The sequence below is a fragment of the Maniola hyperantus genome, chromosome 20 (assembly GCF_902806685.2).
Source record: "Maniola hyperantus chromosome 20, iAphHyp1.2, whole genome shotgun sequence".
Lineage (NCBI taxonomy): Eukaryota > Metazoa > Arthropoda > Insecta > Lepidoptera > Nymphalidae > Maniola > Maniola hyperantus.
In genome coordinates, this window is record NC_048555.1 from 12654218 (window position 1) to 12769800 (window position 115583).

At 39.7% G+C, this 115583-nt stretch overlaps 6 protein-coding genes and 1 pseudogene across 9 annotated transcripts; 6 read left to right on the forward strand and 1 right to left on the reverse strand.

Moving 5' to 3' along the window:
- The first annotated feature begins 2513 nt into the window (after positions 1–2513).
- Positions 2514–13362, forward strand: LOC117992034 (nose resistant to fluoxetine protein 6-like). Of its 2 annotated transcripts, XM_034979685.2 has the most exons (11): positions 2514–2636; positions 4213–4366; positions 5009–5126; positions 5370–5457; positions 6013–6179; positions 6890–7072; positions 7672–7851; positions 8346–8496; positions 8782–8965; positions 10596–10738; positions 12311–13362. In XM_034979685.2, exons 2-11 carry the CDS (start codon positions 4291–4293, stop codon positions 12521–12523), a joined length of 1503 nt encoding a protein of 500 aa, XP_034835576.2. In that variant the 5' UTR covers positions 2514–2636; positions 4213–4290; the 3' UTR covers positions 12524–13362. The 2 variants fall into 2 exon arrangements, with proteins under 2 accessions (XP_034835576.2, XP_069361548.1); XM_069505447.1 differs by lacking the exons at positions 2514–2636; positions 4213–4366 and having other exon boundaries at positions 5045–5126; positions 5378–5457.
- Positions 13363–32556: 19194 nt separating this feature from the next.
- Positions 32557–47166, reverse strand: LOC117992038 (nose resistant to fluoxetine protein 6-like). The gene is made up of 12 exons (XM_034979688.2): positions 47030–47166; positions 46270–46409; positions 42226–42577; positions 41374–41491; positions 40190–40277; positions 39189–39355; positions 38148–38336; positions 37314–37493; positions 35265–35409; positions 34165–34351; positions 33154–33296; positions 32557–32688 (listed from the first exon to the last, which is right to left on the reverse strand). The coding sequence occupies exons 1-12, from the start codon at positions 47100–47102 to the stop codon at positions 32557–32559; spliced, it is 1914 nt and encodes a 637-aa protein (XP_034835579.2). The 5' UTR covers positions 47103–47166.
- A 10854-nt stretch (positions 47167–58020) lies between these two features.
- LOC117991701 (uncharacterized) lies at positions 58021–76872 on the forward strand. Of its 3 annotated transcripts, XM_034979303.2 has the most exons (4): positions 58021–58656; positions 60418–60560; positions 74085–74312; positions 75284–76812. In XM_034979303.2, exons 1-4 carry the CDS (start codon positions 58038–58040, stop codon positions 75464–75466), a joined length of 1173 nt encoding a protein of 390 aa, XP_034835194.1. In that variant the 5' UTR covers positions 58021–58037; the 3' UTR covers positions 75467–76812. The 3 variants fall into 3 exon arrangements, with proteins under 3 accessions (XP_034835194.1, XP_069361559.1, XP_069361558.1); XM_069505458.1 differs by lacking the exons at positions 58021–58656; positions 60418–60560 and adding an exon at positions 69349–70253 and having other exon boundaries at positions 75284–76871; XM_069505457.1 differs by lacking the exons at positions 58021–58656; positions 60418–60560 and adding an exon at positions 70282–72070 and having other exon boundaries at positions 75284–76872.
- LOC138403740 (uncharacterized) lies at positions 65904–67104 on the forward strand (annotated as a pseudogene).
- LOC138403737 (uncharacterized) lies at positions 67460–69203 on the forward strand. The gene has a single exon (XM_069505474.1). It carries the CDS (start codon positions 67784–67786, stop codon positions 68561–68563), a length of 780 nt encoding a protein of 259 aa, XP_069361575.1. The 5' UTR covers positions 67460–67783; the 3' UTR covers positions 68564–69203.
- Positions 76873–79460: 2588 nt separating the features above from the next.
- Positions 79461–94115, forward strand: LOC117992039 (nose resistant to fluoxetine protein 6-like). Its single transcript, XM_034979689.2, has 12 exons — positions 79461–79660; positions 83168–83307; positions 83859–84189; positions 84686–84800; positions 85775–85862; positions 86340–86506; positions 86775–86960; positions 90286–90459; positions 91343–91493; positions 92596–92782; positions 93192–93334; positions 93602–94115. Exons 1-12 carry the CDS (start codon positions 79591–79593, stop codon positions 93728–93730), a joined length of 1881 nt encoding a protein of 626 aa, XP_034835580.1. The 5' UTR covers positions 79461–79590; the 3' UTR covers positions 93731–94115.
- Positions 94116–99001: 4886 nt separating this feature from the next.
- LOC117992040 (regulator of hypoxia-inducible factor 1-like) lies at positions 99002–113379 on the forward strand. Its single transcript, XM_069505559.1, has 13 exons — positions 99002–99077; positions 99784–99923; positions 102535–102853; positions 103199–103310; positions 104734–104818; positions 105400–105566; positions 106375–106453; positions 106843–106946; positions 108839–109012; positions 109975–110125; positions 111148–111334; positions 112496–112638; positions 113191–113379. The coding sequence occupies exons 1-13, from the start codon at positions 99005–99007 to the stop codon at positions 113377–113379; spliced, it is 1923 nt and encodes a 640-aa protein (XP_069361660.1). The 5' UTR covers positions 99002–99004.
- Positions 113380–115583: the final 2204 nt, after the last annotated feature.

Sequence of the window (115583 nt, forward strand, 5' to 3'; positions counted from 1 at the left end):
TAAATCGATCAAATAACAAAAAAGTTATAGGCATTGAAATATTTCTGATTAGACAGAGATAGCGATATAGCATTTTGACGTCACACCTTACTAATGCCATAGTAGCTTCGTGCGGTTTCATACAAATTTTCGTTTTGCGAGAAAGGGATAGAAGACCCTCCCACTCCAAAATTAAAATGCCTGCAACTTTGTAAATCTTTGTTGGATTTTAATATTTTTTTCAGCGTAGGTCATTATTTTTATCCTAGTCCAAATATATAAAAGGAAAAGGTGACTGACTGACTGACTGATCTATCAACGCACAGCTCAAACTACTGGACGGATCGGGTTGAAATTTGGCATACAGGTATACTCGTAGCTATTATGATGTAGGCGTCCGCTAAAAAAGGATTTTTGAAAATTCAACTCCTAAGGCAGTGACATAGGGGTTTAAAATTTGTGTAGTCCACGCGGACTAAGTCACGAGCATAAGCTAGTTTATAATAAAACAATAATATTTATGAAATTCCAAAGTAGGAAAATACCCAATTAAACAAAATGTTCCAGCTTCAGCGTTCGCCGAGGCGCCTCCGCTGTTCGCCCTGGACGAGTGGGCGCAGTGCCAACGCCCGGCCGACGTCTACTGCATCGTGCACGCAGCTCTGACGTCGGCCACTCCTAACCGCTTCTTAGATTTACTGCGGGTAAGCTTATTAAGCATAATAAATACTTATATTATACTTAAGCAGGAGAACTCAGGAGCCTCAATAGCTCAATCAGTAAAGGAGTGGACTGAAAACCGAAAGGTCGACGGTTCAAACCCCGCCCGTTGCACTATTGTCGTACCTACTCCTAGCACAAGCTTGACGCTTAGTTGGAGAGGAAAGGGAAATATTAGTCATTTAACATGGGTAGGGTAATATTCTTTTATAAAAAAAAACTAGAGTAAGTACGTATAAGTAACCGACATAGCCATCAAACTACTTTTTATCCCGAAAAATCAAGAGTTCCCATGGTATTTTTAAAAACCTAAATCCACGCGGACGAACTCGCGGGCATCATCTAGTCTAAATATCTAAATATATAAAAGGAAAAGGTGACTGACTGACTGACTGATCTATCAACGCACAGCTCAAACTACTGGACGGATCGGGCTGAAATTTGGCATGCAGATAGCTATTATGACGTAGGCATCCGCTAAGAAAGGATTTTTGAAAATTCAACCCCTAAGGGGGTGAAATAGGGGTTTGAAATTTGTGTAGTCCACGCGGACGAACTCGCGGGCATCATCTAGTTATATATAATTTTGGATGAAATAGTTCAATGTTAATACGTAAGTGAGCAACGAAACCCTTTCTATTTACGTGCGGAACCCGTTCGCACTTGGCGCGAGTGGGTGACCCTGACCTGGTGACTGGTGGACGGTTCATGCACCTCGCCGCGTCACTGGCCATCAGCATCGAGCTATAGGCCGGATCTAATGACATTCTTTGTTGATTGCACAAACGGTGTAAGATCAAAAAAAAAAAACCAGCCAAGTGCGAGTCAGGATCGCGCAACGAGGGTTCCGTACTAGAGTCGTATTTTTTCGACATTTTACACGATACAAAATAAATAAAAATCTGTTTTAGAATGTACAGGTGAAGACCTTTCATATGATACCCCACTCGATATAGTTATCTTACTTTAAAAATTGAAAATCCTAATTATTCGTCCATGACCACAATTTAATTTTTTTTGTGTGATGTAACCACAAATTCGCGGTTTTCAGATTTTTTCCCGAATGTCAGCTATAAGACGTACCTACCTGCCAAATTTCATGATTCTAGGTCAACGGGAAGTAGGTACCCTGTAGGTTTCTTGACAGACCGACAGACAGACAACAGAGTGATCCTATAGGGGTTCCGTTTTTCCTTTTGAGGTACGGGACCCTCGTCACGCTTTGATTTCTAGTTTCTTTTATTATGCTCACCGGACTTCATACATAGGTACATAGGAACACGTGTAGAAACAGACTTTTTTATGGGACCATCACGGAAACTGCTACTGTTGATTTAAACAAAAAATGCAAATCGGTGCAGAAAGTTGACTGTATCGACTAGTGGAGTAAAATAACGAGTGTTAATCTTTTGAATTCTATCACGGCTTACGCAATAAACTGATATTGTATATTAATATCTGTCAACGGCTGTACTCACGTATTTAGTCGACGTTAGCCCGACTAGTTTCGAACCCATCCGGGGACCTTTTTCAAGGGAGTCAGTTCGCGGACGCGTCGCGGTTGAGACTGTCCCAGTCCAGTCTCAAGTCCAGTCAATGTCCAGTCTCAACCGCGACGCGTGCGCGAACTGACTCCCTTGAAAAAGGACCCCGGATGGGTTCGAAACTAGTCGGGCTAACGTCGACTAAATACGTGAGTACAGCCGTTGACAGATATCATTATAATGAAAATCACTCACGATAGTTTAAACGCAAAAAAAACTAATATTGCATGCAATTTTTTCCAGGAATACTCAGCAGATACGCAGAAGCACTTCAATAGAACTCTAGTGCATCGCGGGGTTTGTGTCTCGCGCTGCGGTGGAGAGGCTCCGGAGACCTGGCGTGATGCTGCGCAGATCTGCGTCAACCAGAGCCTCGCCAGATACGACCTGGAGGTACATCACATAGCATTCTCTTCATTGTCGTCATCAACCATAGATGTCAAGTGCTGGACATAATATTATCTAGGTTTCTTGTTAGGACTTTCACACGACGCAGTCCTATGCTTTTTGTATCCAACAGCTATCTATGGCTGAGATTTATAGATCCTTCTTTGACTTTGCTCAGACTTAAGTTTCAGTTAAAACGAGACAGATTTATGTCAGTGATATAACGCTGTCTTGTTTTAACAGTGTCTTAAGTCTAAGCAAAGTCAAAGTGCGCTCTATACTTAGATTTCAGTAATTTCAGCCCACGACTCGTCTGGTGCCGTCCACGGAGGAGAGAGTGGTGTCCTCTTAGTAGGTACTAGGTAGAGGTCTGCCAACATTGCATAGCGAAGCTGGTTGAAAATTTTTAGAAATCTTCGACTCTGGAAAATGTCGCTTGATGTTTTTATTACCTCAGCGGGATGATTCGTTAACTCAGTGATCAACACTGATTGATAGCCACCAGAGTTCATTTGACATTTGTTTTAAATCCATTGAAGCTTTTCAACGAAATATTATTTTGTTATCACTCAGTGAAGCAGCAATGTAGAACCAAGCAATGTCAAATGAGCTTGGTGGATCATTCAGCAGAAGCTTCGTTGACTGTTGTCACTGTGGGTTTCGAAGAGCTCGGGAGGGAGTGTTGCTTGAAAGTCAAGGTGGCCTGTGTCTAGACTACCTTGGCTCCTTTTGCCGTTTACCCTCGCTCTGCTTTCGAAGCGGACATCGCAAATATCATTTCAGTGAGATAATAATATTATGTTTATGTTAATTGCGTATTTTAGCATATCTTTCACGGTAAAATACCACAATAAATCTTAGACTCACCTTCGTAGAACACTCATTTCACACCAGTTAAAAAAAACAAGCCAAGTGCGAGTCAGGCTCGCGCACCGAGAGTTCCGTGCTACAAAAAATACGAATATTTTTTCAACATTTTACAAGGTTTTTTGATTTTCGATAAGTTAAAAACTATAATGCATAAAAATAAGTAAGTAAATAATATTGCTGCTTCACTGATGTTAAAATAACTTTTCGTAGAAAACCTTCAGTGGATTACAAATAAATGTCAAATGTGCTCGGTGGCTATCATTCAGGGTTAGACACCGGAAGTGCGCTTGAATTGAATGGTTGTCTCATGCACAACAGACGGCTAGTGTGGCAACCATTGATATAAATTTAAAGTAAAGTAAATTTCACGGTTTTGGAACCAAATAAATCAGCGCCACCTCTTAGATACTAATGAACGACCCGTTTGAAATCCAGACGTCACTGAGGTTGCTTTGGTGCTATGGCACCAATGAGTTTGTTCAATGAATATCCGTAAAACCCCTAATAGCTAAGTACATATATTATTAATTATGTACCTACCCAGTTATGTTTTTCATTACCTAGAGTTATTTATTACCTATTTTGAATAAATCATTTGACTTTGACTTTGACTTTGACTTTGACATTTATAGACAGCGCTTGGCTCGCTTGGCTGCAATCAGACCTGTTGGCAAGTGATGATGCAGTCATTTACCATTTACTTTCTTCCCAGGCTCAAGTATTGTCAGTGCAGTGGTGCAACAAACCGGTCCCTAAGTTGAGCACCTCAGCGTTTGTGTTCAACGTCGTCATGCTGATCCTATTGGCGGTGACGTCCTTGGCAACTGGACTGCATGTCTTTGGCAAATTCTGCGGGAGATTTCAAGGTGAAAAAATAATCCTTAAGGACCTTTCGTCCCGTCTCGCGGAATCCACGGGGGACCGGAGGGCTGGCAGTTACCTTGGTCAGCATATTAGTCTGGCCATTCAACGAGGTAACGCTGCCAGCGTTCTGGGCACCCTGCCTCGTTGCGGTGCAGTGGTTTAGATGATATTTTCCATCTGTAATTTTTATGTTCAATTGCTTAGATTCGTTTTAATCTTCTATATATATATATAAGGAAAAGGTGACTGACTGACTGACTGAATGACTGACTGACTGACTGACTGATCTATCAACGCACAGCTCAAACTACTGGACGGATTGGGCTGAAATTTGGCATGCAGATAGCTATTATGACGTAGGCGTCCGCTAAGAAAGGATTTTGGAATATTCAACCCCTAAGGGGGTGAAATAGGGGTTTGAAATTTGTGTAGTCCACGCGGACGAAGTCGCGAGCATAAGCTAGTTGATATATAAATATGACGATTATTTTTTATTTTAAGAAATAAGCTTGTTTTAGGTCAGTTGTTTGAACCGCCTTCGGGTTAAAACCAAAAGTAATAAACGTATTTAATGATCCTTACTAGTTACTACCATAATATTCATCATACTTGCAAACTAATTGTATTTTAACATGTATTTACAGGTAACAGATATCTTCTGGCATTTTCCGTCAAAAATAACTGGCAAATATTGACGCACATCAGGTCAACGCCGAAAGCGGAAGACCGCACGAGCGACCTGAGCGCATTAGAAGGCATAAGGTAACTTCGAAAAACTTCCTCTATTCATTTTCATATTTGATTTAAATCTATACCTATGAAGGTGTGTCTGTCTGTATGGCTTTAGATCTGTATGTCTGTCTGCTTGTCTTTTCACGGCCCATCCGTTCAGACGATTTTGACGAAATTAGGTACCTACAGAGATAGCTTATGTATCCCGAGGAAGGACATAGGCTACTTTTATTCCAGAAAATCAAAGAGTTCTTTCTTCTTTATCCGTTTCAGGTTCTTAGGAACTCTGGGCGTCATCTCGACTCACGTTACCATTGTATACCTCTACTCTTTCATCGATAATCCTGAATTCATTGAAAGTGTGAGTATTTTTGACACTAAGGGTTTGATCTATAGAGCGCACTCTGACTTACCTTAGACTTTAGACAAAGTTAAAACCAGACAGAGCTATATCTCTCACATAAATCTGTCTCGTTTTAACTCAATCTTAAGTCTGAGCAAAGTCAAAGTGCGCTCTATAGATCTCAGCCTAAGGGTTCCTGACTTCTTTGCCATACTTAGAGCGAGGACGACTTCCTTCTGGGAAAGACTAAGACATAGACATTTTTTTTTTAATTTAAAAAGAATATAAGCCAAGTTATTGCTAACTAATATTCCCTTTCCCCTCCAATTAAGCGTAAAGCTTGTGCTAGGAGTAGGTACGACAATAGTGCAACGGGTGGAATTTGAACCAGCGGCCTTTCAGTTTTCAGTCCGCTCTTTTAACCTTTGAGGCGCTAAAATAATAATATTGATGATAATATTAAAATAGATATAAATCTATAATAATAATTTTAATAATAATTTCTTAAATAATATTGGTCCAACCTGCATCGGTGCGAAAACCATATTCTCTTACTAAAATCTCAAATTGCAGATGTTCGACCACATCCCTACTCAGCTGGCCTTCAACTCGCCGCTATGGATGCAGGTGTTCTTCTCCATCTCAGGCTTCCTCACCGCATACTTCACGCTTATCTACGCGGAGAAGAAATCGCTTACTGTCGGCAAATGCGTGCTCTCTTTCATCAATCGGTTTATAAGGTAAGATTAATTTCATGAATGATTAATTTGATGATTTTGAAACCTAAAATATTGTGACGGTGTATGGAAAACAGACCAAAGCAACACAATTGACGACCTCTGGCGCAGTGGTAAGCGCTGTTGTCTTATTAGTGGGATGGGTCCCGGATTCGATTCCCGGCAGGGGTTTGAAATTTTATAATTTCTTTCTTTCTTCGGCCGTGGCTAGTTACCACCCTAACGGCAAAATCAAGCAATCGTTTGGCGGCACGGTTTTGCCGTTAGGGCGGTATCATACTGGAATACTAAATCTAGTGTTCCAGTATGATGCCGTGCAGAAACCAAAACGGTGTGGGTTTAATAAAAACTGCCATACCCCTTCCAGGTTAACCCGCTTCCATCTTAGACTGCATCATCACGTATTACCAGGTGAGATTGTAGTCAAGGGCTAATTTGTATTACCATTCCAGCACCTTGGGACCGCAACGTCTATCGGTTTTTCAAACCATGTGCCCCGCCCATTGCCACTTCAGCTGCGCAACCCGTTGAGCTATGCTGCATTTCGTAAATCTATAGACTAGCGCTTGGCTGCCTGGCAAGTGATGATGTAGCCAAAGACGGAGCGTGCTTGCCGTGAAAGTACCCATATACAAATTGGAGAGAAAAACTGACGCTGAAAGGGCGTTCCATATCCTAGCGGTTCGAATTAGATGATTATTTTTCTATTCCAGGTTAACGCCAGTAGCGATGTTGGGCATATGGTTCACTATCGCGTACCCACGGCTGGGCGTTGGGCCCCAGTGGCAGCTGCTGGTGGCGCGAGAGTCGCACGACTGCACCGAGCGCTGGTGGTACCACCTGTTGTACGTGCACAACCATCTCACGCTGGGCAAGTTCTGCATGGGCCACACGTGGTGAGTGAATGAGGTTTTATCACTGGATCGCCAAATCCAACGTGGATTTTACCATATTCAAAAACTTAACACTTTCTGTGACCCCTACTTGAAAAAGCTCATGTCTAAAAATTGTCGTGGGACTATTTCAAATGTGCACTTCAATAACATGTCGGTTTACGCCAAAAAACTACCTTAAAAACCATCAATGACGGCTCATTTATTTATTATTTCTATATCACGCGTCATGTTTTTTTGATGTTCAAGAGCTGTTCCAAATTCAAGCTATTCGAAAACAAATTACGGTATGAAGTAACAAATAAAAACACGTGAACTATCCCTTCTGATTAATAGCCGAATTTGGTTTTTTAACTGTTTTTGTACGGGAAATCTGTCAGGGTGACCTTGTTGAAAAATCTAAATATATTAAAAAAACTGACAAACTGACTGATCTATCAACGCACAGCGATTATGACGTAAACATAGGCAAGAAAGGTTTTTTGGAAATTCAACCTAGGAGCTAAAATAAGGGTTTTTTTTGCGTAGTCCACGCGGACCGTGTCTCGGGCATACCTAAACTAGTTAGAATAAATTAACATAATCAATTATTGACATTGCAGGTATCTGGCAGTAGACATGCAGCTACATATCCTGGGCTCGGTTCTGCTGCTGGTGTTCCTGCGCTGGAGGAAGAGCATAGCGCCAGTGATCTTAGCGCTGGTTTCCAGCTCCATCGTCGCCACCGGCCTGATTGCGTACTTTTACGACCTCTCGCCTATCATTACAGCACAGACTCCTGAGTAAGTACTGACTGACAGACAGATCTATCAACGCACAGCTCAAATGACTGGACGGATCGGGCTGAAATTGGGAATGCAGATAGCTATTATAACGTAGACATCCTCTAATAAAGGTTTTTTGAAAACCCCTGAGGGGGTAAAACAGGCATTTAAAATATGTGTAGTCCACGCGGACGAAGTCGCGAGCATTAGCTAGTTGAGAAATAAACCGGATTTAGGCGGTGCAAGGCAGTGAGGTGTGGAACTGTGGAAGTCCCTACAAGAGACTATTAAATGCGAAAGTGTGTCTGTCTGTCTGTATATTTGTCTGTCTGCTAGCTTTTCACGGCCCATCCATTCAACCTTTTTGATGAAATTTGGTACAGAGATAGGTTGCATCCCGGGGAAGGACATAAGCTACTTTTTATCTCGGAGAGTTCCCACGGGATTTTTGAAAACCTAAATCTACGGAAATCAGCTACTGATGTAATAAACATGTTCTTGTATGTGTGTAGAATCGTCAGCAACATGTTCCGGGGCTCGGAGCTGATGACGAAGCTTTACTTGCCGGTGTGGACCAACTTGTGTGGCTACCTGTTCGGCTTCGCTGTAGCCTTCATCTACCACAGCAACCAGGTCAAAGGCGTCAAACTCAACGAAGTCAAGGTTTGTATTGTACCTCCTGATTACTCCCTCCCTCCCTCCCTGGCGGACTCTCCCTTCCCTTCAGGACGACAGAGACGGACAGACAGACATACAGACAAAAATTGATCCTATCAGTGGTAGATGCAGTTGACGATTCTAAAATACTTGTAAAAGTTTAATTGAATAAAAATATTTTTTTTTTATTTATTTATTAATTTAAGGGTAGCTTTTTCCTTTTGAGGTACGGAACCATACAAATTAGTTCAATAGTATTTTGGTCATTTTTCGAATTTATTATTTTCCCAGTGGTTCAACCTCGTGTTCCACGCAACACTAACGCTGGCCCTCTGCGTGACTCTGGCGGGCGTGGCGTTCCTCTCAGACACCAAGCCTCCGCGCTGGGCGGCCATCCTCTACAGCTCCTTCGACCGCGTGCTCGTCGCGCTGTGCTTTAACATCTTCCTGCTGGGATGCTTCAGCAATTGCAAATGTACGTTTATCACTGGCCCTCTGTGTGACTCTCACCGGTGCATTGTAGCGTTCCTCTCAGAAATCAAAAGTTAATTGTATCTTCTATTCTCAATCGCCACGCATTGGTATAGGTCCAATATAATAATGCGTTTAGGATTTTGTTGCGGCAACCTCGGTTCTGTAGTGCATCAGCTATGTTTGCTTAGCCGCAGACAGATGGCTTCGATGCCATCTGGCGCAAGAAAACAGCATCACTATTGTCCAGAGTCCGAGGAAGCAGCAACGGGATCCTGCGCATGATAGCGGACAAAATGGATAGTCCTCTGATGGGGAAACTCGTGCAGAGGACTAAATCCCTTTTAGTTATTAAGTACTAACATAGTGATTAATTATTTTGTTACTAACTCCTTAGTGTTTAAGTAAGTATTAACATAGTTATTAAGTATTTATTGTTACTAACACATAATGGATCAATTGTTGTCCGATTTAATAAATAAATTGAAATTGAATTGGTGGCTCCTCTGGTACTGCAAATGTTCATGGGCGGCGGTAATCACTTAACATCAGGTGGCCCACCTGCTCGTTTGCTTGCCATTTTTATTAAAAAAAACCTCATGACACAGTGATTATAGCTACTAGCATGACGTTGGTACACATCACGACTCCACAGTAGTTTCAAACAAAAATTACCTCACCACAAACTACACACTTTTTACCACCACAGTATTTTCAAATTCAAATTCAAATTCTAATTTCTTTATTGCGAATATGGGTAAACAGTGCAGATATTACAAAACAAAAAGGTACAGCCAAATTCTAAAGATGGGCGTTATTGGCTATTTACGGCAATGGTTAATCAACAGTTACTTAGTTTCAATACCGATATTGTTAACCGTTGCCGAATATCGGTATCAGAGTTGTGTTTCAACTAATTTAATATGCGCAACGCGCAGCGGTTTACGTAGTAGTAACTAAGCTAGATGCCGTATCAATACCGTCTGTATAGCTAGCGCGCGCATATTCACTAAAATAAAACCAATTTTACTTTCATGAATATCGTGAAGTAATCACAACCTTAAGTTCATAGCAGTAAAGTTTAATTTGATCATTGACATAGGTCAAACTATAGTGGACGCCTGCACGAATAGTTTGCCACAGTCCAGTTAACCAAAAACATTTCATGAAGATTGATAAACCAAAGAGGACCTTATCTCTATTACTCTAAGGCTAACTGTATTTAGAATGATAGATCAAAGTGTAATGGACAAGTACTTGTACAGTTAAGCCTTAGCGTAATAGAGATAAGGTCGGCTTTGGTTTACCAAGTTCTTAGTTACTAAGCCGGTAGCCAATAACCGCTCCTTCTCAGCTTTCAGTGAAAGAAAGAAAGAGAAGGCATAATTATTGCGTTTCTAGTTACCAAAAAACCAAACAATGCATTGTCAGTTGCCAGTTGGCAGTGTTGCGTTGTCAGGTGGTTCGTCATAGATGATAACTGAAAACCGTTGCTAGCTACGACAATAACGCTACGGTACGCTATAGGCACGGCAGCGGTTTTCAGTTAAGTTAAGCTATAGCGGACACATGTCTAAATTCTGCCTATTAGCATGCAATATGTTATGACTTATTTTGTTCTGGTTCTTTTCCAGCTGTACTCCGCGACGCACTATCCTGGCGAGGCTTCCACGTGCTGGGGCGGCTCTCGTACTCCGTGTTCATCGTACACTTCATCATCATGCGCATGACTGTCGCCAGTAACACGCAGATCGGACACATCTCCTTCTATACCATGGTGAGTTATGGTGGAGAATAATGTTGACTCTACAATGTAGAATTTTGTACAATAGTCAACAGAGTCCACATAAGTTTTAAGGAAGCTCTGGTGTTGGACTGTAACACGTAGAGTGTTTGAGAATATTTATGTGTTGTTACGTGTTTGGTGGTGGTGCGTATTGCTTGCTTGGTGGCTAGCTTTTCCGTCAATTTCAGCAGTGGGAGGGCAAGCGGTGCATATGCATGCTGCACGTTCTGCTATACAGATTTCTCTGTTTTGGCGGATTATAGCAAATTAAGTTTGTGTGAAATTGGTTCAGCTGTTTAAAAGACTAGCCAGTAAGACGTATAGACAAAAAAAATCATATTGCTGCTTTCAACAGTGACCATCGTATCGGAGTCGGAATAAATTGATATAAGCATGCTCTGCTACCATGTTAAAGTAGGAGGCTGGGATAAATTGTTATATTCCACCGAAACATAATTTTGTAATATGAGGGAAATATTTTAAACTAAACAATTTTTATGAAATACAATTTTTTACTATAACGAAATAACATGGACATAACGAAGATCGACAAGCAATCATTATTTTTTTATTTTTTACATCGATACAAAACGAATCTCATTTCAACAGACACGAATACCTATTTGAAAATAATATTTTACTAACTAAAACTAGATTACTACAACTTTCATGGAGTCTTGCGGGGTGATTCATTACCCCCCGTTCCCACTTGTCGTTTGTCGTTTGCCGTTTGTCACTTGATGTTCCAGTGGCAGTACATTTTGACACAAAATCGGTTTCCGACAAGTGTGAATAGCTTCATATAAAATTTTCCGCCATTGGAATATCGGATTTAAATTCGGGCCTGACAAACGACAAGTGGGAACGGGGAGTAACTCAGTGTCTATTACTGAATAACCACCAGCTCATTTGGCATTGGTAGATTCTACATAGTTACCTGCTTCACTGCGTTTTTTTTTTTTTTTTTTTTTGTCGTAAAGCACTGACACCAGTACTTTACTACCATTACAATCTAGCCTATGTAAGAGGCTAATAAGCAATATTATATTAACCTAAACTTATAAACGTACTTATACCTAAGAATCTGTCCATTGACATAGCTTAGTTTATAGTTAAGATACCTTATTGGAAGCCACTTTGTTCTTGTGTTCTTTAAATTGCACTAGCACTACACTTTCACTATAACTACACTAGCTCAAAAGGCTTAGTCCTCTTAAGTCTACGTATTAGGTCTGTGTTGTCGAGGAGCTGGATAGCCTCGACGTTAACATGTTCAAGGAGCCTGCTTCACTGAGTGAGATTAAAATAATGTTTCGTCAAAAATCTTTAAATAAATGTCAAATGAGCTTGGTGGCATCATTCAGTGTTAGACGCTGCGTTAGCGGATCAGTAGGCTAAGTACTCCTAAACTACGAAAGTCCATTGTGATTCAGGACTTTTCTTTTCATAGGTATCGATGACAATACTTTATACAACGTTAAAATTATTAAAATTGGTTGTTCATTGTTTTTTTTTCATCAATTAAAATTAGAATTTTAATTAATAATTTGTTCATTGTTACAGATCTCTTTATTAATAGTCAGTTCAGTCCTCTCCTACGTCGTCGCCATACCAGTCTACCTCCTTGTAGAGATGCCCTTCATCCAACTCTGGAAAGCTATCGTTGGTGAAGATAAGAAGAAGGGAGATGAAGATTATAATCAGAATCAGGCAGCTCCGACCAAGTTGAATATTGTTAGAGTTAGAAGTAAAAGAACTGATACCAATGAAGTTTAATTATTAAGGTTATTAGTGTTTAAATAATTTACATCGGCATGCAGAGTAGAATTATTGCCAACTACGAGTTAACTTGTAGTCGAGACGCCAGTTAAGTGCGATTTTAGTCGTAGGTCGTAAGGTGGCCTTTCTTACGCTCTTCTCCATACAAACGTATTTTTTTTAGGGTTCCGTACCGAAAAACGGAACCCTTATAGGATCACTCGCCAACGAGTTGTCGCTTCGATGAAGCGGGCTCTTAAGTAGGTTTATTAAATAAAGCAAGGATATAATAGTAGTAGTATTATTTATTGCAATTTTTGTTACGTATTTCAGTTATTTAGGTACATTACTGATAATTTTAAAAGTCAGTGGATTAGGAATGTTCAATCTATTTCAGAGAAAATAACCTTCGACCTGTGTTGAAGGAAATAATACATAGTCGTATACGAGTTAACTCGTAGTTGGTAGGTACGGTTAATAATTAATTAATCATGGTTTAATGCCAGCGCAAGGGCGTATCGTTTAACTCAGTTTTAAGGCGTGAAGGATCTAGTTGAATAAAACTTGTTTAGATTAAGATCAATAAGACAGTACGCGGCCAAAAGTGATGAACATCGATCTTTAGAAGGAGACAGCAGATCTGTAGAGCACTGTCTCGGTCGTTAAGACCGACAAAGTGTCATTTGCGTATGAGTGACAGAGACAACGCTCTACAAAGATGAATTAATGTTATTCTAAAAGCCGATGTTCATCACTTTCGGCCGTGTACTGTACCTAATTGTTGAATGAAAATGTCTAGTGAATTTGAGTCAGGGTATATAAGATGTAGGGATTTTAAATATATTCTTTATTAAGTATGCAGTATTTCATTGAAATTTTAAATCACCCCGACATGTTGTAGGCGCCTATCTACTCAGTGGTTGAGACTTCGGTCTTTAAACTGGTGAAATCTGAGTCGATCCTGGTTCTCTAACTTTTTGATCTTTATCTGTTACAAGATGATGCCCGCGAATACTGTATATCAAATAATTGAAAAGATCAACCGCCGAGTTTCTTGCTGGTTTTTCTCGGTACGAAAGGCATTCCGAACCAATGTTTGATGCATTTGACGATTCAAAAGTAATTAATTGAATGAAAAATATTTTTATTTATTTCTTCACTAGCTGATGCTCGCGACTTCATCCGTGTGGAATTAAGTTTTGTAAAAATCCCGTGGGAACTCTTTGATTTTCCGGGATAAAAAGTAGCCTATGTCACTCTCCAGGTCCTTATCTATACCTATGCAAAAAATCACGTCAATCCTTTGCACCGTTGCGACGTGATTAAAGGACAAGCCAACAAACAAACACACTTTCACATTTATAGTAAGGGTACTGATTATAATAAGGGTACTGATTATAATAAGGGTACTGATTATAATAAGGGTACTGATAGGCCAATCTCCACAGGCTGATACTGTTGCGGCGATATGTAGTTTGTATCGAATTTTGTGCGGCGAAAAATCGCGTCGAGTGTGTCGCCGCGATTTTCTCGTCCGTGCAGATGGCGCCTTTAAGACAAGCGTAATAATCTAGTTTAATTTCTTTTCTGTGTTCTCACTGGAAGTCAGTTTGATGAGCTTCATGGTGGGCGCTTCTATGAGGAGGTGGAAGGGCACCGCTACCACGTGCGTCACCACGAACACTCCCACCGCTATGAGGAACTAGAAATTAAAAAAAAACATTACATTAAAACAAGAATAGGTACCTACCTATATAGAAAACTAACTTATGCTCGCGACTTCGTCCGCGTGGTCTACATAAATTTAAACCACCTATTTTACTCCCTTAGGGGTTGAATTTTCAAAAATCCTTTCTTAGCGGATGCCTACGTCTATCTGCATGCCAAATTTCAGCCCGATCCGTCCAGTAGTTTGAGCTGTGCGTTGATAGATCAGTCAGTCAGTCAATCAGTCAGTCAGTCATCTTTTCCTTTTATATATTTGGATACCTGCATACTTTATCTTTTTTGGACAAACCGTTAAGTGATACCTACCTGAGGTCGCCCGCTATTGTCGCTTCTGTACTTATAGGTACCAACTTCATAGCATCGAAGCGGTTTTTTTATTATTATTTAGATACAAATTAGCCCTTGACTGCAATCTCACCTGGTGGTAAGTGATAATACAATCCATGATGGAAGCGGGCTAACCTGCAAGGGGTATGGCAGTTTTTATTAAACCCATACCCCTTTGGTTTCTACACGGCATCGTACCGGAACGCTAAATCGCTTGGCGGCACGGCTTTGCCGGTAGACCAGTCCAGTCCAGAAATTTGGAAATTATTAAATTCCAAACCCCTGCCGGGAATCGAACCCGGGACCTCCCACTAATAAGACCACAGCGCTTACCACTGCGCCAAGGAGGTCGTCACAAATTACTGCCAGACTGCCGCCAGACCTGTCGTGGCCTTAGAAAGAAAACCGGCCAAGTGCATGACGGGCCACGTGCACAGCACTTTGTCGGCGTGATTAATATTTATACCCATGCCAAATTACAGATTTCTAGCACTAACAGTCTCTGAGATTACCCGAGGACGGACGAACGGACAGACGGACGGACATGGCGAAACTATAAGGGTTCCTTGTTTACTACGGAACCCTAAAAAGAATAGTGGAGTTGTGGCTGAATTCTTACCGTATTATAGAAAGACACAGGTGTCAGCTGAGTTCTGACTCCTAAGCTCAGCTCGATGAACACAGTGTGCAGCAGGTACACGCTGTACGACAGACGGCTCGGCAGCACCCAGCCCCGCCATTCCATCACTGCCTGAGACATTCCTGCAAGCAAATCCATACTAATAATACAGGGCAGTAGCGTGCAGGTCATAGAGGCATAAATGCACTGCTTACCCCAGTTGTAAGCTCAATCCATATTTCTCATTATGACCTGCCAGTAAACAGGTTCCTACCTAACTAATGCCTACCCTAGCTTCAAACCCTGTGCACGCCACTGATACAGGGTGTAACCAGAACGCTAGCAAAAACTTAACGTTATTGTTTTACTAGCTAAACACAATCCAATACCAATAACCATTTGCTTCATTTGTAGTTTTAGGGATTTAGTATTTTTCATACCCGCAATATATAGCGTGCAAAACTCGGGTCAATGCCTCCGAGTAACCTACTTACGCAACATTCGTTGACCTCTAGCGTCAGTCAGATATTTTATTTGCAATACATCGTAAACTTTTACAAAACTATAGGATTTTTAAATACTTATTCTCGTTTTTTTTTGTGGCAGGAAATATTGTACATCGACCTTTAGAAAGAGATAGCGGTTTCGTAGAGCGTTGTCTCAGTTGTTGAGACCGATAAAACGTCACATAGGTATGAGAGACAGAGACAACGCTCTACGAAGATGGGTTCCCAACGAGTCGTTAGGAATCCATCGAAAAAAAATCCCATCGAGTCACACCCAAGCTACAGTGTGACTTGTTGCTTGGGAATTACATCAATGAATAAAAAAGTTGCAACTGGTAACAGTGTGACTCGATGGGAGAAAAATTTCGATGAGATCCCAACGAGTGTGACACGATTGAGTGTGACTCGTTGGGAACCCATCTCTACGAAGCCGAAATGTCTTCCTAAAGGTCGATGTACAAATGATTTCCTGCCGGCTACTGTAAGAAGGTATAAATCGAACTCACCGTTAAATTTCAACGTAGCGCCCACTATCCAGAATATTCCAATGAATCCAACAAGGGCTCTATTGGTTCCCGCGTACAACATTCTGAGCGCGATAGACGACTGCTCACCGTCAATGTAGAACAGGCTGCCGCAGTATACCACCAGTATGTACAGTGGTATTGAACACCAGCAGATGAAGTTACCGATCTGAAAGAAGGAGGAATATTTTTTGTTTTTATTTATTTCTTATTTTATTTTATACAATAAATGTTAAAACCTGATGGATTGCTTTGGCGTCCGTACTAGCTAGGAAAACCAGTGTTACGGGCAACGAAGCCTTCCCTTGGATCCATCGATAACTTAAGGCGTACAAATATAAATTTAGGCTATTTGAATAACAATATTAAAAACGCGCGCGTGCGCGTGTGTGTGTGTGTGTGTGTGTGTGTGCGTGTGTGTGTGTGTGTGTGTTTGTGAGTGTATGAGTGTGTGTGTGTGTGGGTGTGTGTGAGTGCCCTGTAGTTTCTTGACGGACCGACAGACAGACAAACAGGTTCCGTTTTTCCTTTTGAGGTACGGAAACCTAAAGATACCTTAAAATTAGGATATTCCAGTTTCTTCTGTTGCAAGTAGTAGACTAAGTATCCCGCAGCCAAGCCAATGACGAAACCGGACAAGTTATTGTGGCCCAACACGTGCAGCTTACGGAAGTTCGCATCGGAGAGTGTTCGGTATACTCTGCAACGAAAGCAGACGAAACAGTCACTGCTTGAAACACACTGTACAGTCCGAAGAAAATGACACCTCACGCGCCATTTTAATTCTATGGGTCAACTGTCATGTCAAAAGTACACTCGATTCACAGAACACATTTTCTCCAGACTCGATTACGGTAGAAGCTACAATGTCACGATCGCAATCATCTCTGATTGGTTGTCACCCGCTCACCATTGGCTACAATCTTGCACAAATTCAGCCAATCACAACAATAATTGAGATTGTAATAATGATTGATGCAGCTTTTACGAAATCGACCTACCACCTTTCAAATGAAGACTAAAATCGTATTTTTGACATGAAATTTGACACAAAAAGTTAAAATGGTGCTTGAGTTAAATACGCGTTATACCTACCTAATATCTGCATCGATCTCTCAGATTTTTCTCTCTTTCTAACACGTAGCGATACAAGTGTTCTCGCTCGCACACTCTTTAGCGTCTTAGCTCGGATGCGTGCGTGAAAAATAGAGCAAAATTAAATGTCACAAGTTTAAAATTTTGTGAGATTTGCTTCGTGATTTTTCAGAGGCTACTCTAGCATCATCATCATCATCATCAACAACCGATAGACGTCCACTGCTGGACATAGGGGTCTCTTGTAAGGACTTCCACACGACACGGTCTTGCGTCGCTGAATCCAGCGACTCCTTGCGACTCGTCTGATGTCGTCCGTCCACCTAGTGGGGGTCTTCCAACACTGCGTCTTCCGGTGCGAGGTCGCCATTCCAGCACCTTGGGACCCCAACGTCTATCGGTTGTACAAACTATGTGCCCTGCCCATTGCCACTTCAGCTTCGCAACCCGTTGAGCTATGTCGGTTACTCTAGTCCTCCTACGGAGCTCCTCATTTCTGATTTGGTCAGCTGAGCTCTAGCATAACGAAAAAGTTTTTTACATGAATTTTCACATGGTCTGTGAAATGGTTCACTTCTAGTCGGTACATACTCAGGTTTCTGCATCATAAACGCATCGATATCCAACCACCACACGTGCAGCGCTGGACTCGCCATCGCGAGCAGCAGTAGGACGGTCAGGGTGGTTATTTTGAACCTCCTGCTCCGATTCCTCATCGCAAAGTGGAGTAACACGCCCACAATGAACAGCTGCATGTCTGCTGCTATGTACCTGAAATAAAATAAAAAAACTGATTTAGAAACAGGTCAACTGCGAGCCGAACTTGCACACCAAGGGTTCCGTATTACCGTACAAGAATAACACTTTTTAAATTTTTTGTGATGACTTTTCCCTTTACTTGTGCTATAAGACAAATTGCTACCTGCCAAATTTCATGATTCTAGTTCTAGGTCAACGGGAAGTACCTACTGTATAGGTTCTGAATTATTCCTTTCAACAAATCTTATTTGCTGTTGCAACTGTGAAGTTACCCGAATCACAGCTGAAAATCAGCGCCCTGCGTTTTATGATGCAAGGCATTAGTATATTGACTTGAGTTTTACACCCATTTGGGGTGGCGTTTCGTTCTTCGTTCTTTGCCTTTTCATGCTTCGTACGCGTTTCGCTCTCGATTGGTATTTTTCACGTCATAATAGAATCTGGTTGGTTTGCTAAATACCTTCACTGAGTTTGATACCGGGTCTGATGCAGCTTTTTAGCCAACTGCGGCGAAGCCCATAAGGAGGGTTATGTGTTTGACCTGTTGAATGTACTGTGTTCGTTCGGTGTTCCTATGTCCGCTCATAACTACTCAACGGCTCAAACGATTTTAATGAATGATACCTACTTCCTGATGGCGCAAGCGTTACTGGGTTATAAAAATCAAAATGGGGGATTTTATGCTCTTTAATGTAAAGGCTGAAATTGCTGAAAAAGATGCTATGCGAACCGCAAGTCGGGGGTTTATTTTAAAAATTAAAATAAAATTAAAAATTTAAAGAACGGCAGGTTTAAATTTTGTACTCACCATGTCTGCAAAACGCAAATCGTGTCTTCAGGGATGTAGTTGTTGACATAGAGAACGTGGGCCCAGAAGAAGCGTCGGCATTGCGCTGACGAGCCGTGGGTGACGTGGAAGTCCCACAGAGGTCCGCTGGCGAGGTGCCGCATCCAGGTCGCTGAGAACGCTACCACCATCGCTGCTGACGGTGTTAACCTAAAACAAACCCGGCCAAGTGCGGGTCAGACTCATGCACCGAGGGCTCCGTACTTCAATCGTATTTTTTCAACATTTTGCACGATACTTAAATCAAAAACTATTATGCATAAAAATAAATGAAAATCAGTTTTAGAATGCACAGGTAACGTCCTTTCAAAATATGATACCCCACTTGATATAGGTATCTTATACTGTTGTTTTTTGTTGATATTGTGCAATGGTTGTTGCATACTATATGGTTCAGTATACTAGGCTACAATAGCCGAAGCGAACGTAAAATAGAAGGAATAACATTTCCTTGTACCTCTGCTTGAGCTAGAGGGACTACTCACAGGGTCACACTAGTTGCATATCTGTGGTCTTGACAAAAGAGCGCTGTTAGGTTATTTCGGCATAGTTCTCCTAAAGGGCTCTTGCCAGTTGCCACCATAGGTATTACTGCGCTCGTTAAGCCGGCAGGAATTAGTCAGGATGATGGCAAGAGACCTGATGAATTGGCGCTGGTTCCCTGGACGGGCGCTAATGTGAGACGCAAAGTGCGTTGGCACATTGGCCCCGTGTCATATCGGGGACACAGCATCAAGACCGGGGGCTGCAGCGGAAATGGCTGAAAACGGCAAGCGGCGCAAGTATGCCTCTCTTACCGAGAGTTGCAATTTTGTTCCGTTTGCCGTGGAGACCCTGGGGCCATAAAGTGTTAGTACTAAAAAAAATTACGAGAATTTTCACCGTGATGTTACGTACCTCCACCACCTCATGAATATGATCTTCGGTATCAAGTTCCACGTTGCCTGGCGCGTCTCCGCCGAGACCTGCATAAAGTACGTGAGCAGCATGCCGGTGGAGAAGAAGAACACCTGGACTATGTTGGTGCCGCTAAAGAATATCCGATCGGGTACGTACTCGTACGCCTGTGACATTATCCTTTACTTTTATCTAGTAGTTTTTTTTGTCAATTTGTTTGTCAAATTCAACAATTGACAATCAAAAAGTGTACAGTGGTGCCCATTTTGAATAACAGATTTTGACTGACTTAACTCTGTATAAACTTGTTTCCGCGGGTAAAGTACCTAATACGGAAAACATAGGCACGATTGTGATTGGTTTGTCACTCAAAATGTTTAACACCCAATTTTTTGTCATTGTCATTTATATTGGATTATGTAACAGAGAGAGGCCTATATTAACTTCTCTCCGTGGAAAGAGTATAGTTTGATTACCTTTTCGAAGTTATGAGGATCAGCACTAAAGGAATTGCCGATTATTAACCCAGCATGACAATTCACCGTGAAGAATGTTACTATTGTCCTGCAAAATCAGTGTTCCATATTAAAAAATTGAGGTAAGTATTTTCACAATAATCATTTTGTCCTCCTTACTGAATTCATATCCCCCGGTGCCCAGCGAGTCAAACTCAATCATGTCACAGTGTCACTCGTAGGGAATTCAGCGAAAATTTTCTCCAATCGAGTCACACTGTTACTAGTTGCAACCTTTTTATCCATTAGAAATTTCCCAACGAGTCACATTTTAGTCTGGGTGTGACTCGAGGAAAAAAATGCTGAATAATTACATTGGGCGATTATGGTATAATCAATTGCTTAGCCTATCTTCCGATATAACAGAAGGCAAGGGATTGAGTGAATAAAGGATTAAAAGAAAAAACCTGTTATTTAACAAGCTGAACTAATGGACGGGGCTAGATGAAGATGTTTTGAGCTCGAGATAAGTTGGTTAGGCAGATGTAATTAAATTGTAGTTTTAAAGTTTGGCAAAAAATTTAATCATTAAGTAAGATTGTATCTAAGTTGTTATATTTACATAATATTTAATTATTGTTCATGTAATTATCTGAGTGGGATCTGTTAATTTACGTGTAGTACTGACAGGTCGAGATGGCAATCGGGGTATGAGGCGGGGGGACGAACCGCACACCCGCACTCTACCAGCGCTATCCCGTACGGGGTTAGCGCGGGTGCCGTGCGGATGTGCGGGGCGGGACCACCCCGATTGTCATCTCAACCTGTCGCGTACCATCTGGTAAAACATGTATATAACATAAATAAAAAATATTGTATTTTATCATATTTATACAATTAATTTGCATTTTTTTGTGGTTGGTTATTTAAGTAAACATTTTAATCTAATTTGTTCTGTACGAGCTAGCGCGCATCAAGGAAAATCTCTTTTCCACAATTCCACCCTCACCACCTGGGTGTCTGGAGCACTTCGACCGTCCTCTGTGCCAGATCCTTTTTTCCACGCACATGCAAACTGTGGAATCAACTCCCTTCGGCAGTGTTCCCATTGGATTACAACATGGGGTTATTCAAGGGGCGGACCAACAAATTCCTGAAAGGCCGGCAACGCATTGGTGGTTCCTCTGGTACTGCAAATGTTCATGGGCGGCGGTAATCACTTAACATCAGGTGACCCACCTATTCGTTTGCTCGCCTTTTTTTATTTAAAAAAAAACAAACAATCTTTCAATGTAAGCGTATTGTATAGTAATATGACAATAGTGCTTATCAATAACTCACCGAAAGGCATGGATACTTTTGAAAACATTCACCCTAGGATCACTTTCTTCTATTGTAGTCAATCCCTTATAGTTTCGAGGAATAGAGAAACATGATAATACATCGTTGGCTGACACACCTAAAAATAACATTAAAATAAATGAAATTATTGTAAACTATTGGGTGTAAACAAAAAAAGCAATTGAATAGAGAAGATGTTATTACAGGACGACTTTAATTTAAACTATATAAGGAAGAAAAAAGCGAAAGCATGCGAAAAAGTGGTTTATGCAATAAATAGCTAGACATGTGGGATTTAAATTTAAACTGCTTTATTTTATGCGTAAATGTTAATTAATTAATAATTTAAACTAAAACTAACTTAAAAAATATAATATTATAACTAAAATATATTATTAAAAGGAGTCCCTTTAGGCAAGGTTCCGAAAATACTGGCAGCGTTCCCCCTTTGAATAGCTAGGCTAATTCTTTGTCCGAGGTAGCTGCCAGCTCTTCGGTCTCCTGTGATGTCGACTAACCTTTTTGCTATTTACTTAAAAAGGCTTATAGCGCTAGGACCCCACGGACCAAGGGTCTCGACACCGAATGGATTTAAATTCGATGTGACTTTGAATTTCGCTCCGATCTTTTTGCCCTTGAACCATTGCGGCATTATAATTAATGATGATTGATGATGAAGTTATAAAAACTAACCTTTCTTATGTTTTAGTTCATTATTTTTATCATTTGAGTAGATCTCACAATAGCTTCCGACTAAGCTGAGCACAACTAAAATAATAAATACACCAAGAAATATATAATCAGTGTAGTCCAAATTAAGTTGATCCTTATCTTTTTGTGATACACAATTCATGTTAAGCACTCTTGCCATTAAATTGTACTTGTTGATTATAGTTTTGTTGAGGCATCCCTCAAGGATCTCCCTTAGGTCCCTGTTTATATCTAAGCCTGCATTGATGGCGTATGACTTGCATGTCTGTGTCACACATACGCCTCTGTCTATTCTTGAATAGTTGTAGTGTTTCAATGTAAACTCGGAATACTCCTGGAAATAAATCATTTTCACTTTTAAATATTTAACGATACCTTTAACTTATTAATCCTGCCATATAATAATAATGGACGAATGATGATGACGGCTAATGTGTTAAACTTTTATAAGAATAATATCATTTTTTGTAACACACATTATGCAAATAAAGAATTTCCATTTCTATTTCTATTAACGTCACACTGTATGGAAACGATAAAATAATTATAATATGTAGTCATTTTTTGTATAGCGGTAGTTTATGTGGCTATATTTTTTTTTTGAGACTCACTTTATATTCAGGGTATCATTTGGTTTCATGACATTTTTGGTTACATCACAAAAAAACATAATATATTCACGAAGTTATAAAAATAAAAGACCACAATAAAAATAATCTATATTAAATAAACTTAAATCTAAATTAAAAGTACTTTAAAATATTAAAATAAAACATACAAACTTAAAATTAAACGTCGTCAAAAAGTCCGCCCCTGGTTGCCCCTGGGCCAAAGGTGCCCATTAAGCTGGCACTATTGCCACGCTGAATGGCGATGGACAACCTTTGGAGCAGCTATATGGCTATATAGAATTCATTATGAAAGAGAATAATTTTAAAAAATCATGATTTTTGTTCAATTTTAACATGAACGTCACGCTGTACTGAAGCTGAATAATGACGTCACAATCCGTAAACGACAATTTTTTTCAATTTTTAAACATAAAAATAGAGTAATTCCTGCAGGAAAATATTTTTAGCAGCATTTTAGTTATATAAACAATAGGCTGAGATACTTCTCGTAAAACAGTCCAAGACCCTATAAAATGAAAAGAATCGAAGATGCGACTAAATAGTTACCTGAATCAGCATATACAGCTCATTTTTCGAGTCTGCATAGAGGTCTAAGTTGGCCACACAGTAGATGCCTCCAGGGTCTTCCATGCATTTCTCATAGTTCTCCAGCTCGAACAAGCGAGGCAGCCTCTCATACTCCGTTTCTGGAAGGGCAGATAACGGAAGAAGAAATGAAAAAAGAAATGGCTCCACTATAGAAAGCGTCACCATTATTTTGATAAAGGGGTGATGGAGGGAAGTGCTCCTGAAACTCTAGTTAAAATTTCAGAGCTCGGAATCCATTTTTTTTCCTAGTTCACTTCTCTTACACTCTAGTAAAAGTCGGGGTTAAAACTTAGTATCCCTTAGTATGATCGGGGAAGGAGGAGAGGGGGAAGGGGTAGAGGGGGGGGTTACTCTAACTCATACCGCTCAAGTTATTAAAACAGTACATCATCAGTCGTAACTCGTAAGTTTTTTTTATTCGATTGATTTATAATTCCCCATTATAATGGATTCTATCTTTTTACGGATTTAGGAGTTAGGACACTTGATTAAATTTTGTAAAACTGCATTAAACGTGTTCAGTATCGAATTCTGATTTCATTGTAGGGATTAAAAATTAGTACTTATTTGGTTTTATGTAAGTTGATTTGCAAATTATGTGAATTATTAGCATCTTTTTTCAATGTCACGTTTGATTTCACACTTAATTATCATTGTAGTGTCAGCAGCAGTGAGCAGACAGGATGCATTTATGTTCGACTAGCAGTTGCCCGCGACTTCGTCCGCGTAAAATTTCTGGTTTCTCATGAGATCAGAAATTTTCCCGCTGCAAAAGGCCTCACTTACCTATTTACTCAGTCTCACCTTAAGGCCAATTTTCAAATCTCTAGCTTCAAAAACATAGGATTTTCATATAATCTCACCATTTCACCCCCTCAGGAGTGAATTTTCGCAAAATCTTTTTTTAGCACATACTTACTTACCCCTTAAAAACATAGTCTAGTAAATAGAGCATTTAACCTCGCACTAAATTTCCAATCCAATTTCTTTTTTTTTAGGTTAATGATCACTTACTGACCATAAAATGACAAAATGCTGACAGATCCAGGTGGAGCTTCGGTCGCAATCTTGAAGGAAAGTTTTGGCTGATATCTCGAAAACTACCACTTTAGGGCAAAAATTATGTTGACCATTATTGTAGAGAGTAAAATTTCGCATCTTTTGTTTTCTTCAAGCTTTTTTGTAAAACTTAACGTTTACGATTTATGACCGATTTTATGAACCGGTTTTTCTATTTCGGCCGATAACTTTTGAAATAGGTATTGAAATTGAATGAATATTTGAAATATAAATATTATGTATTATTACACCTTTATTAGGTACGTCATGTTATCTCCGAAAGCCACCATGATCCAAACTTCAGAGTCGCTTATCGTTCCTCCCTGTGTTGGTGACAATACGCAGAGAAACTTTCAGCTTTTATAATATGTCTGGCACACACTGGCTCTTAGTCCATCAATAATGTAAGAAAGTGTAAGTACGCTACTTACCGTTCAAATGATATATAACTCCAGAACTCTGACCACACGAAAATACCAAGAGACAAACAAATACTTTGAGCAGCATTTTAAAAATATCTCTAAATAGTTAACACGAGCATATACGTCAGAAACGTCTCGTTACTTTATTTCATTTGAACCGCTGCATGTTTGTTTCTCTATTAATATATACCTAAAGTACGCGACAGGTTGTGATGGCTATCGGGGAGGTAACGCCCTAACCCAGTGCGGGCGAGTGCGGGTGACGTGCGGGCGAGTGCGGGTGATGTGCGGGTGTGCGGGGTGTCCCCCCTTCTCATACCCACATTGCCAGCTGAACCTGTCGCAGACTATAGATAGAATTCTTTTTAGGGTTCCGTACCCGAAGTCTGACTGAGTCACATTAATATAAACTTGTCATTTTTAGGGTTCCGTAGTAAACAAGGAACCCTTATAGTTTCGCCATGTCCGTCGTCTGTCCGTCCGTCCGTCCGTCCTCGGTTAATCTCAGAGACTATTAGTGCTAGAAATATGTAATTTGGCATGGGTATAAATATTAATCACGCCGACGAAGTGGTGAAATAAAATTGTGATAAATATATTTTTTTAGGGTAGCTCCCCTACATGTAAAGTGGGGATGATTATTTCTTTTCTCGTCTACCCCATAGTATGGGGTATTGTTCAATAGGTCTTTTAAAAATACTGTGGGTGTGGAAACGACATTTTTCGATTTCTAGATCCGTTTGTAACATATTATGATGTTTTAAAGTGCTATTTTTTTTTATTATTATTATGTTTATTGGTTTGTCCTTCAATCACGTCGCAACGGTGCAACGGATTGACGTGATTTTTTGCATGGGTACCTATAGATAAAGACCTGGAGAGTGACATAGGCTACTTTTTATCCCGGAAAATCAAAGAGTTCCCACGGGATTTTCAAAAACCTAATTCCACGCAGTCGCGGGCATCAGCTAGTAAATAAATAAATAAATTTATTTTATTCAAATAAACTTTTACAAGTACTTTCGAATAGTCGGATGCATCTACTACTGGTTCGGAATGCCTTTCCTACCGAGAAGAACCAGCAAGAAACTCAGCGGTTGCTCTTTTCAAATATTTGATATAGGTACAAGATTATGCCATGTATAAAATAGTATTTGCAGTCTTGTGCTGGAACGAGCTGCAGGTCAAATCCACGCTCTTTTATCATTTAGATAATCTTCAATTGTGTAATATGCTTTTTTCAGGAGCATATATTTTTAATAGATTTTTTAAACTTGTGCAAAGGTAAGTCCAAAATAGTTTGCGGGATTTTATTACAATAGGTTATACCCATGTCCCATACCCACATATTCAGACTTTTGGACTTTCCCGAGGCGGAAGGCAGGAGCTGCAAGCTTGTTTCTGTTTCTAGTCAGCCTATTGTGTAGATCACCAATTTTCTTGTAACTAAGAATATTGTGTCTTACAAAAATTATCTATTTATCTATACTTATAATAAAACTGTAACTAGACGATTTCTGTACATTAAAATATATTTTTTGAAAATTATAATCGGAGGAAACATTATTATCGATATAAGCCGCAAAACAATTTCTTTTTAAAGAATTTGTATGAAAATGTCAAAACAAGATTGAAACAATTATTATTAACTAGATGATGCCCGCGACTTTGTCCGCGTGGATTTAGGTTTTTAAAAATCCCGTGGGAACTCTCTGATTTTCCGGTATAAAAAGTAGCCTATCTTTCCCGAGATGCAAGCTATATCTGTACCAAATTTCGTCAAAATCGGTTGAACGGATGGGTCGTGAAAGGCTAGCAGACAGACAGACAGACACACTTTCCCATTTATAATATTAGTATGGAAGTATGGATTTAAACGGTGGTAGTACGGCCCCTGGACCATTTTTTAACAAAAGTATTAATATTCTACTCCTTCTACTAACAACCTCTCGCGCTGCCAAAGGTCACTGGTAGAGAATAGAGATCTCTCATAGAGTTAAGTGCTTCCCTGTCCACTTTTTTCTCTTTATTGTAATTTTTTTTTGGAACAAATTTAAAAAAAGTATATTTTCCTATTTATAATCAAGTTTTTCGCATTTTCAGTTCATTATTATCAAATTGCTCTAAGCAGTCTACGCGATATGTACTAATCTGCCCGTCGTCGGTCCCCCGAGAAATCCGCAAAGAAGAAGAAAGAAAGACAAATCCCGTCTTCCCCCGAGGTACATAGTTATAAGTATAACATATTGGACTAAAGCCCATGAGGGCCACACATTCGTTATGTTATTGAAAGTTTCTCTGCCAGAGTCACCATAATCCCAAGCTTCATAGTCAGTGATCGTTCCTGTCTGTGTTGGGGACTACGCAGAGAAACTTGCATCTTTTATAAAATAACGAAGGTCTGGCCCTCATAGGCTCTTAGTCCATTAAGTGCACTACTTACCGTTCAAATGGTATATACCTCCAGAACTCTGACCAAACTAAAATGATAGGTGTACTTGGAGGATTCTTGTAGCCAGTAAAACTTCAGCCTTCTATATTAAAGACACTTTAATTTCTATTTCTATTAATAATTAGGATACACGACAAAAGCATGGTTGCACTTAGTGCAGACCACAGACAACGACTGACTTAGAAATTCTGAGTTGCCATAATACAGTTCAACACTCCTCCTCAACCCTGAATTTCTTCTATCTCATACTTCTACACACTATCTTAGTTTTCTGACATTTTTTACCTAACTTTACTTTTACAACTTTCATAATCTATGACTTTTTATATCCTTCTGTTATTCTATACTTTTTAATCTTTGACAAAAATATTCTTTGACAATTAAGTTTTGACAATTTAATCTAAAAAACAACCAATAATGTAAACAAATAAAACGATATTTATTCTTTAAATTGAGTAATACTAATAACTATTAATATTTACTAACACTCTTCTATTCCCATACAGGTTCTAAAATAATTAAAAAGATTTTTGTGCAGCGGTTTAGTCAACACATCTGCAACTTGTTCTGAAGTGTTAATATACACCAATACAATAACATTCTGTTCTATTAAGTTTCTAATAAAATGATGCTTTATATCAATGTGTTTTACTCTTTTGCTATTTTCTCTATTTTTAGCTATGTGGATACAAGACTGGTTATCTTCAAAAATAATTATACTTTCACATTGAATTTCAAGATTATTCAAAAGTCCTTTAAACCACACTGATTCCCGTGCTATCATACTTAGAGCCATATATTCTGATTCGGCAGTTGAAAGAGAGACCGTTTTCTGTTTTTGAGTAGACCATTGTACAATATTTCCATATAACAGTAAACAGTAACCTGACACTGATTTTCTATCAACATCAGCTGCCCAGTCAGAATCACAATATCCCTCGGCTACATTCTTACATGGTTTATTCTTATACACTAATCCATAATTTGCCGTCTGCTTTAAGTATCTCAGAACTCTTTTCAGGTAGGTAAAATGTTTATCGGATGCATTGTTCTGATACCTACTAAAATAGCTCACCGCAAAAGACAAATCAGGCCTAGTACAAATAACTAAATATATCAAACACCCAATTAACTCACGGTAAGGCTGGGTACAAGTATAACTTTCTGGTTTTTCTAGTTTCAGTCCAACTTCACAAGGAGTAGCTACACTTTTACAGTCCTTCATGTTAAACTTTGTAAGAACTTTTTCTATATAACTTTTCTGATGAATTTTAATCATACCTTTAGAAAACTCTCTTTCTATTTCTATCCCTAAAAACTTATGAACTTGACCCAAACTAACCATTTCAAATTGTTTTTCTAGTTTAAACTTAAGGTCTTTAATTTTCTCTTCACATGCACTCATAATTAAAATGTCATCCACGTACAGAAACACATACACACTTATCTCACCATTTTCGTTTTGTAATAAGTATAAACAACTATCATAATCTGAGCACTTGAAGTTGTTTGCACACATAAACTCGTGGAATACTTTATTCCAACACCTTGGGCTTTGCTTCAAGCCATAAATTGACTTGTTAAGTTTGCACACTTTTTCACTATTATGCTGACCTGGTAGACTCATGTATATCTCCTCCTTAAGTATGCCATGGAGAAAAGCAGTTTTCACATCCAACTGTTCTATCTTTAGATTGTCATGATTTGCAATTTACAAGCAATGACCTTAACGTTGTGAGTCTTCCAACAGGAGCATATGTTTCTTCATATTGTGAAGTCTGGAAACCTTTTGCCACTAACCTGGCTTTGTAGTTATTATCTGATTTCTTTCGAAATACCCATCGACTTTCTATGACTTCCTTATCCTTTGGTCTTTCTACCATAGTCCATGTTTGATGTTTCTCATGTGACTGCAATTCGCTATCCATTGCTTCTTTCCATCTGTCACTTTCTACGCTTTCCACTGCTTCTTGTAATGTCCTTGGTTCATCATTTATAAATTCTTGAGAAATGTATGCAGCATGGAATGTCTCATAGTCTTCTAACCATACTGGTCTTTTTCTTTGTCTCTGTTCCCTTTCTGTATCATTTATTTCTTGATAAGGTTCGGTAGATGTCTTTCCTGTACTTTTTTCCTCAGTACTACTTATTGATTGATCTTTCTGGCTCTTTTCTCTACAAGGCAATGGCAAGTTTGATGGTAAGTCATCTTCTTCTATGTATGTAAAAGTTTCCATGTTACTTCTTGGTTTTTCATTAAATATTACATCTCTACTTCTAATAATTTTCTTCAGCTCGGAATCCCAGAGTCTATATCCATTATCACAGTAGCCAACCATGTAATACTTCTTTGATTTCACATCAAACTTTCCATTTCTGTGCTCCTTGCCAATATGTACATATGCCTCAGTACCAAAGGCTTTTATTTTAGAATAATCTGGACTTCTACCATACCAAATCTCAGCAGGTATGACACCTCTGCTGGTTGGAATTCTGTTAATTATGTAGGTAGCACTGTATACCGCTTCTCCCCATAATTGTTTTTCCAAACTTGTGTCGGCTAATAAAGTTCTTGCCTTTTCTACAACAGTTCTGTTGAATCTTTCTGACTTCCCGTTTTGCTGGGGTGTGTAGCTTATTGTAAATTCAATTTTTATTCCCTTTTCTTCGCAATAGCTTTTAAATTCTATGTTGTCATATTCCTTCCCATTATCGCACCGAAATCTAGATATTTTCTTATCAAATTGGGTTTCTACCAAATTTACATATTTCTTGAAACACTGTAGCACCTCCGTTTTGCTTTCTAACAAATAGACTGTTGTAAAATGGCTGTAATCATCAACAAAACTTAAAATATATTTCTTGTTACCATATGTCGCTGGATTAATTGGACCGCACAAATCCGAATGAATAACTTCTAAAATTCTCTTACTTTTGTAATTATATTCTGCAAATGGCAATCTAGTCTGTCTTCCCTTTAAACAAGGTTCACATAATATTTCTTTATTTGAGTTTTCAAAAGATATTAGTTTTCTAGACTTCAATTTTTCTAACTTTCCTTTTGAAGCATGTCCAAGTTTTCTATGCCAATCATTCTGAGTTTCTGAAATGCTATAAGCTTTCTGTGCACATAATTCTTCATCTTTCAAATTTAGGGTTAATCTGTATAACTTATTTATTTTATTACCTTTTAGTATTGTTTTGTTATTCTTGTGAATAGTCAACCTATTATTTTCAAAGGTTATCCCAAATCCGGAGTTTTCAATTTTATTTACTGACAGCAGATTACACCGCAGGTCTGGCACAAACAGCACATTTTTCAATTTAACCTCCTTTGTATAAATAACACCTGACTCATATGCATTTAACACCTCACCGTCCTTGGCAATATTAATTTTAATAGGGGTCTCTAACTTCTCGATCCTACTAAAATATTCTCTTTTGTTAACCAGATGATCCGTAGCCCCAGAATCAACTATAAACTCTATTTTTCTGGAACTTTCCTGTGTTACTAATGCTTCTGAAGATGTCATAAAGGAAACCTCATCTTCTCTTTCCTTCTGAACAATATTAGCTGAGCCTTGTGCTTTTCTAAAACGGCACTGAGCCTTCCGGTGGCCCCGCTTCCCGCAATTATAACAGTTAAATGGGAAACTGCTGGTGCTGCTGCTTGGTGAATTATTAAATTTCTTATTATTCTGTTTCTTTCTTTGATTCAATATAAATGCATCACTCTCCTCTTGAGTTCCAAAACCTATTCTTTTAATTTCTTCATCTAATAATCTTTTCTTAATAAATTCTAACGTAATATCTGAACTATTTAAGGTTTCTATCGCCGTAACTACATATTGGAATGCCGGAGGCATAGCCAATAACATGTAGCAACAGACTTCACTCTCACTAGGTTGAGCGCCCGATTCTTTTAATTCTCTTACCAGTTTTTCAAAAACAATGAAATAGTTTTCAAGACCTTCCACTCCATCATATTTCTGGGTTAACAATCTTTTTCTTGTAATTAACTGTGACGCTATACCTTTCCTTGCAAAAGTATCATCAAGTTTCTTCAATAATTCTTTTGACGTTTTACACTCCTTGATTATTTCCAAATGAGTATCACTAATGCATTGGACCAGAATGTCCATGCATTTTCCTTCCTTCGTAGAATCCGGCTTTTCTTCTGATTCTGACGAAAATACGTAACTGTATAGATTTTGCGCTTGCAATACAATCTTTATTCTAAACAACCAGTTACTATAATTTGAGCCGGCAAATGGCGTGACGCCATACTTGTTCTTTTTGTCGTGTTCCTCCATTTCGCGGCGTGGCGTTCTTTTCTTTTCTTTTTTTTTTAATTTCTTCTGGCGTGACCTGGGCCCATAACCATGATAGGTGTACTTGGAGGATTCTTGTAGCCAGTAAAACTTCAGCCTTCTATATTAAAGACACTTTAATTTCTATTTCTATTAATAATTAGGATACACGACAAAAGCATGGTTGCACTTAGTGCAGACCACAGACAACGACTGACTTAGAAATTCTGAGTTGCCATAATACAGTTCAACATAAAATACAAACACGGCCCAACATTTCAACCGATTTTAATGATATTTGGTACAGAGTTAGCTTACATCCCGGGGAAGGACATAGGCTACTTTTTATCCCGGAAAATTAAATAGTTCTCATGGGATTTTTATAAAACTTAAATCCACGCGGACATCCTCTAGATTTAAATAAATTTAAATACATATCGAAAATTGCGGACCGGCAGGAATCGAACCCGCGTCTCCTGGGATCGCGCCCGACGCTCTGACACCTAAGCTAAGCTACGGCTCGCTTGCTGCCTGTGACGCAATTAGTAGTAACGTAGCTTAGTGGTCAGAGCGTCGGGCGCGATCCCAGGAGACGCGGGTTCGATTCCTGCCGGTCCGCAATTTTTGATATGTATCTATTTAAAATTATTTCGAAATTTCCTTGAAGTGTAGGTAAAACACTAATAAAAATATTTTGTTTTATCTTATTGAATGGTTTACTGGCGAGACTATCGATTCTCTCGTCCGTGGAGATGACGCCTTAAAAAATACTGTAAGAACTAGTTTATCTTCTTTTCTGTGTTCTCGCTGGATGTCAGTTTGATGAGCTTCATGGTGGGCGCTTCTATGAGGAGGTGGAAGGGCACAGCTACTACGTAAGTCACCACGAACACTCCCACTGATATGAGGAACTAGAAATAATTGTATTAAAAAAAACATTAAATACAAAGCTACATACAAAATACCTTCTTTTTTTTTATTTTTTTTATTCAGATACAAGTTAGCCCTTGACTGCAATCTCACCTGGTGGTAAGTGATGATGCAGTCTAAGATGATAGCGGGCTAACCTGGAAGGGGTATGGCAGTTTTTATTAAACCCATACCCCTCTGGTTTCTACACGGCATCGTACCGGAACGCTAAATCGCTTGGCGGCACGGCTTTGCCGGTAGGGTGGTAACTAGCCACGGCCGAAGCCTCCCACCAGAAGAACTACCTTCTTTTTAAATCATAATATTATACTTGCGCTGCGGCGGGCGATGGAGAGAGCTATGCTTGGAGTTTCTCTACGTAATCAAATCAGGAATGAGGAGATCCGTAGGAGAACTAGAGTAACCGACATAGCTCAACGGGTTGCGAAGCTGAAGTGAGTTCTTACCGTATTATAGAAACATACAGGTGTCAGCTGAGTTCTGATCCCTAAGCTCAAATCGATAAATATATAGTGCAGCAGATACACGCTGTATGACAGACGGCTCGGCAGCACCCAGCCCCGCCATTCCATCACTGCCTGAGACATCCCTGCAAGCAAATCCATACTAATATTATAAATGCGAAAGTGTGTCTGTGTGTCTGTGTTGGAGAGTTAAATCGAAGGACCGTAAGAATTATCAAAAATTATAAAAAAGGATGTTCAGTTGCCCAGAGTTTCTCAAAATCTACAACTTACAAAACTACCACTCACCGCTTGATCTGGAACGTCCAAATATCACCAGCATACAAAGGGATGGGCACGGCACAGCACAATTGTCCACCGGTGGGGTAAAACGTGGGATTCGAATGTTTTGTAGTTGTATTTATATGTATGTATGTATGTATATACTTTATTGCACCACAGAAACACAAATGACAGGTTACAAAAAGAAATCTTAATAAGTAGGTACAAAAAGGCGGTCTTATCGCTAAATAGCGATCTCTTCCAGACAACCTTAACGCTAGGGAAAAAACGAACAAATGGACAAACTTAAAAAAAATTATAACGCACGGCACAGGAGAAGCTCTGTATGTACGTACGACCGTAACGTACGGTGATTTGCAACGGACACTTTAATGCATCACTAATGACGTGTGAGGCGAATTTTATGGGTGCTATCCGCCAATCAGAATTTTCTATGTTCGGCGCGAGAGTGGCTTGTATTGCTAGCTGAAAATCCTGAAAAACAACTGGCTTTACTGAACAGCCTGTCTGTCTATCTGTCTATCCGTCTATAAAGAACCAAAAGCTTAATTTGCTATAATCCGCTGAAACAGGTCGAATCTGTACGGTGCAACATGCAGCATGCGAAAAGCACCGCCCGCCCTCCCACTGCTAAACACTGATGATCACAAGATCAAGCGTTTGCCTATAATGGATTAAAAAAACTCATAGTATACCTATGATCAAACTCACCATTAAATTTCAAAGTAGCTCCCACTATCCAGAATATTCCAATGAGTCCAACAAGGGCTCTATTGGTTCCCGCGTACAACATTCTGAGTGCGATGGACGACTGCTCGCCGTCAATGTAGAACAGACTGCCGCAGTATACCACCAGTATATACAGTGGTATTGAACACCAGCAGATGAAGCTACCGATCTGAAAGAAGAAGGAATATAAAAGTATCACAGATAGTAAAGCGAACTGCCACTGTATACGAAGAATAAATACATTTTTGCAATTGTGGATTGTAAGGTCTACAATAATATCTCCTAAGGATGCTCCGGTATCAGGGCGGAACGAGCGTCAAGTGTGTTCTGGAATTTGTGTGGTGCTGCGTGGTGGTGGAGCGTATTGCTTGCCTGGTGGCTGCTTTTCTCTGCATGTTTAGCAGTGGGCGGGCGGTGCATGCTGCATGTTGCACCATACAGATTTGATCTGTTTCAGCTGATTATAGCAAATTAAGCTTTTGGTTCATTGTTTTTAAATACGTCAGTAGGTATATTCTACACTAGCAGATAAAGCTTAAAAGCTATCGATCTGAAAGAAGAAGGTTTAGGGGAAGGTTAGGTTTAGGTTAAACCTGAGACGTTTTGGTCCGACCAGATTCGAAAAGCGGTCGACACACCCTTCTGCAATGCCTTCCGTACGACCTTCAACAGGGAAAAACCGGCTAAGTGCGAGTCAGGCTCGCGCAACGAGCGTTCCGTACTACAGTCGTAGTTTTTCGACTTTTTGGATGATAATTCAAAAACTATGACGCATAAAAATAAATAAAAATCTGTTTTAGAATGCACATGTAAAGCCCTTTCATATGATACCCCACTTGATATAGTTATCTAACTTCGAAAATTGAAAAAACTAATTATTAGTCCATGACCACAATTTTTTTGTGTGATGTAACCCTAGAGTCACGGTTTTCAGATTTTTCACCTTATTTCTGCTATAAAACCTACCTACCTGCCAAATTCCACTATCCTAAGACAACGGGAAGTGTCCTGTAGGTTCCTTGACAGACCGACAGACAGAGAGGATCCGTTTTTCCTTTTGAGGTACGGAAGCCTAAAGCTACCTTGAAATTAGGATATTCAAGTTTCTTCTGTTGCAAGTAGTAGACCAAGTATCCCGCAGCCAGGCCGATGATGAAACCGGACAAGTTATTGTGGCCCAACACGTGCATCTTACGGAAGTTCGCATCGGAGAGTGTTCGGTGTGTTCTGCAACGAAAGCAGACGAAACAGTCACTGCTTGAAACACTGTATAGTCCATAAAAACCCGACCAAGTGCGAGTCAGTCTCGCGCAACGAGAATTCCGTACTACAGTCGTATTTTTTCGACATTTTTTGCACGATAATTCAAAAACTATGATGCATAAAAATAAATAAAAATTTGTTTTGAAATGTACAGATGAAGACCTTTCATATGATACCCCACTTGATATAATTATCTCACTTCGAAAGTTAAAAATACTAATTATTATTAGTTCGTGACCACAATTTAATTTTTTTTGTGTGATGTATCCACAAATTCACGGTTTTCAGATTTTTCCCCGAATGTCAGCTCATAGATTACGTAAGAATCGTTCCGTTACGTTGAAAGGTGAAAATACTAATTATTTGCCCATGAAGACATTTTAATTTTTTTAATGATGTAATCACAAATTCACGGTTTTCAGATTTTTTCCCCTATATGTGCTATAAGACCTGCCTACCTGCCAAATTTCATGATTCTAGGTCAACGGGAAGTACCCTGTCTGTTTCTTGACAGACCGATAGACAGGCAGACAACAAAGTGATCCTATTAGGGTTCCGTTTTTCCTTTTGAGATGCGGAACCCTAAAAATGACTCCTCACGCGCCATTTTAACTCTATGGGTCAACTGTCATGTCAAAAGTACGGTTCGCCTTTAAAATAAGGACTAAAACCTCAGAATAAATACTTTTAGAAGTAGCCCTATTGTGACACTTACTGTTAGAGCGAGATAGCCTAAACGCATTTAAGCTCTTATTAGAACGTGTGATTCTGTTTTGTCCTTGGCACCGTGGCCACGTTTTTTTGTTTGCCAAAATGTATTTTTACGTGAGATTTTGGCAAACAACGTGAAGTGAGGTTATGTTGACTCAAGTATTGTAAATAAATAATTGATTCGTTTTGCTGTTTTTTGTTTTTGAAGTAGAATAGAATAGAATAGAATGTTTTTTTATTCATGTAAACTTTTTAAAAGTGCTTATGAATAGTCAGGTAGTTTTAATTTACCACTGGTTCGGAATGCCGTTCCTACCGAGAAGAACCAGCAAGAAACTCGGCGGTTGCTCTTTTTAATTTTTCAATTTACAATGTTATTATACCGTACTATACAAGCCATTGCAGCCCCGTGCATTGCTGGAGCGAGTCAAATCCAAGCTTTTTTTCCAAGTTATTGTGCTATGGTCGGTTGCAGTATACTAGACTAAAATAGATGGAGTATAAACACTTCACAAGTACCTAAGTACCTCTGCTTGAGCGAGACGGGCTGAATGTGCCAGGCTAGTTGCATATCTGGTATAGATATATCTGTGACTAAAATCATACTTTTGACATGAAAGGCCGGCCATACACGGACTGCTCGAGCGGTTAGCCAGTGATCAACATACACGGACCGCTCTTGCAGTCAGATTCAACAGCTTGAAGCTGCCATCGAGCAACCAGCAGTTGTCCTGACTGCTTCAAGCTGTCCGTGTATGGCCGGTCTAAAACACAAAAAGGGTGCACCGATCCCTCAGATTTTTCTTTCTTTCTAACACGTAGCGATACGAGTGTTCTCGCTTGCATACTTTTTAGCGTCTTAGCTCGGGTGAATGTGTGAAATTTAAAAATAGAGCGAAATTAATGTGATAAGTTTCAAACTTTGCGAGATTTGCTTTGTAATATTTCACAGGCTACTTTAAGGATGGGTTCTCAACGAGTCACACTGAATCGTGTCACATTGCGACTCGTTAGGAATCCATTGAAAAAAATCCCATCGAGTCACACCCAAGCTACAGTGTGACTCGTTGGGAATTACAATGTAGCTCTAGCTGCCTAGCATAATGAAGAAGTTTTTACATGAATTTTCAAATGGTCCACCTCTGGTCGGTACATACTCAGGTTTTAGCATCACAAACGCATCGATATCCATCCACCACACGTGCAGCGCTGGACTCGCCATCGCGAGCAACAGCAGGACGGTCAGGGTGGTTATCCTGAACCTCGTGCTCCGATTCCTGATCGCAAAGTGTATTAACACGCCCACAATGAAGAGCTGCATGTCTGCTGCTATGTACCTGAAAGTAAAAAAATTACCTGATTTTAAAAACAAGCAACTGCGAGCCGGACTCGGGTTCCGTACCAGTTACCACCGTACAAGAAATAACACTTTTTATTTATTTGTGATGATTTTTCCCTTTACTTGTGCTATGAGACATTTCTACCTGCCAAAATTCATGATTCTAGTTTTAGTTTAGTAGTTTAAAAAAACCGGTCAAGTGCGAGTCAGGCTCGCGCAATGAGGGTTCCGTACTACAGTCGTATTTTTTCGACATTTTGCACGACAATTCAAAAACTATGATGCATAAAAATAAATAAAAATCTGTTTTAGAATGTACAGGTGAAGACCTTTCATATGATACCCCACTTGATATAGTCACTCACTTCGAAAGTTGAAAATACTAATTATTAGTTCATGACCACAATTTTTTTTGTGTGATCTAACCCTAAATTCACGGTTTTCAGATTTTTCCCCAAATGTCAGCTATAAGATCTACCTACCTGCCAAATTTCATGATTCTAGGTCAACGGGAAGTATCCTGTAGGTTTCTTGACAGACAGACGGACAGACAGACAGACAGACAGACAGACAGACAACAAAGTGATCCTATAAGGGTTCAGTTTTTCCTTTTGAGGTACGGAACCCTAAAAAGGTTAAGTTTTGTACTCACCATGTCTGCAAAACGCAAAACGTGTCTTCAGGGATGTAGTTGTTAAAATAGAGAACGTGTGCCCAGAAGAATTGTCGGCATTGTGCTGACGAGCCGTGGGTAATGTGGAAGTCCCACAGGGGGCCGCTGGCGAGGTGCCGCATCCACGTCGCTGAGAACGCTACCACCATCGCTGCGGAGGGTGTTAACCTAAAAAAACCAGCAGGCTAATTACGTAAAACGTTGCAGTAGCGACAGCAACGCGACAGCAGTAGCAATGCGACAGTTCATAGATTACGTAAGAATCGTTACGTTACGTTGAAAGGTGAAAATACTAATTATTTGCCCATGAAGACATTTTAATTTTTTTAATGATGTAATCACAAATTCACGGTTTTCAGATTTTTTCCCCTATATGTGTAAGACCTACCTACCTGCCCAATTTCATGATTCTAGGTCAACGGCAAGTACCCTATAGGTTTCTTGACAGACAGACAGACAGACAACAAAGGTTCCGTTTTTCATTTAGAGGTACGGAACCCTAAAAATAAAACTTTAGGTGAAAATAATACAATAAAACTTAAAGCTAGCGTTATTTAATTACTATACAAATCTTGCACGCGTGGAATGGTGCCAAGAGTACTGGCTGCATTGCCGTGCTGGACAGCTAGGCTGATCCGTTGCGCAAAAAATGAGCCAGCCCTTCTGTCGCCAGATGACCTACCTATTAATCGCGGTCTAATGTTTCGTAATTATTTTTAGCACTAAGATTCCATGGTCCCAGGGTCTCCACGGCAAACGGAATCAAAATGTAACTCTCGATAAGAGAGGCGTACTTGCGCTGCTTGCTGTTTTCAGCCATTTCTGCTGCGGCTCCCGATCTGGATGCTGTCTCCCTGATATGACACGGTGCCAATGTGTCAACGCACATTGCGTCCCACCATTAGCGTCTCTTGCCATCATCCCCCCTAATTCCTGCCGGCTCAATGAGTGCAGGAAGGTCTATGGTGGCAAGAGCCCTTTTGATCTTATAAAGTTTAGGTTAGTTTATTTGTTACGTACCTCCACCATCTCATGAATATGATCTTCGGTATCAAGTTCCACGTCACTTGGCGCGTCTCCGTGGAGACCTGCATGAAGTACGTGAGCAGCATGCCGGTGGAGAAGAAGAACACCTGGACTATGTTGGTGCCGCTGAACGAGATCCGACCGAGTACATATTCGTAGGCCTATGACATTATTGTTTATTAACTGACTTCAAAAAAAGGAGAAGGTTCTCAATTCGCCGGAATCTTTTTTTTTTTATTATTATTAGAGCTCAGCTAACGGAAGAGTCTAAAAAAGGGCTCAGTCGTAAAAAAGGCTCGAGCCCTTTTTTGGGCTGAGGCTTTATTTTTCTTTAGTTTTTTAGGGTTACGTACCTCAAAAGGAATAACGGAACCCTTATAGGATCACTTTGTTGTCTGTTTGTCTGTCTGTCTGTCTGTCTGTTTGTCTGTCCGTCTGTCTGTCAAGAAACCTACAGGGTACTTTCCGTTGACCTAGAATCATGAAATTTGGCAGGTAGGTAGATCTTATAGCTGACATTTGGGGAAAAATCTGAAAACCGTGAATTTAAGGTTAGATCACACAAAAAAATTAAATTGTGGTCATGAACTAATAATTAGTATTTTCAACTTTTGAAGTGAGTGACTATATCAAGTGGGGTATCATGTGAAAGGTCTTCACCTGTACATTCTAAAACAGATTTTTATTTATTTTTATGCATCATAGTTTTTGAATTATCGTGCAAAATGTCGCCAAAATGAACCCTCATTGCGCGAGCCTGACTCGCACTTGGCCGGTTTTTTTCAGAAGAGTCTGTCTGTCTTTCTGTCTGTCTGTCTGTCTGTCCGTCTGTCCGTCCGTCCGTCTGTCCATCTGTCCGTCTGTCGTGTCGTGTGGTGCCGTGTCGTGTCGTGTTATGTGGTGTCGTGTGGTATCGTGTGGTGTCGTGTCGTGTCTATGTAACAGAGATAACCCTATATTAACTTCTCTCCGTGGATAGAGTGTAGTTTAATTACCTTTTCGAAGCTGTGAGGATCAGCACTAAAGGAATTGCCGATCATAAACACAACGTGACAATTCACCGTGAAGAATGTTACTATTGTCCTGCAAAATGAGAGTTCCATAACACAAAATCAAAGTATTGTTACAATAATAATGCTCTCCTGACTGAATTCATATCAAGGGGTATGAAGTGCTTCCGCCCCATCCAAACAAGGGGTGCCCTCAATCGTATCTCAACGAGTCACACTCAATCGTGTTACAGTGTGACTCGTTGGGAATTCATCGAAATATTTCTCCCATCGAGTCACACTGTTACTATAATAATCTAGTTGCAACCTTTTTATTAGCTCGATAGCTCAACCGAAAGGTCGCCGGTTCAAACCCCACCCGTTACACTATTGTCGTACCTACTCCTAGCACAAGTTTTACGCTTAATTGAAGGGGAAAGGGGAATATTAATCAACATGATAAACTTGGCTAATATTTAAAAAAGAAGAAGACGAGTCATAAGTAAAGGAATAAATCCGAAAGTGGATTTGTGGTTACATCACACAACAATAATTAAAAAGTGTTAATGAACAAATAATAATTAGTATTTTTAATTTTGAAAGCAAGATGACTATATCAAGTGAGGTATCATATAAAAAGGCTTCACTTGTGCATTTTAAAACAGGTATTTATTTATTTTTATGCATCATAATTTTTGAATTATCGTGAAAAATGTCGAAAAACTACGATTATAGTACGGAACACTCGGTGCACGAGTCTGACTCGCACTTGGCCGGGTTTTTTAAAGAATATTAGCCAAGTTCATCATGATGAGTATTGATGACTAGTACTCCCCTTTCCCCTCCAACTAAGCGTAAAGTTTGTGCTAGGAGTGGGTACGACAATAGTGCAACGGGTGGTGTTAGCATCAGCGACCTTTCAAATTTCAGTCCGCTCATTTAATCGTTGAGTTATTGAGGCTTAAAATAAAGGACGCCGTTTGAATGGCAAAATTCTACTATTATGCATGTTCCAGTTGATACAAGAAATCTTTCAATGTAAGCATATTGTTCTGAGGACCGGGTGTGGTGGCGCTCTTTAGGGAAGGCCTATGTCCAACAGTGGGCGTCAACATGCTGATGATGATGATGGTGATGATGATGAAACGTATTGTATAGTAATGTTGCAGTAGTGCTTATCAATAACTCACCGAAAGGCATGGACACTTTTGAAAACATTCACCCTAGGCTCACTTTCAGCTATTGTAGTCAATCCCTTGTAGTTTCGAGGAATAGAGAAACATAATAATACATCGTTGGCTGAAACACCTAAAAATAATATTAAAATAAATGAACTTAATGTAAGTTATCAATTGGGTGTGAACAAAAAACGAAATAACTAAAACAATTGAACAGGGAAGATGTTATTACACGACGACTTTAATTAAAACTAGGTATAAGAACGAAAAAATAGAGGGAATTTACGAGTAATACTAGCTAAAGGACAAATTTTATTCGGGCAAAAGAAAAATGCTGAGCGAATGTTAGAGCTGACTGTAAAATAAAAGGCACAAAAATTGTAGAAAAGGCTTAGTATGGTTAGGCTAATCATAGCTTTTTTTTAAAACAAGTGGTATATATAAAATTAAATTGAAAAAATAAAAAACAAAGACTGCTATGCCATATAGAATTTTTTCAAAAAGTTATAGCCAGTGTCACTCGGGATGGTTTAAAAATTCAAAAGATTATCCATCCATCCACATCTGTCCAGGCATTTAAAAATTATGCTGGACCAAAAAATGTTATAAACAGAGAAAAAACATTGCTTCATATAAAAATACCCTGAAAACATTTCACTCCTTTTTTGTGTAGTAAGTATATCTATTAATTTTCAGTTCCTTTGTCCATCGACTCAAGCGAAAAGCGAAAGCATGCGAAAAAGTGGTTTCTGCAATAGTGAAGTGATTTAAATCTAACTTCGAATTTCGATCCGATCTTTTTGCCGCTGAGCTATTGCGGCATTAAAATTAATGATGACTGACGATGAAGTTATAAAAACTAACCTTTTTTATGTTTTAATTCATTATTTTTATCATTTGAGTAGATCTCACAATAGCTTCCGACTAAACTGAGCACAACTAAAATAATAAATACACCAAGAAATATATAATCAGTGTAGTCCAAATTAAGTTGATCCTTATTTTTTTCTGATACACAATTCATGTTAAGCACTCTTGCCATTATATCGTACTTGTTGACTAGAGTTTCGTTAAGGCATCCCTCAAGGATCTCTCTTAGGTCCCTGTTTATATCTAAGCCTGCATTGCTGGCGTATGACTTGCATGTCCGTGTTACACAGACGCCTCTGTCTATTCTTGAATAGTTGTAGTGTTTCAATGTAAACTCGGAATACTCCTGGAAATAAATCATTTTCACTTTTAAATATTTAACGATACCCATACTTAATCCTGCATTATAATAATAACGGACGATAAATATTACTTAATTTTGAAAAAGTACTTAGTAATCTAAGGAGTTTGATTTGAAAACAGAAATTATTTTAGTAATCAGCGCCCTGAAAATCTCGAAATCAGCAGTCTGCAGGTTTCCATTTCTTGATGCGTTTACACCACCATTTATGTTGGGCCGGTGGCGGTGGCGTGACGCGATTAGACAAAATTTGTAGGTAATGGGGAACTTTCCTAAGGAGAACTTTAAGGTTGCACCAATACAAAAAAAAACTTAAATAAAGTAGGCTCCGATGGGCATATCATGCGAAGAAGCGACTACCCAATAAAGAATGTACCTAGTGAATATCCCCTCAAGACTACGAGGGAGAAAGAGCCCCAGCCACATGGTCACACGAGTTATCTACTCATGTGACATGGTGGTCCAATGTCGAGAGGGACGTTAAAGCCCCTAACATTTCGTCAATGGCAACCCAGGACAGAAAATCCTGGCGCTTATGTAGGTACAAGGAGGCCCAACCCCAAATAGGGTGTTGGACTGTAGTAATAAATTGAGTTGATGATGTGTGTGTGTGTGTGTATAGCGGTAGTTGAAGAGAGAATTAGTACCCTTATTATAAATGCGAGTGTGTTTGTTTGTTAGTTTGTCCTTCTACCACGTCGCAACGGTGCAACGGATTGACGTAATTTTTTGTATGGGTATAGATAAGGACCTGGAGAGTGACATAGGCTACTTTATAACCCGCAAAATCATATAATTCCCACGGGATTTTTAAAAAACCTAATTCCACGCAGACGATGTTAGTAATGAAATAAAAATCATAATTAATAAAATTATTAACGTCACGCTGTACGGAAGGCGATCAATGATGTCACAAGGCGATAAACGATGAATATTTTTCAATTTTTTAACATAAAATAAGTATAATATATCTTGATAATCTTGTGATGTATGAATAATATAATAATATCCAAGCATGTAGGTGTAAAGTTGTTCATATTTCGAGTTTTAAGAGTAAAGAAGAAGCCTAGAGTAATCACGCACTTATCTGATCCGAATCCGTGAAAATACAATTAATATAAAAATCGGCCAAGTGCGAATCAGACTCGCGCACTGAGGGTTCCGTACTACAATCGTATTTTATCGACATTTTGCACGATAAATCAAAAACACTTATCTGATCCGAATCCGTGAAAATACAATTAATATAAAAATCGGCCAATTGCGAATCAGACTCGCGCACTGAGTACAATCGTATTTTATCGACATTTTGGACGATAAATCAAAAACTACTTACTAGATCTCGTTCAAACCAATTTTCGGTGGAAGTTTGCATGGTTATGTACATCATATAATTTTTTTAGTTTTATCATTCCCTTATTTTAGAATTAACAGGGGAGAGGGGGGGGAGGAGAGGGGGGCACACATTTTACCACTTTGGAAGTGTCTCTCGCGTAAACTATTCGGTTTAGAAAAAAATGATACTAGAAACCTCAATATCATTTTTGAAGACCTATCCATAAATACCCCACACGTATGGGTTTGATGAAAAAAAAATTTGAGTTTCAGTTCTAAGTATGGTGAACCCCCAAAATTTATAGTTTTTTTTGTATTTTTGTGTGAAAATCTTAATTTTTCTCAAAGTCGTTTCTTAGCTGACACCTAACCTCAAGAAAAAACCTACTTTCCAAATTTCAAGTTAATTAATATAAAAGTGACCGACTTTCATACAAACTTCCATCCTCCATTTAACCCACTTAGGGGTGGAATTTCGAAAAATCCTTTCTTAGTGGATACTTACTCTTTACAAAGAATAGAACCTCCAAATTTCACGTCCTTAGGACTAGCGGTTTAGGCTGTGAGTTGATATATATGTCAGTCAGTCAGTCAGGACTTTGAATTTTAAATATATAGATTTGAATCCGAGGCACATCCGAGATATTTTCACGGATGATGGAGATGTATCGGATGACGGAAGTGGGATGTGGTGCGTAAAAGCTACCATAACAAACAGTTCTATGACTACTTCGCAAATCGGAACGTATTTTCACGGACTCGGATCGGATGAGTGCGTGATCGCTCTAAGTGATTAGAATATTATAATATTTTTTTTAGTACCAACCAATACCTATTATAAAAAACATAACAACCAAAAAAAAAAAATACCTGTTCAGTTGGATTGTGGTTCCCAGCTTATATTTTATAGATTAATGTTTTATAATAAAATTCCACAAGCAATTTTCGACTTGCCTTTACACAAGTTTAAAAAATGTGTTAAAAGTATGCTCCTAAAAAAAGCATATTATACAGTCGCAGACTATGTAAACGATAAAAAAGCTTGGATTTGACTCGCTCCAGCAATGCACGGGGCTGCAATGGCTTGTATAGTACGGTATAATAACATTGTAAATTGAAAAATTAAAAAGAGCAACCGCCGAGTTTCTTGCTGGTTCTTCTCGGTAGGAACGGCATTCCGAACCAGTGGTAAATTAAAACTACCTGACTATTGATAAGCACTTTTAAAAAGTTTACATGAATAAAAAAAACATTCTATTCTATTCTATTATAATAATATATTATTATTTATGAGATACAATCAATATCATAACCCATTTTATACGATTCCGTACTAAAATACTTAGTACCTACATAAAAAAATATATCAAAAAAACCAACATCCAAAACCACTACAACGTTATTTTTTACTTTGTAGTGGTTTTGGAAGACGGGTTTTTAAAGCTTTTTAGTGTATTGTAGTCATTGCTTGGTACGTAAAATATCAATTCACCAGCAAAACTTTCGAAATCCACACGGCTTAGGAGTTCCTTGCAGCATCAGGATTGAAGAGTTGGGACTCGGAATTCAATAACATAGTCTATGCTTGGCATTTACAATATTATTTCACCAAGAACAGCTCTTGAATCTCTATAGTTTAGGAGTGCTGTACCATGCATCATCAGGCTTGAGGAGTTCAGACTTGGAGTGTAATCATGATGCCGTTGCTTGATACCTACAATATCAATTCACCATCAGAAGTTCCTGAATCCCCACGGCTTAGGAGTTCAGTACCTTGCAGCATCAGATTGAGAAGTTGGGATCCGAAGGTCAATGGTGTAGTCTATGCTTCGCACCAAAATAATATTGCATCATCCGCAGTTCCTGAATCACAATAGTTTACCCTACATCATCAGGGTTGAGGAGTTGGGACTTCAAGAGTCCAAGCATAAAGTCGTTGCTTGGTACCTACTATATTAATTCACTATAAACGCTTCCTGAATCTTGATAACTTAGGCGGGCAGTAACCCTGCAGCATCAGGATTGAGGAGTTCCAGAAATTTTTATGGGACCACCACGGAAACATCCCCTGTTGATTAAAAATAATAATTTGTAAATCGGTCCAGAAACCTCGAAAAAAATCGGTGAACATACATTTAAAAAAAAAAACGGACGGAATTAAGAACCACCTCCTTTTTGGAAGTCGGTTAAAAATAGAGTAATTCCTGTAAATACCTGTAAATACTTTTATAAGCATTTTAGTTAGGTAAACAATAGGCTGAGATACTTCTCATAAAACAATCCAAGACCCTATTGAATGAGAAGGGCATGAGAAAGAATCGGAGATGCGACTAAATAGCTACCTGAATCAGCGTATACAGGTCATTTTTCGAGTCGGCATAGAGGTCTAAGTTGGCCACACAGTAGATGCCTCCAGGGTCTTCCATGCATTTCTCATAGTTCTCCAGCTCGAACAAGCGAGGCAGCCTCTCATACTCCGTTTCTGGAAGGGCAGATAACAGAAGAAGAAATATACCGCTGCTAACGGGCAAGGCATACCCATAGAAGGAGTCCTCTCGCTGTGACATATTTGCTGACAAATGGGCTGACCTCATGGGTCAGATTTTGCACTTTTGTGAAAATTTATAATTTTGCTTTTTAAAATTTATAATTTTAACAATTTTTGTATGTATGTTTATGTTAGTTTGTAGTCGTAGTTTAATTAGTGTAATTGGCTTTATGGCCGTTCTAATCTTCTTAATATATAAAAGGAAAAGGTGACTGACTGACTGACTGACTGATCTATCAACGCACAGCTCAAACTACTGGACGGATCGGGCTGAAATTTGGCATGCAGATAGCTATTATGACGTAGGCGTCCGCTAAGAAAGGATTTTTGAAAATTCAACTCCTAAGGGGGTGAAATAGGGGTTTGAAATTTGTGTAGTCCACGCGGACGAAGTCGCGAGCATAAGCTAGTTAAGTAATAAATAAATAAATAAAAAAAAATAAAAAAAATACCAGCAGAGCCAAGGATTCCTTTTGCTAAAAAGCGGCGAACCCTAAAGTTTGTGAATACTCTACTACTTTACTACTACTATTACTTTAACTTTAACTACTTACCGTTCAATTGGTATATAACTCCAAAAGTCTGACCAAACCAAAATACAAGACAAACACATACTTTGAGCATCATTCTGTTAATTAATCATAAAAATATATTAAACGATAATTAACACGAACAACGTCTTTACGTGTTGTTACTTTATTTTTATTGAACCGTTTGTTGATTTGGTTCTATAATATATAGCTATAGTCCGCGACAGGTCGAGATGGCAATCAGGGTATGAGGCGGGGGGACGCCCCGCACATCCGTACGTCACCCGCGCTAGCCCGCACCGGGTTAACGCGGGGGCTGTGCGGGCGTACGGGGCGTCCCCACTCCGATTGCCATCTCGACCTGTCTCGTTCTATACATAGATAGAAGTCTTTATTGGGTTCCGTACCTCAAAAGGAAAAACGGAACCTTTATAGGATCACTTTGTTGTCTGTCTGTCTGTCGGTGTGATAATAAACCTAAAATAGAGTACTTCCCGTTGACCTAGAATCATGAAATTTGGCAGGTAGGTAGGTCTTATAGCAGACATTAGGGGAAAAATCAGAAAACAGCGAATTTGTGGTTACATCACACAAAAAAAAATGTGGTCATGAACTAATAATTAGCATTTTCAATTTTTGAAGTAAGATAACTGTATCAAGTGGGGTATCATATGAAAGGGCTTCACATAATATTATGCATTCTTAAACAGAGTTTCATTTATTTTTATGCATCGTTTATCGTGCAAAATGTCGAAAAAATACGACTATAGTACGGAACCCTCGTTGCGCGAGCCTTACTCGCACTTGGCCGGTTTTTTACTCCGTTATGAATTCCTCCATACTCCGTCATAAAATATTTTCACTAGCTTATTCCCGCGATTTCGTCCGCGTGGGTAACACAAATTTCAAACCACTGTCTTACTCCCTTAGGGGTTGAATTTTCGAAAATCCTTTCTGAGCGGATGTCTTCTGCATAATATCTATCTGCATGCCAAATTTCAGCCCGATCCGTTCAGTAGTTTGAGCTGTGCGTTGATAGATCAGTCAGTCAGTCAGTCAGCTTTTCCTTTTATATAAGTAGTATATAGATAAGCTGTGATAGCCTAGTGGCTAGGACATCCGCCTTCTAATCCAAGGTCGAGGGTTTGAATCCGGGCACGCACCTCTAACTTTTCGAAGTTATGAGCGTTTTATGTAGGTAATTAAATAAAATTGAATAAGTTAAATTTTTTTTATGATCGTGTATAAATAACAGATTAAATAGTTCGTGCGAATTAAATCATAGGCTGTTATTAGAAGGTATCATTTTTTAGCTATTAAATTGATTGAGTGTTCAACATTTGATGGATAAACGTTGCCTGTTTAAATTGTCACTTAGTTTTTAGGCAGGTAATGAATTATTGTGGTAGGGGAGCCCAAGAGGGGATTTTGGGATTTACTCGAGCGCGTCATATTAAGACAAGGCAAGTTAATTAGATGCAGAAAAGTGTGCATTTAATTAATCTGACAATTTGACCGTGACCTAAGGAAATGGGAGAGTCGCAGTTTCAAAAATCAGCCATGACTTTTGGTTGCGTCCAAATCGTCAGTTTTTTTTAATAGGAGCTAGTTCAGTGTTCACTTAACATCGATTCTCAATATCTGACGCGCTCGATAAATGTTTTTAATTATATTTTCTCTTTTCTTTCTTTTGTTTTTAATTTATAGACTCGCGCTTGGCTGCAATTAGATCTGGTGGGAAGTGATAATGCAGCCTAAGCCCCCTACCCCTTCGTACAACCACCCCCAATATGCAAACCGGCAGATAAATATTTTTGTCATAAAAAAACTCGCGCTCGAGTATTTCTTTGTGACTATATTTTTTACATTTTCGCTCTCCCCACCAGTGAAAGGGGTTACATCATATAACCTTTTTTTGTTTTTAGCGCCTAATCTTCACAATCCAATAGGTCCTCACGACGCTCGAGTAAATCCCTATTTAGCATCTTTGGTCACTACCCATATTATAAATGCGAAAGTGTGTTTGTTTGTTGGTTTGCTGGTTTGTCCTTCAATCACGTCGCAACGGAGCAACGGATCGAAGTAATTTTTTGCATGGGTAGGTATAGTTAAAACACCCCGAGAGTGACAAAGGCTACTTTTTTTTCGGAAAACCAAAGAGTTCCCATGTGATATCCCACCTAGTATTTAAATAAGATCGTAACCTCTGAAACTGATAGCATGTTAGCCCTTGACTTGACTGCGATTATGGCAATTTAATTAAAATTAAACCCATTCTTAGATACCTACCCCTAATCGCTTTTTATGCTAATTTACATATTTTCTGTGCTCCTTCATTATGCGCTTGCGCTTTGCGCATCGCCATAGACAGACACACACACAAACAAAACGGTCAAATCTGCAACACCCCTGTTTTTGCGTCAGAGGTTAAAATGATTATTCCACGGCGACTCAAAGCAGCCTTTTTTTCCTTTTTTTCTAAACGATGGGAAATGCGTTTACGCATCGCCCCCTCCTGGAAGCCAGCCAGCTAACCAGCCAGCCAACCAACTGGAGGGAAGGGAGGAGGAGAGGCGACCGGAATACCCACTAAAATCCAGCAGAGCTCCTGCGCGTCTCCTGGTGACTGGGTCACGGGAACGCCGGAGCAAACCACCGTGACCCAGTCAGTGACATCCGCTGAAGCGGACCCTCCACCGGGGACCCCGCTCACGAGGTCCCCACACCGCACGTCCGAGGCGCCGACCAAGTGCGTGCGCCTCCCGACCCGGGCAACGGGCGACAACTGCAGAGTCGGCGCACGTCGCCCGTGTCCCATCCTCCGCCTCGTCCGCTGTCTCCTCTGCTAGTCAGAGGGACACGCGGAGAAACCTCCCCCCTGCCACGTCATTAGCCATAGCCAACAATATCTCCGTAGAGAAATTATTAGCCATGTTAAGGGGCGCACCGGCCCGAATACTGCTCTTCCCCTCCGAATACTGCTCTTCCCCTCCGAATACTGCTCTTCCCCTCCGAATACTGCTCTTCCCCTCCAAATACTGCTCTTCCCCTCCGAATACTGCTCTTCCCCTCCGAATACTGCTCTTCCCCTCCGAATACTGCTCTTCCCCTCCGAATACTGCTCTTCCCCTCCGAATACTGCTCTTCCCCTCCGAATACTGCTCTTCCCCTCCGAATACTGCTCTTCCCCTGGGACGTATCCAAAAGGAACCAGCAGCACCCAGACACACTGGAAGGTTACCTGGCTGGCACCTGAATACCTGGCTGGTCCCCCCCCCCCCCTTTGTCCATCCGTCCATCCGTCTGCCTGCGGCCTGTATCTCGTGAACCGTAATAAGTGTGTATTCTATTGTCACTCTAACAATTAAAAAAAAATGGCCGCCATAAAAATTTAAAATTGTCTTTCTTGTATGATGGTATAACGGAACCCTTCCAGTGCGACTCCGACTCGCACTTGACCGATTTTTACTCGATTTTGGTTTGATGGGTTAGATACTTATTATAATTTCAGCAGTCTATAAATTTTTATAAAGTGACTAACTTATGCCCGCGACTTCGTCCGCGTGGACTACACAAATTTCAAACCCCCTATTTCACTCCATTAGGGGTTGGATTTTCCAAAATCCTTTCTTAGCGGATGTCTACGTCATAATAGCTATCTGCATGCCGAATTTTAACCTGATCCGTCCAGTAGTCTGAGCTGTGCGTTAATAGATCAGTCCGTCATGCAGACAGTCAGTTTAGTTTAGTTTAATTACTTTTAGTTTAATAGCTGTGACACACAGACGGACAGATGGGCTGGACGAAATCTATACTATAATTTATGTATATACTAATATTATAAAGACAGTTTTTTATTTATTATAGGCGCACGCTTGACCATAATCACACCTGATGGGAAGTGATGATGTGGCCTAAGATGGGACGCGTTTGCCTAGAAGGTCATTCACAGGAATTCACTTTCGTTTTAAAGATACCCGGATTATAATTGGCAGGGAACACTGATATAGGAAGAGTATTCCAGACCCTAGACATGCGTATAAGGAATGATGACGCAAAGCGTTTCGTACGCGAAAATGAAATGTTGACGACATAGGGGTGGAAACTCGCCCGGTGTCTTGCGGTACGGTGGTAGAAAGGTGAGGGAGGGACAAGATCGAACAGCTCCTGAGCACACTCTCCGAAATATATCCTGTAAAACACCTATAGGCTGGCAACTTCCTTTACTTGTGCAGTACTATTCTGTGCTTGTGCTATAATAGGTACCTACCTACCTACCAAATTTCATGATTATATGTCAACGGGAAGTACCCTATAGGTTTTCTTGACAGACACAATGGACAGACGGACAACAAAGTGATCCTATAAGAGTTCCGTTTTTCCTTTTGAGGTATGGAACCCTAATAAAAGTCCAAGACCCTATAAAATGAGACAAGGGCATGAGAAAGAAACAAAGATGCGACTAAATAGTTAGTCGTGTATGGCAGGTACCTACTCAAATTTAAATTATTTAACACACTGCTGTTTACAAATAATTTAAATTTAAATAATTATACTATTGTTTTATGAAACTGCCAAAGTTTTCCTAATTTTTGCAGCAGATTCTAAAAAATAATCATATTCTTCATCTTATCTTATATAATATTTATGTGCATAATTATTATACTTCTAAATATATAAAAGGAAAAAGGGCTGACTGACCGACTAACTGATCTGTCAACGCACAGCTCAAACTACTGGACGGAGTGGACGGATCGGGCTGAAATTTGGCCTGCAGATAGCTATTTATGACTGTGATTATGTCGTAGACATCCGCTAAGAAAGGGTTTTTGAAAATTCAACCTCTAAAGGGGTGAAATAGGGGTTTGAACTTTGTGTATTCCACACGGACGAAATCGCGAGCATAAGCTAGTACCTATGTACCTATAGGTATATTATAAGTCCGTTCAAAATAGTCAAGGGTACAATAATTTGCATAGAGCTAAAATTGGTACGAATGCTTGGGAACACCATTGTTAATGAATTGGGTATTTTGACTACATCAAAAATAAATTTTTCTCAGTGGTCTTCCAAAATACGTAAAATAAAATACGTTTGTTGGTTTTAAGTGTAATAACCATTTTAAATTATCGATTAAACTAAAAAAAGCACGTCAAATGATTGTGACGTCACACACCGGTATTTCATAGAATCTCGCATACTAAGCGCGCGTTTTGACGTTTGATAAAAAGTTACTGATTTGACTAGTTGTCAAATACCGTATTGTGAAAAGACATGGCTGATGGCGGCTACGGTATCCCGTAGTCGCCATGTTAATTCCGACTGTGACGTCACATGGATGGCAATTGTAACGTATTTCACTAAAAAACACCGTTGCTTACCAATCTGTGTGACGTCATGACAGCTCATGAACCTAAACAAATGGCGGGCACCATTTTCGCGGCGAAATTTTAAATGCATTTTTATTACACTTATCGATCGTATAAACTTTTTGTAAATTTTTGGTAGTTTATTATCACTTTAGGATGAAATTAAGACACTTTTCAAAAATGGGTAAAGTACCCTATTGTTCCACTCATTATAAGTCCCGCAAATTACTATTGCGTTGGAACCATGTCTCATTAACGTGGAAATGACGTCATTTTGACGTCAGGCGAAATAAAAATATACCATCTGGTCGAAACTTCAGTCTAGTGCTGACGTCACTAAAATGACGGCCACGCGCATTAGCTATATGCGGGACTTATTTATACTACGTTCCTATCTGGTACCTATCTCAATTAAAGCAATCTTTATCAGATAATTTACCGTTTCTTTGTTGATATAATTACTATCTTAGGTAGGTAGTTTCGCTCCGTATACTTAGGCTTTTTTTTTAAATAGAGATAGCGAGCAAACGAGCAGGCGGGTCACCTGATGTTAAGTGATTACCGCCGCCCATGAACATTTGCAGCACCAGAGGAACCGCCGATGCGTTGCCGGCCTTTTAGGAATTTGTTGGTCCGCCCCTTGAATAACCCCATGTTGTAATCTAGTGGGAACACCGCCGATGGGAGTTGGTTCCACAGTTTGCATGTGCGTGGAAACAAGGATCTGGCACAGAGGACGGTCGAAGTGCACCAGACACCCAGGTGGTGAGGGTGAAATTCCTTATGGTGGCGCGCGGTGCGGTTGTAGAAAAATGAGGGTGGTATGAGGTCAAAAAGCTCTTCAGAGCACTCCCCATTATAAAGGCGATAGAACACGCATAGAGAGCTAACGTCTCTGCGGTGTTCCAGGCTTTCCAACGAGCCTATTAGTTTGGGATCGTCCACAAGTCGAACAGCCCGCCTTTGGATCCGATCAAATGGAAGGATTATTTCCATAATAAGTAGGTAGGTATTTTTTTTTCTCAGTAGTCACATACTGTATTTTGTACCTAATTATAATAATAATCCATACTTCTATACTAATTGGCCTAATGTTTTTTTTTTTTTTTTTTTGACATAAGCATATACAATATTAAAAATGGTACAAGATCAAGAACTGGCTATCCTAGCTAGATTTTTAGATCTGTGTTAAGGATAGCCAGCCCTCTCCCTCGGTTAACTAAAAATAAATAAAAACATGAGTGCACAAGCACAAATCAGTTATTACAGAAGGTTGCTGTTCTTTAACGTTTTTGCACTTAAATAAACGTATGATTTATGAACCTAAAAGTTAAAGGTGTTAAAAGTATGCTCCTAAAAAAAGCATATTATACAGTCGCAGACTATGTAAACGATAAAAAAGCTTGGATTTGACTCGCTCCAGCAATGCACGGGGCTGCAATGGCTTGTATAGTACGGTATAATAACATTGTAAATTGAAAAATTAAAAAGAGCAACCGCCGAGTTTCTTGCTGGTTCTTCTCGGTAGGAACGGCATTCCGAACCAGTGGTAAATTAAAACTACCTGACTATTCATACGCACTTTTAAAAAGTTTACATGAATAAAAAAACATTCTATTCTATTCTATTCTATAATAGCCAGCGCGTGCTAGACCTTCGTTATTTTATAAAAACTGAAAGCCACCATGATCCGAACGTCATAATCCCTGATCGTTCCTCCGTTTTGGGGACAACACGCAGAGAAACTTTCAGCTTTTATAAAATAACGAAGGTTTAGCACACGCTGGCTCTTAGTCTTAGTCAATAAATAACAGATCAAAACAAAATACTTGCATAATAAAAGACTTGCTAACTCATAGAGTTCGTTTCCATTGTCAGCCCTACGACATTTTAAAATTTAATTTAAGTTAATATTCAATCATCATTAATCTTAAAGTAAACTGTATAAGTCTCATCTACATTATTGCAACTGTATCTGCATTTTATTAAATAAATGAATCAATGAATTTGTGACTTCTTGGCATTGACCTGCGACCTCAGAAAACCCCTTAAAAACTCTAGCAGAGACAAATCGCACTGAAATAAACACTATTAATGAAAGGATACAAAAATATGCAATAATGCCATGAAAACAGCGTTTTATGAATATGCATATGCAACCGGTTAACAATGGATTAACTATTATAAATAATAATAGTTAATCCATTATGAGCGCAAACTCGCCGATAAACTGATGTGCAGTTTGGCGAGATAGAAATTGTTATATTACGTGTGCATTATCCATACTATAATATTATAAATGCGAAAGTGTGTCTGTCTGTCTGTCTGCTAGCTTTTCACGGCTCAACCGTTTAACCGATTTAGACGAAATTTGGTACAGAGATAGCTTCATCTAGTAATAAATAAATTAAAAAAACTACAATGATTATTGTGACGCAATTTTCCATTCGCCGCACCGGCAACAACAGGGCAACATGACGTACTCGTAACGTAATCTTCATGCCGTCACGTCATGTTCCCGCTGTCGGCCCGTGACACGTGCCGTGTCGTCCTGTGGAAAAATGACCTTGTAAATAGGAAATAGAGTTGTTACGAGTTGTTATTGTAAAGTGGTCTCTATAATGAAGCATATAACACATAACCTCGCTTGTTAAAATCTTATTTAACGTCGATAGTGAACAAGCAAAATTATGTAACTGACATTTAAAAAAAACCGATATATTAAATTTTTATTTATTTATTTAAAAAAAAAAATTTAAAAATGTTTCTATAGCCGTCTTTGGGCAAAAGAAATATACTAAACTAGATGATGTCCGCAACTTACGTACGCGTGGACTACAGAAATTTCAAACCCTTATTTCACCCCTTAAGGGGTTGAATTTTGAGAAATCCTTTCTTAGCGGATGTTAACGTCATAATAGCTATCTGCATGCCAAATTTCAGCCCGATCCGTCCAGTAGTTTGAGCTGTGCGTTGATAGATCAGTCAGTCAGTCAGTCAGTCACCTTTTCCTTTTATATATTTAGACTAGTTGATGCCCGCGACTTCGTCCGCGTGGAATTAGGTTTTATTGACACTTTATTGCACACAACACAAAGTAAACATTGAAAAAACACAATACAGGATCTTATTCTAATAGATGTAGCATGCAAAGGCGGCCTTATCGCTAAAGCGATCTCTTCCAGGTTTTTAAAAATCCTGTGGGAACTCTTTGATTTTCCGGGATAAAAAGTTTATCTATACCCATACAAAAAATCACGTCAATCCGTTGCACCGTTGCGACGTGATTGAAAGAAAAACCAACAAACCAACAAACAAACACACTTTCGCATTTATAATAAGGGTACTGATTACTGACGTTAAAAAGTCACTTATTCACTTTTGCTTTAACGCAGACGATATAATTCTATGAGTTTGCTCTATGAGATAACAACTTTGATTGCCGGAACGGGTCACAGTCACAACTACACTAGCGGCACGCTATGATGGCCGGTTTGACACATTACAATAGTGATGTGGAATGTCAATTTATTCTCGAACAAAAAACAATTAAGTTTTGTTTTTGTACCTGATTAAATAGGTTTAATAAAACAAAAATGTATATGTTTATTTAATTTATTTGAACGAACTGAATATTTGAACGAAAATGAATATACATACTTTATATGCACACAAGAAACATATGAATACAAAAGATACCGAAAAAGGTGCCACAAAAGGCCATAATTAATCAGATTCGTCCATACTACTATTTTCACTGTCGTCACTGCTATCATCACATACATTAATAATTATATGTTCGTTTTCTATAATATTATCTATTTTCACATCTCTTTCATAATCTTCCCTTATTAATTTAACAGTTCTATTCACAACCTTTTCCCAGTCTCCTTTAGTCACATGTTCACAAGCTTCTTCTAATAATTTTAGCATTTTTTTTGTGGTAAATGGGGGTTCTGTATTGTGTCTTGCAGCATATCCCTTAATTTGAGCCCACACCAACTCAATCGCATTATACTCACAATGGTAAGGCGGTAACCGTATAACTCTGTGCCCATGTTCTAATGCTATTTCGTCAATGACGTATCGGATCTTGGTTGGTTTGTTTTCTTTTAAAAGACGTACTAATTCCGCTTTTAACATATTCATGTTTGCATCTACGCCATTTTTACGAAGCCATGCGACGATATCAGCTTTCTTTTGGGATTGGGCAGGTGGCTTGTCAATTTGCATCGAGTGGTATGGGGCGTTGTCCATAATTATAATAGATGGTTCAGGGAGGCTACACAACATTGAGGTAAACCATTCAGTAAACTTTTCTCCATTCATGTCTTCATGATAGTCTCCAGTGGTTTTTGACGCAAAAGCCATGAGAGAACCTTCGACAAACCCGTTGATGGTTCCGGCGTGACAAATTATAAGTCGCGATCCTTTTCCTACAGGAACTTTGGAAGTAGATGCTGCTGTGTCATCGTTCCAAGAACGGCCTACAGTATGGTTAGCATTAAGCCATGTTTCATCCAAGAACACAACATTTTGCCAATTTTTGATTTCTTTCACTTGCCGTAAAAAAGTATACCTTGCCATCGCTATATCAAATCTTTCCATCAATATTTTGCGTTTGTTACATTTTTTGTATCGAAATCCAATGGTCTTCAAAATCTTCGTTAAAGAACTTTCCCCACCGAAGAATAATCCAGCTTCCTTCAGTGAATGCACCAACTTTTTTCTTGTTGGATACTCCTTCTGTAAATAGTAGCCGTAACATGTCTTCGGATAGCATCGGCATCAAAGCTATCGATGCCTACGACTGGTTTTGCTCGTTTTCTCTTTTTTGGTGTGTGAAGTTTATTTTCTTCTGTGCCAGTCTCGCCATATTTTTTTTTAGTTATCCGTCTAACAGTTCGTTGTCCAATATTAAGCGCATCAGCTACGCGTTCAACCACTGACGTTATAGGTAAAATTGGCCCTCCATTTTGAGCTTCACGATCGAAATAGTTACGAAGGCGTATTAGGAACTCACGTGTCTGACTATTTAGAACAGTTCTCTGCGTACGTTCGGTCATATCGACGAAATCCACAACAAAGGGCTTGAACAGAGTCCAAATTAACGAGCAAGGGTCAACAGTAATGCAGTATCAATATTTGAAATCCAAAGCCAGGTCAAAACTATATCACAATCGCATTGCACTGACAGTTTATACTTTTCGAAGCAACGTCAATTCGAAACTGCTTTGTTTTGCATTGAGCATTGACGCGAGTTTGCCGGAGGTAGTAGTTGTGCTAGCCAGCGATCCTATGTGACGATCGTATTAGATTCCATTTTTAAAAATTTATTGATATTTTTTTGCGATTTCAGAGGTTTGTCCACATAGTGAAAATTGTTCATATTCACAAGTACATTCACCCCTTAAATGGTGCAAACTGATTTTTCTACACTTGTATACATTTAAGAAATCAATTTAATAAATAAATTTTGAGTCCTAAACCTAAAACTACATTCGATAAAATTTATGAATCTCTGCACATCACTATCGTCAATAAAGTAATACAATTATTTCCTTCAAAGTCGTTATCAATTAATACGGAACTTCATGAGCGGACAAACGTCAAACCGGCCATCATAGCGTGCCGCTAGTTTAGTTACAAATCAGCTGCTCGCAATGGCTGACGCGGAAATAACGTTGGGCGAAGTGCTGGACACAATCCTCGACGATCATGAGTACAAGCCTCGAAACATCAAGGTCAAGACGATCACAACAGGCGGTGCGAACTACACATCCTCTCTGTTCATCATCAACGTTGCATCACCGAATCGTGATGACTTAAATCTATTCGCAAAAGTCGCTTGCATAGGAGAAACTATGAGAACTAATATGAATGCAGATTGGTTGTTCGGCACAGAAAGATTTGTCTACACGCAATTAGTAAAAATTTACAATAATATACAAGATATAAATAACGTGAAAGAAGAACATAGGTTCGTGTTCCCCAAATTTTATGGCTGCAATCCCGATTTGGGAAAGGAAACGATAGTGATGGAGAATTTAGTTGAAGCTGGATTTAAAATGTTTAACCGATTTCTTTCTATGGATTGGGATCATGCGAGTGTAGCAGTGGAGGACCTTGCGAGGTTCCATGCTTTGTCGTTTGCGTTTGAGAAGTATTATCCGAACAGATTTGAGGAGGTTGTGCCTAACATGAAGTTTAGGATTGGTACTGGGGACGAGCCGACTGAAGAGATGCGAGCTTTGTGGCAAAAGATGGTGGATAGATCTTTAGGTAAATAGAATTAAACTCTTAACTTTTATTCTAGTTATTAGAATCATTGGACTGTTGCAGGATAATCTAAATATATAAAAGGAAAAGGTGACTGACTGACTGACTGACTGACTGACTGACTGACTGACTGACTGACTGATCTATCAACGTACAGCTTAAACTACTGGATGGATCGGGCTGAAATTTGGCATGCAGATAGCTATTATGACGTAGGCATCCGCTAAGAAAGGATTTTTAAAAATTCAACCCCTAAGGGGGTGAAATAGGGGTTTGAAATTTGTGTAGTCCACGCGGACGAAGTCGCGGGCATAAGCTAGTTAAAAATAAAACTATAGAATAGAATAGAATGTTTTTTTATTCATGTAAACTTTTTAAAAGTGCTTATGAATAGTCAGGTAGTTTTAATTTACCACTGGTTCGGAATGCCGTTCCTACCGAGAAGAACCAGCAAGAAACTCGGCGGTTGCTCTTTTTAATTTTTCAATTTACAATGTTATTATACCGTACTATACAAGCCATTGCAGCCCCGTGCATTGCTGGAGCGAGTCAAATCCAAGCTTTTTTATCGTTTACATAGTCTGCGACTGTATAATATGCTTTTTTTAGGAGCATACTTTTAACACATTTTTTAAACTTGTGTAAAGGCAAGTCTAAAATTGCTTGTGGAATTTTATTATAAAATATTACACTCATTCCCACAAATGACTTTCGCACCTTCCAGAGGCGGAGCGCAGGAGTAGCTAGCTTATTTTTGTTTCTAGTTTGCCTATCATGGAGATCACTGATTTTAAATTATATTATCAATACTTATAATAAAACTGTATTGTAAATATATTGGGAAGCTACTGTAAGAATACCTATTTCCTTAAATATCTCTCGTAGGGAATAGCGCGGTTTTAAATTATAAATTGCACGTATTGCCCTATATAATATGACACATTTTAAAAAACTAACCATAGATCTGGTGACAGAAGGACTGGCTAATTTTTGCGCAAAGGATCGGCGTGGCTGTCCAGCGCGGCAATGCAGCCAGTAATCTTGGCGCCATTCCACGCGGGCTTAGTTAGATCTGGCTAGCTAGGATAAAGCTAGGTTAGAAAAAACTTGAATAACCCCATGTTGTAATCTAATGTACCTAACCATGTTGTAATCCTTTGTTCGCGGACAGATTTTCAAAAAAAACTTTTATAAGTACGTATTACCTATATGCTCCTGAAAAAATATAATATTACAGAATCGAAGATTCTAAACTAGCTTAATCCCGCGACTTCGTTCGCGTGTACTACACAAATTTCAAACCCCTGTTTTATCCCTTTTTGAAAAATCCTTTCTTTGCGGATGTCTACGTCATAATTACTATCTGCATGCCAAATTTCAGCCCGATCCATCCAGTAGTTTGAGCTGTGCGTTGATAGACTAGTCAGTCAGTCAGTCAGTCAGTCAGTCAGCTTTTCCTTTTATATGTATAGATGATAATAGCGTGCATTCGACTCGCAGCTCGCTCCAGCAATGCACGGGACTGCATTTTTTTAATACATGGAATATTGAAAATCGAATCTTATAGATTTTTTTTTAAATTAAATATTAGCCATGTTAAATGACTAATATTCCTCTTTCCTCTCCAACTAAGCGTCGAGCTTGTGCTAGGAGTAGGTACGACAATAGTGCAACGGGCGGGGTCGACCTTTTTTTCGGTTTTCAGTCCACTCTTTTACCCGTTGAGCTATTGAGCTATTGAGATATGGATGTCTTACTTTCCAGAAGTGATAAAGGAGGAGCAGAGGGACCGAGTGAGGAGCTACATGTTGAATAGCAAGCTGTTAGACAAGTTCAACAAGCCCATTGGGAAGCCAGTCGTTGCGCACGGAGACTACAGACTGAGCAACTTGATGTTTAGGAGACGGGTAAGTCGATAGTCGAATAACAGAGGAAATAAATCGACTTCTTAATGGGGTAAAAGGAAAAACGGAACCCTTATAGGATCACTTTGTTGTCTGTCTGTCTGTCTGCCTGTCTGTCTGTCTATCTGTCTGTCGGTCTGTCAAGAAACCTACAGGGTACTTCCCGTTGATCTAGAATCATGAAATTTGGCAGGTACGTAGATCTTATAGCAGACATTCGGGGAAAAATCTGAAAAACATGAATTTGTGGTTACATCACACAAAAAAAATTATATTATGGTCATGAACTAATAATTAGTATTTTCAATTTTCGAACTAAGATAACTATATCAAGTGGGGGTATATATGAAAGGTCTTCACTTGTGCATTCTTAAACAGATTTTTTTTGCATCATTGCTTTTGAGTTATCGTGCAAAATTTTGAAAAAATACGACTCTAGTACGGAACCCTCGTTGCGCGAGCTTGACTCGCACTTGGCCGGTTTTTTATTATTTTATTATAAACTAGGATAAAAATTATGACGTAAACTGAAAAAACTAATCGATCAAATAACAAAAAAGTTATAAGCATTTAAGTAAATATTTCTGATTAGACAGAGATAGCGATAAATAGAATTTTGACGTCACACCTTACTAATGCCATAGTAGCTTCGTGCGGTTTCATACAAATTTTCGTTTTGCGAGAAAGGGATAGAAGACCCTCCTACTCCAAAACTAAAATGCCTGTAACTTTGTAAATCTTTGTTGGATTTTAATATTTTTTCAGCGTACCTACGTCATTTTTTATACTAGTTTATAATAAATAAAGTAATAATAATTATCAAATTCAAAAGTAGGAAAATACCCAATTCATCGTTAACTGTTCAAGTACGCGGCCAAAAGTAATGTACATCGGCCTTCAGAATGACATTTCGGCTTTGTAGAGCGTTGTCTCTGTCACTCAATAGCTCAACGGGTAAAGGAGTGGACTGAAAACCGGAAGGTCGACGGTTCAAACCCCGCCCGTTGCACTATTGTCGTACCTACTCCTAGCACAAGCTTGACGCTTAGTTGGAGAGGAAAGGGGAATATTAGTCATTAAACATGGCTAATATTCTATGAAAAAAAAATATTATGTAAGTATCTATTTCATCATCATCATCATCAACCAATAGACATCACGCCACGGTCTTGGCCGCCTGGATCCAGCGGCTCCCTGCGACTCGTCTGATGTCGTCCGTCCACCTAGTGGGGGGTCTTCCAACGCTGCGTCTTTCGGTGCGAGGTCGCCATTCCAGCACCTTGAGACCCCAACGCCTATCTATTTACTTACATTTAAAATATTTTAAGAGCATTTTATTTGTAAAAAATCAAACTTATTATGGAAATCAATTCGTAACGCGTTCTTACGATAATAATTATAGTACGCGACAAGTCGAGATGGCAATCAGGGTGAAGACACCCCACATAACCGCACAGCTCCCGTGCTAGCCCGGTGCGGGATAGCGCGCGTGACGTGCGGGTAAGCGGGGCGTCTCCCCGACTCATACCCCGTTTGCCATCTCGACCTGTCGCGTACTATAGATATTTTATAGCTGATGCCCGCGACTTCGTCCGCGTGGAATTAGGTTTTTTTAAAAATCCCGTGGGAACTCCTTGATTTTCCGGGATAAGAAGTAGCCTATGTCACTCCCCAGGTCTTTATCTATACCCATGCAAAAAATCACGTCAATCCGTTGCACCGTTGCGACGTGATTGAAGGACAAACCAACAAACCAATAAACCAACAAACAAACACACTTTCGCATTTATAATAAGGGTACTGATGTAGGTAGATATAACAATAACTGACATGTGCTTTAATCAAATGTTGCAATGTTAAAATACATATTATATCTCTTTTATGATGTCAATTGTAATGGAATGCAAATTAAACTAATTCAAATGCAAAACCGCATCAGTCAGCCAATAAGCATAAAATCTCGTACCTGCCTACTTATGCCATAATAATTATATCTAGGTAGGTATTATTATTATTTTTTATATTATTTATTTTATAGCGGAAATGGATATACACACTTCACATTCTGTGAAAATTTCAACTCTCTACCTATTACGGTTCACGAGATACAGCCCGCTGACAGACAGACGGACGGATGAACGGCGGAGAGTCCCGTTGGCATCCTTCAGGTACGGAACCCTAAAAACGAATGCATGGATAAGCTGACAGGTCAAAAAAAATTAAAAAACCGACTTCCAAAACCAAAACAAAGTAAACAATAGCTTTTGTTTCTACACGTGTATTTATGTTGAAGTCGGACGAGCTTTACGCTTTGATTTCTAGTTTCTGTTATTATGCTCGCCCGACTTCAAACATAGTACATACACGTGTAGAAGCAAAAGTTATTTTTTACTTTGTAGTAGTTTTGGAAGTCGGTTAAAAAGACAAGAAAAGGAGATGGACAAAAATTTTATGGAGGCGTGCCCCAGAACGTACAGACATGATAATATATGCGCCATTTAATAAATGTACAGAGATGATAAATATCTGCCATTTTATGTAAATGGCAGATATTTATATTTTTATTCCCTTTTTTTTTCTTTCAATGTTCTCAGCGTACATGTTCAAAATTCTTTGATCTTTTATCGTTTTGTATTTTATGTCTTTTTTCTTGTACCTTTATTTGTATTTAAATTTATTATTAATCATCTAGTTAGTGTAAGTGGCACTGCCGTTCTAATTAGATATATATAAAAAAAAAAAAAAAGTAAAAATCTTCTATTTTAAGAAAAAAAAAGTCGCATGTTGTTTTGCAGTCGTGGCATTAAGTTCATGATAGGCATAGTTCAGCCATAGGCAAATTTTGTCCATCTCGTTTGGGTGCCACGCACTTTGTCCATTACATTATTGACAAAGGTCACAATGAATGGATCCTCGTGGTTGCAATAGACTCACATAAAGTGCCTAATTCGATTGACCTCGGTAAAGTCAAGCGTGAACAGCATTTTCCCGCGACAAAGGTTGAGCAAAAAACTATTGCTACTATTACGAGTACATCTACTTTAGTTACTTCGATTATAGTTTTTACCTTTTTTTTATTTTATTCAAATACAAGTTAGCCCTTGACTGCAATCTCACCTGGTGGTAAGTTTTTTTTTTTTTTTTTTTTGTTGAGTGCCAATTAGCTACTCAATTATATTACGATCTAGCCTGATGTATGACTAATAAGTAATTTTATTTTAACCTAAACTTATAAATTATCTTATATACTAAGAAATTGTCCACTGACGCATCTTAGTCTTTCTTGATTTGAGATATGACACTTTGTTCACGTGTTCTTTCAGCACTTACACTATGTACACTATCACTAATCACTATACACTAACTCAAAAGGTTTGGTCCTTTTTAGTCTTCTCACTGTCTCCGTTACGTCAAGCAGCTGGATTGCTTCGACGTTAACGTGGTGGTGAAGCCTATAGTCGTGGGCTTTGGCAGATTTGGTGATAACTTTATGGACGTATTCAATTTGAAGGTCCCTATGAATATCATCATTTCTGATGTACCAGGGTGCATTTACAATATTCCTGAGTACTTTGTTTTGGAACCGTTGGATGATTTGGATGTTACTTTTTTTGGTACAGCCCCACAGCTGTATGCCATAAGTCCAAATGGGCATCAGGACTTGTCTGTACAAAAGAAGGACCTGGTGGTAAGTGATGATGCCGTCTAAGATGATAGCGGGCTAACCTGGAAGGGGTATGGCAGTTTTTATTAAACCCATACCCCTTTGGTTTCTACACGGGATCGTACCGAAACACTAAATCGCTTGGCGGCACGGCTTTGCCGGTAGGGTGGTAACTAGCCACGGCGAAGCCTCCCACCAGACCAGACCAGAAATTTAGAAATTATAAAATTCCAAACCCCTGCCAGGAATCGAACCCGGGACCTCCCACTATTAAGACCACAGCGCTCACCACTGCGCCAGGGAGGTCGTCAAAACCTAAGTACATTTTAATGGATGGTGTTTTGTATCTGATTGTGGGAAACAAGGTCTTTTGACAGATGGCACAGTTTACGATACTTAGTTAGAGGACTAACAAAACGTCGAGGTTAAAACGCTAAAAACGTCGAGGCTTCGCCGTTGCTGGCAGGCTTCAAAATTGTTAGTACAGTAGAAACTCGATTATCCGGCCCTCAGTTATACGGATTCGCGATTATCCGGACTACCAACCGAAAACTGTTCGGCCAAGTGCAAGTCAGAATCGCGCACCGAGGGTTGCATTCTCGGGTTTTTTTTCCGCCATTTTGTACGATAAATCAAAAACTATTATGCATAAAAATAAATAAAAATCTGTTTTAGAATGTACAGGCAAAGCCCTTTAATATGATATCCCACTTGGTGTAATTATCTTACTTTAAAAATTGGGTCTTCGAGCTACGCTTTCGTTATTATTTTGAATCTAACACTATACCAGACAATCAATAAGAGTAATTTATTGCCTATTTTGAATAAATCATGTGACTTTGACTTTGACTTTGAAGTACCTCTTTAATATAGAACAATGGTTAGCCGTTAGCAGGAGTTGTTTAGGGCGAGATAACATGTTATCACGAGTGTTGTGAAACAATAGATACAGTTATTGTGAAATCCATATAAATGGATAGGTAACTACCATAAATTATATACTACGTCTTACAAACTACTTATATCGTATTTTAGATATAATAATTATTATGTCACAGCTCCACAAGTAGTAATAATAATAAATATTGTTATACACTTTATTTGAATAATGAAATAAGTTGATAAATAAATGATTTATAAGAATAACTAGCTTATGCCTTATTATAATTTCGCACCTCTATTTTACACCCTTAGGGGTTGAATTTTCAAAAATCCTTTCTTAGCGGATGTCTACGTCGTAATAGAGCTATCTGCATGCCAAATTTCAGCCCGATATGCCCAGTAGTTTGAGCTCTGCGTTGTTAGATCAGTCAGTCAGTCAGTCACCTTTCCCTTTTACGTATTTAGATTTAGATTATTATTATACAATGGGGCCAATTCTCTTGTACTCAATCTCTAAACTAAACCAAATTAATATATTGCTATCCTTTTCCGCAAGCAACATTATGAAAGGGATAGCAATAGATTTAGACGTGTCATTTTAGTTTGGTTTAGAGTTTGTGTACAATGGAATTAGCCACAATATACACTTTATTTGAAAATGAAATAAGTTGATAAATAAACTTTAAATGATTTATAAGAATAATGGTAGATTAGGGAGGTATTCGACAAATGAGTTATCAAAACATTACGCAAGATAGTAAAAATATTGGCCTCGATTGCTAAAACGAACCGCTTTAACCTTGCTGTGACCAGTTGTACATCAAGATCACAGAATGGCGGACGCGGAAAAAATATTACGCGATGCGCTGGACCTAATATTGGATGCTAGAGGTTTTAAGCCGAGAGAAATCACAGTCAAGGAATTAGCGGCTGGTGGAGTGAACTCATCCTCTTTATTCGCTGTTGATGTAACATCACCACGTCAAGATGATCTGAAGTTATTCGGAAAAGTCGCCTGCGTTGACGAGTCAATTCGAGCTCGAAAAGACATTCGAGCTCGCATCGCAGATTGGATGTACAAAACAGAAATATTGTTCTACACACAACTGGTTAAAGTGTTCGAGGATATTCAAGAAGAAAGAAATATTCCTCAAGAACACAAATTTGTATTCCCTAAATTTTACGGATGCAATGCTAATTATGGTGAAGAGACAATTGTCGTGGAGGATTTGTCTGAAGCTGGTTTCAAACCTTTCGATAGTTTAAAATCAGTTGATTGGGACTACGCGAAAGTGGCTGTTGAAAATTTAGCTAAATTCCACGCTCTGTCGTTTGCTTTTGAAAAATATAGACCTGAAGAATTCGGAACATTAACGTCTGATATGAAATATGAGATAGGTGATTCGGGTGATGAACACGATGAAGCTATGATAGCTGTGTATGTGAAAATGGTAGAGGACGCCGTAGGGTTGGTAAAAGAAGAGTACAGGGAACGAGCAAGGGATTTTATACTGAAGCACAATTTGTGGGAAAAGTTTAACAAGCCAGTGGGAAAGCCTGTTATCGCACATGGAGATTATAGAATGAGTAATATGTTTTTTAAGGCACAGGTGAGATTTCCTCAATGTTTTAGAATTTTTTCTGCCTTCGCTCACAATGAGAGTGATTTTGATAATATTATTATGATCTCAGTAAATTATATATATTTTATACTATAATATATACTTGCTCGTGCTGATTCACTGACTGACTCACTCACTCAATGTAGATAAGGTAAATTGTAGATCAAAAACGGTAAATCTTAGGAGAAAAAGTGTAAAAAAACTATTTTTAGACAATTGCACGTTCTACAATTTGGTCTAACCTATTTGTATTATACAATTAACAAATAAACTATTAATAAACTTAAATCTAAAAAAAAAAACAACATTAAATTAAAACTAAAATAAATTAAATTAAATCCTAAACCTCGTCGAGACCACCGCAGCGAGGCATTGTACCCAAGATGCTGGCAGCATTACCTCTTTGGATGGCCAAACTAATTCTTTGACCAAGGTAGCTGCCAGCTCTCGGGTCCCCGGTTGACTCGATAACTCTTTTTGCAATTTCTTTAAAAAGAGCTCGAGCCCCCGGGCTCCACGGCCCCAAGGTCTCCACACCAAAAGGCACGAATACGAAGCTTCCATCGAGGTTTTCATATTTGCGTCTCTTGGCCTGTTCGGCGCTGATGGCCGCTGCACCCGCCATAGAGGAGGTCGCCTGAATGTGGGATGCAGCTAAAGTGTCTACACAAGTTGCATCCCAAACAAGCGACCTATTTGTGTAATAAAACTTACAGTTTGGCTGAAAAATGCAAAAAACCCATATTTGCTAACTTAACTTGTTTTTTTTTGCAAATGTCGGATCGATGGGGAATTTTTCACATAATGGTGTGCCGAACATTCGTACAAATTTTCAGCTCTACACGAATTAATGTAACCTTGAATTTAAATTGACTGCGCTATTGTTACGTTTGAATTAGATAATTATGATAATTTATGTCACCGCTGCAAAAGTAGGTAGATTACCGAGGCTTTCAACAAATATTATGTTTTATATCAATAAGATTGCGTGAGATAGTAAAAAAAATAGCCTTGATTGCTAAAACGGACTGCCACCAGTTGTCGATCAAGACCACAATATGGCGGACGCGGAAAAAATATTACGCGATACTCTGGACGTAATATTGGACGATAGAGGCTTTAATTCGAGAGAAATCACGGTCAAGGCGATAGCAACTGGTGGAGCGAACTACACATCTACTTTGTTCGCTGTTGACATTTCATCACCAGATCAAGATGATCTGAAGTTATTCGGAAAAGTCGCCTGCGTTGGAGAGGCGATGCGAGCTCTAATGCATGCAGATTGGATGTACAAAACAGAAAGACTGTTCTACACACAACTAGTGAAAGCATTTGAAGATATTCAAGAAGAAAGAAACATTCCTGTAGAACACAGATTTGTTTTCCCCAAATTTTACGGATGCAACGATAATAATGGCGAAGAGACCATCGTCCTGGAGGACTTAGCTGCAGCTGGTTTTGAACCTTTCGATAGGTTTGAATCAGTTGATTGGGACTACGCGAAAGTGGCTGTTGAAAATTTAGCTAAATTCCACGCTCTGTCGTTTGCTTTTGAGAAATATAGACCTGAAGAGTTCGGGACATTAACATCTGATATGAAATGTATGATAGGCAATTATGGTGATGAACAAGAAGAAGCTATGAGACCTGTGTATGTGAAAGTGGTAGAGGACGCCATAGGGTTGGTAAAAGAAGAGTACATGGAACGAGCAAGGGATTTTGCACTGACGCATAATTTATGGAAAACGTTTTACAAGCCAATGGGAAAGCCTGTTATCTCACATGGAGATTATAAAATGGGTAATCTGTTGTTTAGGACACAGGTGAGATTTTCTTAAAGTATAAACTTTACTGCATTTGCTTGTAATGAGAGTGATTTTGATAATATTATTATGATCTCATAAATAACTAGGTTATGCGCACGACTTCGTCCGCATGGACTACACAAATTTCAAACCCCTATTTTATCCCCTTAGAGGTTGAATTTTTAAAAAACTCTTCTCAGCGGACGTCTACGTCATAATAGCTATTCGCATGCCAAATTTCAGCTCGATCTGTTTAGTAATTTAAGCTGTGCGTCGATAGATCAGAAGGACATGTAGTAAAACGAGCAAAACTATCTAATGACTACCCACCTTAAGGAAGAAAAAAAAGCTAAGGTAAAACAACTGCATCACTGTATAGTGACAAGAAGTGATCCCTTAGTTTCTTCAGGAAGACCATCGCCTATAATATCTATGTCTAGAAACTTTATTAATAACTAGCTGATGAGCCCGCGACTTCGTTAGCGTGGATTTAGGTTTTTTAAAAATCTTGTGGGCATTGTTTGATTTTCCGGGATAAAAAGTAGCATATTATGTCACTGTCCAGGTCTTTAACTATATTCATGCAAAAAAACGGGTACAATCCACGATTAATTTGATATTTTTATTTGTCGATATTTCAACCCAATTGCACGGGTCGTCGTGCCACGTGATCCCAAGCCGTGACAGCTCTAACTTCATCTCTCGCAGCACCGCAGTCCCGTCGTGACCACGACCCGTGTATTTGGGTTGAAATATTGACAAATAAAAACATGAAATTAATCGTGGTATGTACCCGTTATCTACATTAAAGTATAATAATTACACAGCTACACAAGTAGGTAGAGTACCGAGCAATTCGATTAAATAAGTTATCTAACATTAGGTACGCGAGATAGTAAAAAATAATAGCCCTGATTGCTAAAACGAAGTGCTACCAGTTGAAGATCAAGATCGCAGCATGGCAGACGCGGAAAAAATATTACGCGATACTCTGGACGTAGTATTGGATGGTAGAGGTTTTAAGCCGAGAGAAATCACGGTCAAGGCGATAGCGACTGGTGGAGCGAACTATACATCCACGTTATTTGTTGTCAACGTTTCGTCGCCAGATGAAGAGGATCTGAAGTTATTTGGAAAAGTTGCCTGCGTTGGGGAAGCGATGCGAGCTCGAATGCATGCAGATTGGATGTATAAAACAGAAAGACTGTTCTACACACGACTAGTTAAAGTATTCGAAGATATTCAAGAAGAAAGAAACATTCCCGTAGAACACAGATTTGTATTCCCCAAATTTTATGGATGCAATGATAATTATGGTGAAGAGACAGTTATCATGGAGGACTTGGCTGCAGCTGGTTTTGAACCTTTCGATAGATTAAAACCAGTTGATTGGGACTACGCGAAAGTAGCTGTTGAGAATTTAGCTAAATTCCACGCTCTGTCGTTTGCTTTTGAGAAATATAGGCCTGAAGAATTCGGGATATTAACGTCTGACATGAAATATGAGATAGGCAATTTTGGTGATGAACATGATGAAGCTATGATAGCTGTGTATGTGAATATGGTTGAGAATGCCGTAGGATTGGTAAAAGAAGAGTACAGGGAACGAGCAAGGAATTTTGCACTGACGCATAATTTGTGGGAAACGTTTTACAAGCCAATGGGAAAGCCTGTTATCGCACATGGAGATTATAGAATGAGTAATCTGTTGTTTAGGACACAGGTGAGATTTTCTTAAAGTTTTAGAAATTTTACTGCATCAGCTTACAATGAGAGTGATTTTGATATTAATATGATCTTTTAAATAACTAGCTTATGCCCGTGACTTCATCTACGTGGACTACACAAACCTCAAACTCCTATTTTACCCCTGAGAGGTTAAATTTTCAAAAATCTTTTCACAGCGGACGTCTAGGTACTTCATAATAGCTATTTGCATGCGAAACTTTAGCCCGATCCATCTAGTAATTTAAGCTGTGCGTTGATAGATCAGAAGGACATGTAGAAAGGAAGAACTAAACTAAGGTAAAACAACTGCATCACTGTATAGTGATAGGACGTGATCACTTAGTTTCTTTTTAAATCCAGGAAGAACTTTATTAATAATATAGAATAGTTTTAAAGTAGGAATTAAAATAAAATTAGAAATTCAAAAACCCCCAATACGAAAACCCTCTAAAAAGTAAAACCAGAATTTGACCCTTTAACTTTAATACTTACTTAATAAATAGTATCGGGGGACCGCTAGCTGTAAATAAAATAATTACTTCTTCGCGCTTGGCACCCCTCCTGTGACGCTGTAGCGGCTAGTAGGGTCTACGCAGTATAGTCAATCCGAAACAACACAAGTCCCTGGATAATGGGTGTGCTTTGGTGACCTCTTCAGGGTTGAAAAAAGAATATTATTAGTTACTTTAAATAGGCTATTGTATGAAAATAACTTTGTGATTTGGAACAATACGCTGTGGTCAGTGCGGATAATTTTGCCCGAGATAACATATCGAGTATTTCTTTATCTATATTATGTTATAGAAGATAATCTATATGTAATATAAATATAAAATAGATATGTAACTAGGTACCCATTTTACATTTGTAATTTGTATATTATATTAGGTACGTTTGAATGAGATAATATAATAATTATATTATAGCTGCACAAGTAGGCAAATTACTGAGGCATTTGATAAATAATTAGTTATCTAAAATTACGTAAAAAATAATAGCCCAGATTGCTAAAACGAAGTGCCACTAGTTGTAGATCAAGATCGTAGCATGGCGGACGCGGAAAACATATTACACGATACTCTGGACGTAGTATTGGACGATACAGGCTTTAAGCCGAGAGAAATCACGGTCAAGGCGATAGCGACTGGTGGAGCGAACTTTACATCCACGTTATTTGTTGTCAACGTTTCGTCACCAGGTGAAGAAGATCTGAAATTGTTTGGAAAAGTCGCCTGCGTTGGGGAAGCGATGCGAGTTCGAATGCATGCAGATTGGTTGTACAAAACAGAAAAGCTGTTCTACACACGACTAGTTAAAGTATTCGAAGATATTCAAGAAAAAAGAAACATTCCTGTAGAACACAGATTTGTATTCCCCAAATTTTACGGATGCAACGATAATTATGGTAAAGAGACAGTTATCATGGAGGACTTGGCTGCAGCTGGTTTTGAACCTTTTGATAGATTAAAATCAGTTGATTTGGACTACGCGAAAGTAGCTGTTGAGAATTTAGCTAAATTCCACGCTCTGTCGTTTGCTTTTAAGAAATATAGGCCTGAAGAATTCGGGACATTAACGTCTGATAGGAAATACGAGATAGGCAAGTTCGGTGATGAACATAAAAAATCTATGACAGCTGTGTATTTGAAAAAGGCAGAGAATGCCGTAGGGTTGGTAAAAGAAGAGTACAGGGAACGAGCAAGGGATTTCGCACTGACGCATAATTTGTGGGAAACGTTTTTCGAGCCAGTGGGAAATCCTGTTATCGCACATGGAGATTATAGAATGAGTAATCTGTTGTTTAGGACACAGGTGAGACTATTGATTCAAAGCTTTAGTTTCACTGCATTTGCACACAAATTTGGAGATGGGCTATTTGATATCATGGACGTATATATTTTTACAATATATTTTGTGTCAAGTTTTATTTAGCACTAATGTAGCTTTTTATTAGCTTAGCTCAGATATTTCGTCCGCGCGTCACAGGCCTTTAGCTCAGATATTACGTCCGCGTGTCACAAGCCGTTAGCTCAGATATTACGTCCGCGTGTCACAGGCCTCTAGCTCAAATATAACGTCTGCGTGTCATGTCACAGGCCTCCAGCTCAGATATAACGTCTGCGTGTCATGTCACAGGCCTTTAGCTCAGATATTACGTCCGCGTGTCACAGGCCTCTAGCTCAAATATAACGTCTGCGTGTCATGTCACAGGCCTTTAGCTCAGATATTACGTCCGCGTGTCACAGGCCTCTAGCTCAAATATAACGTCTGCGTGTCATGTCACAGGCCTCCAGCTCAGATATAACGTCTGCGTGTCATGTCACAGGCCTTTAGCTCAGATATTACGTCCGCGTGTCACAGGCCTCTAGCTCAAATATAACGTCTGCGTGTCATGTCACGGGCCTTTAGCTCAGATATTACGTCCGCGTGTCACAGGCCTCTAGCTCAAATATAACGTCTGCGTATCATGTCACAGGCCTCTAGCTCAGATATTTCAACCCAATTGCACGGGTCGTGGTCACGGCGGGATAAAAACATGATGTCGGGTAGCATTTTGGTGACGGATTAGTATAAAGTCATTTATAAAGAAATTTTCATTGATTATTATTGATATGTACCTAAGTTGAGTTATCAAATGTGATTATTAACAAGTAGATAATATTATGTATACTTATATGCAACAAAATCCGACAGTAATAAAATTGATTGCTATAATACGTGGCATTTGCTGATTGCCTCAATATCTAAATATATAAAAGGAAAAAAAGTTGACTGACTGACTGACTGATTGATCTATCAACGCACAGTTCAAACTACTGGACGTATCGGGCTGAAATTTGGCATGCAGATAGCTATTATGACGTAGGCATCCGCTAAGAAAGGATTTTTGAAAATTCGACCCCTAAGAGGGGGAAATGGGGATTTGTTATTTGTGTAGTCCACGCGGACGAAGTCGCGAGCATAATCTAGTTATCTCATATAACTCCATACCATTAAAACATTTATACGGCCCTCGGTAATCCATATCCATACTTCTATACTAATATTATAAATGCGAAAGTGTGTTTGTTTGTTTGTCCATTGGTAAAGCCCTTTCATATGATGCCCTACTTGGTACAGTTATTTTACTTTGAAAATTAAAAATACTAATTATTTGTTCATGAACATATTTTAATTGTTTTTCTGATGTAACCACATATTTACGGTTTTCAGATTTATTCCTTTGCTTGTGCTATAAGACCTACCTATTTAACAAATTTCATGATTCTAGGTCAACGGGAAGTACCCTGTAGGCTTTCTTGACAGACACGATGGACAGACGGATCGACAAACAGACAGACAACAAAGTGATCCTATAACGGTTCCACTTTTCCTTTTGAGGTACGGAACCCTAAAAATGTTTCCAAATAAATATTATGTAAGTACGTTAGTCCCACAAATATCCTTTATTGGATTGGATGGACTCAAGCTCTTCCTTTGTTATTGTTCCTGTATACCTAATGAACGTTTAAATATATAAAAGGAAAAGGTGACTGACTGACTGACTAATCTATCAACGCACAGCTCAAACTACTGGACGGATCGGGTTGAAATTTGGCATGCAGATAGCTATTATGACGTAAGCATCCGCTAAGAAAGGATTTTTGAAAATTCAACCCCTAAGGGGGTGAAATAGGGGTTTGAAATTTGTGTAGTCCATCGCGGATGAAGTCGCGAGCATTAGCTAGTCTCTTCTTCTTCTTCGCTCTGGGCTGGTTTCCGCACTTAAACGTTTCCGTCTGTTGTACGTTAGCTTGTCTCTTATAAAGGCGTTTCCAATTTCCAGGACGACACGCTCCAGTCCATCGCGGTGGACTACCAGACAGTACACGCGGGCTGCCCGGCCGGCGACCTCATCTACTTCATCTTCCTGGGCTCGGACGAGGAGTTCCGGAGACAGCACTACGAGAAGCTTGTGGACCACTACTTTATCAGCTTGGAGCAAGCCCTGGAAAGGCTGGGCGTGGATCTCAGTGTTTACACGCGCGAGAAGTTCGACAGTGATATGAAAGAGGTGAATTGCTTTTTAACCGACTTCAAAAAAGGAGGAGGTTCTCAATTCGTCGGAATCTTTTTAACCGACTTCAAAAAAAGGAGGAGGTTCTCAATTCGTCGGAATCTTTTTTAATTTAATTTTTTAATTTTTTATGTACCTACATATGTTCCCCGATTACTCGAAGACGCCTGGACCGATTTTGAAAATTATTTTTTTGTTTGAAAGAGTATACTTCAAAGGTGGTCCCATTTAAATTTGGTGAAGATCTGATGAACATCTTCGAAAATAGATAATGGAACTCCTCAACGGATAAGAGTAAATTACTCGCGATCAATGTAATAGCTTAGTAAACAGTAGATTTTTAACCAGTCATAGCATATTTTAATACCAATGGGGCCACTAATAATTGTGAAATAATTTTTTTTTACAAAAAAAATTAAAACCGACTTCAATACACAAACACTAATAAGTAAAAAATAATTTAATTTATTACCGAGAGAATTGAGAATTATGGAAAACTCTTAGGCATGCAGGTTTCCTTCACCATTAAAGCAAGTGATATTTAATTGCTTAAAACGTAAATGACTTCCGAAAAGTTAGAGGTATGCGCCCGAAATCGAACCCTAGACCCCGGACTAGGAAGACTCATTTTTTGTGCAAAGGATCAGCCTGGCTGTCCAGTGCAGATACAGTATTCTTGCCATCATTCCACTTGGGCATGATTTTTATAGTGGTGGTGGGTTAATTAGACAAAGCTAGCTTCAAATTTTATTGTACAAGTCCCGCAAATTGCTATTGCGCTGAAACCATTAATATCGAAATGACGTCATTTTAACGTCAGCCGAAATAAAAATATACCATCAGCCCGAAACTTCAGTCTAGTGCGGACGTCACTAAAATGGCTATAAAAATTATAAAAAGAGACGCTTGTTGTGGTAGTTAGTTGGATATGAGATGATGAGATAACATTTTGATGTTTCCAATTCCAGTTGCTGCCATACGCGGTGCTGCTCGGCGTGATGGTGCTGCCCGTGGTGACAGTGCAGGCGGAGGCCGCGCCGCGCGTCGACGGTGACGCCGACTTCAGCAGCTTTGTTATGAAGCCCAACGAGCTGTATGCGCAGAGGTTCAGCGGCATCGTCAACGACTGCATCCGATGGGGCGCCATTTAACGATGCTGTGTAGTTAGAGGTGACGCGCATTTCAGCAGCTTTGTTATGAAGCCCAACGAGCTGTATGCGCAGAGGTTCAGCGGCATCGTCAACGACTGCATCCGATGGGGCGCCATTTAACGATGCTGTGTAGTTAGAGGTGACGCGCATTTCAGCAGCTTTGTTATGAAGCCCAACGAGCTGTATGCGCAGAGGTTCAGCGGCATCGTCAACGACTGCATCCGATGGGGCGCCATTTAACGAATTTAGTCGCCTGTCATCCTTCAGGATGATATCCATGAGGATTTTCCGTCTCCAAAGAAAAAACCGCCCGTCTTAAGTAGTAATTAACATTATCAAATAAGATGGAATGGGTAACAAAGATGTATTTATTGTAAGTTATAACTTTAATTAAGTAAAGTGAACAAAAGTTGTTTGTCAAAAACAGACAAAATTGAAATCATGTGTGTACAATAATTGCTAAAACCAACGATAGACATAAATTAATATAATAATTAAAAATAGATGTAAGTAATAATTCAGTTAATAACATAAAAGAAAATAATATGAGTAGGTGGATAATCCACCATAAAGAAACAATATTTATTTATTTATTTATTTTATTTTATTTATTTTTTATTTAGACAAAAAAAAAGCGAATAATTCACACCACACTTCCAGACCAAAGCACTAGACAAAAAGCCGCGACTGGTGTTGGCAGTTTGCAGCCCAAATAGACCGTAGTCTGTGCTAGGGCTGACAAAGTTCATCGACCTCATTCATACTATATTATATACTATACTATATATATATTGATACATTACTAAAACTATATTTTATTTGGTGCAACAGTGTTAATGCATGCGGAGTTTAGATATATAATTTAAATAGATAGGATAAGTTGTAATAAGTTAAAGCATTCGTTTCAACTTTCAACAGATCTTGTCATAAAGACGTTTAAAATTTTCAAAAGAGGTTTCTAAGGATATAAAAATGATTATTCAAAAAGGTACGTAAGAATGATTAATATTATGTTCCATTAGGTTAGAATTTGTTTTTCTTTTACAATAAGTATTATTAAATTGTTTTTAAAAAATATTTGTTTTTGCCATCTTATTCAACTTTTCTTTTTATCGCTGGGAAATGCGTTAACGCTTCCCCCTCCTGGGAGCCAGCCAGTAACCCAACAAGCCAGCCAACTGGAGGGAAGGTAGTGGGACTCGCAGGCCGAGACCGGAAAACCCACTAAAACGCAGCGGCGCTCCTGCGCGTCGCCTGACGACTGGGTCACGGCAACGCCGAAGCAATCGACCGCGACCCAGCCAGCGACGTCCGCCGAGGCAGACCCTTCACCGGGAACCCACGCACGCCCCCAACCACACAACCAAGGCCCTCCCCTATAGTCAGAGGGACACGTGAAGAAACTTTCCTCCTGCCAGGTCAGCCGTAGCCAACATCCCCGAAGACAAATTATTAGCCACTAGCTCTGAAAGAGAAACAGAACGCCTGCTATATTTTTCCCTGCAAAAACTTTTTGCTAAAACTATACAGTAGGGTCTTGGACTGTAGTAATAAAATGATGTGAATTTTATAGTGGTAGTATTTGTTTATTTTTATTTATTTTTAACATAATTAATTAATAATGTCACGCTGTACGCTGTAGTCCGAGACATGGTCGCTAACTATGGACTTCATAAGAAAGCTCAGAATCACTCAGCGGGCGATGGAGAGAGCTATGTGCGGAGTTTCTCTACGTCATCAATGAGGACATGAGGAGATCCGTAGGAGAGCTAGAGTAACCGACATAGCTCAACGGGTTGCGAATCTAATGTGGCATAGTTCGTAAAACCGATAGACGTTGGGGTCCCAAGGTGCTGGAATGGCGACCTCGCACCGGAAGACGCAGCGTTGGAAGACCCCCACTAGGTGGATGGACGACATCAGACGAGTCGTAGGGAGCCGCTGGATTCAGGTGGCACAAGACCGTGGCGTGTGAAAGTCCCTACAAGAGACCTATGTCCAGCAGTGGACGTCTATCGGTTGATGATGATGATGTACACTGTAGCGTTTTCTAGTAAGCCTATTACGTACATCACCAAGGAGAGAACGGTCCATGTTCCGGACTTACCCAGCTGTCCGTAACAAGTAGGTATTGGCGCCGATTCCCCTGTCATTCTCTAAACTAAATTTAAAATATCTGCATCTTTTACTTTTTAATATTGCTAAAAAGGGACGGAACATGAATTTTACATTTAAAGACTCTAAATTTTAGTGCACGCTATAAATTTTAACAATAGGCTCGCGACTGGCAGCTAAAGTCACGAGGTTTGACAGCTCTAAATCTAGCTTTGAATCTTAATTAAATTTAAAACTGTCAAACTGTATGTGTCCTTTTCTAAATGCATTAGTAAGAAGAGGATGCGAATAATCTAAAATTTAGGTATGCACAGAATCAGTACCATTGTATATTAGCGTAAGTAATAGCTCTATTATTGCGTGTGTCGTACTTTTCTATGTATTAGAATACCTAGGTCCTAGGTACAGTATTTTGCTACAGGATTGTTCAATATTATATAGGTATCTACTCATAACCATAGTCTACGACAGGTTGAGATGGCAATCGGGGTATGAAGCGGGGGGACGCCCCGCACGTCACTTATTAAACTCTCAAAATATCTTTACATAGTATAAAATAAAGTCGCTTCCCGCTGTCTGTATGTATGAACGCGTAGATCTTTTAAACTACGCAACGGATTTTAATGCGGTTTTCACCAATAGATAGAGTGATTCAAGATGAAGGTTTATAGCTATAGTTTAAGTTTCAAAAAATTTGAGATCCCTAGGAAAATTGAAATCTCACTGACACCACATTAGTATCTACACTGCACCCATGCGAAGCCGGGGCGGGTCGCTAGTTTTATTAAAAACATTGTTTCGCCTCGTTTCCTCTATGATTGAGATCGGTATGATCGTCACGTAGTGAACTCGTTTTCGTAGAATTTGTGTTAGGTACCAAATACAGTTTAAATCCATACTTCCATACTAATAATATAAATGCGAAAGTGTGTCTGTCTGTCTGTCTGTCTGTCTATCTGTCTGTCTGTCTGTCTGTCTGCTAGCTTTTCACGGCCCAACAGTTTAAGCGATTTTGATGAAATTTCTTACACAGTTAGCTTACATCCCGGGGAAGGAAATAGGTTAGTTTTTATCCCGGAAAATTAAAGAGTTCCCACGGGATTTTTAAAAAACCTAAATCCACGCGGATGAAGTCGCTATATTATAAGTAGGGTTGACATCTGTAAAATCTATAAACTAAGAAAATGAGTGTAAAACCCGAACAATATCGGTCTATACTTTTTACCTCATAAATAATAATAAATTATTAAAAATATATAATATGTGTGTAGTCCACGCGGATGAAGTCGCGGGAATAAGCCAGTCAATACATATAAATGAAGGTAACTACTCAGCTTCTAGGACGGGATTTCCGCGGATTGTTTTTCGCCTCATAACTATAAGTAGGTACGCGACAGGTCGAGATGGCAATCGTGATATGAGGGCGAGGGGACGCTCGCACACCCGCACGTCACCCGCGCTATCCTGCACCGGGTTAGCACGGGGGCTGCCATCTCGACCTGAACTATAGTATTGACTAGCTTATGCTCGCGACTTCGTACGCGTAGACTACACATCAAACCCCTATTTCACCCCCTTAGGGGTTGAATTTTTAAAAATCCTTTCTTAGCGGATGCCTACGTCATAATAGCTATCTGCATGCCAAATTTCAGCCTGATCCGTCCTAAAATTAAAAAATGAACAAATTTGCAATGATTCTTTGAACATCCGAAATGTGTCTCTAGTCTCAACACCGCATTTGGGACGCATTTCGCCTTAAGTAGTTGAATCAACGTAAAGACATAACCTTTCTACAATTTTATTACTAACATAGAAGGTCTGTTAAGTTGACAATAATAAGGATAATAGCCTATATCGGCATCTGCACGCTACGATCATAATATTACAGCATTTGTACCGCTCGCGTCACTTGCTAGGACGTGTGTGATGGGCCTAATTTATATATTTTTTTTAATAATTGAAAAAAAAAACTATTAAAAAAGTTATATTTATTTTATTAAAAAGTAAAGATGATGCTTTTAGCAATACTTTCGTTGTTTTTGGTGGAACAAAGTGCGGCTGTAATTTATAGGATAAATGGTGAGTACGTTTTGTTTACACGCACGCGTAGCGAATTACAATATTCGTAGGCAATTTTCGTAGGGATGTCTATTTTTTTAAAATAAAAACCTATGCCACTTAGAAATAATGTTACCTACTTTCTACTGATGAAAGAATTTTCAAAATCGGTTCATTAGTGTCAGAGATTACCCCCTACAAACAAACTTACAAACTTTACCAAATCAAATCAAATCAAATGGTTTATTCAAAATAGGTAGGTAATAAATTACACTTTTTGAAAGTCGATTGTTCCATTTGTTAGATGATGATATAGTGGTGGTAATTTTTACGCGAACTTGAAAACACTTACGAGAGCCCACAACATAGCCAGGCAAGAGTGAATGGGTAATTTCTAGACTTAGACTCATCATTGCGTTATTTAAAGCATGATTGTCGTCAAGCGCAACCCTATCCTGCAATAGAAATAAAAAGCCTGATGGATACCTACTTTTGGCTCAGGGGCTATAATAATATAATAATCTTCTTAAATACTAGTATTTAATATAGTATATAATATATATAATATATAGTTTTAAATACTTCGTATATAAAAGAGAAATACCACTCACCCACTGACTAATCACGAAATCTCAGGAACTATAAAGCCTACAAACTTGGAATTTGGAAGGTAGGTTCCTTCTAGGATGTAGGTGTCAGCTAAGAAACGGTTTTGAGAACATCCCCCCCTAAGGGGGTGAAATGTTATATGAAAGTCTTATGTTTTTGAAGTTAGAGACGTGAAAATCTTAATATAGGTTATCAGCTTTAAATAATAAAAACCTGTATAATTCATTTTAGAAACCCCCCCTTAAGGGTGTTAAAATAGGGGATGAGAGTTTGAATGTGAAAGTTTTAATTATTGTTATTTTAACTTGAAATTTGGAGGGTAGGTACGTCCTTGTTTTTGAAGTTAGAGATATGAGTAGGTAAGTAAGGCCTTTTGCAGCGGGGAATTTTCTAATCTCATGAGAAACCAGAAATTTTACGCGGACGAAGTCGCAGGCAACTGCTAGTACAATAATAATCTATAATACTGATCTGTAATATTTCAAGAAAAGGGGGCAACCAGGGGCGGACTTTTCGATTGACATGTGAAAATTTTAACTTTTTGGCTCATTTTTTGGCATAGCAGTCGTATTTTAATAGGTACTTTTTAAATTACGGCTCATTTTATGCTGTCCTTTTTTCTGGTACAGTGCGTCACTGGTATCTCTGTAGGTAGGTAGCTATAGTGCGCAAAAAAGGCAATAAAATGTACCTATACTATTTTTCGCAGTCGGAAAATTTAGTCGTAACTCCTGCAGTGGCCAGTGGAATGGCGCGACATTGAACTAGGGTTCAAGTGTGTCTGTTGAGGAAACGACATTACAAACACATCTAAAACACATTCGCTAAATGCCTTTAGGATACAAATAAGTAGGCAAATACGATCGCTTGACTAGCTGCCACTGCGTCCGCGTGGATTTAGGTTTTTAAAACCCTAAATAAACAGGGTTTGGAATTTTATAATTTCTAAATGTCTGGTCTGGTCTGGTGGGAGGCTTTGGCCGTGGCTAGTTTTTTTTTTTAATTCAGATACAAGTTAGCCCTTGACTGCAATCTCACCTGATGGTAAGTGATGATGCAGTCTAAGATGATAGCGGGCTAACCTGGAAGGGCTATGGCAGTTTTTATTAAACCCGTACCCCTTTGGTTTCTACACGGCATCGTACCGGAACGCTAAATCGCTTGGCGGCACGGCTTTGCCGGTAGGGTGGTAACTAGCCACGGCCGAAGCCTCCCACCAGACCAGACCAGTAATTTAGAAATTATAAAATTCCAAACCCCTGCCAGGAATCGAACCTGGGACTCTCACTAATAAGACCACAGCGCTCACGACTGCGTCAGGGAGGAGGTCAGTTACTACCCTACCAGCAAAGGCATGCCGCCAAGCGATTTAGCGTTTCGGTACGATGCCGTGTAGAAACCATAGGGGTATGGGTTTAGTAAAAACTGCCATACCCCTTCCAGGTTAGCCCGCTATCATCTTAGACTGCATCATCACTTACCATCAGGTGAGATTGCAGTCAAGGGCTAACTTGTATCTGAATTAAAAAAAAAACTGCAACCAATGGCGTGAGGTTTCTTACTTCCTTATTAGCTCGTCTCCCTGAACAGGGTATAGGCCAAAAATGCACGTGCTTTAACTTATCAGTATGACGTTTTATACCTTAGATAATTACACTGAAGTATAATAATTAAGCACAATTGCATAATTGTTCCCTCTTGAGGTACCTAAGTACCTAGTTTCTATGTTGTACTCGTTCAAATTACAGTATTTAACTCCATCTAGTTGCACTAATTACTGTTACATCTAGTCTATATGAACTTTAAGGTCTCAACAGACGTAACGCGTGACAAACGCAAGCGGCAGAATGTTTTTTAATTTTTTAAATTACATACAACTTGTACCATTTCTATTCTTGTAGGGCTAACATGCGGCCTACGAGAAAATTTTGTCTACCCATTTTGTCGTCTTATCTCTCTGTCATATATTGCAACTAGCTTATGCCCGCGACTTCGTCCGCGTGGAGTACCTAAACAAATTTTAAACCCCTAGTTTACACCCTTAGGGTTGATCTTTAACAATGAGATTTTAACATGGGCTTAATAAAATATGTCATACTGCTAATTTCAAAAATATTAACTACAAATTTCGCGATTCTAACTTCAAAACTGACAGACTTTCATACAAACTTCAAACCCCTATTTTACCCCTTTAGGGGTTGAATTTTGAAAAATCCTTTCTTAGCGGACGCCTACGTCATAATAGCTATCTGCATGCCGAATTTCAGCGCGATCCGTCTAGTAGTTTGAGCTGTGCGTTGATAGATCAGTCAGTCAGTCAGTCAGTCACCTTTTCCTTTTATGTATATACTAGCTTATGCTCGCGACTTCGTCCGCGTGGACTACAAAATTTCAAAACCCTATTTCACCCCCTTAGGAGTTTAATTTTCAAAAATCCTTTCTTAGCGGATGCCTACGTCATAATAGCTATCTGCATGCCGAATTTCAGCGCGATCCGTGTAGTAGTTTGAGCTGTGCGTTGATAGATCAGTCAGTCAGTCAGTCAGTCAGTCACCTTTTCCTTTTATGAATATATATAGATTAAAATCACTTTAACTGTTGAATTATATTTATTGTAGTTTCACATAATATTAGTTAATAGTACAAGTTAACACACCACGACTCCATTACCATTCTATCTGCAATGGCTGCCGGAACCGGACATGCCAAAGACTGGTGTTGCCACACCTGACACTCTCTATGTCTACCGAAGCTAACAAGTCAAGTCTTCGACGAGAAATTTGTCTCTCATGCCGACCATGTTAGTGTAAACGAGAAAACAGTCAACATCAACAATAATAAATGTCTCTCTCTCGTCGCGAGATATCTCATGCGGCACATGTTAGCCCTACAGATCTGAATTTACATCAACTGTTACAGCAACTGAGTACCACCGGATGCCAGCACTGTTCGCGTTGGACGACTTCGCAGAATGCATGCTGGAGCCAGGGGGCACGTATTGCGTAGCGGACTACGACCTCTCATCCAGGGGGCATTCTGACCTCATGCATTTTATACGGGTGAGTTTTTTTAGGGTTTAGGGTAAGTGGGGTATCATATGAAAGGGCTTCACTTGTACATTCTAAAACAGATTTATGTTTATTTTTAGGTATAATAGTTTTACCTACCTACCTACCTACCTAGTCGTACCTACTCCTAGTACAAGCCTGACGGTTAGTTGGTAGAGGAAAGGGGAATATTAGTCTTCTTTAAAAAAAATTAATAGGTACAGCCAGATCGAGTAGAACTGATTCGATGAAACGGCTCTAACGTTATTAAATCTGTACTTGTAATTAAGATTACAAGTACAATGATTTAATACACTACATCCATACTAGTTTTATTATAAATGCAAAGTGTATGTTTTTTTTTTTTTTTTAATAGATATAGCGAGCAAGCGAGCAGGCGGGTCACCTGATGTTAAGTGATTACCGCCGCCCATGAACATTTGCAGCACCAGAGGAGCCGCCGATGCGTTGCCGGCTTTTTTTATGTCTGTGTATGTACTATACTACATTAATAAAAAACAAAAGTTTATATCTACTTTGTAAAGAATAAGTATCTTTTACAGGAATATTCATCATACAAAAGAAAACATTTCAACCATTCAAAAATACACAGAGGCACCTGCGTCTCAATAACTTGTAAGGATTACTTTTATGAATTGAATAAAACAAGGGACCTCGAAGACGTCCTTGGAGAGTGTCTCAATGCAAGCTTATGGAAGAGTCATAAGCTAGAAGCAAGCTTATCAGAAATAATGTATTGTAAAAAGGCTGATGATGAAACTATTTTAGATACAAGTGACTTCGTGGTAGTAGGTGTATATGTTTTTATTATCATGATTAACATTATCGGAAGCTTTTACGACATCATCTTATGTGAAAAAGACAGTAAAACAGGTAATAAAAATTGTAATTTTTCTTATGATTTATTATGGCTCTATTAATAATTGTGAATACTTAAAATAAAGCCATAAACATGAGCACGGGTCAAAAGATTTCTTTGAGTTTAAGTACCTTATTAGTAAAGAGCGGTGATAACCTAATGATGAAAGATGGACTCCTACTCAGAGTCCAGGATTCGGAGTTCGGACTTATAACTTTTGGAGTTGTTTGTGTTTTAAACAATGAAATATCTGCTTTAATGGACAACATTACGAGGGAACCTACCAAGAGATGGATAGAACAAAAGGATTTTTGAAAAATCCACCCTTAAGAGATTTAAATAAGTTGGGGTAAAATGTTTGTGGTCTGCGGGGACCCTAAGGGAGTAAAATAGGGAGTTGAAATTTATGTAGTCCACGCGGACAAAGTCGCGAGTATAAGCTAGTATCTAATATCAAAATATGTATGTATTTTTGGATTTCAGCTAAAACAGATATTTTGTATTCTTCAGGAAACCCATATTTGCTAGCATTTTCGTTAAGGCGCAACTGGTCAAGGCTGACCGCCCCTGGTGGCATCGGACCGGATTCCAGGATGGAAAGACTGAAGATATTCAACGGGTTAAGGTAGGAACTAAGCAAGAAACGACTAGCTTCCCCATCATCAACAATCGTCGGCTCACTAGGCGAGCACTGGTCTCCTCACATTATTTTTTTATAGGGTTAGCGAGCAAACGAGCAGTCGGGTCACCTGATGTTAAGTGATTACCGCCGCTCATGAACATTTGCAGCACCAGAGGAACTGCTGATGCGTTGCTGGCATTTTAGGAATTTGTTGGTCTGCCCCTTGAATAACCCCATGTTGTAATCTAATGGGAACACCACTAATTGGAGTTGATTTCATAGTTTGCATGTGCATGGAAAAAGGATCTGGCCCAACGGATGGTCGAAGTGCACCAGACACCCAGGTGGTGAGGGTGAAATTGCTTACGGTGGCGCGCGGTGCGGTTGTAGAAGAAGGAGGGCGGAATGAGGTCAAAAATCATGACACACAGATGATGAATACAGAGAGAAGAGTTAAGCCATAGATCATCGCTACGTTGGCCAAGTACAGATTGGCAGACTTCACCCACCTTTGAGAACATTATGGAGAACTCTCAGGCATGCAGGTCTCCTCACGATGTCTTCCTTCGCCGTCGTGGACGTTGCCACTAGTCTATCACCGCTTACATTAAGCAAAGGCATCATCATCATCATGATCAACCCATCGCCGGCTCACTGCAGAGCACCGGTCTCCTCTCAGAGTGAGAAAGGTTTTGGCCATTGTCTACCACACTGGCCATGTGCGGATTGGTAGGCTTCACACACCTTTGAGAACTTTGTGGAGAACTCTCAGGCATGCAGGTTTCCTCACGATGTTTTCCTTCGCCGTTAAAGCAAGTGATATTTAATTACTTAAAACGCACATAACTTCGAAAATTTGGAGGTGCGTGCCCGGGATCGAACCCCCGACCTCCGATTAGAAGGCGGACGTCCAAAACACTAGGCTATCACAGCTAAGCAAAGGCATACAGGATTGTAATTAATTTCGTATGTTTCAGAACAATGACGATAGTGTGCGTAATATTCTCCCACTGCGCACTGCTCTTGTCGTGCGCTTACGTCGCTAACCCACATTACGTCGAACAGGTACCTACTTGAATAAGGCGGAAACGAACTATAGGACGCGGTTGACAGTCGCGACCAATAGTGAGCGAGCGTCAATCACAGGTGATTGCGATCGTGACATTGTAGCTGTCATTCTACCGCAATCGCGCAGCTGGACGAACACCCGACTTCCCGAATATGAGATTGACGGGACGCCTTAACTACTAGGCTATCACTGCTTCTTACTCTTTTAGATAAGTAAACTGGGGTAACTTGCCAACCCTCCACCTCCCATGGCCCTCCAACCTCTCGGTTATATGGGCCGAATCGCAGGAGGGTGCCCGTTCGGTACTTGCTCTTGGCGTTTTCCCGGGGCGCCTTCTTAACTCCCTACAAATTATTTTGTCTCTTCCGTGTCCCTCATGCTCGCTCTCCCCCCTTGGGGGCTAGAAATCACTAACAACTGGGGTAACTAAAGTTTTGTGACTAAATAGTCACCGAGTGGACTCTTGATTTCAGACTTACGACGACCTGTCAAAACAAATCCTGTACAACGGGAGCCTAGTCACGCACACCTTTTTCATCATGTCCAGCTTCCTCCTCTCGTACAACCTGCAGATACAGGCCGAGAAGAGAGACATCACCTGGAAGCAGATACCCAAGGGAATCCTGTTGAGGTGGATCAGGTATTTTAAACAGTTTTTTTTTTAAATAACTTAGGTAATAGATGACTTCGTCTGTGTGGATTTAGATTTTTAAAAATCCTGTAGGAACTCTTTGATTTTTCGGGATCAAAAGTAACCTATGTCCTTCCCCGGGATGCACGCTATCTCTGTACCGAATTTTGTCAAAATCGGTTGAACAGATGGGCCGTGAAAAGCTAGAAGACAGACAGACAAACCAATCAACCTAACCTATTTTCTCGAACTCAACTGATCAAACCTTTCATTTCAGGTTGACTCCGCCCTATGCCCTCATCCTAGCGACGATCAGTACATGGATGCGTCACGTCGGCAGTGGCCCCCAGTGGGACCTGGTGGTGACCAGCGAGTCCAACTACTGCCGCCAGTACTGGTGGGCAAATATCTTCTACTTCAACAACTACATCTACCAGCAAGACCTTTGCTTCCCCCAGGGCTGGTAAGCGACCCTCAACATGTTGGCCACGATCAGTACATGGATGCGTCACGTCGGCAGAGGCCCCCAGTTGGACCTGGTGGTGACCAGCGAGTCCAACTACTGCCGCCAGTACTGGTGGGCAAATATCTTCTACTTCAACAACTACATCTACCAGCAAGACCTTTGCTTCCCCCAGGGCTGGTAAGTGACCCTCAACATGTTGGCCACGATCAGTACATGGATGCGTCACGTCGGCAGTGGCCCCCAGTTGGACCTGGTGGTGACCAGCGAGTCCAACTACTGCCGCCAGTACTGGTGGGCAAATATCTTCTACTTCAACAACTACATCTACCAGCAAGACCTTTGCTTCCCCCAGGGCTGGTAAGTGACCCTCAACATGTTGGCCACGATCAGTACATGGATGCGTCACGTCGGCAGAGGCCCCCAGTTGGACCTGGTGGTGACCAGCGAGTCCAACTACTGCCGCCAGTACTGGTGGGCAAATATCTTCTACTTCAACAACTACATCTACCAGCAAGACCTTTGCTTCCCCCAGGGCTGGTAAGTGACCCTCAACATGTTGGCCACGATCAGTACATGGATGCGTCACGTCGGCAGTGGCCCCCAGTTGGACCTGGTGGTGACCAGCGAGTCCAACTACTGCCGCCAGTACTGGTGGGCAAATATCTTCTACTTCAACAACTACATCTACCAGCAAGACCTTTGCTTCCCCCAGGGCTGGTAAGTGACCCTCAACATGTTGGCCACGATCAGTACATGGATGCGTCACGTCGCCAGTGGCCCCCAGTTGGACCTGGTGGTGACCAGCGAGTCCAACTACTGCCGCCAGTACTGGTGGGCAAATATCTTCTACTTCAACAACTACATCTACCAGCAAGACCTTTGCTTCCCCCAGGGCTGGTAAGTGACCCTCTACATGTTGGCCACGATCAGTACATGGATGCGAGGGCGTCACGTCGGCAGTGGCCCCCAGTTGGACCTGGTGGTGACCAGCGAGTCCAACTACTGCCGCCAGTACTGGTGGGCAAATATCTTCTACTTCAACAACTACATCTACCAGCAAGACCTTTGCTTCCCCCAGGGCTGGTAAGTGACCCTCTACATGTTGGCCACGATCAGTACATGGATGCGAGGGCGTCACGTCGGCAGTGGCCCCCAGTTGGACCTGGTGGTGACCAGCGAGTCCAACTACTGCCGCCAGTACTGGTGGGCAAATATCTTCTACTTCAACAACTACATCTACCAGCAAGACCTTTGCTTCCCCCAGGGCTGGTAAGTGACCCTCAACATGTTGGCCACGATCAGTACATGGATGCGTCACGTCGGCAGTGGCCCCCAGTTGGACCTGGTGGTGACCAGCGAGTCCAACTACTGCCGCCAGTACTGGTGGGCAAATATCTTCTACTTCAACAACTACATCTACCAGCAAGACCTTTGCTTCCCCCAGGGCTGGTAAGTGACCCTCTACATGTTGGCCACGATCAGTACATGGATGCGAGGGCGTCACGTCGGCAGTGGCCCCCAGTTGGACCTGGTGGTGACCAGCGAGTCCAACTACTGCCGCCAGTACTGGTCGGCAAATATCTTCTACTTCAACAACTACATCTACCAGCAAGACCTTTGCTTCCCCCAGGGCTGGTAAGTGACCCTCAACATGTTGGCCACGATCAGTACATGGATGCGTCACGTCGCCAGTGGCCCCCAGTTGGACCTGGTGGTGACCAGCGAGTCCAACTACTGCCGCCAGTACTGGTGGGCAAATATCTTCTACTTCAACAACTACATCTACCAGCAAGACCTTTGCTTCCCCCAGGGCTGGTAAGTGACCCTCTACATGTTGGCCACGATCAGTACATGGATGCGAGGGCGTCACGTCGGCAGTGGCCCCCAGTTGGACCTGGTGGTGACCAGCGAGTCCAACTACTGCCGCCAGTACTGGTGGGCAAATATCTTCTACTTCAACAACTACATCTACCAGCAAGACCTTTGCTTCCCCCAGGGCTGGTAAGTGACCCTCTACATGTTGGCCACGATCAGTACATGGATGCGAGGGCGTCACGTCGGCAGTGGCCCCCAGTTGGACCTGGTGGTGACCAGCGAGTCCAACTACTGCCGCCAGTACTGGTCGGCAAATATCTTCTACTTCAACAACTACATCTACCAGCAAGACCTTTGCTTCCCACAGGGATTGTGAGTGTCCCTTAACATCTTGGCCACGATCAGTACATGGATGCGAGGGCGTCACGTCGGCAGTGGCCCCCAGTTGGACCTGGTGGTGACCAGCGAGTCCAACTACTGCCGCCAGTACTGGTCGGCAAATATCTTCTACTTCAACAACTACATCTACCAGCAAGACCTTTGCTTCCCACAGGGATTGTGAGTGTCCCTTAACATCTTGGCCACGATCAGTACATGGATGCGAGGGCGTCACGTCGGCAGTGGCCCCCAGTTGGACCTGGTGGTGACCAGCGAGTCCAACTACTGCCGCCAGTACTGGTGGGCAAATATCTTCTACTTCAACAACTACATCTACCAGCAAGCCTTTGCTTCCCACAGGGATTGTGAGTGTCCCTTAACATCTTGGCCACGATCAGTACATGGATGCGAGGGCGTCACGTCGGCAGTGGCCCCCAGTTGGACCTGGTGGTGACCAGCGAGTCCAACTACTGCCGCCAGTACTGGTGGACAAATATCTTCTACTTCAACAACTACATCTACCAGCAAGACCTTTGCTTCCCGCAAGGATTGTGAGTGTCCCTTAACATCTTGGCCACGATCAGTACATGGATGCATCACGTTGGCAGAGGTTCCCTGTGGGACCTGGTGGTAACCAGCGACTCCAACTATAGTACTGCCGCCAGTACTGGAACCACCAAATTGAGAACTTCTTTCTGTTTAAAAATGTAAATGTATATTTTATAATTTTTATAGTGTTTTACCTACACTTGAAGGAAATCTATATATATAAAAGGGAAAGGTGACTGACTGACTGACTGACTGACTGACTGACTGACTGACTGACTGATCTATCAACGCACAGCTCAAACTACTGGACGGATCGGGCTGAAATTTGGCATGCAGATAGCTATTATGACATCCGCTAAGAAAGGATTTTTGAAAATTCAACTCCTAAGGGGGTGAAATAGGGTTTTGAAATTTTGTAGTCCACGCGAACGAAGTCGCGAGCATAAGCTAGTTTCTAAATAATTTTAAATACACATCAAAAATTGCGAACCGGCAGGAATCGAACCCGCGTCTCCTGGGATCGCGCCCGACGCTCCCAGCTAGCAGCGACGCTAAAATTATTTGTAAATGTATATTCCAGGTACCTCGCAGCAGACACTCAGCTCTTCATCTTGGCCCTGGTGGTCCTGGTGCTGGTGAAGAAGCCCCAGCACAGGGCAGCGGTGCTCACACTAATGTTCCTGGCGTCACTCGCCATCACCGCGGGACACACTTACATCCAAGACCTGGATGCTGTAGTCATACAGTCCCCTGAGTATGATTATACATAATCCATACTACATTTTTTTTTCCATCAACGCACAGCTCTAATTACTGAACGGATCGGGCTGAAATTTAACATGCATGATAGCTATGAGGTTAAGTTAAGAAAGGGTTTTTAAAAATGCAACCCCTAGGGGCGTAAAAAAGGGGTTTGAAATTTGTGAAGTCCACATGGATGAAGTCGTTAGTTTTAGTATACACAAAAACCGAAACACGTGTCGAATATTTTTACATAAAGAATAAAGTATACAAAATTTCAAAAATATTTAATGAAAACTTACGAAGTTATAAGCTTGTTGTGTTGAGCCGTTGTCCTCAAAAAACATGGTCACCCCAAGCAAGCGGCTGTGAGCGAACGGGACGGCTGGCGTCGATCGTGCGCGCTCCCGATTTCACTACTCGAATCAAATGCGGTCATTCAACTAGGTGTTCAAACTTGTAGGATTTTAAAGTATTTTTTGGTCAAAATATAACCTGTAGTAAAAATGATAGCAATCAGTACCCGTAGTACAAGATTTTACGTCTCACCAAACCAAACCAAATTCGAGAGTCGAAATACTTCCGCGTTACAGTAAAATGGACCTAAACAGCCTTGAATTGAAGTCAAATATTCAATGCCACGGATTTTAATTTTGCAATGTTTCCGCTTGGAGCGCTGGCTGTAGAAGTGTAGACAAACTTGAGCTTTAAAACAAGGCACTTAAGATCCAGTTTACTGTAACGCGGAAGTATTTCGACTCTCGAATTTGGTTTGGTTTGGTGAGACGTAAAATCTTGTACTACGGGTACGGTTCTGTTACTGATTCTGAACAAACTAGTTTCAGGTGTTGTGTATACTAAAACTAACGTTGTATAAGGATCATTGTGTGTTTCAGATCGTACCGCAGTATGTACAAGAATGACGACACGTACAGACTGGTGTACATCCGCGGCCATACCAACCTCTCAGTGTACACGCTGGGGCTGGCCGGAGGACTGCTGGTCTACTGGTGGCAGACCAACGGGAAGGACTTCTCTAAATATAAGGTTAACATACCGATACCTGAAGGGTACTCATCATCAGCATCGGCATCATCATCATCAACCGATAGACGTCCACTGGTGGACATAGGTCTCTTGTAGGGACTTCCACGGTCTTGCGCCGCCAGAATCCAGTGACTCTGCGACTCGTCCGTCCAACTAGAGGCGAGTCTTCCAATACTGCGTCTTCCGGTGCGAGGTCGCCATTCCAGCACCTTGGAGCCCCAACATCTAACGTCTAAGGATACTGATCTGATACTATCACCATCACCCTTTTTTTAACGCTGGGAAATGCGTTTTGGAAGCCAGTCAGCTAACCAGCCAGCCAACCAACTGGAGGGAAGGTATGTGGGACTCGCCGGCCGAGAGGCGACCAAAATACCCACTAAAACTCAGCGGCGCTCCTGCGCGTCGCCTGGTGACTGGGTCACGGCAACGTCGAAGCAATCTACCGCGACCCAGCCAGCGACATCCGCCGAGGCGGACCCTCCACCGGGGACCCACTTACGAGGTCCCCACACCGCACGTCCGAGGCGCACCGACGAATTGCATGCGCTTCCCGACCCGGGGATCAACAACGGGCGACAACTGCAGACCCCGCGCACTTCGTCCGTGTCCCATACCCCTGCTTCGTCCACTGTGCTCCCTGCTAGTCGGAGAGACACGCGGAGAAACCTCCCCCTCTGCCAGGTCATTAGCCATAGTCACCGAGTACCAACAACAGGTATTCCCGCAGAGAGATTATTATCCATTTTTGTTACCGGGGTGCACCGGCCTGTTCCCCTTGGATGCATCCAAAAGGGACCTGCAGCACTCCGGCACACTGGGAGGTTACCGTGTAGAAACCAAAAGGGCATGGGATTAATAAAAACTGCAATACCCCTTCTAGGTTTTAATGTTTCGCTGGAAATCCTCCGACATGGTTATCGGAGACTTTGTATAGCTTAACACGGCATTTTTTATTTTTTTTACCCCTTCCAGGTTAGCCTGCTTCCATCTTAGACTTCATCATCACTTACCCTTAGGTGAGATTGCAGTCAAGGGCTAACTTGTATCTGAATTTAAAAAAATACAACTCAGTCGACAGCTTAACAGTGTCAATTTTCAGAAATACAGTTTGCTCATGTACCCCTTCATCCCTGTGAGTGTGGTTGTCATCCTCTCTGGCGGCATCTTCTACATCGACGGAGTGACTCCTCCCACGCTGCTGCGAGTCGCCTACGCCGCGCTGTACAAGCCCATCTTCCAGCTCTTTATATTCGGGTACATTGTCATCAGTATGTTCAAAATAGAGGGTGAGTATTTGGCAATCTTCTTCTTTTTCCGTCTTCCCTCTTCCTAACAGAGAATCGGACGTGAACCAACTGGTGAACTAAAAATCTTGTCTGAAATACAGCGAGCTAAAAGGAGTATGAGGAGATGACGTTTTGAACGACTTCGTGTTTCCTCTTGGTATGATCATTATTCATTGGATCTTGTACCTCGTGGTCCCACTGGATCATGTTCGACATGGTCCTGCTGGGTGTGGCCATCATCCTCTCTGGAGGCATCTTCTACATCGACGGAGGGACTCCTCCCACGCTGCTGCGACTGGCCTACGCCACGCTGTACAAGCCCATCTTCCAGTTCTTTTTATTGTATCTAATTGTAACTTGAGAATCTGGTAAACTGCTCATATAGGAACCAAATGGTATTCTGTTCCAGATTTATGCAGTAGTATAGCAGAATGGCGCGGCTTCGCCTGGGGCGGCCGCGTGTCGTACAGCGCCTTCCTCCTCCACAGCCTGTTCCAGCGAGGCTTGGCAGGAGTGCAGACCACCCCGCTGGTCATGAACGACTATCTCATAGTACGTGAGCTTGTTTAAACTAAATTAATCCATATTCTATGCATGTTTCACTCACTCATGTATTTAGAATAGAAATATTTTTTATTCAATTAAACTTTTACTTTTGAATCGTCAAATGCATCTATCAACCTTTATTTTATAATACTTACCTTACTCAATATTTCTTTTTTTTTCCTGTTTCTCACTGCGTAAGCGGAGAGAGAGAAGATGCCGCATGCCTCTACACAGTTATGTTGGGCATCTCGTCAATTTCCTTGTTTGCTTCAGTTGATAGTGCTCTGCGCGTCGGTGTTCCTCTCCTTCACGCTGGGGGCGCTGCTGTGGCTGCTAGTGGAGGCGCCGGTGAGCGAAATCACGCGCGCTGTCCTTGTCCCACGATCTAAACATACTTCCTAAAATAAAATTTTTGGGGACCATTTCGATTACATGACGTCATATTCAACCTTAATGCATTGCACAAAGTTCGAATATGGCAGTCATCTGAATCCCGTAAAGTAGCCCCTAATTTACGCGACAGGTTGAAATGGCAATCGGGGAGGCGACGCCCCGCACACCCGCACAGCCCCCGCGCTAATCTGGTGCGGGCGAGTGCGGATAACATGCGGGTGTGCGGGGCGTCCCCCCGCCTCGCACCCCGATTACCATCTCGACCTGTCGCGGGCTATAGGTATGCACGTAATAAACTCTCTCACATCGTGCATTCAAGTCGCGCAGGTGTGGCCGTAGCTTTAGGGTAACTATAAGATTTTTATGTTTGGATAATAAAAATTATTGTCTGGTGTATTATGTTTCCTTCCTTGATTAAAGATTTTGTTAACCAACTACAGCGAAGGAAAGAGTTTACCTAGTCCGTACCACAGAAATTTCTCAATCAGTACCCTTATTATAAATGTGAAAGTGTGTTTGTTTGTTGGTTTGTCTTTCAATCACGTCGCAACGGTGGAACGGGTTGACGTGATTTTTTGCATGGGTATAGATAAAGACCTGGAGAATGACATAGTGGGAACTCTTTGATTTTCCGGGATATTTTTATCCCGGAAAATCAAAGAGATTTTTAAGGGGATTTTTAAAAAGGGGTTAGCGATTTTTAAAACCTAAATCCATGCGTACGAAGTCGCGGGCATCTGCTAGTAAAATATAATTAACGTCTCCTGGCACTGGGATCTTGGACCATAAATAACATAATTAATCTATATATATAAAATCCAAAGTCAGTCAGTCAGTCAGTCAGTCAACTGACTGACTGACTGACTGACTGACTGACTGACTGACATATATATCAACGCACAGCCTAAACGTCGTTCCGCGTGGATTTAGGTTTTTGAAAATCCCTTGGGAACTCCTTAATTTTCCGGGACAAAAAGTAGCCTATGTCACTCTCCAGCATCCATGCTCTCCGTCTTAAGCTATGCCCATGCAAAAATCACGTCGATCATTTGCTCCGTTGCGACGTGATTGAAGGACAAAGTAAGAGTAACCGGCATAGCTCAACGGGTTGCGAAGATGAACTGGCAATGGGCAGGGCACATAGTTCGTACAACCAATATAGACGTTGGGGTCCCAAGATGCTGGAATATCGACCTCGCACCGGAAGACGCAGCGTTGGAAGACCCCCCACTAAGTGGACGGACGACATCAGACGAGTCGCAGGGAGCCGCTGGATCCAGGCGGCGCAAGACCGTGGCGTGTGGAAGTCCCTACAAGAGACCTATGTCCAGCTGTGCACGTCTATCGATTGTTGATGATGGTGATGATTATGCCTATAGTGCAAGCGCTAGCAAAATTTAAGCATACAATATTATTATTATAATTAAGAACTATATACGTCATCATCATCATCATCAGCATGATTTTAATAGGGTCTTGGACTGTAGTAATAATATGAGCTAACTTTTTTATATAGCGGTAGTTTATGAATTATATTCATTTTGAATTTTTCTAATTGCATATGATAACTTTAAATTTTATTACTAATAAATAAAAGAAATGTATATACATACAGAAAAACTTATCACTAAAAAATTTATATTTACAAAAAATATACGCCGTCCAAATAGTCATTTATGGGCATTCATTTTTAAAATAACTAATTATTAACGTCACGTACAATGTACGTACGTACGGAAAGCGATTAATGACGTCACAAGGCGTAAACGACACAATTTTTCAATTGTTTAAGATAAAAAATATTTTCCCGCAGAAATTACTTACCTACCTACTATATTTTTATGTTAAAAATTGAAAAAAAAAATCGTTTACGGATCGTGACGTCATTATGCACTTTCGTACAGCGTGACATTCATGTTAAAAATATTTTTTAGTGAGTTTGTTGTGGACTCTTCTCAGACCTGGGCGCGTTTGGAACCCTCGTAGCTTTAGTTTTAAGTTTGCGTTACAATTATTATCGCCACTATATCTTACAAATCTAACTACTAACAATTAAAAAAAAATTGAATAAATTATTTGAATTTTGAATTTTGAAATAAAAATCAATCCGTAAACTAGGATAAAAATAATGACGTACGCTGAAAAAAATATTAAAATCCAACAAAGATTTGCAAAGTTACAGGCATTTTAATTTTGGAGTGGGAGGGTCTCCTATCCCTTTCTCGCAAAACGAAAATTTGTATGCAACCGCACAAAGCTACTATGGCATTAGTAGGGTGTGACGTCAAATTCTATATCGTTATCTCTGCTCATAACTTTTTTGTTATTTGATCGATTTAATTAGTTGTTTCAGTTTACGTCATTATTTTTATCCTAGTTTATAATAAAGTAATAAAAAAATTGGAGTCAAATTTTTATTTTTTATTTTATTTTTATTGAATGGTTTACTAGCGATTTTAACATAAAACTTACTAACTATAATAAATACATAGGTTTTTCTATCATGCACAACTATGTTAAATCATTTAAAAGTAAACACTGCATGCAAATTCCGTACAGATATCAGAGTTACAAAGGGGATAACAATTTAAGTAGGTAAAGATTCCATTCAGTATGTCTGTAGGTATGGTTAAAAAGTAAACAGTAGGTAAACGTTCTACTGTAAAATTAATAAATATGTTAAAAAAACTAAATTAACTACTAGGTATAATATAATGTTACAATTTTTTTTTTACGTTTATACTTAATTACTATTTTCTTATATTATAAATGCCGAATTTATATCGGGATCGAGTCCCACACCTCCGATTAGCAGGCGGATGTCTTAAACACTAGGCTATCATAGCTCCCGTCTTATTCTTTCACCGAAAGATATTTGCACAGTGTGGATTAACGACAATCAGACAAAACCATTACATTTTAATAATTCAACAAAGGTTTAACACGAGACTCTCCGTCCCTCGCCCCACACAAACGTACAGTACGATTCAAAGGTAAATGCGCCCCTGAAGTTTGCGCACGACGTTGCGCAGAACACACATTTTGGGTGTCCGAGCTCGGGGAGGTAGCGGGGAGGGTAACAGCGCACGTCTCGCTCCTACATTCCCGCCAGTTCCTTGATGCGTCTCTCTCGCTATACGTGTCTTGTATGTTTGTACAGTCGAGTTGAACTTTGTCCCGTTAAGTGATTTAGTTCTCGAGTGTACCATGCGCAAGATCGCATAGCTAACTTCACGCAGACGCATTTAAGTTTGAATCGTACTATAGTTTCATTCTCATTTCAATATTAAGCAACATTTGCAAGCTTTGATGGCCTAGTGGTTAGGACGTCCGCCTTCTAATCGGAGGTCGGGGGTCCGATCCCGGGCACGCACCTCTAACTGTTCGGAGTTATGTGCGTTTTAAATAATTAAATATTACTTGCTTTAACGGGTATGGAAAACATTGTGAGGAAACCTGCATGCCTGAGAGTTCTCCATAATGTTCTCAAAGGTGTGTGAAGCCTACCAATCCGCACATGGCCAGCGTGGTAGACTATGGCCAAAACCCTTCTCACTCTGAGAGGAGACCCGTACTCTGTAGTGAGCTGGCGATGGATTGATCATGATGATGATGAATAAGTCAATGAAATTTTGTAAACACATTTTCGAAAGTAACCTCGTAGCTTTAGTTTTAAGTTCGCGTAGTAATTATCGCCACTAAGTATATCATCTTACAAATCCAACAACCGACCACCATAAATTTCTTAGTGCAATTCAATATGGGTTTCATTAGTATTCAGAACATTTCAAGAAGAATCACTACCAGGGAGTTCCCACGGGATTTTTAAAAACCTAAATCCACGCGTTTCGTGCGCGCGTCGCTGGCATCAGCTAGTCTAATTATAAGCTGCATTCGTGTAGAGCGCACTACCAATAAACTCTTCTTAATAAAAAATAATGTAAGTAATTTCTTTAAGTCTCTGCACATCTTCCGCGATTTAAATACAAGTACAAGGTAAATATTGTTTTGTAAACATTCTTTATTTATTCTTGCAACGGAGATGTTGCTGTAAAATTACTATAATATTATCCATCGTAGAGGTAAATGGAATTAAATTAAATTCTGTGCGGCACAGCTTGTATGGTCCAAGATCCTAGGACCACCAGACGTGTGCGATAGCAATACTACCAAGTGATACCTGCGCAACCGCCAGTCTGTCGAGGGACGAACACAGGTTTTAGTGGGTGAAAACCCTACTAGGCTTTTCATTTCTCCTGACGGAGGGGTATGCGTCAGGCATTTCCTGTGTATAAAAAAGGACCACCAGATATTAATTACTTCTTTTCTGAGAGTACGGGATAGAGTATTGTTAGTGCGTACTTTTAACATATGGATATCGGCTAGCTTGTGCCAACGGCCAATTTAAAGGTATCAGCTGCTTAAAGTATATAAAAACGTTACTTACTCATTTTTTCAAAGTCTGAGTGCTGATTTTTATGTATTTTAGCGTTTAAACTATCGTGAGTGATTTCCATTATACATGTATGACAAGCCGGCTTTACTCACGCAATTAGTCGACGTTAGCCCGACTAGTAGCCCGTTAGATTTTTATCAGTAACATTATTATAAATACGAAAGTGTGTTTGTTTGTTGGGTTGTCCTTCAATCACGTCGCAACGGTGCAATGGATTGACGTGAATTTTGCATGGGTTTAGATAAAGACCTGGAGAGTGACATAGGCTACTTTTTATCCCAGAAAATCGAAGAGTTCCCACGGGATTTTTAAAAAAACTTATTCCACGTGGACGAAGTCGTGGGCATCAGTTAGTGTAGGTATATTTTCTGAGTATCATAATACAAAAATTATGACTCAGACTATAAGTATATTAAATGTGTCATTTTTTGTACGAGCTTTAAAGCGTCTGGCGGGAATTATTAGACAATTTGGCAGTAAAGAATATTAATTATCAGCAATATTCTGTAAGACATAATTAAAAATCAGCATTCAGACTTTAAGAAAATTAAGTAAGTAATGTTTTTACAAGGAACCCCTAGCAGTTGATGGGTTGATGGCTGATACCTATAAATTGGCCGCTGGCTCAAGCTAGCCGATATAATGCGTACGTAAGTACACACTACCACTACTCTATCCCAAAAAATTTGTTTCTCAGAAAATACGTAGCGTCTGGTGGACCTGGGATGTTATTCTAAAGTCTAAACTTCGTTTTCTTTTTCTTTCATTAGTGGCATATTTAGGAAAGATTTAAAACCTTTTAATTAATTACCTCAATAGTCGACAAAATGCTTTCAATACGTAGTGCACTATTTCTAGTACTAATGCATCAGTGCAACGCAGTGATCTATTATTTAAACGGTAAGTACCTACGAGTGTATAAGTCCCGCAAATTGCTAATGGGCGTGGCTGCTATTTTAGTGACGTCGCACTAGACTGAAGTTTCGAGCTGATGGTATATTTTTACTTAAATATACGTTACCTATTCAAATTTGCACACCATAGTATGGTAGATTGTAGCTCGAAACAAAAATTGTAATTGACAACTTATAAATGTAACCTACAATCAGCAAATAAATAATTTGTATTTGTATTTGTTAAGTGACGTCAAAATGACGTCATTTTGATGTAAATGACACATGGTTCCAGCGCGATAGCTATTTGCGGGACTTATACTACTGAAGTGTGTAATTATTTTAATGATTTGTTGTTTACCTACATGACATGATTAACCTTAGTTATTACAATTAAGTAACAATTAAGCCAGATAATTTTATACTTAAGACGCAACACAGTATCTAAGTTTTCCATATCTAAATATATAAAAGGTAAAGGTGACTGACTGACTAACTGACTGATCTATCAACGCACAGCACTAACTAATGCCCTGATCGGACTGAAATTCGGCATGTAGATAGCTATTATGACGTAGACATCCGCTAAGGAAGGATTTTTGAAAATTCAACCTCTAAGGGGGTGAAATAGAGGTTTAAAATTTGTGTAGTCCACGTGGACGAAGTCGCGAGCATAAGCTAGTTTAAAATAAACTTTGTAAATTAATTTTCAGCGACGGAATATAATCGGATGCCTCCTATATACCACGTGGATGATATTAACGCATGTTTACAAAAACCTAACGATGTGTATTGTACAATACACTTTAACTTGGTTTCTGATGAACGCAGTGAACTTCTAAACATTATCCAGGTAACTTATTTATTCATTTAATTTTTCGTTCTTGTTTCGTCAATTTCGTAGCGAAAAAACAACAACACATTACAATCATACAAAAATACGATACAGCGTCTGTGTATCTCAATATTGTCAACCGTATATAGGGAATAGAACTGTGGTGACATCGGAGTCCCTTGAAGGATGCCTAAACGATACCATGTGGAAGGACTATAAATTGAAGATGAAAGTAGAGAAGCATTACTGCCATACATCATCATTATCAACCGATAGACGTCCACTGCTGGACATAGGTCTCTTGTAGGGATTTCCACATGCCACAGTCTTCATCATGATCAACCCATCACCATCTCACTACAGAGCACGGGTCTCCTCTCAGAGTGAGAAGGGTCTTGGCCATAGTCTACCACGCTGGCCATGTACGGATTGGTAGACTTCACACACCTTTGTACATTATGGAGAACTCACAGGCATGCAGGTTTCCTCACGATGTTTTCCTTCACCGTTAAAGCAAGTGATATTAATTAATTAATTAAAACGCATATAACTCCGAAAACTTAGAGGTGCATGCCCGGGATCGAACCCTCGACCTCCGATTAGAAGGCGGACGTCCTAACCACTAGGCCATCACACCTTTTTTGCCACGGTCTTGCACCACCTGAATTCAGCGGCTCCTTGTGACTCGTTTGGTGTCGCCTGTCCTCCTAGAGCATCTATCGCTGCGCTTTCCGTTGCGAGGTCACCATTGTAGCATCTTGAAACCCCATCGTGTATCAGTTTTCCGAACTATGTGCCCTTATTTTATTCCAATACCGTTGTCTCCGTTAAACGGGACAGACAACGGGAACAGCGGGATAAGTTTTTAATTCTTCTTGCGTCGGTCCCTCAATGTTAAGAAGCGTGGCTCCCTCGAAAAATCACCTGCTTTACGATGTCACAATGTTGCGCCATGTTTCCCTGTTGGAGGCCGTACAGAAGGCATTGCAGAAGGGTGTGTCGACCGCTTCTCGAATCTGGTCGGACCAACGTCTCGGGTTTTGTCCGCGAGGTCTCTTTCCTCCGATGTTGCCAGTGATCAGCAGTTTCTCTAAGCTACGCGAGTTTTTCCTAGCAATGTGACCGAAGTAGTCGAGCATCCGCCGCAGACAGATGTTGGACAGCCGCATCTTGATTTTCAAAGTTTTTAATAAATTTTTATAATTTTTATGATAGAGTTTTAGTGCTTTACCTAAACTGCAAGGAAATTCCTAAATAATTTTAAATACATATCAAAAATTACGTAACCGGCAGGAATCAAACCTGCATCTTCTGGGTTCGCACCCGATGCCTTGACCACTCGGCCACGGTTTCGCTTACTGCCAGTGATGAAATTTGTGATATGTTATCAATGTTTTTATAAATTCATTCAAATCCCGCTGTCCCCGTTAACGGGGATGCGGCTAACAGGGACAGCGGGACTACACCCCCTGCCCATCTCATCATTGCTTTTTATCAAACATGGTTGTCGTCAAGCACAAGCCTGTCTCAAAATAAAATAAATAAATACACACATGTACCTATTGTTTTAATCCTTATTTTACAATCATTTTGGCATTGAACTTTATTGCGATAACTTGCAAATTTTAGCGAACAAAATAATGTTGATTAATGGATAACAATCGATGACAAATTTTAATGGAATAGTAAAAGAATTGCGGATGCAATTATTTAAATTAGGTATGTCATCAAATTCAGACATAAGCTTTAAATCCTCTCATTTATTTAAGTTATAATTTGTTAAGTCATAGAAGCACTAACTTTTTCCTACCTAAAGCATATAATGCGAAATTGTGTATGTTTGTTGGTTTGTCCTTCAATCACGTCGCAACGGTGCAACGGATTGACATGATTTTTTGCATGCTACCTATCTACGTAAAAGTTTTAAACACCCTTGAAATTATTCATAATCAACATCATCATCAGCCTGTCGATGTCCACTGCTGGACACCTTCCCTAAAGAACGTCACCACATCCGGTCCTCCGCCTTCCTCATCCAGCCATATCCCACCAGCCTCTTTATGTCGTTGGGCTATCGTGCTGGAGGGCGTCCCACACTACGTTTGCTTGTATGCAGTTTCCACTCAAGGACTGCCACTTTAGCTTGCTAATAGTTTGGGCTATATTAAATCAGTACCCTTATACACACAATATTAACACAATTTCGCATTTATAATGCGATATTGTGTATGTTTGTTGGTTTGTCCTTCAATCACGTCGCAACGGTGCAACGGATTGACGTGATTTTTTGCATGCGTATAGATAAAACCTGGAGAGTGACATAGGCTACTTTTCATCCCGGAAAATCAAAGAGTTTCCATTGGATTTTAAAAAATCTAATTCCGCGCGGATGAAGTCGCAGTCATCATCTAACTATCGCCTAAAATCATTTCATCTCCATAGAAGAAAGGATAAATCTGAAAATCTATACTTAAAATTACAACGAGCTATATTTTGTTACCAGGGGGTAATCTCGAGACTATAATGATCCGATTTACTAATAGCTACATTTCATATTTTTTTAATTTTAATTCGTTAAGTTAACATTCATGTTTTCTTAATAAGTAAACCTATTTCAAAATCATTTTAGGAATATTCCGAAAAAACAACAACTCATTACAATCATACAAAAATACGATACAGCGTCTGTGTATCTCAATATTGTCAATCGTATATAGGGAATAGAACTGTGGTGACATCGGAGTCCCTTGAGCTATGCCTGAACGATACGATATGGAAGGACTATAAATTGAAGACGAAAGTAGAGAAGCATCACTGTCATACATTTTCTGATGAAATTACAGTGGACACTACTGATATTATAGTAGCAGTGGTTTTGCTGTCAATTCTTCTGCTTAATATTGTCGGAAGCATAACTGACACAGAATGTATGTCAAATGGAAAAGAAGGTAAGTATCTTTTCACAAAGAGCAGCTTTTACTACAACCTGGCTTCATGTCTTTTTTTACATCTTTCTATTATTAACTGTCATATTCCGTTTAATTTCCATTATAATACGGCTTTACTCACGTATTTAGTCGACGTTAGCCCGACTCAGTTCGCAAACAACTCAGTTTGTAGTTTAAACACTAAAATATTTTGATTTCCTCTTCAACTTATCTTCAACTTCTTCTCGTTCTTCCTCTTCAACTTCTTAGCTTTTCTAGTTGACCCACCACATACGGGTTTTATTGGATTATATCATATTAAGCTTCAACTCTTGAATATAATTAATTTTACAACAAATATTTCAGACAGAAGTCTACTGTCAAGCTTTTCAATACGCAGAAATTGGAAGAATCTCGTAAGAAACACAAAACACCCAGATCCACGATTACAGAGACTTAAAGGAATAGATTTTTGGAGGTAACCTAACCGCACAGGCGGTACACTTACCGCTTACACTTTATTAATCTAATTGTTTCATTAACACAAAGCTATTTAAAGTTTACTTTCCAATGGTAACTTTTTTTGTTGATTTCAATCGTCCTGTGTAAACTCGGCACAATTGACATTTGTATACGTCACAGAATGCGTGCTTACGGTACAATGACAGAATCGCGACTGAGTGGGCGGAACGAACTTATGATCAACAGTTGCTAATATATTTTTAGCCGTTTGTACACCCGAACTCTCCGTCTAGGCAATTTAAAAGGTCTTTGATCCAAACCATAAAATCTTGGTAAAATTATTCACTGCGTAGAAAAAGTTTAAAATCGCTGAAATCAGCGATTTTTTACTTACTTATATTAAACTAGCTGATGCCCGCGACTTTGTCCGCGTGGATTTAAGTTTTTAAAAATCCCGTGGGAACTCTTTGATTTTCCGGGATAATAAGTAGCCTTAAGCCTATGTACTTCCCCGGGATGCTATCGCTGTACTAAACTTCGTCAAAATCGGTTGAACGGATGGGCTGTGAAAGGCTAGCAGACATACAGACAGATAGACACACTTTCGCATTTATAATATTAGTATGGACTAATAGTGGTTTGCCACGAACTAAGACCTCACGATATCCCATAATTCCCATAAGATAGTTTTAACTATATACACGCTGAAATTCTAATGGTTGTTTTCCCGAAGTGAAATGATTTTGTCATGGTATTACAATCGATTTATAAATAAAAAAAATAGTAGTGTCAAAAACAGCAAATTCACAATCGAGAAAACAAAACTCTAATGAGACCTCAGACCAATAGTAGTACCGCATGCGTGCAGGCTAGTTTATGCCGTATCACTACGCGCGAGAATTCATATTGCTCTAAGCTTTTTCACTATATTGGCAGCGCGGTTCGAGTAGATGTACCTACCTACTATTCACGTAACGTTTAGTGAGTTACTATGGTTTCTCACACTTTCGAGTTGATGATTATTTTTTTAATTTTTCCAAAGCAAAAAAAAAAATTATATAATTTTTATAGTGTTTCACCTACACTTGAAGGAAATTTCTAAATAATTTTAAATACACATCAAAAATTGCGAACCGGCAGGAATCGAACCCGCGTCTCCTGGGATCGCGCCCGACATACACATTACAAATTTCGTCACTGGCAGTAAGCGGGCTGTAGCTTAGTGGTTAGAGCGTCGGGCGCGATCCCAGGAGACGCGGGTTCGATTCCTGCCCGTTCGCAATTTTTGATGTGTATTTAAAATTATTCAAAAAAATATTATTTTTTAAGTTTAGCTCAAAATTTCGATGGTATTACCGAGGGCAAATCGTTCAGCCGCGGGAAGACAACCACTAAAATTTCAGCGTGTAGGTAATTTTCATTTAAAATATGTGTTTAAGGTGCATCATACCGCTGGGTGTCATCATGGTGCACTGCGCGTTGCCTTTCCTGATAGCTGTTGACAACTCATATGACTTGGAAATGGTAACCTAAAAATGTTTTTTATTTTATGAACTAGCTGATGCTCGCGAGGATATAGGTTTTTAAAAATCCCGTGGGAACTTTCCAAAAATACCACTTTTCTCCTCCTCCTCTCTCTCTCAACTCCTCTTTTTGAAAGTTGGTTAAGAAAGTAGCCTATGTCCTATGTTACTCCTTGGTTAATCCCCTTATCTGTGAAAGTTCCGTCAAAATAGGTTTAGCCGTTCCGAACATTAGCCCGTTCAAACAGATAACCACACAATTTTTTTGAGTTCTAGTTCTAAGTATGGGGAACCCCTAAAATTTATTGTTTTTTTTATTTTGTGTGAAAATCTTAATGCGGTTCACAGAATACATCTACTTACCAAGTTTCAACAGTATAGCTCTTATAGTTTCGGAAAAAAGTGGCTGTGACATACGGACGGACAGACAGACATACATACAGACATGACGAATCTATAAGGGTTCAGTTTTTTGCCATTTGGCTACGGAACCCTAAAAAGGTCCCGACTCAGCATGAATGCTATGTCTTGCACATATACAAAAACATACCTACAGCACTGGTTTTCAAAAAATTTTTCCAGAGCTTCTACACGGTGTCACAGCAGCTCATCGTGAATTCGTCGATAGCATTGCAGACTTACATGGTCATATCCGGGCTTCTGTTGTCTTATAAGATGGAGCTTTGTGCCGAAGACAGGCAGCTCAGCTGGTGGATGGTGCCGAGAGGAATCTTTATGAGATATTTGAGGTAGGTAAGTGAAGACCTCCCTGGCGCATGGGTAAGCGGTGCCGTCTTATAAGTGGAATGACCCGAGTTCGATTCCTGGCAGATTGGGAATATATATATTTCAAAATATTTATACAGGAAGATTTTTTTGGTTTTGCACATTTTTTTATGTTGTATAGAAACGAAATTTAATTAACACGTATTTTTTATTTTTTTATTTTACTTAAGAATACCAAAGTTATCGTTTACCAAAGATATCCACTTTTGAACAGATGATTAGGGTCACCCTACAAACGTTATCTTCAGCTGTTGATTAAAATACACGCACACCCGATGACGCGCGCGGCGGCCGTTGACATCTGCGCGCTTTAATATCGTCTAAGATGTGAACTTGGTACTTTTTTTAAGGGAAAACGTGAGTCAGCTAGCGTGCTTATAGCGTGCTTTGTTTACGAACAGTATAACCATGATTTGCTTATTTAAAATAAGCAAATCATGGTTATACTAAGGTAAAAAAATTATTTCAAAAAAGGTACAAAATATGAATGGAAATGTGTTCTATTAACGATACAGAACCTCCCAAAAAAATTTGTGCAAAACCAAAAAAATCTTTCTGTATATTTCAAAAATCCTTTCTTAGCGGATGCCTACGTCGCGCGTCGTAATAGTTATCTGCATGCCAAATTTCTGCCCGATCGGTCCAGTAGTTTGAGCTGTGCGTTGATAGATCAGTCAGTCAGTCAGTCAGTCACCTTTTCCTTTTATATATTAAGACTACTACTAGTACTAGTACAACAATTAAGTAGATAAGTATATCAAACATTTTCAGACTTACGCCGGTGTATGCTGTCACCATAGCTGTGATGGCAACATGGTCCAAATTCATCGGAGCTGGCCCTTTTTGGGAAGTAAGTGTGTTTTTTTAGGGTTCCGTACCTCAAAAGGAAAAACGGAACCCTTATAGGATCACTTTGTTGTCTGTCTTTCTGTCTGTCTGTCTGTTTGTCAAGAAACCTACCTACTAAACCAAAACCGTGAATTTAAGGTTAGATAACACTAAAAAAAATTAAATTGTGGTCATGAACTAATAATTAGAATTTTCAATTTTCTAAGTAATATAACTATATCAAGTGGGGTATCATATGAAAGTTCTTCACCTGTGCATTCTAAAACTGTCTTTATCTATACCAATGCAAAAAATCATGTCAATCCGTTGCACCGTTGTGACGTGATTGAAGGACAAACAAACAAACTTTCGCATAATAAGGGTACTGATAGTTTATGCTGGTGTCTCCAGGTGTCAGCTGGATTGGTGAGGTACCAGTGCCGGAGCCGCTGGTGGCAGAACCTGCTCTACATCAACAACTACTTCTACAACTCGCAGTGTATCGTGGCAGCCTGGTATGGGACACACTATTATTGATAAATAGGATTCAAAAGGGCTTAAGATTTTGGCCTACCTAGTAGTCCGCCATTTTTCTTTTTTCCAAAATAGCGGCGACTCATATATCCCGTACTAGCTGATGTCCGCGACTTCGTACGCATGATGATGATCAACCCATCGCCGGCTCACTATAGAGCACGGGTCTCCTCTCAGAGTGAAAAGGTTTTGGCCGTTATTCTACCACGCTGGCTATGTGCGGATTGGTAGACTTCACACACCTTTGAAAACATTATGGAGAACTCTCAGGCATGCAGGTTTCCTCACGATGTTTTCCTTCACCGTTAAAGCAAGTGATATTTAATTACTTAAAACGCACTTTCGCATTTACGATATGGGTAGGTTTTAAAAGCCTAAATCTATGCGGACAAAGTCATGGGCATTAGCTAGTAATAATATAATCTCCAGCGGTGTGTGAAGTCTGTCAATCCGCATTTGGCCAGCGTGATGGAATAGGGCTTAAACTCTTCTCATTTTAAGAGGAGACCCTTACTTAGTAGTGGATAAGTTGTGACAATGATCCATCATCATCATCACGATACCTCTTTGATGTAGGGTTCTTTAAGGGACGAATAAACCAAATTTCCCAAGTCAAAAGACATCAACGTACTTACAGCTCTTCTAATATACACGGCGTCTTTTTTTATATTAATATAGACCGGGTTGTTATTCTAAGTTTACAGACTACTAGATGATGCCCGCGACTTCGTCCGCGTGGATTTAGGTTTTTTAAAAATCCCGTGGGAACTCTTCGATTTTCCGGGATAAAAGGTAGCCTATGTCCTTCCCCGGGATGTAAGCTACCTCTGTACCAAATTTCATCAAAATCGGTTAAACCGTTGAGCCGTGAAAAGCTAGCAGACAGACGGACAGACAGACAGACACACTTTCGCATTTATAATATTAGTATGGATAGCGCTTGGGTGCAATCAGACCTGCTGGCAAGTGATGATGCAGCCTAAGATAAGTTTTTTTTAATGGCCTTTCAAAACGTTTTCAAACGCGAAACAGCCATAGATAGAAGAATCAATTCATTACAAAAAAATAGTAAACATTGTAAAAAAATAAATAAACTAAAATTAAAATTAAATTTAAAAAAATTAAAAAAAAAGTATATTAAAATTAAATTAAAATTGAATTAAAATTAAATTAAAATTAAATAAAAATTGAATTAAAATAAGATTTATTTTTAGATGCAAATGAAAATACAAAAAACAAAAATACCAAACTTATTCTAGAACATAAAAATTACAAATCGAAAATATCATCTAAACCACCGCAACGAGGCAGGGTGCCCAGAACGCTGGCAGCGTTACCTCGTTGAATGGCCAGACTAATATGCTGACCGTGGTAGCTGCCAGATTATTAAAATTAAATTTAATTTAAATTAAATTAAAATTAAATTAAAATTAAATTAAAATTAAATTAAAATTAAATTAAAATTAAATTAAAATTAAATTAAAATTAAATTAAAATTAAATTAAAATTAAATTAAAATTAAATTAAAAATAAATTAAAATTAAAATTAAAATTAAAATTAAAATTAAAATTAAAATTAAAATTAAAATTAAAATTAAAATTAAAATTAAAATTAAAATTAAAATTAAAATTAAAATTAAAATTAAAATTAAAATTAAAATTAAAATTAAAATAAATTAAGTTTTTTTTTTTAAGAAAAGCATTACTCGACGCATTTGGCCAGTTTTTTTTTACTTTACGTGGCATAGCAACGCATGCTGGGTACAGTTAGTCCATTATAAAAATAATATGGAATAAATTACTCACTAGTACTACCAATCTAATCAAGGGATTGGGTCAAAAAATCAACAAAAACACCGAGTTCTTGTTCCAGGTATTTAGGAGTTGACATGCAGATGTTTGTCCTGGGAATCATCACGTGCGTGGCGCTGCGGAGGGGGAGGCGCCGGGCCGCGGTCCTGGCGGTGCTCTTCCTCAGCGGCATCATCATACTAGCAGTTCACATCTACGTGCGAGACCTGCACCCCATCATGATACTGGAACCTACGTATGTTTTACTAGCTTATGCTCGCAACTTCGTCCGCGTGGACTTCACAAATTTCAAACCCCTATATTTTCTCGCCCTTAGGGGCTGAATTTTCGAAAATACTTTCTTGGCGGATGCCCACGTTACAATAGCTATATGCATGCCAAATTTCAGCCCGATCTGTCCAGTAGTTTGAGCTGTGCGTTGATAGATCAGTCAGCCAGTCATTTGGTACAGAGCTAGCTTACATCCCGGAGGAGGACATAGGCTTACTCTTTTCATCTCGGAAAATCAAAGAGTTAGATTTTCAAAAACTCTAAATCCATACGGACGGACGGTTTTGACGTTTGATAAAAAGTTACTGATTTGACTAGTTGTCAAATACCGTATGGCTTTAGCATCGTCGTACCTCTGTATGAACATATATCATATCCTTAAACTGTGCTATTGAGGCTTATCTCTATCTCTATATATAAAAATGAATCGCTAAATGTGTTGCTGAACGCAAATCTCGAGAACAGCTGAACCGATTTCGCTAATTCTTTTTTATAATATTCCTTGAAGTACGAGGATGGTTCTTACGGAGAGAAAAATATTTTTATAAAAAATATATTTTTTATATTCCCATGCAAAAGATTCGTAATATGGTAATAATACTTAAAAGTCAATTTGAACTTTAATACCATACCATAAAGTTTAAGTGTTAGTGGAGGGGTTCCGGGAAGGCTGACCCGGTGTCCCGAATAGCAGCATAAGTATTTAAAAAAAATTGAAAATTAAAGAATCGACTGTTAGGCGGTACGAAGTTCGCCGGGTCAGCTAGTTAAATAATAATATATAAATCAAGACGTACAAACATCGTCATTTGACATACTTTACCAAGGGCATCGACTTTACATAGCACGTCAATGCCCCCACAATATGACGTCAATGCTAACAGCTAGTTTTCCATTTGTTAAATTATTTAAATTTTGACATTCCAGTGAAGCCAGCACGCTGTTTGAGAACGAGCCAGCTTTTAACGAGATATACAAAATGGGGCACGCGAATATACCTAGCTACATAGTCGGCCTTGCTCTAGGCTACCTAGTGTACAGGTTGCAGCAGCTTGACGTTGATATCAAGAGGTACAGAGTAAGTATTTTGACAGGTATAATGCACTCACTAGCCATTTGTGCACTACCCATCGGGGTATCTGTATGGGTACATACAGATTAAATGCGAAAGTGAGTGTGTTGGTTTGTTTTTCAATCATGCCGAAACGGAGCAACATGTTTCATCAAGGTGTTTTTTGAATGGATTAAATCTGGCGTGTGACATGGGCTATTTCTTACTTATATATTCTAAACTAAATGATGCCCGCGACTTCGTCCGCGTGGATTTAGATTTTAAAAAATCCCGTGGGAACTCTTTGATTTTCTTAGATAAAAAATAGCCTATGTCCTTCCCGGGGATGCAAGCTATCTCTGTATCAGATTTCGTCAGAATCGGTTAAACGGATAAGTCGTGAAAGGCTAGCAGACAGACAGTCACACTTTCGCATTTATAATATTAAAGTAAAGTAAAAGTAAAATATTCTTTATTGTACACCAAAACCAAAACAATAGACATATAACAAAGATAGCATGTACAAAAGGCGGCCTTATCGCTAAAATAGCGATCTCTTCCAGGCAACCTTAGGGTAGAGGATTAGGTCCCGCGGGATCCCGCATATTTGAAATTATTCACAGTAGTTCAACTTTTTGCCCCGTTTGTATATGTAAGATAAAGTATTAATTTTTTGATCTCATAGGGCTATAAGATCGAAAAATTAATACTTTATCTTATTTAAAATTATGTTATAAAATCGAATTGAAACTACAGGTTTTTGTTTAAAAAATCAAGTATTATTAATTAAACATGTCTTACATTATGCAACAAAATTGTTTGTTTTCTAATAAAATAACAATGAAATTATAATTAAGTACGAGTAATTGTGTGCGAAACGGCAACGTCGTACTCGAGCCACTCGCTTTCCTACGCAAAACTTCACGAATGTTTTAGCGGTAAATTTAAATTTGCGGGATCCCGCGGGAATGCCGGATCCCATTTTGCGGGATTGCAATCCCTAATAGGGATTAGTATGGATATATCTACATGTATATTTCTTTTTCCAGAAATACCGAATTGTCTATTGGGCGTTAGTGCCCCTGATGATTGGCATCATACTATCAGGAAGCGCCTTCTACCGAGATGCCCCCAGAGACCCGGTGTACATACGAGCACTATATGGAGCCCTCGTCAAACCTGTGTTTGGTATCTTCACCGCGGCCCTCATATGTGGAGCGATCTTCAAATTGGAAAGTAAGTACCTGACATTTAGCAAATAACAATAGGTTATTTTACCCTTTTTTGAAAAGCGTCTTAATTTGATCTTCAAGATATACTACCAAAAATAGTTTTGATTTATTGAATTCTTAATTATATTAATTCGCGTAGGGTCTTGAGATTGAGATGAACATCGTCAAAACAAAAGTCATGTTTAACGAACACATTATCTCAAGACCCCTCACCGTCGGGAATGTCAGCATCGAAGTTGTTCAAGAATATAATAACTACCTCGGCCAGATCATACAACTCGGTAGAAACAACTTCGACAAGGAAGCTGACACAAGGATTCAGCTGGGCTGGGCAGCATTTTCAAAGCTACGACAGGTCTTCGAATCGTCGATACCGCAAAGCCTTAAGACTAAGGTCTTCAACGAGCGTGTCCTACCTGTGATGACGTATGGAGCGGAAACGTGGCCTCGTCCACAAACTAAAAGTCACTCAGCGCTATGGAGCGAGCTGTGTTGGGTATCACTCTCAGGGATAAAATCCGGAAAGAGGAAATTCGCAGAAGACCAAAAGCGACCGACATAGCTCAAAGGATTAGCGGGCTGAAGTGGCAATGGGCAGGTCATGTCTGTCGCAGAACCGACGGCCGATGGGGCAGACGTGTTCTGGAGTGGAGACCGCCCCCGCCCGCTGGACCGATGACCTGAAGAAGGTGGTGGGGAGCGCATGGATGAGGAAGGCGGAGGACCGTGTTTGGTGGCGCGCTCTTGGAAAGGCCTATGTCCAGCAGTGGACGCAAACAGTACCCGTAGTACAAGATTTTACGTCTCACCAAACGAAACCAAAGTCGAGAGTCGAAATACTTCTGCGTTACAGTAAACTGGATCTTAAATGCCTTGTTTTTAAGCTCAAGTTTGTCCACACTTCTACAGCCAGCGCTCCAAGCGGAAACATTGCGAAATTAAAATCAGTGGCATTGAATATTTGACTTCAATTCAAGGCTGTTTAGGTCCATTTTACTGTAACGCGGAAGTATTTCGACTCTCGAATTTGGTTTCGTTTGGTGAGACGTAAAATCTTGTACTACGGGTATAGGCTGATGGATTGGATTCGATTGGAATTATTAGTTGAATTCTCTGTGGCTAATGATAATGTGATATTGATAAGGATTTCGTGTTATAATTCCAGATGTATACAGAGCAGTGCTGGAGTGGAAGGTGTGGACTGTGCCCGGCCGGCTGAGCTACTGCGTGTACATCATCCATCTGCCGTGTTTGAGGATTATCTTATCTTTAAGGACCACTCTGTTGACACTTTCTTCAGCGAATCAGGTAGCTTTTTAACTATCTAGCTTCTTAATTTACTTGACGTCTCACAAACGCAAACTTTTTGGATTATTTTTAATCAGCCAGTACCCGTAGTACAAGATTTTACGTCTCACTAACCCAAACCAAATTCGAGAGTCGAAATACTTCTGCGTAATAACAATGTAAGTATTTCTAAATAGAGTATTGGACTGTAGTAATAAAATGACGTGATTTTATGTATAGCGGTAGGTTATGGAGCTAGAATGATTTTTATTCAGTTTTAATATAATTAATTATTAAAGTCGCGCTGTACGGAAAGCGATTAATGACGTCACATGGCGTAAACGACAAATATTTTTTTAAGTAATTTTTTAACATAAAAAAAATTCCCGCAGAAATTACTATATTTTTAACCGACTTCAAAAAAAGGAGGAGGTTCTCAATTCGTCGGAATCTTTTTTTTTATGTTAAAAATTGAAAAAAAAATTGCCGTTTGCCATCTCGACCTGTCGCGTACTATAGATAGAAGTTGTCACTTCAAAAAGTTAATCTTTATTCTTTATTCCCTTGTTTCAGTTGCTGCTGTTACTCTGTGTCACCCTCATCTCGTTACTGGTAGCGCTTCCTCTGTGGCTGCTCGTCGAAGCGCCCTTCGTCGAGCTCACCAAGTACTTGAGCTCACGACGAACGGAGGAATTTGACGAGAAACGCGACGAGATCACCAACGGATGTCAGAAGATCGACAATACCAACACTCGTCTATAGAATAAATATATTTATAGAATAGATAAATCATTACCCTTACTATCAGTACCTACCCTTATTATAAATGTGAAATTGTGTTTGTTTGTTGGTTTGTTGGCTTATTGGTTTGTTGGTTTGTTGGTTTGTCCTTCAATCACGTTGCAACGGTGCAACGGATTGACGTGATTTTTTGCATGGGTATAGATAAGGACCTGGAGAGTGACATAGGCTACCTTTTATCCCGGAAAATCAAAGAGTTCTCACGGGAATTTTAAAGACCTAATTCCATGCGGACGAAGTCGCGGCAATCAGCTAGTATATAATATAAGAATAATAATATATAATATAAGAATAAGGATTGAGTTGCGTAGAGGCAAGTCTTTCAACAAAAACTTAAACTCAACTTTAGGAATATATTTTTCTGTTTCACTCTCAATAGAGTCTTAGACTAAAATATGAAAAAGACTGTATACAATAAAATGATGTGATTTGTATAGTGGTAGGTAGCTTTGGGGCTAGAGTTCACTTTCTATGTTGGGCTTAAACTTAAACTCAACTTAAAAACTAAAAATCCTTATAAGTAGGATCACTTTCGGTGTCTTCAAGACCCGTCACGGGAATCAAAACCTGTAAGGGTACGTCCCGTTAATCTAGAATCATGAAAGGCAATGTTTTATAGCACAAGTAAACGGAATAAAAAACCGGCCAAGTGCGAGTGAGGCTCGCGCAATGAAGGTTCCGTACTACAGTCGTATTTTTCGACATTTAGCACGATAATTCAAAAACTATCATGCATATAAATAAATAAAAATCTGTTTTAGAATGTACAGGTTAAGACCTTTCATATGATACCCCACGTGCTATAGTCACTCACTTCGAAAGTTGAAAATACTAATTATTAGTTCATGACCACAATTTAATTTTTTTTGTGTGATCTAACCCTAAATTCACGGTTTTCAGATTTTCCCCAAATGACAGCTATAAGATCTACCTACCTGCCAAATTTCATGATTCTAGGTCGACGGGAAGTACCCTGTAGGTTTCTTGACAAACAGACAGACAGACAGACAGACAACAAAGTGATCCTATAAGGGTTCCGTTTTTCCTTTTGAGGTACGGAACCCTAAAAATCCGAAAACCATGACTTTCGAGATGTAGCTAAAGTAAAAAATTAAAAGTGTTACATTTTCTTATCCGATGGTACAGAACTCTCCCTGTGCGAGTCCGAATCGCACTTGGCCGGTTGTAATTTTAACCAGGATCTGATACAGGTTTTTACACGCATTAGTCTAATCAGACTTATCTATTCAAACCCCATCGAAATTTCTTAAGCCATATATAAAAATATTTAACACTAAGTAGATGATGCCCGCGACTGCGTCCGTTATAAAACTCCCGTGGAAACTCTTCGATTTTCCGGAATCAAAAGTTCAAAGATCAAAAGATAAAAGTTGCTTGAGTCAATTTCTTGGACGCAAATTTCATGTAAATCGGTTGAACGGATAGGCTCTTAATAATCGCGGGAACTCTTTAATTTTCCGGGATTAAAAGTAGCTGTCCATCCCCGGGGTGTAAGCTAATCAAAAGCTGTACCAAAGTTCATCAAAATCGGTTAAACTGTTGGGTCGTGAAAAGTAACAGACAGGCAGACACACTTTTGCATTAATTATAATATTAGTAAGGGTTTTGATAATGTTGTATCAAATTAATTATTCATTCATAATTCAGGTTCCAATACGAGTTCTTCTAATATAAATTACCTATCTACACTAATATTATAAAGAGGAAAACTTTGTTTGTTTGTTTGTTTGTTTGTTTGTTTGTTTGTTTGTTTGTTTGTTTGTTTGTTTGGTTGTACTGAATAGGCTCAAAAACTACTGGACCGATTTTAAAAATTCTTTCACCATTCGAAAGCTACATTATCCACGAGTAACATAGGCTATATTTTATTTTGGAAAAAAATAGGGTTCCGTAAGATATTTGGGTTTTTCGGACACAAGGTGTAAAAATCAACCAGAAAAGTTACTTATTTTGCGTACGCTGCCTAAACTATAAAAGATAGAACCATAAAATGTTCTAATTAATTGTAGATCTTATAAATATCTACAAAAAAGTCCGCGACACACTATACCCATCTATGTCGAGTGAGGCACAGCAACCATTTTTTTATTTAAAAATCTTGAATTTTTTTTGGACTACATTTAAACGCGTTTATTTTACTCATG

Bases quoted from the DNA above. Each gene is read 5' to 3' on its own strand.
- LOC117992034 (XM_034979685.2), top strand. From the start codon at position 4,291: ATGCTGATCCTATTGGCGGTGACGTCCTTGGCAACTGGACTGCATGTC. The intron at 7,852-8,345 runs GTAAGTACTGAC...GTATGTGTGTAG, and splicing joins ATTACAGCACAGACTCCTGA to AATCGTCAGCAACATGTTCC. The intron at 8,966-10,595 runs GTACGTTTATCA...GTTCTTTTCCAG, and splicing joins ATGCTTCAGCAATTGCAAAT to CTGTACTCCGCGACGCACTA.
- LOC117992038 (XM_034979688.2), bottom strand. From the start codon at position 47,102: ATGATGCTCAAAGTATGTGTTTGTCTTGTATTTTGGTTTGGTCAGACT. The intron at 35,410-37,313 runs GTATGTACCGAC...CTTTCGTTGCAG, and splicing joins TTTGTGATGCTAAAACCTGA to AACACACCGAACACTCTCCG. The intron at 32,689-33,153 runs GTAAGAACTCAC...AATTATTTCTAG, and splicing joins CTGTATGTTTCTATAATACG to TTCCTCATATCAGTGGGAGT.
- LOC138403737 (XM_069505474.1), top strand. From the start codon at position 67,784: ATGGCGGACGCGGAAAAAATATTACGCGATACTCTGGACGTAATATTG.
- LOC117991701 (XM_069505458.1), top strand. From the start codon at position 69,489: ATGGCAGACGCGGAAAAAATATTACGCGATACTCTGGACGTAGTATTG. The intron at 70,254-74,084 runs GTGAGATTTTCT...TCCAATTTCCAG, and splicing joins ATCTGTTGTTTAGGACACAG to GACGACACGCTCCAGTCCAT. The intron at 74,313-75,283 runs GTGAATTGCTTT...TTCCAATTCCAG, and splicing joins TCGACAGTGATATGAAAGAG to TTGCTGCCATACGCGGTGCT.
- LOC117992039 (XM_034979689.2), top strand. From the start codon at position 79,591: ATGATGCTTTTAGCAATACTTTCGTTGTTTTTGGTGGAACAAAGTGCG. The intron at 86,507-86,774 runs GTATTTTAAACA...CTTTCATTTCAG, and splicing joins ATCCTGTTGAGGTGGATCAG to GTTGACTCCGCCCTATGCCC. The intron at 93,335-93,601 runs GTACGTGAGCTT...TGTTTGCTTCAG, and splicing joins TCATGAACGACTATCTCATA to TTGATAGTGCTCTGCGCGTC.
- LOC117992040 (XM_069505559.1), top strand. From the start codon at position 99,005: ATGCTTTCAATACGTAGTGCACTATTTCTAGTACTAATGCATCAGTGC. The intron at 105,567-106,374 runs GTAGGTAAGTGA...AAACATTTTCAG, and splicing joins ATCTTTATGAGATATTTGAG to ACTTACGCCGGTGTATGCTG. The intron at 110,126-111,147 runs GTAAGTATTTTG...TTCTTTTTCCAG, and splicing joins TTGATATCAAGAGGTACAGA to AAATACCGAATTGTCTATTG.